At 39.4% G+C, this 144,179-nt stretch overlaps 1 protein-coding gene across 2 annotated transcripts; it reads left to right on the forward strand.

The window, feature by feature from the left end:
* The first annotated feature begins 912 nt into the window (after positions 1 to 912).
* ORC5 (origin recognition complex subunit 5) lies at positions 913 to 88,927 on the forward strand. Of its 2 annotated transcripts, XM_063308041.1 has the most exons (16): positions 913 to 1,097; positions 1,831 to 1,886; positions 3,405 to 3,575; positions 4,733 to 4,825; positions 6,373 to 6,570; positions 13,454 to 13,528; positions 17,286 to 17,397; positions 19,183 to 19,313; positions 21,121 to 21,169; positions 24,462 to 24,552; positions 26,356 to 26,408; positions 26,645 to 26,757; positions 30,028 to 30,075; positions 32,309 to 32,419; positions 81,926 to 82,038; positions 88,397 to 88,927. In XM_063308041.1, the coding sequence occupies exons 3-16, from the start codon at positions 3,465 to 3,467 to the stop codon at positions 88,440 to 88,442; spliced, it is 1,344 nt and encodes a 447-aa protein (XP_063164111.1). In that variant the 5' UTR covers positions 913 to 1,097; positions 1,831 to 1,886; positions 3,405 to 3,464; the 3' UTR covers positions 88,443 to 88,927. The 2 variants fall into 2 exon arrangements, with proteins under 2 accessions (XP_063164111.1, XP_063164112.1); XM_063308042.1 differs by lacking the exon at positions 1,831 to 1,886.
* The last annotated feature ends 55,252 nt before the right edge of the window (positions 88,928 to 144,179 follow it).

A 144,179-nucleotide genomic window follows, 5' to 3' on the forward strand; every position in this document is an offset into this window, starting at 1 on the left:
GTCCAAGGGTTGCTCTCCAGGGGACCACTCTCCATTTCACTTTGCAAGGGAAAATATTGAAATTAAAAGTAAGACTTACCTTTGATAATAATGGGATCTGACTAAAGGTCTCATTGGGAGTATCTATGGATAGAACTGCTCCCTTGAAATCAATACAAGTTGCAAGTCAGCAGTTAATGAGGCTGCATCCTGTCTTGTATGCTTGTTTCAGGGCAGGAAAATGTGGATCCACAAAAAGGTGGTTTTTTTGTGGGTGCTTATATGAAAACCCTCTATATATCCTGCATTTCCTTCATAATCCAGAAATTATTTTGCTCAATGTCCCTGTTCTGTGCAAGGTGGACTTATTTTTTTTTTATCCACATCCCTCAAAGTTATTGGGTGATATTCTTATATGGATATTACTTCAGTTCTCAAATGGTTATTCCCTCTATGTACATAGCGCCGTGCGGATCAGAACGTAATTCTTATTTGCAGGGTGACAAAGATATACAAATTCGCTTGTTTGCCTTGATGTTTCTTCTCCAGGCCCTGCAATTACTCGATTCTTGTCACAAATCAGATCGCCCTCTACCCAATATGAAATCAGGAGAAGCTGAACAGGTCGAAAACCCGTGCGGGTCAGCCCGTTCGGGGAAGAATAAGCGCCAACTTTCTTCACCCCTTCCTCCACCACAACTCCCTCATAATACAAGCCGGACATACCAACTGACCAGAGGGCTTTTATAGCCTACCCGTACTCCCGCCCCCGAGATAAATGCGCGCCCTCTATTCGGAAGTCTGCCTGAGTGACGGTGCAGCTGCTCAATCAGCCACTTCATGACGTAGCTCCTCGCGTAGTGGGGTTGTTTTGTTGTTTCCGTTACGCCCTCTCGCCTTTTCCCGCGCTTTTGGCGGCAGCAGTGGCAATGTACCTGAGGGGTCGCGGAAAGCCTCACGCTCGCCTGCTGATCGCCGGGCAAATTCAGCCCCTTTGATCCTGGCAGGGCCTCTGGTGTAGAAGTGTCTCGGTGTGCGCAACCTGCTTTCTCACAAGGTGGCTGACGACTCTTTACTGCCCTTCCGTGAAACGAAGCAGCTTAACCCGTCTCCATCTCGTAAGTAGGCAAGGAAGGACATTGAAGGGGCATCCTCCGCTCACAGCCTTTCTTCCTCCACTCTCCAAATCTCTCGGGCGGTGCCGGTGGGAGGAAGGCCTCACTTGTGGCTGCTGCCCCCCTCCTAGCCTCGACCCTCTAGAGAGGCCTAGGGGCCTTGGGGCTGGTATTAGGGTGTGCAGAGGAAGAGTTGGTGTAGGTTTTACCTTCCGCAGTCTAGTAGACCTGTTGGACTACTATCAATCCTATAATCCCCACTCAGCACGACTACTTTAGCATTAGGCCTCTCCTCTACTCTAAACTAAAAACATGCTCCAAATTAAGATCTCCCCCTTCACTATATCTTTCGTTAGGTTGCATTAAACCCCAATGGATTTGTGGATCCGGATCAAAGAGACTGTATTCTATATAATTCCCGGGATCATTCCTAGAAACTAATGGCATCTTCCTATGCTGATTTTAACGAGGTTAAAACCCTAAAACGCCCCCCCCCCATGGATCCCTGTGACATTGATTTAAAATGTGAATTTTGACCTGTTATTTTAAATGTATGAAGGTTGTTATGTGCTATGGACTTTTGGTTGAAAGGCTGCTTGTTTTATATTATGATATTATGTTTGACAGTAATGCATTACTGTTTCAGATGTTATTTTATTCTGTGTATTGTGTTTAAATACATATGTAGAACTATTACTAGTACTATGCAACTTTTATCTTTTTCCTCCCTTTACAGATCCATTAAGGGGGAAAAAGCTGGAAGAGCTGTGCTGTGAACTTCAACTGGTAGAAGTAATAATAATAATTTATTAAACTTGTATGCTGCCTGACTCTCAGTGACCCTGGGCGGCTCACAATAATCAAACAAAGACATTACAATAGATGTAATTTAGTAACAGGAGTCATCCATCCCCAGTTAGTTGAACTTAATTGTCATTGGAAAAAAATGAGCTTAAGTCATAAATTTGTCATGTTAATTTCAATCCCAGTATTCCTGTAAGAGTTTTACCCATGGTGAATTTAGCTTCTGAATTTGTGCAATGAACTATATACCAAATTCTTGTACAACACATCAATCTAAAATATGACTTGGTAAGTTTGTTTATCTTAAAGCCAGTGATAGTTTTTTTCTTCCCTCCATCATCCTTAATTTAAACTGAGCAATCATTGAAGTGATCACTTCATTTTTATTAAAATGTCAAGACAGCTGCCCTACATGTAACATCTCTTAATGTGTTAAGAAAATTAATTTAATTTTGTATTTTATATGCATCAGATGTTTCTTTATTTCATCTTTGTTGTCATAATTTATGTCCCTATAAGAAAAGTCAAAGGAAAATATTTTATGTATAATACAAGCAATTAAATATGTATAAAATAAGACTCATGACAGGCTAGGGCTAGGCTAGAATAGAATAGAATTCTCGATTTATACAGGACAAAGAAATTAATCTTTATTGCTAATAATATCAGTATTAAATAGCATAGAAGAATTAATAAATTGCTGAATGCATCTAAACATCCATCCAGCTATCAGATTGTATGCTGCCTCAATCACAGAGTGAATCTAGGCAGTTTACAGTACAGGATTAAAACATCAAGGTAAAAACATGCTTTGACTATAATCCTCAATACACTAATAATCACCATCATCAATATCTATGGTGAAAAGTAAATTGAGTACATTAATTTTTAACAAAAATAATCACATCTAAGAATTTTTTGCCTTAAACCTTCTACCTGGTTTCTTCTTGAAGGAATTATACGCTTTTAACAAGAGTACTCAGTTGGCAGTAATACATTTTAGGCTAGCATGTCATTCTAACTGTTGGATTATGGTGAATGTTTTAGGGCTCACATAAGCATAAGTTGTGAACATAGCCTTTGTTGCATACATATTTAAAGTACTAATTGCAAGATTACAGCCTACTTGTCCTTTTTGTCCTTTCGTACAATTCAGTTGTACAACAACTTTGTATTTCTATTAGTCTGTTAGATTACTTATTTTATGTATACTTCACAAATAATGGTAGAGAAAAATGTGTTTTTCTGGATTTCCATTGCTGTTACACAGGTGTAGAGATCAGAAAATCTTGGTGAGCTGCTGTTCTGATTTGCCTGAGCCTGGCTAATCTTAAATTTGTGTAATGACCATCCCCCTCAAATATTGGGCTGCACGTGGACATTTAATGCAGCTGTAATACTTCGTTATTTTTGATAAAACAGGTTGTAATGTGATTGAACATATGCCACTCCATACACAGCCAATATGTTCTCATGGGAAGTCTTAACTACAGCTTCATTTTTCAGGTCTTCCTTCATCCTTGAAGCTGTCTATTGAGAGAGTTAGCCACAGAAACAGAAACCAAAATGCCTGTTTTAAAACACCCAGAGTATCCAGAAGCAAAATTGCTTCAGTTGGAAAGCATGTTACCCTGTCGAGAAGCTCAAGCATCCACCTTGTTGTCAGTATTTGGAGAGGTAACCCTTTTTTATATATCCTTTTTTTGATAAGATGCTGGGTCTTGTTTTTTGACTGAAGATTGCTTTAAGACATCATGTTTCTTACTATAAAGGAAGGGCATTTTTAAGATGCTTTTCAGCTCCCCACAACTGGCAGTGGTATATGTATTGGGATGGAAAACTTTGGTTTAAACCTTCACTTCGCAGAAAGCTCTCACATAATTCAGGAAACTATTATGATTTTTTAAAGGATTATTGTGAGTATGCAGTGGACTGATGCCATGCATCCTTGCTGAGTTCTTTACAGGAACTGCTGTTGTGTTATCTTTACAGTATCAGTTTCATTTTTCTGCTTTTCTGCTCCTAACTATCAAAAGAGTTGACAAGAAACTGACTTAATTCTTACTGCAATTAAAATTTAAGATCTATTATTTAATAGATAAGAATGGTTTTATTCCCCAAATAATTACATATGAATGAGGTGGAAGCTGAGGACTGCTCACAACAATGGGCAGGAACTGAAAGTAACCAGAGACAGTGCTGTTGAAAAGATGGATTTGAAGATGGCACGTTAAAGATGTGGCTTGGGAAGATTCGGTTGCCTGCTGAATTTTAACTATTTGTGATGTTAACATTCAGGGATCCTCTTTTCTTTCCTTTTTGGCCTCATTACCGTCCAGTTTTGTTGCACTTGTTCTCGTTCTCTCTCTCTCTCTCCGCTGTTTCTGCTGGAAGGAGATAGGGAAGCAAGTGTAGGAATTTGCACCTTTCTGCATGTGAGAGAGAATGATTGGTGTATGCATTTGGGGAATCAATTTTATAAATGGACTATCTTATTTTATACAAAAGGAATTGTAATCAGTAATTAGTAATTTTTTCCCTGGGCTTGCCTTATTTTGATTATATGGATAGTGTAATGTTTTGGGAATTTCAGTGATGGCTTCAGGCCATTAACGTTTTTGAACCTTATTCCTTAGTATTTGATATATAGGAATAGTTTGCCCTGACACAAGGTAGTTGGTGCATTTTTAAGCAAGATCCAAGATTCTTCAGCTAACGTAGTAAAAAAAACTTGATGAGTCAAAGTCCTAAAAACTATTTAAACAAAGGGTAGGATGTGCTTAAAGGGGGAAAAAAAACCCTAAATACAAATGTATGTATATATTATTTCCTAGCGTCAGCACTTTAGCTTTCCATCCCTTTTCATATATGGACACACATCCAGTGGAAAGACTTATGTGATGCAGGCTCTTCTAAGAACCTTGGAGGTAAGAATGATTCATTATATCAGTTTTTTTTTAAAGGATTTTGAAACAATTTTGTTATTTTTTTGTTGTTTCCTTTAAACAGAAGGTTCACATTTAATATAGAGAAACACCTTAACATTCACTTTGGGGGAACTATTCCGTGGGACGGTTCTGAAACATTTTGGAAGACTGTGGCCAATGCATAGAATAATCCAGAAAATCAAAATTCTGTTTATTTCTGTTTGGGTATAGGTGAGTAGGGCAAATTGGCAGCAAATTGACAACAGTTTTCTCTAGGTCCCTTTAGCCTAGTGTCATTAATTGTGAATTATGACCCATTTATGCTCAGAATTTATGCTGCTTTGAAATTATAAAGAAACAGTTGTATTTAGAATAAGGGTAAGCCAAGTTAATTGTGTTTATTGTTCGCTTCTTACCAGTAGGCTCATAGATGAAGTTTCTGATTTTTGTCACAGCCTAAATAAAGCCAGACTGCTCAAATAAAGCCAGACTGCTCACTTGAGGGAATGATACTAAAAGCAAAACTGAAATACTTTGGCCACATAATGAGAAGACAGGACACCCTGGAGAAGATGCTGATGCTAGGGAGAGTGGAAGGCAAAAGGAAGAGGGGCCGACCAAGGGCAAGATGGATGGATGATATTCTAGCGGTGACGGACTCGTCCCTGGGGGAACTGGGGGTGTTGACGACCAACAGGAAGCTCTGGCGTGGGCTGGTCCATGAAGTCACGAAGAGTCAGAAGCGACTGAACGAATAAACAACAACAACAGTCTGAGATCCCACCTTGGGGCTTGTCATATTCATTGATATGACATTGGTGTCATATTTTCCCTACCTCTTCCAGACCTTATTTATAATGGTGATTGAATGTGATCGATTTTTTGTATCTTTACTAACAGTCTTTTCAGCTTGTCTTTTTGGACGTAACCGCATGCATTACATATTGCAATCAATTTAAGTCAGTACGTTGAATGGATGGTTTTTAAAATATATATCAATTCCAATCAGTAAGTACTTAGCAATGGAATAAATACATTTAAAAGCAAGCTAATGATGTGTATGCAAAAGTAAGACTTGTTAATTGTAATGGAAGTTACCATACATACTTGCACATAAACTGAGAATTTTAGATTCCAAAATATACCCAAAAAGTTGCAGACCACAGCTCAGATTTTTTTAAAGCTTATCATGACCTTAAAATTGCACGGTTTTATAAATGATGAGGTAATAATTTGCAGTTTCCCACCTGTTGCGGTTTAAAATTTGATTGTCAGCTTATCTGCAGATACCATACTCTCAGGATGGCATTGCTTTGCAGGCTTAACTTCTGATTCTAGTTATTTATCTAGTCATTTTTGCAAATCAGCTGTAATCAGTGAGTTACATATCTTTGAGTCTTAGATACTGCTTTGTAAATAAGCTTGTAGTCTTTTTACTTTGCAAATTATCCAAGTTATTTAAAGATTAATTGTAGATTGATTTTTAATTCTCCTATGGAGATCCTTTTAATAACAGAGATAAACCTATATTTGTTCTTTCTTTTCAGCTTCCTCATGTATTTGTGAATTGTGCTGAATGTTTTACTTCAAGATTACTTCTAGAAGAAATATTGAGACAGTTACAGTGCCTTTCTATCAAAAAAGAAGATCCTTCATTTGTATGCTGTGACACATTGAATGATTTCATACGTTTATTTAAAAAGGCAATCTTGACACCTGATCTGCAGAATCAGACAATATATGTTGTAAGTATGTACTGTAAGTCTATCTGTGTTGGTATTCAACATGAGTTAAGGACTTCATATTATTTTGTGGGAGTTTTCAAAACTTTGCTATGAGGCAGTCATGGCAAGAGGAGCAGCTGCATTAATCTGAACAAACAAACAAACAAACAATAAATGGTAGACCAGGGAATGGAGGCATTGTCAACAGGTCATCTATTCCAATAGTGATGATGAATAGGCGGACTGGTATTAACAGATCAGGTTATTACAGAGGAAGAGTAAGAATTTGATAGCTATCTTTTTTTCCAGTTGCCCTGTTAACTTGGAAATTCCAGTGAGTAGTTTCAATTCCCCATAGAACTTAGCCTCGATCCTTTCAGTGCCAGGTCTGTAAAATATAACATTGAAAGCATCTGATGAGAGAATTGACCTGGCTTGTGTAACAGATTCCATCAGATGATGGAAATGGCTGAATATGGACCTAGCTACTGCCAGTTGCAAATAGAGCAGACTAGAACAATGGACAAGGAGGAGCTGTAGCTGTGATCCATAGGAATGACATTATCCTTGCCAGAACTCTGGTCGGAGACGAGCTGTGTACGGTAACTAGCTGGATTAGGAAAAATAAATTGAAACTGTATGCTGATAAGTACTCAGTTTTGGATGTGCTGTTTTAGGATTATGATAGTGATGCCTCTTCTAGGTTTACATTCTAGAAATGGTAAGAAATTATTGGTAAGCAGTTTGGGAACAATTCAAGATAGCCATGTCTTTATGATCCCTCAGGTGGAATACCTGGTCCGAAGTACTTTTATACACTTTGGCTTATATGCTAACTGTGTTCTTTCCTTGATAATGAAGACCTAAATACATGGTAGATTTGCTAGTAATGTGCTCTATATAGGACTGCTATGGTGTGTTACTCAGAAACTTCATCTTACACAAAATGGTGCAATCAGATTGGGCTCTGGAGTATTCCATACAGACACTATTGAATTTTGAACTCCTTACGTCAATTGCCAGTTGTTTCTGGGTATAATACAATTTCTATAATATCGAAGCCCTAAATGGTTTGGTCCAAGGACACCTGAAAGAAACCTCCTTTTACAAGATTCCCACCACCAATTAATATCATTTGGAAAGACTTGCTTCTAGTAACAAGAGGCTGCCACTTGGGATTGTTTTTTCTCCATGGTTACCCCATACATGTGGAGTTCACTTCCCAATAAAATATGGGGAATCCCATCCAGGTTGGCCTTTATGAAGGTTTTAAAAACATCTCTCTCAACTGGCCAACTATATTTAATTAAAAAAATAATAGTGGTATGCAACATGTTTTAAATCTAATACTTTCAAGTTCAAATCAGGGGACATAGCTGGAAGATAATTCCAGTACTTCATATGGAAAATAGTTAGTGCAAACACCAGTTAATGGATACTCAGTAGAAATAGATTAAATTTCTTTCAAAAGAAAGATTTCATTATAAACCTCTGAGTAAAACTGAAAAGGAAATACATGGAAAAATTGAGGCTCATTTTGGATCTTGTAATTCTTCACACACACCCTGCTTTTTTTCCTTTGATTCTAGCTTTCCAGCAAACTAAAAGTAAATTGTCTATTCTAAAGTCTAGCAAAGCAATATTATATTAAAAAATTAGCAACTATAATGTTATGTTAGATGCTGAGTTTTTGAATCAAAGCCTTACATGCAATGTTACATGGCCCATACTGTTGATTTTTATAGTATTTATTTCTAATAAAAATAAGATTGAATTGAACTGCTCAAAAGTCAAACATACACTTGGCAATCCAGTAATCCAGATGATACTTCCAGTTAAATGGATAGGTGAGGTCTCAGTTTGAGATTCTGTAGAAATACTGTCAGAGTCAGCAAATCAGGTAGATAGCTAATATCATAGGAGACAGAAATAAAATTAAAAATAATCTTGATAGATTAGAGAAGTGGGCTGAAAGTAACAGAATAAAGAAACCACGTTTTAACAGAGGCAAGTGCAATGTTCTTCACTGAGAAAACAAAAATCAGATCTACAGCTATATGATGAGAGGTATATGGCTTTGTAATAGTACTTATGAAAAAGATCTTGGAATAGTTCTGGTCTGTAATCTAAATATATGTCAACAGTTCAATGTAGCTGCAAAAAAAAGCAAATGCAACTTTAGGCTCTATCATTGTAAGTCTAATGTTCACATCTCCTGAAGAAATTGTTCCACCTTTCTACTTTAGTGAGACCACTTTCTCATACTGATTTTTGGGGTACCACACTTTAAGAAGTATTCAGAGAAATAAGAACATATTAAGAAAAACCAATGCAGATGATCTGGGAATTACAAATTAAGGTCTGTGAAGATAAATTAAACAAGCTAGCTTTGTCTAACCTTAAGAAAAGATGTCTATGTGAGGACTTTTTAAATACATGAAAGGATATCGTTTAGAAGACGGTCAAGACCTGTTCTCCCTCATTCCAGAGTCAGGATACAGAATAATGGATTTAAATTACAGGAAGGCAGATTCCAGTTGAATATTGGGAGAAAACCCCTTTCTAACAGTAAGAACAGTTTGATAGTGGAACCAATTATGTGGAAAGGTGGTGGGTTCCCTTAATTGGAGTGTTCAAGCAGAGACTAGATAGCCATCAGTCTGGGATGCTTTAATTTGGATTCCTGCATAGAGTTGGAGTTCAGAATCAATATCCTAAATGGGTTCTTCCAGTTCGGATTCTGTGATTTTATGATGCAGCTTGGCAGGTTTAGATCTACCTTAAGGAAGCAGATTATCAGTAATTTGGTATATTATGCTTCTCCTTGCCAGCGTTTTCTGCCCTTGGCCTTAATAAAACTCTGACTGAATTGAAACAGTATTTAGACTTAGATATTCATATTGAAAGAACCAGTGTTCCCCATGTTCTCTAGAACTGGCTCCTCCTTGGATGGTTCCTATATATTTATTATTTTACGTATTCTCCACAGAACACTATCTTGGCACAAACTGGAGTGCTACCCATTAGGATGACAATTGGAAGATACATTAACCTCCCGTATCAAAGCTGCACTTGTCTCTGCACAGATGTGGAAATTAACTCCATGATGTATGCTATTAAAACATACTTATTTTACAATACATACCCAGTGGCAATCATTAATTTTAATTGCACCATTGATTGTAAGATTAGTGTTCTCCTTCTATGTGATCAATTGTCAGAAATCACCTGGAACGTCCTCCTCATTAATTGTTTCAGGATTTTGTGTAATTTTTCTGTTTTTATTTACTGCACTTACTGCATTTTCTTTTTTACTCATCACTGGTCTTGGACTACAATTAAACGAAATAAATAAAATAAAACGAGTGTATGGACACTCAAGTTGGGAAATTTTGTGATGCACTTCATTAAATAACAAGCTACTACCCATTATGGTTACTTACAGCTGTTTAGGGTTTAAATAGAAAACCTGGCTTTTCCCTTCCTCCCAGTGAACTTGCTTCAGATACTTGGTTTCTTCCTGCTTGAGTGATACTGCTACCCAACAGCTCATCTTTCAGCTGATTGGCATGGTATTCTGTTTGTACTTTGATTTGATATCATTAAGAAGTTAAAGGTAGTCCTTGAGTTATGACCACTCGTTCAGCGACCGTTCCAAGTTACGACAGTGCTAAACAAATTGTACTTATAACTGGTTCTCGAAGTTCTGGCTGTCATAGCACCCCCACAATCATGTGATGGTCAGGAGGGCTCCAGTTACATCTTGTACTGGAATTGCTGCCATTCCTGGATGGGGTGCCCTGCTCACAGTCACTCATGCCTTAATCACTTTCCATTTGGATGTGCTCTACTTGTGCTGCCTTTGGAAAGCGTTTGGAAGCATTAGCTGGTAGAGTGTACTGACCTTGACCAGTGATGGGTGTATCCTGATATACTTGGATGACCCCACTGTTTTGGTAGCTACATTGGTTGTTAGTTGTTTTATGGGTGCAATTCAAGATGTTGGTTGTCGTCATTAAGGCCCTACATGACTCTGGACCAGATTATCTGAGGGACTGCCTTCTCTCGTATTCGTGCGCCCATCCAGCCAGTTTGAACAGTCAGTTCTTTCCAGATCACTAATTGTGATGGAAGTGGTCCCTGAAGAGGGGGGTGGTGTGGTGGAGCTCGGGGAGGAGGGAGTAGAGAGTGCATTCGAAGCTGATAAACGTTCCCATAGCTTGCATAGTTTAGAGAGTGGGGAGGGGCTGAGGAAGAAAGTTAGGCTGGCACCGCGCTAGGTTTCCCAAGAGTACTTTTCCCTTTAGCTCAGTTAGGAACCTTAGTCTGGCAAGATTCTGTGTATGGTAGAAACAATAAAGTGAGCTAGAGTTGCATTTCCGACTCACGTGGTTTCTTCACCCATTCCCCTGACAGAATTCCGTGCACAGTATGCCAAGGAGGCTTTGGGCAGCAGCTTATATAATGTCTCTGTAGTGTGCTGTTAAAAAAAATAGAAGCAATTAGATGTCCCCAGGCTCTTTGGGTCATTTAATATTATTTCAGCCTGGACTTGTCTAATTTATATCCTTCAAAAATTAATGTATATCCCATAATATGAGTGAATTTTAAGCCTAGTCAATGACGGTACACAGCCATTATGCTGTGTATGTCCTTTTGAGAAGTTTATATTGGAGATATAGGTGCAGTCAGAGATGAAGTGGAAAGTAGTGACAATATCAGATGTTAAAAGATACAACAATGTACAGATTTTATAGAGAAGGTCCCATTTATGCTCCTTACTAGGAGTATAGGAATGGCTTTTCTGTGCCAAGGTTCCATTCTGCTGCTGAAAATAAAATTCAGGTGGATGGCTCTAAGTGTATGAATATTTTGCACTGGAAATGTGTATACTATTATTACCCAGCTGTGAAGAATGAGCCATGCAATTGGCTCACCTCAATTGTTTTGTATGTAGTTAGTTAACTCTGGAGAGAGAATATTGCTGCACTAAGGGGACTCCTATGCTGCTAGTAAAATGTAATTAGGTCTAATATGAAAACTAAAAGGAATGTCTACTGTACCTAAAATGCACAGTTCCTTTCTCTTACACATTGGACACTATTATTCTCAGGACTTCATTTTTTATTTCTGGAAAAAATGTTCTTGATACAGATATTGAAGCTGCAAAAGATGAAGATATGTTGTGAGATTTTACTGATCTGTTCCAGGGTAGAAACCATGAATAAAAATGATTTTAGAGACAGGTTGTTTAGTTTATGTGAATAACATTATTGATCATTTTCATATCTAAAGTTACTTGAAAATAGATGATAAGGAGCATTAAATTGGTGATCATTTGTACTGGGTAAATTGTTAATAAATCAGAAGAATTAAGAGTTGAATTATAACTTTCCACTCTGCTGTGCATGAAAACAGGCACGGATGGGGCAGAATCAATTTATGTGAATTAACCTGTGTTGTATGGATTTATTATGGGTTGATTTAAATGAAGATTGATGATAATACCTGTGTTTTGGTAGCACAAGTTGGCAAAGCTAATTAGTTCTGTTTTGTTTCATTGGTAAATAATGTAACATATTTCAGCTTCAGTTAACTCAGGGAAAATGAAGATAAATGAATGATCTCTTTCAGTGGTTTCTAAATGCTTCTCTTAATCCAGGCACAGGTATGGAACAATCATGATTAATCATGAGGCTCAAAATGACTCATTCTCCCCAGTGATTGATGGTGTCAATAAAACTTTGTTTACATCTACATTGAGAACAGTGTGTCCTTCATGTTTTTCCTGATGTGTGTTTCAAATTCTAATTTACAATTTAGATAGGTGGCGCTGCGGGTTAAACCGCTGAGCTGCTGAGCTTGCCGATCGGAAGGTTGGCGGTTCAAATCCGCGTGACGGGGTGAGCTCCCATTGCTAGTCCCAGCTCCTGCCAACCTAGCAGTTCGAAAACTTGCAAATGTGAGTAGATTAATAGGTACCGCTTCGGCGGGCAGGTAACGGCGTTCCGAGTAGTCATGACCATGGAACTGTCCATGACCATGGAACTGTCTACGGACAAACGCTGGCTCTTCAGCTTTGAAACGGAGATGAGCACCACCCCCTAGAGTCAGACACGACTGGACTTAATGTCAAGGGAAACCTTTAACATATAAGAACTGATGTAACATACTGGGAGAAGTCCCAGCTCATAGGATTTCTGCTTCGCATCTAGCATTTTCATTGAACCTTCATCTGATATTAGTTAAGCCATTTAGCTATATAGCTTCTTCTGTCTACAGCTTTGCTGTTAAAATTGAGGTAATAATCTTTATTTACTTTACTGAGACAGTGTATTGACAGAGTGCTATGGAAATAGTCTCTGAGCAGCAGTTGGGTTTGCACTCTGGAAAGACTTTCTGTCTTAAGTGCAGTTTTGGAAGATTCAGTCCAAAATTCTGTATAGCCCAGCCCCACTTGAAATAAAATATAGATAATTTTCTTTTCTTGTCTTCCTTAGAAAGGTTGAAACTTTAAAAACCAAACAGTCAGTTGGTATAATTTCCTATGTTCAAAAGAACCCATTTCAGTATAGGAATTCAGTAGCTATTAGAAGAAAGTTAGGCTTTGTATTTATTAATTCTCACTTACAGACTTATTTTTTAAAGCAAAATATAATCTAACGTGTAGAAAATAGAAATATTTTAGTTACTGTGAGGGTGACTAAATCAATGAACTGGAGTACTTGGGATTTTTCAACCAATTGTGCCTGCTTGAGGAAAAAAACAAAATACGTTTTCCTTAGGAAAACTTAATTTGAGGTATTCTTAGAGAAATTTTGTATTGGCAAATGTACTTCTAATGGTAGAAACAGAACCTTCAAATTATTATTTTTGTGTAACAAAAATCTTTTTTTGATTAAAGGTTTTGGATAATGCAGAACAGCTGCGTGAGCTGGAAGGAAATATTCTGCCAGGTTTTCTTAGACTACAAGAATTGGTAAGATAATTGGCCAAATTTCATTCATTATGTAATGAATAAAATCAGTATGCCCTGACTGATTTAATGAGTATATTTCTAAAAAGTGACAGGTCTAGCAGAACTGACAGTAAATTTTACAAAATTATTTTTGGTGAGTTTTTTAATCAATAGGACAATTTTAATGTGAAGCAGCTTTTATACTAGCAAATTTGGTAAATTGTACATCTTGTTTTTATGTGTATTTTAATGGTAATTTTTAGGTGGTTATGTTTTTAGTGTTATTTTATTGTAAACTGCCCAGAGTCCCCCATTGGGGGAGATGGGCGGTGATATAAATTTAATAAATAAATAAATAAATAAATCTTTGAATTTGATCAGTATTGCTTTATTTTATTAACTCATCTTTTTGTGCTGTTATTTGTGATGCACCAACAGCTTGAAAAATTATGTGACTAAATTTACAGGATACTGTTTTCTTACTCACAGTAGCAGAGTGAACCAGCATTTTGTTTGAAGTTGTTTTGATTAATCCACAGCTTTGTGTTCCATAATAAGTGTTGCTGTCTAGATATAAATTTTGCAAAAAAGGGAAAGTGAGAGAGAAAAGGATAAATGGCTCAGGAGGTTATTTTCTTATTAAAACTTGATTTATTTTTTTTGGTAATTTTATTTTTCATGTTGCTGAAATTCATCTTGATGCAGAAGTTACTTTGTTTGCTTTTATGAACAGTCAAGGATCCATATGAAAATTAAATTACTTCTTGCCTGAGACATTTTTATGTGTTAAGGAATAACTTGAACCTAGTCCCATTAGTGCCTTAACATGTGGGGGAAAGAAGTCTTTCTACCAAAACTATTTCTGTATTTTGTGTTAGTAGAACAGATATGTATTAGAATATAGTATGTAGCACAACTATAAATAGGACATGGTAAATTGGGTTAGGATGAATTTTTGAAGTTAGAGGAAATCAGTAAAAAGAAATTCTCAAAAACAAGAGGTCAGAAGTTTAAATAGTAATAGGCAATGTATGAATCAGTGAACATGATGGACACATAGATAGTTTTCAAGGACAAAGGTTTGGAGAGATACAGTAAATGATGTAGATGTGGATTAGATTTAATCAGATTTTCATTTTTTCTTTTATCACCTGTTTTTAATTTTCCTGGTTATTCCTTTTTTTTGTGCTTTACAATGTTGCTTACTCCAAAAGGGTATACAGATAGTCCTCATTTAGCGACTGCCTGGTACAGTGACTGCAGTTACGACCAATCCTCACACGTATGACTTCACAGGTCTGTAAAGCAAAGAAAGCTGAAAAAAGATTATAAGCACAGTCGCAGTTTCCCTTAGCGACTACTTTGCTTAACGGCCAAGTTGTTGATACCAATTGTGGTTGCTATACGAGGACTATCTGTAGTGTAATACGTATGTATGTAAAAAGGATATTCTTTATGTGAGGTGACTCACATCCAAGGATACAACTCAGTGTATCGAGGGGAAACAGAAACCTATATAAAGTGACAAAGGTCATGGGATGTGAATATGTCTACTGAGGTAAGAGGTCCAGAAGCATAACTAAGTTAGCTTTTAACAAAATGGAAGAGTCAGAAGACAATGTTTATTTGCTTATTTTGTAACTGAAGTGACAAGTCAGGATGACTTTCCTCCTGCTCTCTATTGAAGCAGTTCTTGATAAGAAATATATACACATGAGTAGTTTGAAGGCAAGAAAATGGTAATTTCATATTACTTCAAGATCAGGTTTTGCTTTTGTTTTCTGGAATTAAAACTGTAAATCTACATTATGCTGTAGGATAGACATGCTAATTTGGGCAGCTCTTTCTACCATTTCCTAGTAAATGGCATTTAGGAACCTGGTTAAAATATGCTATTTGGGTTTTGAAGATGTGTATTAATCTTTGTAGCAAGCTAAAGTTGAGGATGGCTGTGTCATTTTGACACTTCCGTGTGTTTCCATTGCAATAATCGGATGAAATGGGATGTAATAAATGTGATACTGAGTATAGGGAGAAACGTGTTTGCTTTGGATTAATGATGGCATTTGCAGCAGTTCAAATGGATTAGAGAGGCATATTGCATTATTCCAATACCTTTCCAGTGGGTAGAGGCTAATAAATGTTGTGAAAAAATAAGTTGTTCTAACATTTATTTATTTATTTGGTAAATTTATATAGCCATCCATCTGACATATATGACTCTGGGCAACGTACAACCTTAAAAGCATAAAAATAGTACAGCATAATGCCCCCAAAATAACAAAAATAACAAAAATAATTAAAAACAGTAAAAACCATACAAAAACAATAATCTGTGGCAAAGTACACTCAATTTCCTTAGCCATACAGCCATTTTGCTGGCTCCATACCCATGTTCCCGGATCTCTAGGCCATCCACATTGATCTTTAAGAAGGATTTTAAAATGTACCTCTTTCCATTGACCTACAGCGTTTGATTGCTTCTTTTATTGTGTTTAGCTTTTACCTAAATAATACTTTAATTCTGTTTTAACATATTTTCATCATTTGTACATTTTTATGTTTTAATTTGTGAGTGTTTGTATATTTTTAATTGTCAGTGTGTTGCGTGAAGTATTTTGAGGCTGTACAGATCAGCCACGCTGATGTTAATAATAAAAACCTAGAATAAAAATCTTGAACTATATTAGATGTCTCTACTTATAAAATTTATGACAGTTCTTTCCTGTGTCAGAAAGCTTGAAATAATTTCCCCTCCAATTATTTAGACCAAAAAGGAAAAAAACCCTAATTGATGCATGAAGTTCTGTAGGTCAAAGGTTTCTAAATCTGCACCTGTAATTTTAGGAGGCAGGGTTTCTGTAAACAGTGAACACTTCTGCCAGGAACATGTGGGATTTTTGTTTTTTGCTCCCATTATCATCTCCTGCATGTGTATTTCTCCCTTTTTTTTCCATGGTTCATTGCAGTGGTATTTTCAACATTCCTTTTGTATTAAAGTCAACATTTTAGCATGCATGAAAGCTCAAGTCAGGAGGGAGAATCTTTTATCTGTACCTGGCCCATGCCTCATGAGAAAACAAGTAGCTGTATTTAACAGAATGGAAGTAGAAGCTCAGATTTTGTTGAGGGAAGCATGCTTTAATGTAGAAGCTCATCTCCATTTTGATCTGTCTTTTCATTCCATTCCATATTGTCATTTATACAGTAGTTAATGTGCGTTACTGATAAATTATAAGTAATAGCCCATCATCATCCCATGGCTTCCAGCAACATATGAGAAGCAGACCAGCTTTCCTTGAAGCAGAGACCCTGAATGTAAGAGTAATACTAAAGTTTTACTGTTGTAAAACATATTTGAGATGGATAAATCCACAGTCACATAAGAGGAAAGCAGATTGGGAATAGTATGGCTGCTTTGAGCCTATATGCACTGTATCTGTTTTAATGATTTAAGTATTATTTTTCAAATGTAATCAGTTTATCCTCCCTAATAATTAAGATATGTATCTTTGTGAAACATTAATGTCATAGTGCAGAAAAACAGAATCCTGAAACCTTTTTTTTAAAAAAAATCTGTAAATGTGTTAACTGCTTGATTAAGCTATTTAAGGACTTCTCACTATGCAAATAATTTTAAATGAAATGCTGAATCAGATTAATTTCTTTCTGTTTTTTGTTTTGTTTTGTTTTTGTAAAACCTGAACTCTTCTGTGATTAAAAATTTAACTACAAGGTCATTTTTACTTCTCTCTTCTACAACACCTCTCACTTACAGACAGAGAGGAACGTGACTGTGGTTCTCCTGAGTGAAATTGTGTGGGAGCTTCTTCGTCCAAACACAGGATGTCTTGAGCCACTGCCATTATATTTTCCAGATTACAGCATAGGTAAGGACAAAATAAGCCAGACACACACACATCTTCAAGTGCATTAGAGTTACGTTTATTAAAGGTGGCCCTTGGTTAACAACCACTCGTTCAGTGACTGTTCAAACTTACAACAGCGCTGAGTGAGTGGTACTTATGACCAGTCCTCAAAGTTCCTCCATCATAGTGTCCCACAGTCATGTGACAGCAATTTGCGACCTTCCCTGCCAGCTTCCTCCAAGCAAAGTCAATGGAGACGCTGGCAGAAAGTTGCAAGTCAGAGTCATGTGAGGTCCTCGTTTAATGACCCGCGGTGATTTGCATAACAGTGGTAACCAGGGACTGCTGGAACTGCCATTGCTAAGCAGCATGATCACATGACATTGCACATTACCACTGCATCACTTAGCGATAGAAATTCTGGTCCCAATTACTGTAGTTAAGCAAGGACTGCCTATATTATAAAAGCTTAGTTCAAAGTTTATTTACAATAATTGTCATGAGTACTGATGGTGAGCAGGAGGGGGCCCCGATCCAGGAGGAAAACGCATGTGTAGTACTGAGGAGTTAAGCAGCCATTCAAAGAGACACAGATCAGACCTGCCTTGACTTTTGGGGTTTATCTGTCTGGGTTTTTCCCACGCTTCAGTTTGTTAGGATTTTCTGTCTAATGTAGCAGTAATAAAACACTAGAGATCTGTTCCTTGTCTCAGCGTGGTTCCTGACTGTTAGGACAATAATTCTAGTAACTTTATATAAATATGTACTATATCTAGTGAACAAACATCTATAAAAGTATGTACACTAGGAGAATTTTAGCCAAACTTCTGCTCTTATATTTTGTTTTCTGAGGCAGACTACTTGGCTGCTACTTTCTCTATGCTCCCACACTTCTCTGCCATAGCCTAATGGGATGTCTGCTACCAGGTGATGGTTAATAGAAAAGTCTGATGGACCTCAGCTTTCTTCTTAACATTTAACATTAACTTTTCTTTATCCCTCAATGGCAGTGTGTTAAATATTCTATTATAGTTGGGGGTTCTAATAATAAAAACAGAGTAGCTAAGTAGCTGAGTTTTGCTGCTAGTTTGGAGTTTTTAAAGCAATTTCACTGAGTGTGAACTCACTGTAGTTTTTCAGTTTAATTTCACTTTAAAGATCCCAAGTACACAATATATTTCAGAAGTTTTAATAGGCATGGTAGCAAACAGTTTATTTATTAATTAGAAGCATATTATTTTCCACTAGTCACTCATCACTCTCAGAATGGCTTACTAAGAAAAACATAAACATGTAGTGTGAAATGTGAAAGTAAGATAATCAACAAATAATGTTAACCAGCCTGGCAATTAATATTCAATATACAAACAAACAAGAACTCTAAGGGACATGGTAATAAAATGTTTACCTGATGTTGAAAAAAGGTAATTCCATTGCTTGAGGCTTGGGAGATTGCTTTGATCATTCTGGGTATCTGATAGAAAAGAAGGAATTGTGGTAGATGTTTTATTCAAAGGGAATTATATCTATTAGGAAAGTGAAGGCATGATATTGACATATTTGACCTTAATGAAGATGATGTGGGTTGCCTGTCGTTGCCTTAATACTTGGAATGTTACTTGATTAACTAGAGCTAGCTTTTTTTTTTTTTTTTTTGCAAAATGACTATAATTGCAGATTAGCTGGCATTATATAAAAATATTATTCTATGTGATGTCTCCTGAATTTTAACACTGAAAACAATGCAGTAAGTTACTCTATCAGCTTTAGAGGAAAATCATGCTGCTTTTTTTTAAATTCAAATAGGACATCTGCAGAAGATTTTATCCCATGACCATCCTCCAGAATATTCGTTTGATTTTTATGCTGCATATATAAATATTCTTCTTGGAGTCTTCTATCCAGTCTGTCGGGACTTGAAGGAACTCCAACATCTGGTGAGGACATTCATAATAAAGATGGTGGTTACTGTTTTGCTGATGGCTTTGGAATTGATGGATTATTTTACATAAACATTTCATCGGGTTTTTTTTGTTTCTTGGGATGCAAATGAATGTACCTGGATAGACTAGAAAGCTAATCTTAAGAGACCTGCACTTTCCCAAGGGAAATGAAACGTTTTTCATAAAGCAGCACTCTCCTTGGCTTTTCTAGGGTTGGTCTTAGCTACTGTTGATGGTGCTTAATACAGTATAATCTAAATCTAAGGAGTCAAGAGGATGAGCAGAGCGGAAAGTGTATATGAAAGCTCAGTTCTGATCTCTTGACCATAGTTTAAAAGTCATTGGTTTTTCTTCTATACCAGGCCATATGAATAATAGATTTGGAATCTTTTGTATCTGCTGTAGAAGGTAAGGGGCAAAATAATGGTCAGATCTATTCATCTAAACTTCTGAGGCCACGTAGGAGTCATAATAAATTTGAAAAATAAAATAAAAATAAATAAAATAATAGAAAGTGAAGTAGCCTCTAAGCTATCTGAAGTGCATTTTTTAAAAAAAAATCAAAACAAGACATAGCTGTCAGTACAATCTCTGGGCCTGTTCCTTGAACATTCAGATTCATTTATTTATTCATTTATTTAATCAAATTTGTCACCGCCCATCTCCTCCCACCAGAGGGACTCATACCAACAGTAGGAAACTTTAATACGGAATCCTAAATCCCAACGTAACATTATCTAGTAGCACATATTTGCATAGTAGACACTGGACACTTCAATGGCTGGTTTGGTGATTGTCGGTTCTAATCAGCCTCTTAAGAGATGGGAGGTATAAACTTCTGGAAGAAACCAAAGAAAACTTTCACCCAAAACATAAGAGAAGCATTGTAATTGTGATACTGTAATCACGTCCTCAAAGCCTGGGAAAGAGGATGGTAGTGTGCAAAATACTATACTGTATGTGTAGAACATCTACACATTCTTCATTACACACTAACCATCTTCCAAGTATATCAGTGTGTGATTAGTAAGAGGATCAAGAAACCTTCATCTTAATGAACATAGAGATAAATTGTGTGCTAAAATAAGTGTATCCATTTGCCAAGATTTCAGAATCTAATCCCTTTGCCTTTTGGTAAATCTGATTAAAGAGGCCTCTGTAAGAATCTTGAATTTAGTTGTAAGCTGCTGCTAAGGACTTGATAGATATTGCAGGAGAAAGTCTTGGTTAAATGTCCCAAAAGGAGTTTGCCTGAGACAAATCTGATACAACCTAGCTTTAGCTCTGGCTCTAAATTCTTGTATTACACATTTGAACCAATACTACTATGCATCATCTGGATTACTGGGAGTGCAGAATCTGTGCAACTTTTGATAGTACACAGTTGTGGCATCCACGAATGATGAAGATAGATGAGCTGCTTCTCATTCCTTAGCTCCCAACTCTTGCTTAGAAATTATTTCACAAGGGAAAATGATCCGTTGTTTGTACTTTTTGTTTTCCCATCTAAGCCCCCCTAAATTAGGAATGCTAAGCATTATCCGGTTTGTCCATACCAGTCAGGACTACTTCCAGACTCTACTACCAACCATCTCTAATTTTGTTTATCCAGCATCAGTTTTATCCAGCATAAATACAGGTTATTTGGGGTTAGGGAAGTTAAGCAGCACATTTTAGTTCCAGCAGTTGCATATTTTAACAAAACAGCCTATAAGATGGTACTGTCTGGGTTCTTTCAATTATCAGGAACATTCAGATCCATAGGATGATACTAAATAAACCTTGTACTCTTATCTTACAGGCTGCACTTAATTTTTCTAAATATTGTGAGCCTGTGGTCCAAGGAGAGGGTGAGTGTTTTACTTTTATATGAATCTTTCATATGAATGAATTTTGCTTGTCATCTCCTTTTAGCTATACATTTCTACTCAGCTTGGTGCAGAAGTAATACTGTCCAGTTGTCAAATTGTGTTGGCAATCAGAAGTCTTCAAATTTTGAAGGATATTATAGTTAGTGTACTGTATCTATCTTCTGAACCACGCTTTTCCACCACAGAAGTGTGATTTGAACATCAGTTCTCCTTTTGTTTCTTCATGGGCATGTGACTTACTGATTTGCACTAATTAGAAGTAACTTGAGCACAGAAAAAAGTGCTACCTCTGTCTCAAAAATGAAAAGAGAGAAAGAAAGAAGTAAGTTCCAGAACAACAAGAAAAAATTCCCTCAACCTTTGTATTTTTTGTGAAGAATTGGATTTCTTTTTGGGAAAAAAAAATTCTTTTACAAATAATTTACTGAGAAATGAGTGTTTAAGGCAGAAAGGACAGTGAATACAATGTTTTTAAAAGATTACTCAAAATACTGCATAACATCTGTGTGCAATGAGCCTACTCAGAATTGTGGACTTCCAGTGGGGACATGGTGGACTGAACAGCTGTGCCCGTGGGTTTAGCGAGCGGAGCTGACAATGCAGCAATTTTTGGGGGGCTCAGGCAGGTTTTCCTGAAGCCCAGGAATTTTGCGTTTGACTGGTAAGAGCAGCCGGGAGGCGGGGAAGTCATCATTTTCCAAGCCGTGCTGTAGCCTTAAAGGGATATTAAGACCAGCCACCCCATTTCTAAATCACCAAATTTATATATTTTTTTAAAATATGCGTACCCTAAGAAAGGCTTTCTACAGGGAGGAAAAGCTGGCTCTCTTGGTGCTTATCGTTATTTTTGGGATTACTTTTTTAAAATTATTTTTTAAGTTTTGGACTTTCAAATATTCTCCTTCCAAATATTAAGGAGGACTGGGAGTAAATAATTGTCTTCCTGTTGTTATTTTTGTACTAAATTTGAAGATATTAGCATTTTCATACATGTTGAATCGGCTGATTTGAACCTTCAGCTTTCTGTTTTTACTTTCCCTTGGGAACTGTCTGCTTATCTCATTCTTACTTTGTGTAAACACACTCTGGAACTTTTCCATATCTTTGGCTTTTGCTGGTTAAGCTCCTAGGGAGCGCCATAATCTACTGAGTGAGACATGGAGGATTTTAAACAGATTTTTTCTGACTTCCACCAAGTTTTTAAACAGATTTTTTCTGATTCCTATCAAGCTTTTTATGCAAGACATTCAGGACATCGTGGAAAATATGAGGTCTGAAATGTGCCATCAGGTTGGGGAGGTGGTGGATGAAATTGAGGAATTTAACAGTGATAGAAATGTTTCTTCTAAGAGTGAGATTGGGATTTCTGTTGAGATGCTAGATGAAGATTGGATAGTGGAGTTGGAGAAATTTAAGAGAAAGAGAGATCTGCAAGCAACAAGTGAAATTGATTTTCTCGTATGCCATGAAAAAGAAGGGGTCATTACTTATGGGAGGTCTCCTGAAGAGAAGTTGGAATTTTTGAGGGGGGCAGTTGGGCTGTTTGATTTTCTTAAGAAAAAAGCTCTGTGCACATTGTGGGGATAGGTAAACTCTCTGGTTTATTTTGAAGTGGGATAAGGGTTAAAGAATGTTTATCTGGATTGTTTTTAATGTTTGGTTGATCTTATTTGTCTTTAAGGATTTGGTTTAAGATTATTAGGGTAAAATGCTTTGGTTTTGGGTTTATTAAAATTAAGTTTGTTAAAATTGTTGTACTGTTAAGTATAATGGCAGACAATTTATGTGCTTTTTAGTTTGATTTTTATTATAGTAGACAGAAATGTATAGAATAGTAGTAGGAAGGGAATAAGTGCTGCTTTTCTCCTGAGGAGCCTGTACAGAATATGAGATCCTGGGGATGTCGTACTCCATGCTCCACGCCCGCCCACAGCACCCCCCTGCCTGTACTCGGTAGCGCATGCCCTCCCACCCAGTTATGCTTGTACAGCGCTGCGGCAGCCACCTTCGCACCCTCCCGCACCAGGCAGCAGCAACCCCTTGCCCAGCCGTGCTCATGTGGTGCTGTGGCAGTGACCAGCGCATGGTTCCACACCTGGTGGCAGCCATCCCCCGCCCAGCCACCCTTGTGTGGCACCATGGCAGCCACCTGCGTGCCCCCCTCACTCCACAGTAGCCATCGCCCACCTGGCCATGCTCACGCCACACCACAGCAACCACTTACCTGCCTGTCCAAGGGTGAGTAGATAGGAGGAATTGTATAAGCTCTCAGGCGCTTCATATTTCAGCAATGGCTAGGTGATTGAGCCAATGTTATGTCTACAACAGAGAATCAAGGAATAAGACAGTGATAAGCATCTTTGTGATCTGAGTAGCTGCATTTTGGAAGGAACATAACTGAAATCTTTCACCTTGTTTTGTGAGGGCATGTGGCAGCACATGTTGTGAATACCATGCCAGGTGACCTTGGCTGATATCCCAGGGGGTAGGCCTCATTTAAAATATTAAAAATACATAGATAAATACATACTAGTTTGATAGGAGACAAAAATTACACCAGAAATTACAGAGCAGTAAGCTATGTGGGAAGTATCCCAGAAGAAAGTAGCAGCAAACAATTTCCAGATTTATTTATTTATTTATTGTGGACAATAAAGTTCCATGGAAATGTCCCTTTAGTCACCGAGAGTCAGGCTTGAGTGAAATGATTCTTTACCTACTTTACATGTGGGAAGTGGAAGGCCTCTGGGAAATAAGGTGCTACCTTTCACACTCCAGTTCTTAAATATGGCCCTGAGCTATTGAAATGTGGTCATTTTGCCACAAAATTTGGCATTACAGCCTTTGACTACTGGGCCTAGGAGGCTCACATAGATCACTTGTTGCCCACCTCTGGAATAAAGAAAGCCATGAAAAGAATTTTCAACTAAAATAATGGAGACATGACAGAAATACCTTTGATTTATAGCTAATTTTTCTTGCTTTGAGTGTTCTGTGGTTTGAGATTACCATTTTCTGTATTAGAAATTATTTAAAATTTATCGTAGCCTTCCCCAGCTTGACACTCTCCTGATGTATTGAGACTGCAGCTTCCAGAATTCTTAGTCTGAAAATAATTCAGCCATGTTGGCTAGGTATTCTGGAACTTCCAAGAGAGAACTTGTGGAGGGCATTGAGTGAGAGAAAACTTGAATAAAGTCAGCAATAATTGTTGTATAGCTGAACGCTTTTCAGAGGTCAACCCAGATTAAGCTGTCTTTCTGTGTCATAGCAAATGAACGCGACACACGGCGACTGTGGAAAAATATTGAATCCCATTTGAAGAAAGCTATGCAAACAGTTTATCTTCGAGAAATATCCAGGTAATTGCCCCTTCTCTTTATTATATTTTTTTACAGCAAACTTCGAAGCTTATGTAAAACATCAAATATGGAAGGTTTTTTTTTCCAACCATTATAAGTGTTCCTATCTCTTTAAACTCAATATGGGTAACAATTTATTATTTTACTAATGAAAAATATGTAATTATTCAAGTGATACAGAAGACATGCAGTGTGGAAGGTTTCTTGTATGTGTTTGCTTCTAATTAAAAGCAGTTGTAGGTAGTGGCAAAATGCTGAGGAAATGCAGGGGAATTATACTTGCTCAATGTGAAGCTGCCATTTGCCCTTTATGGGGAAATCACTGATACTGATGGGCATTACCTGTATCCTTTCCTGTGAAGGGTAAAGTGATACTAAGGCTGAGCCTGAGAATCCCCTCCAGTTCCACAGCTGCAATCTGGTTCAGACCCCTCTATGGCAGAGGGAAAGACCACATGAACCTTCTTGTGTCCTATCTAATTTAACCTAATGTATATGATTGTAAGAGAAGTAAAAGGCAAAGATTCCTTTAAGGCGGGTTTGTTTTCTGGGTGACCACAAGTGTGGAAACAAACCGCTGTATCTGAAAAGTCACCTGCAACCATGGGCTGTGCAATCAGAAGTATGTAAAACATAAGCTGATAATTTAGACAAGTCATAAAAGGGTCTCTGAGGAAGAATTCAGCCATGATACCTAGACAGCAATGAGCCCTGGCAGAAGTGCTTCCTCTTTAAAACACAATTTACTTGCTCTCCAGTGCAGACCTCTAAAGCAACTGAGAGCCAAAGCTAGTTGTGGATGGTTTTCTTTGGAAGGATGCAACTCTCCTACCAGTTTTGTGTAAGGGTTTCTCAGTCAATTAAAATTTAAGTGATACTTCTGATTTCCATTTGAATACGGCTGTGTATAGAGCAGCGTTTTTCAGCCTTGGTGACTTTAAGATGTGCGGACTTTAACTCCCAGAATTCCCTAGCTAGCATGCACACTAGACCATTACCCTGCCATTAAAAGTTCATTGAGTCGGTGACCTCTTGACAAAATTATCATTATACTTGATGGTATATATCTTCTTCAAATAAAGAACAATAATTTGTAAGTTTTTGGTTTTCTGTAGGAAAATGGGTAGTGAATATATTTTGTCTCATTCTTCTGTTTATATTCAATAACAAACTTCAAAGGAACCTTTTAATTAACATTGTTGCTAATATTTCCTGATATAAATTTATTTACTTTCTGTTGAGACTTTTTTGGGGGGAAGTATCGCATGTAATGTTGAATAATAAACGTTGATCTTAGTTTAGGTGCTGAAATGTGAAATCTGTGAGCATGGCTGATTAATTTCTGTTTTTTTCTTCTAAAGGGAAAGCTTATTGATTCACATGTAGTATTTATATAATTTGTAGAATCACTTAGCAAAGCTGTTTCTGAACCATTCCCTGCTGAACATGTATATTTTGATATATTGGGAGGGCAGTTGTATGTTTGGATGAAATTTCCTGTACTGAACCTAGAACAATAGCATAACAACATTCTTAGAAAATATTTAAAATAACATCTGGTTCTGTCTCTAGTTGTCAATCTGTCCATTCAGTAAAGTAATCTAGTACTGTTCCAGATAGATGGATGGATGGATGGATGGATATATTCATTCATTCATTCATTCATTCATAAACAATTTAATGCATTACTCCTTTAATCCTGAGGAATCCCAAATGCATCCTCTCTTAAAAGTGAAACATAAAAATCCTTTGCTTTTAGCCATGGCAAATGCAGTACTTTTAAATGGCTACCTTGTCTTTTAGCTCCCAGTGGGAACGATTACAGCAAGATAATGGAGAACCTGGACAAGTAAAAGGTATGTGTAGCAACAATAGGTTGCTGTGTAAATTATTGATGATGAAAGTACCCCTATAATTTTGAACAAATCAGTCACCATTACTAGGCAAGCATTTATAAATATACCAGCAGCTTCAAAAAAACAAAAGCAAAAAACCCTGAGCTGCAGGAAAGAACTTTTGAATTGGTTTTTTAACATGCGCTTTTAAGGTTGTCAGATTCAATATTTCTTTGTTTCACCATTTTTTTCCCTAGGACTTTCGGCTCATGCTCATGTAGAACTTCCATATTATTCCAAGTTTCTTCTAATAGCTGCTTATCTTGCCTCTTACAACCCTGCCAGGACAGATAAAAGATTCTTTGTTAAGGTAATTATGTTTGTTATTTTTGGTGTTAACATGTTGGAGATTCAAATTAATTTTTAATATAATTTTTATTGAAGATTTTTACATAGATAAAAGATAAACATGAAATTATCTAAAGGAAAATAAAAAAGAAAAGAAAAAGTGCAAAAGCAGTACAGTTAGAAAAAGAAAAAAAGAAAAATATTTAAAGAAGCAACTTCCAATCTTCTTTACAGAAGCCACAACAAACTTACAGGTAGTCCTCATTTAATGACCATTTATTTAATGACTGTTCGAAGTTACAGCGGTGCTGGCAAAAGTGATTTATGACCAGTCCTTGCACTTAAGACCATTGCAGTGTCCCTGCAGTCACATGATCATGATTCAGGAGCTTGGTGAATGTCTCACATTTATGATGGTTGCAGTGTCCCGTGATTGCCATTTGCAACTTTCCCAGCTGGCTTCCAACAAGCAGAGTCAATGGGGAAGCCAGCAGGAGGTCGCGGTCATGATTGTGGGTGATTCGTTTAATGGCCGCAACTGGAACTGCCATCACTAAGCGGAGTGGTCACATGACTGCTTTGCTTATCAGCTTAATGACTGCTTTGCTTATCAGCAGAATTGCCAGTCCCAAATAGGGTTGTTAAGCGAGCATGAACTGTGATTACCCCACCTCTCTCCTTAAGGTTATATTAAAGAGATCCCTTCTGTTGCATATTCAACCCTTTTTTCAATCAGCAAATCCAGAAATCATCATTTTACTTTTTTCCATTTTCAGCAAAAAGTCCATAAAAGGTTTCCAGTCTTTTATAAAAGTACTTAATTGTTTTATCTCTGACCAGATAGGTCAGTATTGCCATTTCTGCTAATTCTGCCATCTTTACAATCCTTTCCTCCATTATGAATATTTCAGTATTCTCCATCGTTGTGCTGTAGTTATCATATATAAAATCATCTTTCATAAGTCCTTTCTAATTGATTATCCATAAGTCCCAATAAGAAAAGTTCTGGTTTCATTTCAATATTGATCTTTAAAATTCTTTGTGTCATCATATATATTTGTATCCAAAATTATTTTGCCTTTTCACAAGTTTCTTCATGTTTTTCACATTTCCAGTGTTAACCAGAAGTGCCTTTATACATCTTAGATAATTTCTCTGGTGTCATACACCAATGGTAATCATTTTATAAAAAATTCCTCTTAAATCATAACACAACATGAATTTCAATCCTTTTACCCCCATTCTCTCCCATTGATCCATCTGTCTATGTCTATAGGCAGTCCGCTCATAGGTAGCAAATGAAAAATTCAAATTAATTGAGGATATAAGAACAAAGGACTTTTTTAGTATTGGCCAAATAAATATAAATGAAGGCCAAATAATTGGTTGGATTTAATTGCTTAGAAATAAATTGCAAGATATACCTTTTATTAATAACAGTCTTAATGTTATTATGCCATGATATACATCTGAAAGTAACTGTAGATACAGTAGTTAAATCTAATCTTATTTGTATAATTTTCAGGTTTTGCAATTTTTAAAATATTCAGCAAGATATTATTTACTGGTTTTTAAAATATGAAAAAACTGAACATATAGATGGTGAGCTACAGGCAGGGATTGGCAACCCTCCAGTGGAATTAGCCATAAATTGCTGTTTCGAACATGAACATTTAAAAGAATCTGAAGTTATTTTTGGGTCTCTACAAATGTTGGACTTGATAAGTAAGCAAAGAAAAATTGGGCAGGTTTTAAAAGTAATGCAGTTAAGTGCTTTATCTTTTCATTTAATAGAAAGGAAAATATTTTCTTCCAATCCTATTAAATCACTTCCAACCTAATGAAATTTGGGAGAGAAATTATGTACAGGGCTTTGGAACTCTGTCCATCATCAGGATAACTCTCCAAAACATGAACAGAATGGGACCAAATTTGAGGACAGGTGGAGCAGAAGCCAGCAAAAGAAAGAATTTGAATGTGGTCTGGATCTGGTCAGGATTGTGGGGGGGAAAAAACCTTAGGGGAGAGGCATTTTTGAAGTGGCTTGGAATGTTGGTGACTACTCCAGTCTAAGCTCTTCTCCCAGTCACATGATCCAGAGCAGAGGGTGCATACAGTACATACCAGCTCATACAGATGCAGCATGATGAGAGGGAGACAAAATATTACTTTGTTACCCAGAAGAAAACGCGTCTTCTCTACCTGGTATCCTTTTTAGTCCTCGACCTAACGGCAATTGGGACTGAATTTCCATCGCTAAGCAATATAGTTGTAAAATGTGACTGCATCGCTTATCAACAGGAATCCCTGCAGTCTCGGTTGCCATCGTTAACTGAATCCCATGGTCTTTAGGCGAGGCAATTTCCTGCCAGCTTCCCACAACCATAGTCAGTGGGGAAGCTGGTAGGAAGTTGCAAGTCCCAGGCCTGCAGACAGGTAAGCGGCTGCTGCCAAGTGGGGGAGGGAGTGGGGGGGTGCACGGGGAAGTGAATGAGGTGTGACACAGGGAGGGTACACAAGGCTGTGGGGGAGGGTGCAAGGAGGTGCATGGGAGGGTTGGGGAAGTGGTGCAAAGGTGTGTGAGGCATGGGTTGGGGAGGGGGTGTGAGAGGCGCCGTGCGGGTCAGGAAGTGGAAGGGGGGTTACGCAAGAGGCATGGCATGGGTCGGGGACAGGGTGCGGCGGTGTACAAGTGACCAGTGCGGCACAAGCACAGAGGGTGCGCAGGTGGGGGGGGGACTTGTGACCTTCCTTGCCAGCTTCCCCGTTGACTTACTGGGGAAGCTGGCAGGGAAGGTTGCAAATGGTGTTCATGTGATTGCAGGGTGCTTGGCAACCAGTTGTAAGTGTGAACAGGTTGCCATGCACCCAGATCTCAATTACATGACCACGGGGGTGCTGGGACAGCCAGAACTGGTTGTAGCCACCATTTGTTCAGTGCCATCGTAACTTGGAACGGTTGCTGACCAAATGGTCATAGGTCGAATATTACCTGTAGTAAAATTTTGTGAATAATCTTCAGGAAAACATATACATTGCCAATAAATTGACTTACTAACATTATGCAACATAGTTCTGGAGTGTACATTGGCAACTATTATAGACATGCTATAGGCATTCCAAACTTGAAGCTGTATTGATATGTTATTGTTACCTAAATAGTTAATGAAGAAGAAATAAAATGAACTATAGTTGAAATATATGTGCAAAAATATAGTAATTCTCCATCTTCTAGCTGGTGTCAGTTCTCTAAATAACTATCCAATAATTCATTGCTTCTTTTTACTTGCAGCATCATGGAAAAATTAGGAAGGTAAACTTTCAGAAGAAACATGAAAAGGTATTTAGTCTTTTGTTTCTGATCCATGTAAAAATTCTCTGCACTGGACTGTACAGCATGTATTCGTATTTGGTAGAGCTTTCTCTTGCTGGAGCAGTTCCAGTTGCTCAAGAATCAGCCTCCGTTTAGTCCCAACAGTGGTTAGTCTTTTCAAAATTGGAACTGCTCTGGCTAAAGATTCACCCAGAAATATCTGGGAATGTACAGCTTTGTGCCTTGACTAAAGAAACAAAGGAAGAAAATATATACACATTTATATAAGCTACAGATTGCAGGTACAAAATAGGTAAATTCAGAAGAATTTCAGCAACTGAACAATGTCCCATTTAGAAGTGATGTATCTCTTAAGAGTATGGAAGAGCCGGAGTAGACCATTTTGTAATTCTTACAGTTTATGAACTGGTGATGAGGGAGGTTTTTTCATGAATAATGAATGAACATGCAGGAACTATCTTCTGAATCCTCACCAGTTGGAGAACAAACCCTTTCACATGGGAATACAGAACACTCAGACCATTCTTTTGAAATGTAACAAGTGGGGCTATTTCATTCTGAGCTCAAAACATTTTTTTAATGACATGGGCACCCCAGATTCTATTCTCCAGTACAGGTAGTCCTTACGTAATGACCCTAATTGGACTGGCAACTCTGTTGCTAAGTGAAGTGGTCGTTAACAGAAACATCACATGACCACACACTTAGCAACGGCAGTCCCTGTTGCTGTTGTTAAATGAATCCCACAGGTCATTAGGCGAAGACCCACTCTGATTCAAGCCATTCCCTGTTTGGCCCCTCCAAGCCTTGAGCCTCAGTTCTTCCAAGACAAGGGACTGCCTGCCCTTCAGCTCCCCCCACACGCCTATTCCCCCCATCTCTGCCCTTTTGGCTGCCCTGCAGCATGAAGAGGCCAGTGTATTCCCCCCACTACTGCCCCCAACAGACCTTCCTCCCTGTCCTCGGCACAGTCGTGTTCTTCCTCCCCTCCACTGGGCTCATTGTCGCCGCCATCAAGTGCCTCAAGTCCTGAGGTGCGCCAAGAAGCACTGTTGCCGCGGCATGCCAAGAAGCCCCCGAGCACCAAGAAGCCTCATAGCGCAGCTCTGGGGATGCTTGCCATGCCATGGCTTCTTGCAACCCCAGAGCCGCAGCACACCAAGGAGCCCCAGAACCATGGCACGAAGCCCCTGAGCTGCAGTGCAAAGCTGCAGCTGTCCCAGCCCGGCAGCATGGTGTGATGCCCCTGCAGCCTCAGCCCAGCAGCACGGTGCAAAGCTGCAGCTGCCCCAACATAGCAAAATATTCAAATATTTTGAACAGAAGTTGAATAATGCTGTATGCATTTGTACTATTCTCTGTAGGGGGATATGCATGTTTTTTTTAATTAAATATTTGCTTTCAGGATGTAAACTTTTCTTTGGGAACTCTGTCCCTGTAAGAGCAAACTTTATTGTCAATGGCTGTACTGCAGTTGAACCAAATCATATAAATGTAATGATTAAGATGTTGTAATTATTTAAATAATAAAGGTATACTCTAAGAACATCCTTCACAACCTAAAGATCTTATATACTTTTACAAGCAAAGAGTAGTGTATGAATGTACCTAAATTTTAGAAGAAGCATATTTGTTCTAATTCCTATACAGCTGCTGCTATTTTTCTTGATTTGTTCTCACTAGTATATGAATATAAATTACATCTTCAGGGTCACTTAAAGTGGTGGTGGTGAAAATAATGGCTAATGCCTATTTAATTTTCCGATACTTGACATTTACCAATTTTGTACTGTACACAATAAACAGGTAATGCTCCAAGGAAAACATGGGGATTAAAAAAAAAAAAAAGAAATGAAATTGAGACACTAGTCCTATACATAGCTTGGGGTTAGGATGGCTGTGGAGCCCCTGCTGAGTTTCTGGGGAGTTTTTGCATTTTGGGGAGATTTGTGGTCCAAGCAATTATGTGGTTTTATTGTGTTTATAAGGTACTTTAAATATATTTATTGGACTTACGGTATGCTGCCCAGAGTCTTCTTGGAGTTGGGCAGCCTTAAGAAATTCAAATCATCACCGCCGCCACCACTACTAACCTGGGACCTATGACATTGAATTCAATAAAGCTTATTTCTAAGTAGATACTGCAATTTGGTTTTGGCAGCTGGAATAGTAAAGTTAACAAGATTAAGTCTGCAGCATTCCAAGAAAGTGCAGTTAACTATTCTTTTTTTAAAAACAGACCAGCAATCATCTTCTTGGACCAAAGCCATTCCCATTGGACAGATTGTTAGCAATATTATACAGTATTGTTGACAGCAGAATTCCTCCAACTGCAAATATATTTTGCCAGGTGAGTGAAATTTATTTATTTATATTTCAAATTTCGTCACCACCCATATTGCATGAAGCAACCCTGGGTGATTTACAATAGAACTAAAAATAAATACAGCTTAAAATACACTAAAAAACTGTACTAAAATATAAATATAAAATATAAAATCCAAGATGGCAATATTAAAAGTTCTTAATTTAAATTTGTAACGCAGCAAAGGTGTTATGTGTGCCATCCTTGGGGCACCCAAGACTGCTTGCACAGCTGCATTCTGAACCAGCCGTATCTTCCAGATGAAGAGTAGCCCCATGTAGAGTGCATTGCAGTAATCTATATGGGAGATGACTAGGGCATGAGTGACTGACCGGAGGGCTTCCTGATCCCGGAAGGGGCGTAACTGGTGCGCAACATGAAGTTGAGCAAAGGCCCTCCTGGCCACGATTGCCACCTGCTCTTCGAGCAAGAGTCGTGAGTCCAGGAGGACCCCCAGATTCCATACCGAGTCAGTCTGGGGCAGTGCAACCCCATCCAGAACCAGAGGTGATAAATTCCCGGGTACAGAGGAGCCCCCAACCCACAGCCACTCTGTCTTCCCAGGGTTCGGCTGAAGCCTGTTGTTCCCCATGCAGGCCCCTATAGCCTCCAGGCACTGAGAGAGAGTGGTTACAGCATCACTTGGGTCACCCGGGATGGAGATGTATAATTGAGAATCATCAGCGTATTGATGATACCTTGTCTCATGGTGACAGATGATCTCACCCAGTGGTTTCATGTAGATGTTAAAAAGGAGCAGGGAGTGTACCGAACCCTGTGGCACCCCATAAAGGAGGGGCCGCAGGTTGGATCTCTTGCTCCCTATCAAGACTGATTGGGACTGGCCCTGGAGGAAGGTGAACCAGCACAAAACTGTGCCACTCACCCCCAACTCCCTAAGCCAACTCAAAAGGATACCTTGCTCGATGATATCGAAAGCTGCTGAAAGGTCAAGAAGGGCCAGGATGGATGCACTGCCCCCACCCCGCCAGACAAATTCAAGACTTTAAACAAATTCTCATATGTTTAGAGTCTTGACCCAAATTTGAGACCTCTTTTTCTTCAGTTTTATTTACAAAATAATTACAAGCTTGTTACTGCTAGTGTTACAATTACTCACAAAGTTATTTTATATAGACTGAGAAATTGAATATATTCAGCAATGTCTAAATGTTCAGACTTAGCAGTTAATAATATAATTCAGACTTTCTGTTATCATTTAAATACAAATTTCAACCAAATGTTTGCATTCCTGCTGATATTTAAAATCTGTATTTGTACTGCATGTAATAGCTGCTATTGATTGTTTAGTTGAACTCAGATCCTGGTGATACTTAGCAAGTTTGATTGATTATGTGCCATCGTCAGTGTTAGAATCAACCACATAGATTTCTCCATGACAATCTGTCTCTTACCTGATCCTTCAGGGTTTCTAACAGTTTGGCAAACGTACTGTATGTCATAACATTTTCTTGGCAAAAAAACCCCCAAAGTGCTTTGTTGTTGCTTTTTTGATCCCCTAATCTAGCCTGTAGCCTACAGGTAGTCCTCACTTAATTAAATTACTGCCCCATTTAGCGACCATTCAAAGTTAATGATGGTGCTGAAAAACTAACTTTATGACTGACCATCACTGTGTCCTCACAGTTATGTGATTGAGATTTGGGCATCGCAACCAGTGGATGATTAGAACCATCACAATGTCCCATGGTCACGTGATCGCCATTTGCTTGCTTCACAGCTGGCTTCCAAGAAACAGAGTCAGTGGGGAAGCTGGCAGTAAAATAACAAGCCTTGGTCATGCAGTGTCTCAACAGCTGCAGGTGATTCATTTAATGACCGTCGCAGAAGTGACATTAAGTCTGGTGTGGTCACGTGTTTCACATAACAACTATGTTGCTTAGTGGCGGAGTTACTTGTCCCAATTGTGGTCATTAAACGAGGGCTACCTGTATTGGTTTGGATTTCCTCCCACCCACCAAGCCTGACCCTGCTTAGCTTTTGAAATCAGTTAGTGCTGCCACCTATCTGAGGAACTCAGAATGAAAATCTATTTAATAGGAATCTGCAAAAATTGGGAAAATGCTTTATTTTGAATCTGGAACAAGACCATCAACATCCAGACCTCTTTCAGAATTAGCCATAGTTCAGTAGACCGCTCTAGTGATTCTGTGTTCCAGACAAAACAAAATAAATAGGACGGTGCTGGTGCACATCACCAATACCCCCTTGCACCTTCCAGGATGCCATGTCCCTCCAGGTTGTAGTTATTTTGTTTTGAGTTCAAAATATTTTTCTTATTCCATGTATATGTTCATGTTATGAGGTACCCTATCAAAATGTTCATAACTGACCAAGGAACATTGTGAATAGGTTGGAAAAGCAAAGGTTCACTTTTAAAAACTGAGAAAGCTTTTCATGGCAAAGCATGAGCACAGTTGAAGTTGATGGAAGAGTAGATCAAAAGATCACCAGCTAAGTGAGGGCCAGCTGCCAGTTTTTCTGAACTGAACCAGAGGAAATCTTGCCACCAATACTCGTACGCCCTTCCTTAACTCTAGAAGCAGAAAGAGTAGGTTAGCATACAATTAGAATATGCAGATCGGAATGCAGAACAATTGAGTAGCTGTAAATCATATTTACAAAGCTTGAGGATGAAGAAATAAAGCTATTTTTACTGTGTTTTATTAGCAATTGAACGGCAAGGGGAAATACTCTTTTGCCCTGTCTCTTTCAATCAAATCCTTTAAATCCTTAGATGTACCCCATAATGCACAGCTCTTGGAGTGTTTTATTCCCCAAACGTTGTGTGAGCTATTCATTTTGGTTTATTCCATTCCGTGAGGTTTATTTGCTAGGCTTTCCAGAGCCATTGGAACTATAACTTTGCTAATTTCCAGGCAGCTTATCCAATGATCGTCCTGTGAGTTGTAATTTTAACACATCCAGAGAACATACCATTTTGAAGGAGTACACAAAGTTATCTTTATCAGACACATTTTGAGTCAGTGCACATAGTATTTCCCTTTAACTCATCTTCTTGTAACTGATTGCAAATTATCTGCCTGCTAGATAATTTCTTTTGCCTCTCGTTTCCTACGGTGCTATTGAATAGAAATCTAACCTCCTTATGTCTATGTGAGAACTTACAAAAGTGACCAGGAACATTACCCTTCATTTCGTAATAGAGATCCTAAAGAATAATTTTTTAAAATAAAAATCCTAAAGTTTCTAATGCATGCCACCTACTCATTCAGTGGGATACCATTAAGGCACCAGGCTAGAAACCAGAAGACGGAGTTCTTGTGCCTTAGGCACGAAGCCAGCTGGGTGACTTTAGACTAGTCACTCTCTCTCAGCCCTAGGAAGGAGGCAATGGCAAGCCACTTCCAAAAACATTGCCAAGAAAACTGCAGGGACTAGTTCAGGCAGCCACCAGGAGTCAACACTGACTCAAAGGCACACACAGACACACAAATCACAGGAAAGGGCTTGGTGATTATGAATGCATATCATTTTTTTAAAAATTGTAAACCTCTTTCTTGATTGTTTCAGTAAAAAGTGCATATTTCTTCCTCAAAATAGTAACTATGACATTGCATGTGTTTCTTAACAACATGTAAGCATATTAGTGCTCATTGATAATTGGATGTTACTTTTTGCCCCTCCCAACTATTCTTGTTTTAAAATATATGTGTTGTACACAGTATTCTGTGAAGTAATAATTTGATTTTATCATGTGAATGTGCACTAGATGGCACTGGAACCTCATAAATGAAAACAACCTTACAGCAATTTTATAGAAGCAAATGAAAATGGTAACAAATAGAGGGGAAGAAACTAATACTGCTCGTTGTTGTTGTTTATTCGTTTAGTCGCTTCCGACTCTTCGTGACTTCATGGACCAGCCCACGCCAGAGCTTCCTGTCGGTCGTCAACATCCCCAGCTCCCCCAGGGACGAGTCCGTCACCTCTAGAATATCATCCATCCATCTTGCCCTTGGTCGGCCCCTCTTCCTTTTGCCTTCCACTCTCCCTAGCATCAGCATCTTCTCCAGGGTGTCCTGTCTTCTCATTATGTGGCCAAAGTATTTCAGTTTTGCCTTTAATATCATTCCCTCAAGTGAGCAGTCTGGCTTTATTTCCTGGAGGATGGACTGGTTTGATCTTCTTGCAGTCCAAGGCACTCTCAGAATTTTCCTCCAACACCACAGTTCAAAAGCATCGATCTTCCTTCGCTCAGCCTTCCTTATGGTCCAGCTCTCGCAGCCATATGTTACTACAGGGAACACCATTGCTTTAACTATGCGGGCCTTTGTTGTCAGTGTGATGTCTCTGCTCTTAACTATTTTATCGAGATTGGTCATTGCTCTTCTCCCAAGGATTAAGCGTCTTCTGATTTCCTGACTGCAGTCAGCATCTGCAGTAATCTTTGCACCTAGGAATACAAAGTCTTTCACTGCTTCTACATTTTCTCCCTCTATTTGCCAGTTATCAATCAAGCTGGTTGCCATAATCTTGGTTTTTTTGAGGTTTAGCTGCAAGCCAGCTTTTGCACTTTCTTCTTTCACCTTCATCATAAGGCTCCTCAGTTCCTCTTCACTTTCAGCCATCAAAGTGGTATCATCTGCATATCTGAGATTGTTAATGTTTCTTCCAGAGATTTTAACTCCAGCCTTGGATTCCTCAAGACCAGCTTGTCGCATGATGTGTTCTGCATACAAGTTGAATAGGTAGGGTGAGAGTATACAGCCCTGCCGTACTCCTTTCCCAATCTTAAACCAGTCCGTTGTTCCGTGGTCTGTTCTTACTGTTGCTACTTGGTCGTTATACAGATTCTTCAGGAGGCATACAAGATGACTTGGTATCCCCATACCACTAAGAACTTGCCACAATTTGTTATGGTCCACACAGTCAAAGGCTTTAGAATAGTCAATAAAACAGAAATAGATGTTTTTCTGAAACTCCCTGGCTTTTTCCATTATCCAGCGGATATTGGCAATTTGGTCTCTAGTTCCTCTGCCTTTTCTAAACCCAGCCTGTACATCTGGCAATTCTCGCTCCATGAACTGCTGAAGTCTACCTTGCAGGATCTTGAGCATTACCTTACTGGCATGTGAAATGAGTGCCACTGTTCGATAGTTTGAACATTCTTTAGTGTTTCCCTTTTTTGGTATGGGGATATAAGTTGATTTTTTCCAATCTGATGGCCATTCTTGTGTTTTCCAAATTTGCTGGCATATAGCATGCATTACCTTGACAGCATCATCTTGCAAGATTTTGAACAGTTCAGCTGGGATGCCGTCTTCTCCTGCTGCCTTGTTATTAGCAATGCTTCTTAAGGCCCACTCAACCTCACTCTTCAGGATGTCTGGCTCTAGCTCACTGACCACACCGTCAAAGCTATCCCCGATATTGTTATCCTTCCTATACAGGTCTTCTGTATATTCTTGCCACCTTTTCTTGATCTCTTCTTCTTCTGTTAGGTCCTTGCCATCTTTGTTTTTGATCATACCCATTTTTGCCTGGAATTTACCTCCGATGTTTCTAATTTTCTGGAAGAGGTCTCTTGTCCTTCCTATTCTATTCTACTGCTCAGGGGATTAAAAAAATACTACTTTTTAATATCTTCTATAAGGACAATTGAATATTGGACCTAGTTAAACACTACAGTTACAATTTTATGTAGAGGGACATGCCTTTACTTCACTTTTATTTCTATAAAACAACTTTTGAGGTTAAATAAATTTGTTCTGTCCTTTTCAAATTGATTATCAACATTCATTATGTAGTCAACTTTCTGTAAATATGCCTTTCTTCTTTTATATGAACTTTTGACTATCCATATAGTTTGAGCATCATCATACAGCCTGAAAAAGTGGGATTCTGTAAATATAAATTGGAATAACAAGAAATATTAATGGATTGTTTCTTGAAAGTCAGTAATTATTTTAGGTCTAATGAAAGCACAGGGTTTGGTTGTTGGGTAGACAACAAAAATAAAAAGCTAAGATCACAGTCATATTATCAGAGGTAAAGAATAATTTAAAGTGATGCATGAGCCTTATTAGGAACTAGTCTGGATATCTTTAAGCTGAAGAAGATAACCTTCCTTCAGTTTCTTTGTCTGAAGATTAATGTATAGCACTCAGCTACAAATCACCAGGCTGTGATTTGTTTTTAGATTGCCATGTTCCTGGGACACAGTATGGGATCTTCTGATTGATTTGAAGAACCCATGTGTTTCATTTGGACAATATGGAAATATAAAAGCACATCATGCTGCTCAATAGGTGAACCAACTTCTGGACACTTTCAGAGCAAAATCATAACTGGCTTCATTGTGGTGTACAATTGTAGCTATTGTTTCTTTGTCAAAATACTGTTTAAAATAACTTAATTTTTACTGTGTTTCAGAATATACACTAGATGGCACTTTTATCAAAGAATTCTGGTCTTAAGCTTGTTTTAGACAGCTTCTTTAATTATTTGAAGCTTGTTAAAATCTTTTCAAAAGCAAAAATTCCACTCAAGGAGTTGAAATTGAGCATAACAGTGTGTAGTTCAATGTACTTGATCATCTCCCATGAGATCCTAGCAAAGAAGATGGCAAAACATGGGCTAGACTATACTACCACTAGAAGGATACAGAGCTGGTTGAATAATTGTACTCAATGAATGTACTCAATGTATGACAGTGGCTCTGTGTCATGCTGGAAGGAGGTGATGAATGGCATACCTTGGGGTTTCTTCCTAGGTCCTATGCTTGGATGAGGAGTTAGAAAATATCAAATTTGTGGGTGGAACAATGATGAAGTGGCAAACACCTTAGAAGTCACTATCAAGATTCAGGAGGATTGTGACAAGCTGGAACAATGAGCAGAAACCAATTTTAATATGACAGATGCAGAGTTCACATCTGGGAAGGAGAAATTAGAAGAAAAAGTATGGGATTAGGGAGAACCATACTGGATATGATTCAGTAATGTGTGTAAAGAAGATCTGAGGGAGTTGGTAGATAACAAACCCCTTATAAGCCAGTAGTGCAATGCAGTTGTGAAAAATTAAAATATACCAAGGCTGCAGCAACAGAAATACGGTGTCAAGATGAAGAGAAGTCACTGTTCCTCACTATTCCCCATTGGTCAGAGCACATCTGGAATATTGTCCAGTTCTGTGCATCACATTTTAGAAAAGGCAGTGACAAACTGGAGCATGTCCAGAGAGAGCAACCAGTTGATAAGAGTTTTGGAAGGAAAAACATGCAAGAACAATAAGGTGCTGGTATGTTTAACTTGGAGAAGAGAAGACCACAAGGAGACATGATAGTTATTTCAGGTACCTGAAAAGCTATCATGTAGAAGATGATTAGGATTGATCATACCAGAAGATAGGACAAGGAACAATGAGCTTAAATTATAAGGTTGATTTCAGTTGGACATCAAGAAAAAGTTCCTAACAGTAAGAGCTATTCATAAGAACTTCCTAAGTAGGTGGTGGTGGAAGTATTTGAGCAGAAACTGGATAGTCACAGGTTTGACTAGATGATCTCTAAGGTACTTTTAAGGGACTTTTCCTTCTATGATTCTTTACCATTCATAAAATTTTCATGGGATTACCGCAGAGTTTCTCAGGGGCTAATTTCTATTGTGCATCCTTCTGTCCCTATTGAAATATATTGTTGGAGGCTATTATACCCAATTGCCATCATATTAGGATTAGGGACATATTAGGGGACAGGGAACATTTTAATGAATAATGTGGAATTCTATCCATGCAATTGAGATACTGTCTCTCTTGCACATATGCACCTGCATGCTCCCCCTCCCCCATATTTAAATGCTCACATGTAAAGCGGATCTGAGATATAACCAATAGCCCTTGAAATTCAGTCTAGACACCTCAGGGTAGCCTGTTTGAATCAGATGACCAACTGAAAGGACGAGAAAGGGCAGAGCTGGTAAAATGGAGTGGGTTTTTTGTTTTTACACTCAGGAAAAGTCCGTGTAAAAAGAAGATGCAATTTTTCCTTCCTTCCTTTTCTCTATTTCAGAATATTTAACAAATCAGTATGAGAGGAATTTCATGCGCATTATGTTCTTCTTGAACTTCAGCCTTCTATTATTTCCTTTAGGACAAGGTAGACTATTGCTATAAGCAGTCCCTGTTCTTGATGGCCAAGAAGTGACCTTGGGAGTATATAATTTCTCTATATTGGTGCTCTATTCCAGTTTTCATCTTCCAGCCTCTGCACTTCCCTTTTTCTTTGAAGTTGGAGAGGAGTACTATTTAGACTGGGAAGTAATTTTTTCCCCTGGTTGGTTGTAATTCCAGAATATAGTATGCCACTTAAGACTTAACTCCTTAGAGTGACTCTACAATAATAACTGTTCTTGACCTCTGCTATTTTGTTGTATTTGAAAAGAGTTTTTATTGAGGTAATATTTTCTTGTAACCAAATTACAGAGAAAAACATGGTATCCAACGTTTTATGAAGCTGCTTTGTAACAACTACAGATCACACTTGAATCTGTTTTTGTTCTGCATTCCAGAAACACTAATTTGTTGGTGTTTATTCAATTCCAACAGAGAATAATAATATCTATCAGAAAGTAATTATATGGCAGAAAATATTGGTAAATGTTTTGATTTTCCCATATCTCATTTGCGTTTCTCTCATGTAAAAATTCTCATTCAAATAAGCTTTTTTTAGTTTGACCAGCACTTTAACTAGCAATTCCTTAACGCTTTGCTAATTCTGAAGATCTTATAAATAAGGTAATCTCAAGAAGTCTTTACATTATTTTCCTCTAAGGGAAACTGTCTTTACAACTTAGACATAAATTTTAGATTTGTACTAGCCATCTCTGATTTTAAAACTATTTTTTATAGACCATTTTAATAAAATTAAAAAAAAATTAAGTATGATAGCAAATGTGCAGTCCTATCATTTATTGAACATTTTGGCCACTAAAAATGTTCATTACACATGTTGTGAGCATCCTTGTCCTGCGATATTTTATTGCTTTGATATTATTACAAGCAAATAAAGTTTACATTTCCCTTGAATAGTATTTTGTTTATGATTGGTACTGCATGTCCCAGTACAAAGGCATAAAAGGAGTTTAGAACTACTATTCCTGAATATTCTATTAGATTGGTAACTTTTCTTATTTTTGGCTGAATAGATGTCCTCTTATGAGGTAAATTTCATCTCCTAACTTTTAAGTATTAAGTGTAAAAATAATCCATGTTCAATTTTTTCTAATGAATTCTGTAATCCACACTACTTATTTTCCGTATTTCAAGGTTCTGAATCACTGAGAAACATTGTAACAATTTATATTCTCATTGTTGGGTAGTAAATGATTTTACATCATTTTCCTGCAAATTAATGACGCATCCTTTTAGTAGCATATGTACGTATTTCTGATTCCAGGTGGAATTGCTTGATTCCAAATGGGATTCCAAATCCTATTATTTCTGTATGTCTTAATTTGCTCTGCACTGAAATTTTGGTCTTTATAAGCCAGTGGTTTTTCTTCTACTTTGTAGATTGATACTTCAGATGTTCTTACCTTTTAGATAATTGCAGTCTTACTAATTTTAATGTTAAATGCACTAAACTTTAATTTCTTAGCATGGAAATGAAGCAGTTTCTTATGACAGTCTGCCCTCCTTTTTAATGGGGGATAGAAAGCTCAGTTTTCAGCTTTGTCAAAGATCCTTGGATGAAACCTGTATCAAATGTTAAGGCTCAAGTTCATGTCAGCCTATTTAATAGTTTCAAACATTCCCATGGCTAAATCGTTAGTGACAGAGTGAGACATTCATTTTTGAGAATTCTGCTAGCAATTGGTATCTTTTAGATATCTCCTAATTAATTAATTGGTTATTAATCTAAGATTACTGAGAAGAGGAAACAGCTGTTAGAATTATGATGTTGACCAGGGGTATTCAACATCTGTTTAAACAAAGTTTCTTCTCAAATGATTTATCTGCAAATTGGGCAGTGAGGATAACTTGAATTCACTGAGATTCATAAAAAGATACTGTTGAAAATGAGCCAATAACCAGGAATTGAAAACGACTGCAGATATTGCAGCAAAAAACCATGGATTAATCATGTTTTGGAGTGGCTGCGTAATGATTTTTAGCCTTTTATTCTTTCCCTTTTAATTCCCATTTCACCTTCCCTTCCCTTCTTAAGGCAGGTATGTCTTCCTTTTATCCCCATCTTCATCTTTTTGCTGTATCTGCTAAAAAAAAAAAAGGCAGGTGGGGCAAGGGTATTTTTTTGTGTGAGAAAGTTATTAGGTGCTTCAATTGCCCAAACACTTCTATATGCAAATAGGGGTTAATTAATTATGTAAATGGGACACCTAGTTTTACAGGCAATTCAACTAATCATTAATTAAATTAATACTATTCAATTAAAATTTATCCTGATACAGCTTGTTTTTGGGAGTATGACCTTTTGTAATTGGTATATACATGCAGACACATACACAAATGTGTCACATAGATACATTTATTGAGGAATGTCCAATATTGTTTTCAAGGTGGCTAAAAGATAAGAGAGTGGGATCTTGCACAAGTTTTTTCTCTGCCTTCCCCCCCATCTACTCCTCCTTTGGGAGGGGTCATTTTAAATTTAGTTGCATCATCCCTTTCAGCAAATATAATAGTTAACCCAGTTTAGAGATATCTGCCTTACCTTATTCTAAGTCAGGATACAGCATGACTTAGTCTGAAAAAGGTTGTGCACATCTGGATTGAACACTGACTTGTGTATTTAGTATGAAGATCTATAGATCAGTCTCTTCCAATTTAGGGTTCTCCACATACTTATGATATGTGAGACTATATTTCCATCATTTCTAGTTCTAAAAATAGAAATTTTGAAAAATCCTACAATAATAGATTTGGATACTACTAAGAATATACTTTTGTGGTACACATCTATATAGATTTCTCCCTTTGTTTATGTATTCTGGGAATAGTTTGACTTGTTAATATTGTTTTAGACTTTATCATTACAACTAATGAGAAAGTAACTTGCCTCTGGAATGGAAATGGACTTTGTAAAACTGCTAAATAATTTCTTTTGGTTGTCTTAGTATGTAATCTTGAATTAAGTTTGCCATTTTTTAAAATTTACAGATGGGAACAGGCAATAGGTGGGCAAGTACTGAAGATAAATACGAGAAATTGTGAAGAATGTTTTGGTCATATTGCACACACTTTGTGAATGTTTTGAATGCAGCCTTTAAAGGTTATAATTTGTACATTGCTTGTTGAACCTTCCCAATGTGCTGAGTGGCTATGAAATAGTCAAAACTGTTTTTTCAGAGTAATGAATTGTTTAATTTATAGAAAAAAGTTACTTTTATATCTGCTTTAGAGATGATAAATAATAAAAGATCTATCTATTTTTTGCATTTATATCCAGCCTTGAAGGGGTTCTACATACACTGGAAAGTAACCTTGCTAATGGTTTTTCTTTTTGAAAAAATAGGTCAGTTTGATATATCTCAGCAGATCTTATCAAGGCTATAATAACCTTTGTTTTTCACAGGTGCTATAAATTATTTTCCAAATGGATTTCAATTCCATTTTTCTTTGTACAAAATAAATGTTATCCACTCAAGGGATGTCTGAACCTTTGCAATTTCTACGATTTCAGTGTGATCTGTGCAAGAAATAAATCCTACATTGTGCAAAATGTTGCTATATTTTTGAGGTTTTAATAGAGAAGTAGGCCAGTCCTTGAAACATTTTCAGAAAACTACAAGAGAATCATGTACTATGGATATTTTAAAAAAACTTTTGAGATGGGAACAGCATCACAACAGCCAATTGCTCTAATAAATGATTGGAATGGATGAAGATTTTAAATCAATTAAAAGTTGAATAAATTCTCTTCTTTTTCTGAAACAAATCTATTTCATTGAAATCTTATCTTTGGATAGTTGCTTGTAAGATCTGCCCTTGACAGGATGAGTTTGCACCAATTTGTTCAAGCTTAAGTGTGCCGTATATGTCAGGGGAGATAAAAAGAAATGATGAAAAGAAGTTTTAAAAGCCCATAATTTTCTTGTTATTTCTTAAAACTTTTCACTTGTGACAAATATGGCAAGAACAGTCAAGTTAGAAGTGGGAACAGCGTAGAAAGCGCAGCATGGTAGCTTTGGTTAGCACTTCAGTATGAAATATGGCACTTTGAAAGAACCTGCTGTTGCACTAAAGAAAATGAGCAGGCTGTACTTTTTATAGCAAATTACTGATAAAATAACATCAAGGCTTGTTATTAGTGTGAACAAAAAGAAGAAAAGAGAAAAACACCATATTTTCCTCTTAAAAAGCTTTTAAAAAGAGTAAAGGTGATAAGCAATCACTAATACGTCACACTTCATTTTAATTGATTTAAATATTTTTTTCTTGTGACAAAAGCATTTCTCTCATTTATGTTATTAATAATTGGGCTTTATTTAATATGAAATATAATTTTATTTAACTTACTAATATTTTCTCTTTTTTTTCTTATGAGAGATTGGATTTTTTTTTTCTTGTGAGTAGAGATTAGAAGAGCATTCAGATCAGATTTCTTGGGAGATTTCAGAACATACTAGTTTATATTTTCAGTAAGCATGTTGTTCTGCTGAATACTGTTCTTTTAATAACTTTTTTGCTGAATAAGGTATGACATTTTATCTTATATTTGTTTATATATGGCCTGAGAAAAAACAGTTCTGAAAAATTCCTGGTGTGTAGTTCTTAAAGTCTGTAAATGAAACGTTTCGTTCCCCTGAATGTAGTAAGTGCCCAATAATAGGAGAATGGTAGAAATAGAAATACAGAAATAAATGTGATCAAATACAAGGTAATAATTAAATCCAGGTAAATTTCTGTTTTCATTCTGCAAAAACATTGTACAAAATGTTCAAAATATTCTGTTGGGCGTTCAAAACAGCTGCTCTGACCTTACTGATCAAAGACGTGTTTTGAATTCTAAGCTCTTCTGGGATGGGTGGAACGGTTGGAACAACCCATTTCAAGTTTGAGATGGATGGTTTGAGTGGAAAATGTTTCAGATTAAAAATGTTCTGCACACCTCAAATGAAATTGTTCAAATGAAGGTCGGTGCTTGTAATGTTTGGTATTATTTCAGGATGGATATTTTCCTTTAAAATGAATTTGTTCATGCAGTTTTATGAGATCAAGTGGAACATGAGTGGAATCTTTAGCATGTGGTACTTTTTAGAGCATGTCTGAGGGACTGCTATTTGAGGGAACTTTTTAAAAAATGTGGCCGCTCATAACTTTCAGGCAACACAGTTCACAAGTACCTGTGAACTGCGTAGTTGTTTTTATATGAGCAGCACGTACTATTGGAAGACAGTGTGTCTTATCTGATAAAACCATAGTTGCAGCTGTTGCACTCTCAGATGTTAATGTGCCATGGAGGTGGATGAAATTAAAAAGCAGCAAACCATGGAGTCTGTGCTGTATTTTTGGAAACGCAAATGGTGGCTTAGATTCTAAGCAAATACTGTTAAGAAGAATGGGTAGCATTTGGAGATACAAATTTTCCAGAAATCTTGAAGCAACTGTGATTCTTAATTTTAGAATTCTTTACAGATATAGTTGCTCTATTTTGCGTAAAATGCCTTATGTTTAACTTGGCACGGTTATAAATATATGTTTAATGTATTAAAAAATGAAAAATACACTTAGACAATGATTACAAAAGTACTGTTAATGTTTTTGATTTTTGTGAAAAGTGCAGTTACAGAAAAGCATCCCTTCATTTTTGCTTATTAAGGAGAAGCAAAAACCCTTTAGCCCTTCCCCATTTGCAGTTTGCCATGGCAGTGCCATGTCCTGAAAACCCAGTCTTCACCTTTCATCATGGACTGTAGATCTTATCTCATCCTCAAGCCATGAGTAAGACAGCCTTAAGCCATCACTTCCTAAACCAGAACAAAAGTTCAGGCAGTTCTCATTTAGCAATGGGCTCAGATAGGGATCTTTTGCAAAGATGATGGTAATAAAAGATAGTAAAAAAAAAATCATTTTCCAGCCAATGTGTGCACTTATGCCCAAATTTCTGCACCTGACAACAATGCATGATGGAGTAAGAGTAACGCTGGTGTTGCTGCATGAGAGAACTTCACCTAAATGAAACAGCAGCAATCAGCAATCTTTGCAGCATCTCTCTCTCTCCCCCTCCCCCACTTAGCAACCATTTTGCTGGAACCCATTGTGGTTGCTTTATGAGGACATCAGGTGAGATCAGGAGACTGGTTGTAGATGTGAGGAGAGATATGTTCTTAGAGTATTGGGAAGTATGGACACAGACAGCCCTTCTCCTTTGGTTACTATCCAACCTTTGCCACTGCTATTTTTCTCTAAGCATTTGCTTTCACCCTTAGAACTGTGTTTCCTGAGTTCCTTTTGTACTATCCATACCTCTGGCTTCCAGATTCTCTCCAAACTTAAAACAAGGTAGAGCAGAAGAGAGCAGACCTCCACTCTTTTGTTTGGGAAGAAGTTGAGGCAAAAGTTGCAATAACAATACTCTGAAATGATCAGATCTCCACTGTTGTTTCTTTCGTTCATGTTTTTTTTTAACTTGGAAAATGGAAGGTAGACAAACCAGCCTAATGAAGGCCAGGCAGAGTCATAAAATGCAGTGTGGTTCGTGTGTGCTGCATTGTCCATTGGTCACTGTTTCCCACTAGCTTCTGACATGCTATAAGAGCCAGCAATAAAGACAGGAGAAAATGACATATCCTACTTGTTATGACTGATGCATTCACAGATCTGAAAACCATTCAGCAGTGACTCAGAATAAACACAGTACAGTAGAGGAATTAGCAATGGGCACAATTTTTATAATGGCAGTTTGTGCCAGCTCAGAAGGAGGTGGACAGCACTTGAACACAATAGTGTAGAAAGGACTGGTATTGAGAACAGAAACTATCAACACGATAGTTTTTTTTAATAATTTTTCATTAACTTTTGAAAACTTTGCTTTTAATTAGATAAGCTTCTCTATCCCCATTTAGATTATTTAGTTGCTAAAATTATTCATAAATATAATTTATATTTCTAAACATAGACTATTTTTCTGGCATCTTAACCATTTTGTATATCATTTATAAAGAAACATGTTAGAAGACCATTTTTCAAAGTTGGTTTTCTCTGTCTCTCTTTTTTTAGGCCTTTAATTCTCTAGCTGTTCTCCTACTTTTTATTGAGATTTGAACAGATGATATTCCCAAGGAGGTCTGCCTATTTTTATATGAAGCAAATCCAGCTGAAACTTGTTACTTATCTCTGTCTTAAAAGAATTTTGTTATACACAAACTCCTATTGTTTGAAGATAAATAATCGGCTTGTAGACAAGAACAAAGACCATAATAGCACATCTGCGTTATCTGTTAGTAGAGCAAAGACTAATTAAGTGGTAATGGTGCAACTTCTCTTAATAACTCTTCCGTATAAAGGAAGCTGAAAAATGAGAGAGAAAAGTCATTGAAATGCCAGTTGTGAGGGGAGAGTTTTTTCCTAAAATGCTCTTACAGATTTTGATTTTGATGGTTTTGTTTTATTTTGCAGTCACCTGGCACTAAAAAAAATTCTAAGCAAAATGAAATCTAAGTCTGAGGTTTCTAAAACAAAATAAAATCTTGTTCCTTAAATTAGAGGAGTCTATACTGAAGCTTTCCATATCAAAAAGGGATTTCTAAAAGGCACTTGTCCTATGGCTCGTAAGTTTTATTTATTTACATCTCACTGCAATCCCACAATTCTCACAGTTTACCTGAGATGCAGAAAATTAAAACCTATGCTGTATGATTTAAAACAGCAACAAACTAAATCATAAAATTAAATGACCGTATAGTCTAACAGTAACAAAAATAGAAGGTAAAAAAAGTAAAAGATGACACAGTAAACTAACATCACTGAAATGTTCTGTTTTAATTTTAACAGTCTTTGGAAAGCCATGAAGGAAGGGGCTGATGTCCATGGGGAGACTGTTTCACAACACCAGCCACTGAGAAGCAGTGCTTTCTAGTTTCAGCTCCCCTTAACTCCCATTAAGTGTGAAACCTTGAGGAGTTTCTCCCTCAATGAGCAAGCAGGTTGGGCCAACACAGGTTAGAGAAGGCTGTCCTGCAGGGACCCAGGTGCCATGTCATAAAGGGCTTTACATTGTACCTGGAACTGAACTGATAACCAGTGAAGGGCCGGCAGTATTGGTGTTACTTGCTCTCAGTGTTGGGTGCCAGTTAACACCCAGGCTGCTGCGTTCTGGACTAGTTGCAGCTCCCACATATTCTTTAAAGACAGCCGCATATAAAGCACACTGCAGTAGTCTTACTTGGGTGGACGTGAGAGGTGAGATTCTGTAGCCAGGTCCTCCTGCATCAGGTGAGTCCACAGTCAAAGGCTCCCCTAGCCATAGCTTCCATCTGCTGTGAGTCCAGAAGGATGCCCCAAGTTGCAAACCTGCTTGTTCATAGGTAGCACTTGCCCATCAAGAGGTAGCAATAATATCAGTGGAGAACCCTGATACATAAAAAGCAACTCTGTCTTGCTTAGGTCATAAGACCCTCAGCTTGGTAAATATAAATTAAATATTTGCTTTATTTTTAATATTTTATATGTGATTGTTCCCTGTTACTAACGCTATTTGAACAGGTTATATCAGCTACAGTATGTAGTGGTAATGCTGACCTAACTTACCTTGTTACAGAAAAATTTATTGGGATGATACAGGCAAAGTGGTTTGAGGGCTAGAAAGCCTCTAATTTCTAATAGGTATAATTTATTTTATATATTAAAGTCTTGTATTAAGTGGAATTTCCTAAAATTTCCCTGTACTTTGAGAGTAGCACTGGGTAGTTGCTATTGTGGTCAACAATCAGTCAATCTGACAAACAGAAATACAAAGACCTTATAAAAACAGTGGCGCACCAGGCAGTTGCCGTGCTGGTATTTCTGTGACAGAAGATCTGTTGACCTAGAATTGTAGTGGGAATGTATTTTCCTCTGAGCATCAGTAAGAGTAAATAGTTCAAAGCACAGGTATAATCCTGTGGGCCACACACATTTGCCTGCCTGTCACTTCTCTTGGAATCTTCCAGTGAATGGCAGATAACTGAAAAGAATATAAATCATCAGTTTCTTTAGATTAAAAAAGGAAGAGCCAAATTTGTTGATTAAAAGGGAATTGATTCATAAGCAAGGACCCTTAATAACTTAAGTGTTTTTAAGGCAATGCTTGACAGTTAAGGTGGAGAGAATGTAAATGTGTCTTTTTGCTTTAGCTGTGTTTATCTTCAGTATTTGATGGCCTTAACTATTTGAAGAAAGGTCCTCTTAATCACTCTGGTCTTATTCATAAAACACTAATATAAGATTAATAACAATGCTCCATTTTAATCTTCAAATTACAGTATTCCTGTTATTGTTAATCTGGGTGTCGATGCTTAATTTAGAATTTGCAGGACAGATACAAAAGAATGAGAAAACCAAGGGAGACACCAGGACAGTAGTAAATCTTGAAAATGTTTATTAAGAAATTGCCCCTGAATATACTTAGAGCATCAGAAGGATTTGAGCCCAAACAGCCAGGTGAGCCCAAATGGTGGGGAAGGTTTCCGGAACTCAACTCATGAGGAAGCCGGGTAAAAGGGCAAATCTTACAGCCCTTTTTCCCCACTCCACTGCCCTTTGGAATGCTCACCCTGGGGCTGGCATAATTAGCAAGAGGGAAATTAATGTTCGTATTTACCCTCATTGGAGAGGAAGGGATTACAAGAGAGTAAGGCACACAGTGGGGAATACACATTGAAAGGAATGTGCTGGTGCCATCTGTTTGCTTAGTGTGCTCAAGGCTGGGAGCCCCAAGCCAACAAAAGCCAATGGTGTGCAATTGATTAAAGTCTGGTCGGTTTCAGGTAGCAATGCAAGCCAGTGGGAAGGTTCTAATCAACTTAATTAGGTCATAGAGCTGAGCTTGTTAACTGGCAGTTAGCACTTTTTAGGGAACTCCTGCTTTGCTGAGAAAAGCAGCTGAGGAAGGGATGGTTTGTTTAGGCAATCTGTCCATTCTTTGAAAGGGGGAAAAATGGGTCAGGCATAGGACAATTCCATATACTTAATTTTTTTAAAGTGCTATTTTCAGTGCAAGTATAATTAAATCTAAGCAAATATTTGTAGCTCAGAGGTGGACTGTGGCATCCTTGGTGCCTTGTTGTTTTCTTGCAGACGTTTCATTGCCAGACTAGGCAACTTCTTCAGTGCAAAGAGGGAGTGGGCCTTGCTCTTAGTTTATGTACTGTGGCTTGCCCTGCTAGTGTTGATAGGGGTGCTGTTCTCTCCTTGGGAGTTCTTTGATTGGGCTGTTGTTTGCTGCTTGGTTGATTGCCTGAGTTAATAGTTCCTTGATTAGGGTGTATTGTGCTGTTTGATGGCTCATCTGGTGTTAATCCTAGTGTTGATTTTTGCATCTCTGAGTGTTGATTGCTGGCAAGGGAGTGTACTGGTCTTTTGGCTTTTCTATTGTCTTTTTTGAATGGTATGTAAATGTTGTTTACCTCTATGTGTCTGTTGATGGCTGCTTTGTCTGGGTGCCAGGCTTCCAGGAATTCTCTGGCGTTTTTGGATTTGGCTTGGTCTGGGGTGCTCCCCGTTTCCCAGTTGAAACTATGGTTGAGTCTGTCTGTGTGTTGTGAGATTAAGGAGTTCTCATCGTGTCTTCTGACTGCTAGTTGGTGTTCGTCGATGTGCTCTGCTAGTCTTCTGCCTGTCTGTCCTACATAGTGGCTGTTACAGTCTTTGCATTGTATGTAATGCAGACACTGCGCTACGATCTCTGCTGTAAGTCCTGAAATTGGTGATTCCATGGGTGTTCCTTTGATCTGTTGGTATATTCCTCCATCAAACTGAAAGTAGATTGTAAGGCAGAGGTTGATGAGGTTCATTATCCTGGGTATTTCTATTGTGCTGTATTTGGCTAGGTCAGGTGAGTTGCGCAGAACTGCAGCCATAGATTCTTTTGCTAGTGCCAGGTCTATGGATGTGAAGAGAGCTGTAATGACAAATGATACCATGATCTCATCTTCTTCTATTTTTATGTTTTTGATTTTCTGGAGGCACTGTAGTGGGGAGTTGATCGAATGTTCACTCTCCTCTGAGGTGTCTGAGTTTCTTTGTAAGCTCTTTAGCTATGTTATATGTGGGAGTCCCTGGTAATGATACAGTGGGCCAAAGTGGTATGCCCGGCTTGTGTATCTTGGGGCATCCGTAGAAGCGTGGGAGGACAGGTCCAGTGCTTTTCATCCGCCTCTGTTCTTCTTGTGTAATTTGGCCTTTCTTGGTGAGGTTGTTGAGAATTCTTTTTACCTGGTTGTCCAGTTTCTGTATGGGATTGGTGTTCACTGGGGTGTAAGTTTCTTTGTCCTCAAGTAATTCTTTGGCCTTTTTTATATACTGTGATCTGTCCATAATGGTGGTGTTTTAATTAAATCTTTTTATAGGAAGCCTTATCAAAAATTAACATACAACATTATTTGTGGTAAATGAAAGAAATCAATATTTTTATCATTAAAAATAGTTCAGATCTGTTTTATACAGTATATATCATTATCCAGAGTTCAGTAAAAAGTCTTTGTTTTCCGAAGTTAAATGAATTTGTAGTAGTCCAGAAACAATAAAAAAATGAGCTGTGTGCATGTATAGGTATGCAGTTTAGTAAGAAGCTGATGCCCAAGTTGTTAAAAATGTCATGTGTGGTAAAACTTCGAAAGTCCTGCCCCAGGAAGCTAGGTGTTGCTGCTGAGAGAAATGCAACCAAGGGGATGGGACTTTTTGGAAACCCCTTAGGGAGCCATGGGGACATTATCTGTTGCCTCACTGTTACTGTACTTGCAGCTCTGGTGGTGTATTTGGTCCACAGATGGATGAACTTTTGCATTAGAGGCTGTAGTGAGGGGCAGATACAGCAGCAGAGTTTGGATTAGGAATTTAAAAGAATTCCACCACAAACTCTAGTGAGAAGAAATTTGGGAAATTAGCTGCAGAGGTTTAACGGCAGAATAAATGTTTAGCTGGAAACAAATTTGTGGTGAAAACGAATGGATGGTGTACTTGGGTCATAAACTTTACAAATTCTGGCAAAGTTTCTTTTTTAGTTGTTAAAAGCAGCACAAGGTTTCTGGATGAAGCATCTTATCATTTCAGGATTCACTCTGTAAACCAACAACATCATTTCTATGAAACAGAATGTTTGAGAGGAAGAGGGATTATTCCAGTTTATCCAAATAGTTAGGCTACTTCCTTTGTTTTAATTTAGTTTTAAATATTTTAATGATACTGATGTCATTTGGGCCTTGGTTTTAGTTGCATTGGCTTTATTGTATGAATGAATGTTGCATAGAGAGAAAGGCATGATAGAAATTTAATAAAGGATTTTCTTTCTTCAACCCTATTATTTGACACTAACAAAATGAGACAGCCTCTTCATAGCACTTGTGTTCAAAGCAATCTCTTTTACCAGGACCAAGACTTCTTGCATTCTACTCTGCTGTTCTCTGCTTATTTAGTTTTAAAATATGACAAGAAAAGGATTATTTACTTACTTAATTATCCAATTTCTAGGCTGTCTGGGTAGGTTCACAAAATAACAGGAAAATTCCTTATTATATAAAAAGCACAGTGACCCCAAGGGAACAAAATAGTAATAAAAATAAAAACACTCCCAGGGGACTCCCAGTCTGAAGGGTCTGCCTGATTCCCTAAGGCCTGAGGGAAGAGCCACGTTTCCCACAAATCATTTGAAGGTGGGTAAGGTAGAATGGCAAAGCTGCAGGGCTCAAACCAAGGTATTTTTCAGTTTCTTGTGGAATAATTGCGTAACAGGTGTCTAAGATCTGCCTCAACCAAACTTTGTATAAGACCAGAAAAGGACTATTACTAATCCTGGAAAAAAAAATCTGCCTGGAATTCTGTAGATGCTAGGCCATGTAAAGCATTGAAAAGGGTGTTTCTACAGAGTGAGTAGGTATGAGCAAAAGATCCCTCCTAAAAGTTGTGAGGCAGCTGCATCCTCTGAAACATTGATGCAGGGCATTCCTAGGTCATCTCCACATGGGTGCATGTATACATAGCTGCGTCACCAGTAGCTGCAGTGAAAGTATTGATCGTACACCAAACAACCTGGGACAGTCCTTAAAATGGCCATGCTGGGCCTTCTGAAGGAAGGGGATGCCTGAGTGCTTCAAAGAGGGACACTTTGCTCCCATTAATTCTGTTTGTAAAGCATTACTTTGTTCTTTTGCACAACCTTAGTAAATGCTTCTCTTTCCTACTTCTTGGTGAAAAAGTGATTTCACTGATCTTGTTCTCCAGATGAGCTGCAAGCAGTCCCTGATCAAGAAGTACTCATTAAGGGTCATGTTCCTTTTTCAGATTTTTTTTGTAGGATTCTTTCTTAACAGTTCTTCAGCTACCAAGACCTTCATACTTGGCTTGTTTCATCTCTTTGCATATGTAATCTCTCCCAGTCTAGGACATAGTCCTCTATTGAATAAAAAACCTGTTTTCAAGATATGTAGCTCTATCCTTTGTGCTGATTTTGGTGAAATTTAGTATACTTCATTTGCACATAAAACACAAACTTATTGTGAAATCTCATCCAGTTTTACTTTTCTGTTCTAATCATTTATGCCACTCTGGAGTATAATCCTGAGAAAGGAATATTGTATATGCATACAGCTGATTTTGAGGACAGGGGAGACGAAAAGGGGGGAAAGGTGAACAGAGAAGTCTGAAACAGAATTTTGTTAAGTTAATAAGCATTTGTTAAGGTAGTAACCATTAACAAACTATGTGGAAAACAGACGTATTGACATTAATGAGCTGATTTACATCTGTGCAGTAAGAAAGCTTGGTCTTTCTTTAATGCATGAAAAATGATGTTAATGTTTTGATGATTTAACTGACTTGCAATGAAATTGAAATTTCTTTTCTCAAGGATGGCCACCTTGAGGTGAGTGACAGTATAGTGGGAATTGAACACTTATGTAGTCCACTCTGACTGCTTCAAGTATTGGAGGTAAAGTATGCAACTATAGCTCAGCCAGTGATTTCTCATTGGTTGCCTGGTGAGGGAAAGGAACCATTAAGAGAAGGGTACCACCAAGCTTGAGATATGTTGGACAGTGGTAAGGAGAGTTCTTGATCATGTCTTAAAAGGATTTGCATCTGTTGTTCAAAACTGCATGCTGAGTTCACTTGGGGTGGAGATAGAATAGGATTGTATTGCTTGCAGACTCTTGACCTTTTATCAGACATCTTGGGCTCTGCTGCAAGCAAAGTATCTTGATGGTCATCATTCGCTGAAGTCTTTGCAATAAGACTCCCTTTAGAAACTCTTAAGTCAAGGATAAGTCTTGGATAAGGCTCAAACAAACCTGCCCTAATAGCTTCAAAATCAACTGCTAGAGTCCCAAGAATAGCCCCAGAGTTTTAAATGTAAGTTCTGGGCTTCTTTTACCATAATGGACTTCTTATAGATTCTTTCTCAGATTGGGTCTTGACATACAGTGTTTATGCAATGGTGTTGTCTGTTCCCAAGCTCTTTGCTTCCCACCTTGCCAGTTTCAGCCAGCATCTCTTCAGATTCATCCATTCTTTTTTTTGTATGTTCTGTTATGTATAATAGCAGCTGTTGCTAACTCAAAATGGCTCCATCTTCGATCCTTTTCATCAAGTGCAACATTAGTTAACTCCCAAGCATATTCTTCCAAGGAAAAATAAAGTGTATAGATTTGTTGAGGTGGAAGTGTGCTGACATCTGTGCAGAGCTAAATTTCCTTAGAATGAATTTATTTGGGACCCAGAGTAACTACAATGTTACGTGTTTGTTTTGTAAAGTTAATCATTTTATAAGCAAAATTATAATGGAGGAATAACTCCTCATTGTACAGCCAACAAATTGCAAACAGGTACATCCATGTTAAATTCAGAAGCTTTTAACACTGCACTTCCTCTCTTCCTGCCCCTTGTCCTTGGGATAAGGTACAAGGCTTGAACCTTCAGAAATTAATGGAGACAGATAGATCTGACCTTCAAAAATGAAGTTTTGAAGTCCGGTGGTTTGGGAAGTAATGAAATTAATGGGTTTAGATTAATTGGAAATCACATGATTACATGTATTATGGCCACTTAAATCTCATTTGAATAATTATGACCACATATATTATAACTTTGTGACTAAGGAGAATAAAGGTATTTATAATTTATGGCAAAAGTTGACTTTCTCATACCTCAGAGTTTCTGTAACTGTTCACCTGTTTAATAAAAATCCAAACTTTTGTTATATTTTCCCTGTCTCTTACAAAATAGGATGTATCTTCTGTAATTAACATTTCTTAAAGGTCATGCTATTTCAGCTTCAACGATTCATCTTCCTCTTTAAGTGAATCTTCTCCAGAATATTTATTATAGGTTCTGTATCTATGGTTCAGACTAGAGTAACTATTTTTTTTTTTTAGTTTAGTAAGTGATTTAAAATGTTACCTAAGTTTTGGTTTATTCTTGACATAAAGAATTAAGGAGAAATACAGACTAGATTTAGTTTTAGTGACTTCAGGGTTTATCAGTCTGAAATTTCATTCAGCAGTATATTTCATGTACCTTTATCTGGGAAGTTAATGCCTGCGTATTTCTTGCTTTTGGCATTCTTGTGTCTTACCTTTTCTTGTTGATTTATTAACTGACAAAAATAGCCTAAGTTTTATTAATTTCAAGCAAAATAAGTATTCACTAACCATTTTCTGGACTGCTATTAGAGGAAAACAAACCTATTTGGGGGGTGAGGTGACACTGTAAGTTTAAGGCTGAGGCTATTGGAAAGTGTAATTGCTTCCATACTGGGAAGGTATTTTCCAGACCAGGTAGAATTAGTTGTTGTTTTTTAAATCTAGTCATTGCAGTTCAAGCTGAAGGTAAGAAAAACTTTCCAAATCTGTTGAATTACAATTTAATAATTCCTGCTAAGGTTTATAGGAACTAAGGTCAAATGCATGTGAAAACCGCCTGGAGTCACTGGGGGTTGGGTGATACATTGATTGATTGATTGATTAATTAATTAAAAGTGAGGCCAAAGGTTTCAGTTGCCTGACAATTGTAGCAGTAGGGTTTGGGCTTCTCCATCACCTGTGACTGAAGAAGATGTTGAGATCCAAGCATAATTAATTAATTATAAACTTTGTTAATTAATTAAGAATGATGGGTATGTGACATAATATTCATCAGCAAAGTAACCACTCTTAAAATTAAATATCTGGTTTGTCATCCCTTTCCATCACATGCTGCTTAAACACCCTATTCATTTCTTCCTAGATAGACAAACAAACAGATCACATCTATTTTCTTACTTGCTAGTCTAGGGGCTTGAATGTGTGGGACTGTGAGAACCCGTAAAACTAAAACTTCACACAGTATTTATACATTCAGCAATTTCAGAACAGGGAAGGGGTGATTCTGTAGCATTCTCATGGTATATGACAGCTTATTGATAATAACATTAGCAATACAGATGGGATGCTGCCCTGAGATGTTTAAAATCTACGTTTTGGTGACAAGGATTACTTTAGTTTAGAACAAAGGGGAGTGGTGGGCAATAAGGCTAATGTTGAGATGAAGGTAGTTCTCAAACCCTTGGTTTCTCTGCTGTCCATTATAAATGAATGTCCAGATAGAAGATGCCCCTATTGTGTCGCAATAAAGCTTTTGAATGAAATCCTTTTTCTAGCTGGTAAAATGCAGTTTGCATCTTCTGCCACCTGCCAGCTTAGCACCTGCTCTATTCTGATCTCATACATTTGAACAATGTGTACTTCCAGGCTGAGTGTTGATTATTATGGGCTTGGTGTTTATGATGCTAGTTTAGCTTCACTATATTGTTGGTGATCTTTTTTGCCACCTGGTATTTTAAAAAGGCAGGTGTCTAATAAAAACTCATCAGCTCTCTAATAAGCCTCAGTGTCTGTTTCTAGTCAGTTGAAAGAGTAGTTAAAAACAATGGGAAAAACACCTAACATGAACATGGCTTCATTTTCCCAGCTGCATTTAATGGCTTTCAAAATTCAGCTGTGGGAAGGTGTCTCAGCAAATATTGTAAAGAAAATTGAAGGACAGAACAAAAATTAAAGACCACATTTGGAAAACATATATGCTTCTGATTAAAGGAGAGCATAACATACTATAAATATGTGTGGAAAAAGTAGAGATGGTGTGTCATAAATACACATTTTTATCTCAGGTTTCTGTGATCTCACATAGCATAAATTGGTAAAATGAGCTTCACAGTTCAGTGGCAAAGCCTAATTTATGTAAATTCTCTTCAGAATAGATATTAACCTTGATCCTTATTTCTGGTGTTCTACATTAAGTCTTGCTTTGATTCAGCAATTAATTCAATATTCCATGATTAATCAACCTCACTCTATTTTTTTAACATATATTTGGCAATGTGCTGTTAGTCGCCATATAGCATTGTGTTGGGAAATCAGGCAATATTAAGCACTGGTAAATATTTTTTAAAAAATAAACAAATGCTGAAATAGATTCTTCCATAAGTGGAAATGTTTGATTTTTTTTTCAAATCCAAACATCTAAGAAGTAAAAACAAAAATAAAAAGGAAATAAATACGTAAATGCCATAAAATAAATCCATAAGTATCCATTTTGAGCCAAATCACAGCACAGAATCAGTTAGATATAATATTATAATCTCTCATCAATTACAGGTAGTCCTCATTTAGTGACCACAATTGGGACTGGCAAGTTAGTTGTTAAGCAAATCAGTTGCTAAGTGAAACCGCAAGTGTGTTTATGATCTTACTTCAGCTTTCCTTTGCTTTAAAGACCTGCAAAGGTCATGAATGAAAGGATTAGTCGCAAAGTTTTTCATCTCTGTTCTAACTGTGAACGGTCGGTATATGAGGCAGTCGCTAAACAAGAACTACTTGTAATTATACTCGATAAAATTCTTACTGGTTGTTGATGTTGCTAAAGGTTAAGAGACTATGATCTGGCTACGGTTTTAAATTTTATTCCAAAATAAAAACTTTATTGAGAGACAGAAATTAACTTATCAAGGAGATAAGAAGCTGTCATACAGAGGATGATTTTTGGTAATGATTGCATTTTGAAAATTGGTATAGCGTAATTTACACGTTTCTTAAGCAAAAATTCATTCATTTATTTATTCATCCAATGCATAGTATAGTTTATTATGATAGAATGTCCAATCAGGTCTGGCAGGAGGGACATGTTGCAGATCCTTTCTACTAAGGAGTTCCCTCTGACGGGACCCAGGAGGCGAGCCTTCTCTGCCATGGCACCCACCCTTTGGAACATCATCCTTCCCCCACCCCACAAGGTGAGACTGGCCCTGTCTCTGTTGTCTTTCCAGAAATCCCTTAAAACATGATTTTGTCAGCAGGCTTTGAGCAAAGCCTTGTGGTCAAGGAACAGGTGCAATTAGCATACAACATGAAGCTGTGCAAAAGATCTCCTGGCCACACCTTTCACCTGTTCCTTGAAGTTGTGCACAGGTTCTGATCAGGCAAGTGTGACACTGTGCAAAACTAACAGTGGAAAATCCCTGGAACCTGGAGGCCCTAAAACCCAGAGCCACTCAGTCTTGCTAGGGTTGAGCATATGTTAAGATACAGCATCAGCCTGGTGTAATCAGGAAAATTATATTAACAGAGATTATGTGACTGCTGTGTTATAACATTCAACTTCAAAACACAAAAATACATATTTCTTCACATAAAGTTTAGCTTATTTTGCCTACCTGAAGGGATGTGGCTTAATATTTATAATTATATAAATATAATAATGTATGTTTTTATTACCCTTTTAATTTCACCTGCAAACTGGGTTATAATTAAAATAAGATACTTCCTGTAACAGTTTGTTCTTCAAAAAGTCATGGTTTAAAATGTTAAAAGCTGATCAGAGTTTGCATTGTTGAAAGCATATGCTGTGCAAATGCAGTGATGGCATTTAAAGGTAATACAAAGAAAAGCCATCTTCTGCCAACTCTGAGGATTATTATCTGGAACTTCAGGTATGTATTTTTAAGTTTTTCCTACTGACTTGACTTTTTAAAAAATGTGCTGAATCAAAATTAGTATATTTGGTGCTGAAACCATTTACTGAAAATGTTTGAAACCTCGCTAGGCTTTACTACTACTGTAATTTATAGCATTTTAAAACTGGGCTCCACAGGGGGTGTGGATAGATATATGCAGCTTCTTTTTTATGATAAACCGAATTGGCAGACAAGAGAATCTCTCTCTGTAAAGGAGATGCTGGAGCTTAGTTGAATATACAAATTTCTGCTTTTTTCTGTCTATATCTAGCCTTACCATCTGACAAGCTGGCCATTTAAATGTCTTATGGCTTGCATTAAATACAAAGATGAAATGGGATAAATGAATCCATTTTGGGGGGAAAGGATTTTAAAAAAGGATGGTCTCCTTCAAATCAGGTATGACTTCATGAACACATCCATATAATTTCTTGGGAACAAAATCCTGAGTTCTAATATTGAGCTAAAATCAATAAAAATTATACCCATTTGTACTTGCAATGGTCTAATTGTGATCACAGGAAATGAAAAAGTTACAGCAAACAGCCGTTTCAAACAAAAGCCTTTGCTCTTATACTGTCTCTTTAAACTCAGGCATCCAAATTAAATAAAATAGTATTTTCAGCTCGTTTTGTACTTAAAATATTTACAGGTGTCTGCAAAATTACTATGGGGGAACGCTTTACTATAGTTTCAAGATTTAAATTTGAATTGGCTGCTGCTCTGCAGTGTATTTCTTTCAGACGTACCCACATGTTGACTATTTTATAGTCAGCAAGTATATAAGAATGTATAAGCACAGCTGGATTCCAGGCCTATAATAAAGTGCTAGACTAAAGTTTCAGTGAATATTCATAAGTATATACTTTGCATGAATTTTGTTGGAGTTTCATGGAAAAAAATAAACCATGTAAATACATCAGGAAGTGCAAAATCAAAGTAACATTTAAAAATGTGATTAAGCTAGAAGGAGGAAAGTGGTACATAGATAAGAATTTCAAGGCTCTATTCCTGAAGGATTTGTTTTATTACAGTCATAATTCACTGAAGACAAATATTCTTTTAGCCACTATGGGCCATTTCACATGATCCACAGAGTGTTGCGCACAAAATTTATGTAGTAAAACACACTTCTCTGTGCAGGGTCAGCATCTCATTGAAAACCTTTTTTACTTGTAGAAGCTGGGGAGGCAGCTTGTTGATAATGGTTTTCTTTTGGACTATAGATCATTGATGTGTTATAATAAACACAGGGTTGGCACAAGGGGGAAAAGTATTTTAAATTAGTAGCCTATATTGCACCTCTTTCATCAGAGCAGAATAATTTAAAAAACCACTTTAGATCACCCATTTGAAGTAAGTTTCCCATTGCTTGGGAAATTCAAAAACTATAACTCTGACTGCTTAATCACGCTAATTTACAACTTCATATAACCGGGGTTAGCAATGTCCCATGGCTACTAAGGTGGTAACCAGAGCTACACTCCACGATCATTTCTTTATGCCCTAAAATCTCTCAAGAAATATCTGCATTGTTTGGTGAACCGTCATGAGAACTGGATTTGAAGAGATGGCATTCTTTTAGGGATGGAATATGGTTGCTGATACTGAATGTGAAATTATACAGCAGCTTTTTACCAGCTAAGGATGCATTCACTGTAAGTGTGATAGAGCAGCCTCTTCACAAAAGAAGGAGAGTAGTAGTCTAAAATTCCAATTGATTCTCAGCATGCCCAAGATACAGCACCTTATCTTCTTTCTCAAACCTCCCCCCATTCAATTGCTTTAGCATAACTTGGGATTAGCTGCACTGGCTTCATTTTTCATTCTTGAGATCTCCTGTTTCTTTTGTTATTCATACTGGGTCTCTTGTCAAATCATATACCATTCTTAGTTGCAAACATCTGTCACCTTCTCTTCCTTCATTTCACATTTTTCTCCATCTTGGCTATTCTCAGCAATATGGTTGAAGGTCTGGCCAGTCTGTGGAGCAGATACAGTCTGAGTGACTGACACTACTGCATCAAAGCACACTTTTTTCCTCTATCACAAGTCCTTGGTTTACTAGACAAAGTGGAGTTGTTATTGAGAAAAATGCTAGATTCTGGGTTGAGATGAAGAATGCTTTGGATGGAGTTGTACTACCTTAGAAGGAGCTGATAGATAGTTTGGAAGTGCACCTAGATACCCTACTCTCACTGGATGTGTAGATGGTGGCTGTGGTGGGGAGCACATTTGCCCAATTATAGCTAGTGCACCAATTGCAACCCTCCCTGAGTCAGCTGGGCATAGGAGAGTCATCCATTCCTTGACTACAACCTGCCTTCACTGCTGCAATATACTGTATGTAGGACTAACCCTGAAAAATATCTGGAAATTGCAATTGGTGCAAAAGGTGGCTAATTGGCTACTAACCACTGAAAGATAGAGGGATCACACAATGCCTGTATTAAAAGATTTGCCCTGGCTGTGTTAGTGGCCACAATTCAAGGTGTTGGCATTGACATATAAAGACCTCAATGGTTTAGGGCCTGACCGGATTATTTGCAGGGCTTGCCTCTTCGTCTGTGAGCCTGCTTGGCTATTCAGATCAGCAAGGCAGGTCATCTTGAAGTTGCCCCTGCTGCCAGAGGTTTGGATATCTGATATATGAAAAAGCATCACAAGCATTCCTTAATCCTGGATCACCTTTTGTATTCATGTTTCCCACTATCCTGCTGTAATCTCTGCTCATCCAATTGTACCATTTTCATCTCCCAAATATGCCTTTCACAATTTTGTCTATTTTCCTGTTCTGTCTCATGTATATGAAGTGCATTTCAGGGAAAGGTCTTGTCTGAGTCCATTAGTAACTGTGACCAAATAAATGGGTCTTCTCAAGAGTGGTCCCTTCAGTTAGAGAATGCCATCCCTACAAAGGTGTGCTTAGCTCTTTGTTAAGTATCAGGATTTTACTAATACATACTGATTATAACAATATTATTTTAATCTTTCATATTTTATTATGAGGTTTTTTAATAATGTATTTTCTGTTTCATAGCCTACAGTTATGATACAGTTATTAAAACTAATACATTTCTTAAGGTCCTTTTAGTATTCTATATTTTCTACATATAATTTTGGTATTGCTTTATCTGATATAAGTTATTTGTGTTATTTTAAGTTATTTTAACATTGTTGATATATTTGATATGCCAGAAGCAGAATAAATAAAATAAACTTTCTCCCCTTCCTTCCTGAAAATGTGGGTAACTTAAAGTCCTGTCAAAACTATTTAACATTATTTTTTTAATGTGAGCAAAGAATGTACTGTTAGCTCAGTCTTTTCCAGTGTCAAATCTTGAGACAATACTAGATTTCTATAGTCCACAGCCAGCATGGAATGGAATGATAGGAGTTGTAATACAGCATATCTGAGGACTAGGGGTTGGGAAAGGTTGGCTTCATTCCCAGCTGTTGCTGAATTCTGACTATGTAACTCCCTTTATCTACATATATCCCTATATTTCTGCTAGGGCTTTGTCCACTCTCTATTTTTCCTATTGCCCATTTAGAATATTCATTTCTAGTCTAGTGCCCTCCAGATGAAATTCCCAGAGTTTCCAGTCAACATGACAATTTCCTTACTAGCTTGGAATTCTAGAAATTGGAATCTAGCACATCTAGAAGGAACTAGGTAGGTATGTATAGGTCAACTTTAAACACAGCTGAGCTAATGTAACAAGTTTCACATGTTATGCCTTTCTGTCATTCCTTTTGTAATTAAAAACACTAACAGAAGCATAAAATAAATATTACTGTTTGTGACTTCCCTAATGTAGGTAGTTTTGTATTCAGTACTCCCTAATATAAGTAGTTTAATATACAGTTCTTCTAATTTTCATTTTTAAAACATATTGATATACTTTATTTTTCACAATTTTCCCAAATAGGCACCTTTCCCCCCTGATTTATTTCCCATATATACATACATACATACATACATACATACATACATACGTATGTATGTATGTATGTATGTATATATATATGCCTGCCTGCCTGCTCTTTTTGTTTTGCAAATGTTTGAGCAGAGCAATTCTTTGCTGCCTGTCTGCATTCTCACAGGAGTCCACTGTATTGTATCACACTGTTTTGCTTTCTATATGTAGCAGTTACTTTTCTTTTTTTCTTTTTTAATATTGCTAGCACCAAGTTTGGGAAGGGTGACTTAATTATACTGTCATTGGTGCAGACTTCTCTGCTGCTTGCCAGTTCTTTTAAAGTCAGCATATACAGTGATGCCACCGTATAAAAGATTTTCAGAGAGGAGGATGTGTTGGTTTGCTGCTTAGTTAGCATCCTAATGCTAATTTGATCATGGTATAATTTTCATACAGTCCACTAGATTACCATATTTTTCTAAGTAATTATTTTTGTGGGACGCGGTGGCGCTGTGGGTTAAACCGCTGAGCTGCTGAGCTGGCCGATCGGAAGGTCGGCGGTTCGAATCCGCGTGACGGGGTGAGCTCCCATTGCTAGTCCCAGCTCCTGCCAACCTAGCAGTTCGAAAACATGCAAATGTGAGTAGATTAATAGGTACCGCTTCGGCGGGAAGGTAACGGCGTTCCGAGTAGTCATGACCATGGAACTGTCCATGACCATGGAACTGTCTACGGACAAACGGCGGCTCTTCGGCTTTGAAATGGAGAGGAGCACCGCCCCCTAGAGTCGGACATGACTGGACTTAATGTCAAGGGAAACCTTTACCTTTACCTAATTATTTTTTATTGTGATCTCTTTGATCCACACAAGTCATGCATGTTCCTCTAATGTAGGAAGAAAAGAGGATAAAGCCCTGATTGGAAGTGGTAGCCTCTAGGGGCTGTTCGAGTTGTGCGAGTCCAGTGTCATGTCATGAGTGCCGTTGAGCTAAAGTCATCAGCGCAATGGCACTCATGACAATGACAAGGAAATAGGTGAAGGGGCACAAGTTAAGTAGCCATCAACCCACAACGACTAACGGCTAACAAACAATAGCTAAACGGATCACGGAGCCACCCAAGCCATCAGCGGCAATACAACGGGGATCGCCCAGCTGAAAGCAATCAGCAGAAGAATGAAAACCTGAGGATGGGCGATCCTGGAAACCCTCAACCAATGGCAGGGCAACGCATGGGACAAAGGGGGGGTGACGTGACCGTGAGCGAGGGGGCGCTGACCGGCGCGGGGTATTTAAACCCCGCACCGGCGCGCTCCTGTCACTCTCAGCTTTTTTCTACCAACGTTGTACCTGCCCTGAAATAAACCAGAACCTGATTTGCAAACCAGTGTCTGAACGTTATTCAGAGGTAGGCAGCGCATGACATAAAGCTGAGAGTCATAAACTCAGCCTCGCCGAGCCCCACCGGACGACAACGAGCCGTGGGAGGAGTAGACGGCGAGAAGACCAGCAAGATGAGGCCGGAACGACGCGGGCAAGGAGGGCGAGCCGCGCGGCAAGAGACAGAGGAGGACCGACCGAGGCCAGAGGCACCGCGGACTCCCGGAGCCATGGACGCCCACCCCACCCGACCCGAGCCTCAGCTCCAACCCCAAGGGGAGATGGCGACGGAGGCAACCCGACCGCGGGAGGGAGCAGCACGACTTCCGAAACCAGCGGAGGACCCCGCGCCCCACATCGCACCCCAGCAACGGGCGTGGAGCGACAGCCCCACGGTGCTCAACACGGAGGAGGACGACGGAGACACCCATCAGACGGAGGAGGTAGCGGACCTGCGGCGGAGGGACGATGAACCCCACCGGCAACCCACCCCCGAGGACGCGCCAACGGAACCGGCCCCAGCGGCGGCGCGGGCTGTGGACGAGGAGGCACGAGCTGAACTCGCGGCCATGCGGGCTCAGCTGACGGAACTCCGGACCATGCTCCAGGCGCTCATGCCCCCCGCGCCACCCAACGACGTCCCCGCACAAGCCCACACCCCGAGCGAAGCACCGAACCCACACGGGCCAGCGGAGAGCCAGCAGACGGCACAGACGGCCGACACCACACCCCGGGAAGCGAGAGGCGGGGCCGCACAAAACGCCCGGGCCCCAAAGGACTTCCCCATCTTCTTCGATGGGACCCCCTCAAAACTCTCGTTTTTCGTGACCAACGCTAGGGAGTTCATGGGGAGGCACGGACACTCCTATGACTCCGAGGCCGACAAGATCGCCGCCGTGGCGATCAAACTCCAAGACAGGGCGGCGGACTGGTACGTCCAACTGTACGAGTCCAGCTCCCCCGCCCTCGCCACCTTCCCTGCTTTCATCAAAGAGATGAAAAACTACTTCGAAGACCCCCTAGCTAAAGTACGGGCGAAAAGCGCACTCCAGAGACTTAAACAGGGCACACGCACGGTCCCTGACTACGCCCTGGAGTTCAAAGCCCTCGCGGGAAAGGTCTGCGACTGGTCTGAGACCACCCTGCTGGAAATCTTCAAAAGGGGGCTCAACCGCGACGTTCTCCAATGGGCCCTCTACCGCGACGACCCAGAAACGTTACACGGGTGGATCCACCTCGCGGGGAAAGCCGAACACGCGCACCGCACCTTCCTTATGACAACCACGGAAGACACAAACTATGTCGGGAAAAAGGTACCCGCACCACACGGGGGGATGGCCGGCCCCATATACCCAAAAAAGAAGTTCAACCGGGAGCCCTGCGGGAGGTGTGGCAAATTAGGGCACAAGACGGCGGATTGCTTCGCCAACCGACCGCCGACCAGCGCGCCCAAGCCCGCCCCGAAAATTAGCCCCAAACCACCCAACCCGGGGCCGCCCCCTCACCGCCGAATGACCGTGGCCACAGCGACACCGGAAGAGGGCTGGGACGCTTACTGGGGGGAAGAGGACAATACCGACCCCGACCAGCCGGCGGGAAATGCTCCCCGCTTGCTCTGAGACGCGTGGCGAGGCAGGCGGTGGGACAGCAACGCGGACCACCTCAACGAAACGACAAAAGCTCCGTAATATTGGCAGCAATTCAACTCTCTGCCGGCAACGGAGCCACCACGGCCGCGGCACTAGTGGACTCGGGGTGCTCAAAAAACTTCATCCACCCCGACCTAGTCGCCAAACTCGACCTCCGCTGCTTCCCCCTCCCCACGCCGCTGGCATTCCACCAGCTGGACGGCTCTACAGCGGGAGGGAAACCAGCCACGCTACAAACCGAGCCGGTCACCCTGCAAATGGGCACTCACACCGAGCGCACATCGTTCGTAGTCACGCCCATCGGACGGCCCATTGCAGTCCTGGGGATGCCATGGCTCGCGAAAAACAACCCGCGGATCAACTGGGCGACCCGCACCTTCACATTCGGCGACGGCGAGTATCGAGCACCAGTACCAGCTGGCAAAAGCAACCCCACGGTAGGACGAGCGGAGGCGACCACACAAGACAACGCCGCTACCACAGCAGACCTACCAGAACAATACGCCGACTTCTCCGAGGTCTTCGGAGAGGCAGAGGCAGACCAACTACCCCCCCACCGCAAGACGGATTGCCGGATCGACCTACTGCCCGACGTCCCCCTACCTAGACCAAAGATCTATTCGATGACCCCGAAGGAGATGGCAACCCTCCGGGAGTTCATCGATAAAAACCTAGACAGGGGATTCATAGAGCCAGCATGCTCACCGGTCGGAGCCCCCGTCTTATTCCGGGAGAAGAAAGACGGGACCCTACGGCTCTGCACCGACTACCGGGGCCTAAACGCGGCTTCCCTGTCCAACAAATACCCCTTACCCCTGGTGAAGGACATGCTCGCCCACCTGTCCACGGGCAAAGTCTTTTCCAAATTGGACCTTCGCGAGGCGTACTATCGCATCCGAATCAGGGAGGGGGACGAATGGAAGACGGCGTTTAACTGCCCCCTAGGCGCTTTCCAGTACAAGGTACTGCCCTTCGGACTCGCGGGGGCCCCTGGGGTGTTCATGCAGCTCATCAATGAGGTACTGCATGAACATCTGTTTAAAGGGGTCCTGGTCTATATCGACGACGTCCTCATTTACACAAAAACACACGAGGAACACGTAACCTTAGTCAGGCAAGTCCTCGACAAGCTCAGAAGGGCGCAGCTCTATGCAAAGCCTACAAAGTGCGAGTTTCACAAAGAGCGCCTAGACTATTTGGGGTATCGAATCTCCGGGGACGGCATCGAAATGGACCCCGCAAAAGTCAAAGCGGTGCTAAACTGGGAGCGGCCCCGCAACAGACGGCAACTACAGAGCTTCCTGGGATTCGCGAATTTCTACAGGTCATTCGCCCGGGGGTTCGCTGAGATAGCCCTCCCCTTAACGGACCTCCTCAAAACCAAAGGGGTGGGGGACACCCGACGCGCCAAGAACCCAGGCACAGTGCTGAATTGGACTCCCGCGTGCCAGACCGCATTCGACAAGCTGAAAGCGCTGTTCACGACGGAGCCAATCCTCGCGCACCCGGACCCAGAACGGCCGTTCGTGGTCCAAGCCGACGCCTCAGACTTCTCCCTGGGAGCCATCCTGCTACAAAAAGACTCCACGGGGCTCCTGAAACCATGCACCTACCTGTCAAGGAAGTTCTCCGAGACAGAGAGGCGATGGCACATCTGGGAGAAAGAAGCCTTCGCGGTGAAATCGGCACTAGAGACATGGCGACACCTACTCGAGGGAGCCACCCAACCATTCGAGGTCTGGACGGACCACCGGAACCTCGAGGCCCTACGAACGCCTAGACGCCTTAGCCCAAAACAGGTCCGATGGGCCCAATTCTTCAGCCGCTTTGATTTCCAGCTGAAGTTCATGCCGGGCAAGAAGAACTTCCTGGCCGACGCCCTCTCCCGGCTGCCCCAAGACGAAGAGCCCGCCCCAGACACCATTGGGACGGTCCTATCCGCCTCGCAACTGGGGATGGCCGTGACCACCCGAAGCGGCGCACGGAGGCAGCTCGACGCTACGGCGCAGCCGACGGCGGGACAACCGGAGACGGAAAGAAGCCAACCGCAACTACCAGGGGGAATGCGCAAGGACCTCGCCGCCACCCTCAAAACCGACCCCTGGTTCCTGGCAAACCCCGACAAGGTAACGATGGCGCAAGACCTGGCATGGGGGGAAGGCAGAATCTACGTCCCGGACTCGCAACGCCAGGCGATCTTGCATAGGTCACACGACGCCAAGCAAGCGGGACACTTTGGGTTCCTCAAGACCCTACACCTAACACGGCGCCAATTCTGGTGGCCCGCGCTCAGGCGAGACGTAAAAACCTACGTGGCGTCCTGCCCAACGTGCGCTAGGGCCAAACGGGCACCAGGCAAACCCGCGGGGCTATTGCAACGGGTGGCAGAACCCTCCCGCCCATGGGAGGAAATCTCTATGGATTTTATAGTGGACCTCCCACCCAGCCAGAAGAAAACGGCCATTTGGGTGGTGAAGGACTACTTCTCAAAGCAGGCCCACTTCATCCCCTGCACGTCGGTCCCATCCTCACAACAACTAGCCAAACTCTTCCTCATCCACGTGTACAGGCTACACGGATGTCCCGCACGTGTGGTGACCGACAGGGGCACACAGTTCACCTCCAAATTCTGGCGGGCCTTCCTGAAGCTGACGGGGACCCAACAGGCCCTATCTACGGCTTGGCATCCGCAGACGGACGGAGCCACTGAGGTTCTTAATGCCACCTTAGAGCAATTTATAAGATCGTATACGAACTACCACCAAGACGACTGGGCTGAACTGCTCCCGTTCGCCGAAGTCGCATACAACAACGCCGTCCACACGAGCACGGGGAAAACCCCGTTCGAAGTAGTCTCGGGGCGCGACTTCGTCCCCATCCCGGAGCTACCGCAACCCCCGGAACCCCAGGTGGACGCCAGCGACTGGGGACGGAAGATCGCGGAAGCATGGCCAGTAATCACGGCGGCGCTGAAGGAGGCACAGGCTGCTTACAAAGAGCAGGCCGACAAGCACCGGCGCCAACAACCGACGTTCCAGGCGGGGGATATGGCCTACCTCTCCACCAAGTTCCTAAAGTCAACCCAACCCTCGAAAAAACTGGGGCCTAAGTACATCGGGCCGTTCCGAGTCACGCAAATAGTGAACCCGGTAGCAATACGCCTGGACCTGCCACACAACCTCCGGAGACTCCACCCGGTGTTCCATACCAGCCTCCTAAAACCGGCAACCACCTCCCGATGGCACCCAAGCACGCCACAGCCCGCACCGCTAATGATCGACGGGCAACACCACTTCGAGATAAGGGACATCCTCGACTCCCGCAAGCAACGAGGAACTCTACACTATCTGGTCAGGTGGAAACACTTCCCCCACCCGGAATGGGTGGCGGCGCACAACGTTAACGCGCCTGACCTGACCAGAGCATTTCACCGGGCATACCCCGACAAACCGCAACCAAGGTCAGCAAAACCAACCCCCCCCCGCAGGCCCCCCCCCGCCTCCCGTGCCCCAAGGGAAAGGGCCCCCCCCAAGCCCGCGACTTGGGTGGACCTTCCCCCCCCCGGGACTCACTCCCCCCGCCCCGGGCCCACGGGGTGGTGACAAACGATCGCCAGCACCCTCCCCCCGCCCCCCGGCAGCGGGGGAGTGGCAAGCAAGTCAACAGGGCAACCTGGGGGCAACGCCCAGGAGACACAACAAAGGCGACGCACTCTAAATAAGAAAAGAAGGGCCCTACCTGGAGCTGAGAAGCACCCGACCAGCCACGCCTCTCGCCTCGCCGAACTGAGCCAAACAAACAGGGTGTGGTTGGAGCATGCGCACGCCAGGTCAGAACCCGAGCATGCGCACCATGGACACACCCTGGGAAGGCACGTGGCAGAGGGAGGAGCAAAGGGAGGGGCGACAACTACTCCGGCGGGAACTTTGAAAAAAAAAAAAAAAAAATGTGTGGCGTTTTGACAGCTCCACGGGGAAAACCAAGAAAACCGGGGGAGAACACTATTCGAAAAGGGGGCAGTATGTCATGAGTGCCGTTGAGCTAAAGTCATCAGCGCAATGGCACTCATGACAATGACAAGGAAATAGGTGAAGGGGCACAAGTTAAGTAGCCATCAACCCACAACGACTAACGGCTAACAAACAATAGCTAAACGGATCACGGAGCCACCCAAGCCATCAGCGGCAATACAACGGGGATCGCCCAGCTGAAAGCAATCAGCAGAAGAATGAAAACCTGAGGATGGGCGATCCTGGAAACCCTCAACCAATGGCAGGGCAACGCATGGGACAAAGGGGGGGTGACGTGACCGTGAGCGAGGGGGCGCTGACCGGCGCGGGGTATTTAAACCCCGCACCGGCGCGCTCCTGTCACTCTCAGCTTTTTTCTACCAACGTTGTACCTGCCCTGAAATAAACCAGAACCTGATTTGCAAACCAGTGTCTGAACGTTATTCAGAGGTAGGCAGCGCATGACATGTCAGTTGTTCACAAAGGTGATTTATTTCCTTAGCATGGTTTGCAGTTGCCCCCTATTTCCCTCCTGGAAATAGGGTAATGTAGTGTCCAGCCCTTTATTTGTTGGATTTATATCCTACCATTCCTCCAGACTATGGTCTATGAATTTTTCCCCACCACAAAAATCCTGTGAAATAGAGCAGACTGAAATATTGTGAATGGTCCAGGGTCACCTTGTGAACTTCCATGGCTGAATCCAACACCTTAACACTACACTGAATTTATTAATAGTCCTCACTTACTGACAGTAACTGGGACTGGGAACTCTGTCGCTAAGCAACGTGGTGGTAAGGGGCAATATCACATGACCACGTCGACTTACGACGGCAATTCCGGCAGTCCCAGTTACTGTTAGGCAAATCCCACACAGTTGTGGCATCCTCCGGTCACGTGATCGCCATTTGCGACCTGCAGGCTTCCCCATTGACTTTGTTTGTCGGAAGCTGGGGGTGAAGGTCGCAAATGGTGATCATGTGACCGCGGGATACTGCGATGACATAATTGTGAGCCAGTTGCTGAGTACCTGAATCACTATCACGTGACCGTGGGGACACTTTGACAGCTGCAGCTACAAGCACCCATCATAAGTACCTCTGGTTTAGCACCATCATGACTTCGAACAGTCACTGAACGAATGTACATTAAGCAAGGATTGCCTACTAACATTTTAAGGGGAGTCTTTCAGATTGGAATCACAAATAATCACATAGTAAATTTTGCTTTGTTACTGGTGTATTGGCTTAATATTAACAGCAACTTAGGGCTGATTGGCATAGTAATTTTCCAGGTGCAGAATACTGATAGAAGTTGCTCTTTTATTGCTGCAAAAGTCCTGTAGACCTGTGACTTGCTATACAAGCATAGACATATAGAATCTATGACTTTCCTTAAGGTGCCAGCGTTTATTGCGACTTGACCTGAAAACTACTTAAGACTGTACAAGCTCCCCATGAAATTTCTCTGGGCAGATCTTGCAGCGCATACTATACTTCTGACTAACAAATTTCAGATGAGAAACTTGCATTGTCTTGCCCTTTTTCCACTCCCCACCTCCTTCTCTGTCTATAATTCTGTAGGCACTAATTTGCACAAGTGGTGTTGAAAAGAAGTGCTATGTGAGTTCGTGCCTATTTCTGTGATCGTAATGCTTCTCTTTCATCAGAAGAAATTGGGAGTGTCAGAAAACTGAAAGTAAGTGGCTTTTCAGCAGGCATTCATTGGAGAGGGACACTTGCAGTGTAAAGTATTCCAAGTACATGCTGTGTGTGTACTTAAAAAGATCCGGAGGTTAATCTGCTATTAATATTTCATGGCTGATTAGTACAAGTGGGACCAAAAGCTTTACATCAGGGAGGTGATTATTACTTTAGAAGTGTCTGCTATTCATCTAAAACCCTTCAGCATAAATTTATCCCTTTAAGAAAGCCTGTCCATATACCTTTGCTCATGCTGTGTGTAACAGGGTTGTTGGCTCTATTCATTCACATTATTACAGACTGTTCCCATATGCAGCTATCACTTCCTAGGGCTGGGGAGGTTGAGTGATGGGTAAGAGATGGCACAAAGATTATTAAAATGCACAAAGTCCGAACATACATTGACTATTTGTCCCTCTTTTTCATAATCTGAACTCTCTCCCTTGTCTGGAATGATAAAACTGTTTCTAGACAATGTAATGCAGTATCCTTTAATTTGGCATCTTATAGTTGTGTTTCATCTGCAACTTCTAGATTTCTCAGAGTTGCAGTCCCAATACATAATCTGTACCAAGAGCATTTAGAGAATTGATAAAGTATATGCTGATAAGGAGAATAAACTGGAAAGTTGGCAATTCAAATTTCACTTAAGCAGGACTAACCCAAATGAAATTAATATAGGACTGTTGCACAGGGCTCTTAAACATATTGCTAACTGGATAAACTGTTCTAAATGTTAAAATGTACTGCATAAATACTGAATATGTTGTTATGTATTATAAATCTAGCAATAGATTTTTCAGGGTATGTCTTATTATACTGCTGTTGCTATTATGGAACTTTCTCCTTGTATTATAGTGTTGTTGTATAATAGAGCTTCCAAACTCCCCTTAAGGATGAGAAAACTGAAATGGCTTTATTGAAACAATTTTATAACTGTAATTTTATTAGCTAATGGGGTGGGGTTAGCTAATAATGACATTTTATAGTTTAGCCTGAACATGGCTCTCCTCCTACAATGCCTGAAATTAACTAGCTTTTTGAAACTTTGGCTAAATTGCCCTTTAACTAATAATCTAACATTTCAAACATTTCTGACTAGATTATGAAAGATCTCAGTCTGTTCTAGAAACAGTAAGACATACCAAGTTTGTCCTCTAGAAGTGCAATTTCAGAATGTCATATTTCAAACTTAAGTTCCCATATATGCTGTGACTCTAACCTCTCATGAAATAGCAGTTTAAAATACATGCATATTTCAAAAGTAAGCAACCAAATCATTTCGATTATGGATTGTCTTTTGTAATTAAACATTTGTACCATGTGACAATGAGCAAGATTGGATCAATATCCTTTCAGCACTTAATTATCCTAATCTTTTAAAATAGACAGCAATTAGCACATGCATTTCACACTTCTTAAAAAATATGAAAGCTGTATACATCAAGCATGAATTTGCATTGAGGTAATTTTGTTTTGAAATGTGTTAATGAAGACCTAATATTGTGGAGCATTTCTAATTTTCTGTAGCCTACTAATTATGTTAGTAATGTCAGTGGTTTACAAAAATAGAAGATGCAGTTCTTTAGAGATGAATCATTACATTCACTTAGAGTCTAGTTGGAAATTCTTGAAGAAATCATATTCTGAGTTTGAGCACTCTACTTTATTTCCTTTAAGATTAAACCCCCAACATTTATTTATAATGGTTGGGGGGGCATGTACATATTGGGAAAAATATTAGCAATCAGCTGAGCATTACATAGGAAAGCGACCAGGACAAAGGATGTAAATATTTGCCTAAATGAGGGATTTCAGTACGTGGTTAGTATGTGTCATGTAATTATGAGAAGCTTAATTTGCCAAAACTGTTTTCTACAAAACCTTTAAAAAATAGAGAAACGTCTTTTACATCTAGTGATCCTTTTTCTGTGTGCGCATATAAAGGAAAATAAAGCATATAGTGTTAAAGATGTTACAGATTCAGATTTAAAATATTACATTACTGTATAATATTATTGCACAGCCTCATGTGGCGCAGAGTGATAGGCAGCAATACTGCAACCAAAAACTCTCCCCACGACCTGAGTTCGATCCCAGAGGAAGCTGGATTCTCCGGTAGCCAGCTCAGGTCAACTCAGCCTTCCATCCTTCCGAGGTCGGTAAAATGAGTACCCAGCTTGCTGGGGAAGGTGACGACTGGGGAAGGCAATGGCAAACCACCCCGCTCTATAGTCTGCCAAGAAAACATCGGGAAAGCGGCGTCCCCCCAAAGGGTCAGACATGACTCGGTGCTTGCACAGGGGATCTTTCACCTTTCACTTGACCATAATATTATTGAGAGCCAGTTTGATGTAGTGGTTAAGGCACCAGGCTAGAAAGCGGGAGACGGTGAGTTTTAATCCTGCCTTAGGTACAAAGCCAGCTAAATGACCTTGGGCCAGTCACATTCTCTCGCCCTAGGAAGGAGGCAATGGCAAACCACTTCTGAAAAACCTTGCCAAGAAAACTGCAGGGACTTGTCCAGGCAGTCTCTGAGAAGCGGACACGACTGAACAGATTAAATAATAATAATAATGCTAAATGAATACAATGGAATTGATTGATAATCTGGATGTGAGATTAGCATGAGCCCCATGTAAAAGCAGAAAGAAGCAGGAAACACTTCTAAAGCATCAGACAACACATTCAAACACTTTTATGACAGCCCTTCTGATCTCTCAGTTAATGCAGTATTGTTACCTGATAAACAATATTACCAGCAAGAGAAATTTTCTGAATACATAGATTTGGCATTTTAACACCATATAGAGTGATCTGGAGGGTAACAACTGACATTTCTTACCTAGAAAAATAATGCCATAGTGTTTTGTCATTTTTGTTCTGCCACTTTGGCTACCATGTCCATTTAGATTCATACCAGAGCAGCTGAAGAAAGCAACAGTCAATATGTTTTGCTCCAGCATTTTATTATTTCTCTTTTATTAATCACTATGATAAAAAGCCAGTCACCTTCCAGATGTCTTGGATTCTGGTCTCCATAATATCCAGTGCTTCAACAGTGACAGCTGGAGACTATAGGAATGGAAATCCAACACATTTGAAGGGCAGTAGCATTAATAGATTTAATATGTGCTTATCGCTAAGCTCCGTGTAGACAGAATAAAACAACAAATGAATCAATAATATATTCCAATTCATTATAACATTGTAATATAAAATAAGGAGCCTCTAAACGTCAAGGCTGATGACATTTAATGAGTACTTTTGTTCATTCAGAGTGATTAGTAAGAATTTATATTAACGCAGCTTCACAGGAAGCTGTGAAAAAGAAGTGTCTTTACCACGCCTCCCAAAGGGAATATCATATAGAGTCTTTCTCTGTTTGGCCTCTGTCATAAATCTCTAAGCAGTCATGTTATCCTGCATTGAGATAAAACTTCTGTCTTGTGCAGTTACAGGTAGTTCTTGCTTAGCGACCACTCGTTCAGCAACCATTCAAAGATAAAACAGTGCTGAATGAGAGAATGATCCCCAGGCAGCATGGGGAGTTCTTACTTTATAGCTCCCGCCAGCCCATACTCCGTAGCACCCACCCACCTGTAGCTCTTACCTGCCAGCCTGCTTGCCTGGGATGTGGTTTCAGTGTATAAGCAAGCACTTCTGGATTCCTGCCCCTTCCTATGTTGCAATCGTCATTAATCCTTGCTTGATGACCTGCACGGTCCTTGCTTAACAACAGCAATGGGGACTGCCAGGATTGCTGTTGCTAAGCGATGCGGTCATGTGATGTCACACTTTATGACCGCATCACTTAGCAATGGAAATTCTGGTCCCAATTGCCATTATAACCAGAGGACTACCTGTATTTCATCTGCCTTAGTATCCTGGAAAAGCTAACTGCAGGCAAGGGAAGAAAGGTATTTGAGGTTGACTCAATGGATATTTCCCAGTCCTCCCTAATAAAGTTGTTTTATTTAGGAGACATAATGTTGTAAGTTAATTTAAATATACAGATTCTGAGTTACGTAGAAAAGTCTATGCAATTTTAAAATTTGGCATTAATGACACAACTTGGTCTTTTTATACAGTTTTCTTAACTTTTTAAATATTTCTTAGTCTCTGGAGTCCTCTCAGAAGTCATTCTGAGAACAAAAAAAACCTTAATTGTTTTTAAAGAAGTAGCCTTCCCTTTGATTTTACTCCCTTACAAACCCAGCATAAGTTTTCTTTGCTGTAGCCTGCATAAATGGGTTTTTAGTTTTGCATAATTTGTGCAAGCACCATTGAACTTAATGCCATGAGGTTAGTTATGTGCATTTTGTCTAAAATATGTTTTCAAAATGACATGTGGGGTTCAAAGTGCTTTTTGTTACAAACCAGGGCTTTCAACATCTGTATGAATCTATGTGTCGGCAGCAGTGGATTTTGAACAGGTTTTGTCAAAATAATTTAATTTTAATTAAATTGTTAATCTTAAACTTCTATGAACAAAATCAAACAAACAAAACCACCCTATGGTAGCCATTTGGATGACTCTACTGCCAGTTCAAAATGTTAAGTACATCAGGTTTGTTCAAGGTGGGCTGGAAATTCTGAGAACTTTGATCCCAAAATATCCAAAAGCACCAGTCTGGGGAAGACTGTGCAGGACAATTCAGACATTTGGTTATTTTCTATTAAATAGGGATTCAGAGTTACGATGTAATTATGATTTAAAAAGCAGTATTATTTGTAACTATATTTTTTTAAAAAATCTCAAGTTTAAAATAATAGGCTAAGAATGCAACAGCACTACTTTTAATAGCAATTTGCCCCCTACTTTCACCGTGCTGCTTCTTAACAGAAGGATGACCTGTTGAGGATGATTTTATTTCCTTCATGTTATCAGATCAGAACCTTAACATCTCTAGATAAGGTGCAAAATTTCTTACAGCCACCATTTCTTGAGGTAGGGAAGTATTGCCTTAATGTTAGGGTTTTACAACTATTTAATTTTTAAAGGTTTTTATGATGTTTTGTGTCTTTTTGTCATACATGATTGATTACTGAATGCAATAAAGCTATATATTGTTATGAGTCAGCCAGAATTGTGTTTTAAGATGGGCGGCTATACAAATCTATAGTAAAGTAAAGTAAAAAAGATGTTATTGCCTTCTTGGAATGGAAAAACATATGAGAGAGGTTTTTTTAAGTATAAGCCAGAGAGAGATTACTAAGCCTCAAGTTATTGAAGTGTTTGTTCTGTGTCTTCACTGAAATATGCTTCAACTCCCTTGTACTTTCTGGAGCTTTGGTCTCCCCATGGTATCATCAGAGACTTTCATCATGTCTCCTTTTACTTTTTACAGGATGCTTGCTTAATTCCAGGTTTTATGGATTGACAGGGATTAGTTTGCAAATCACCACCCAAAATTGAATCATAGCCCCTTCCTACAAAGGGATGCTCTTTTTTTCTTACAAAGTTAGATAGTTTCTCCCTGCTTACTATTCAGCTTTATTTAGATACTCTCATGAATCATTCTTCATCTGTGTTATATATAACTTTCCTTTGAATCAACCAGTCCCATTTTTCCTTTTTTGTCTTTGAGGATGACAGCTATTAGGAGTTTAGTTAAAATATTATTCTGTATTCTTCAAGATTCTCATAGCACAGATACAGAGAGGAATTATTTAAAGCAGTTGAAACAGTTTGATAATTTCACTTCTACCCAGACCATATAATATGATTCAACTTTAATCTTCATTCATTAATTCATTCATTTTTCATATTTTGTTACTGCCGATCTCCCCCAAAAGAGGGACACTGGGCTCAGATTTTGTTACCACCCATCTCCCCCAAAAGAGGGACTCAAACCCACGGGAGACCACTGTCCTGCTGTCTCCCCGGAGGAGCCGCTATCTGGAGACATGTGGGCAATCTCCCATCCTCTCCTTGTCCACAGAGGGTCCAAAGAACCGGTCTACTTACTGGTTCTTTGGACTTTGCCTCAGTTGTTGTCTCCGCTCTCCCAGAGACATGTTTAGCTCACCATGCCTTCCCCAGAAGTCCTTTAATCACTTTTTTCCTAATATTATATATTAATTCACAATAAAATTGTCAACTCTGATTTATTTTGTAAGCCTCAGCTATTCAACCCAGCACATTTTTGGTCTTCCCAAACTTGTGTGGTGTGGGTCTGTGTACAGGTATCAAAATAAATGTTATGTTAGCCAACTGTTCTGTTCAAACATTTTTAGTTAAAAGCTGTCTCATTTGTGGAGTTATTTTCAAGTCTCTCAGTGTCAGATATGTCCTCTGGCTTTTAGATGTAACCAAAACAATCAATGTAGCATGAAGCACAAGGAAAAATAAAATCATGGGAAGTCTTTTAGCAATTTTATGTTCTATCAAGAGGCATAGTTAATTTAATATTACATTTTTTACTTTTCAAGTGCATTAAAATGTTTCATCTTTTAAATCCAATCCAACTAATCTACTTACAGCTTTTAGAGATAACTGCTCTTTGGATTAAGGGCCCTGTCTGTCCATCCGTAAGGGAAGGGAGCTGAGAAAGAATTTTTAGCAGTTCATCAAAATAACTGGGATATTTTGCTTTTGTCCAAGTGGTTTAACAGGTTGCTACTTAAAATTACTGTTATTTTATAGATTATTTTAACTCTGGATAAAAATTAATTTACAAAACAAAACATTACAAAGAAATTAAGAAAATAATGCAATAGCAGTGACTGTGTTTTATTTACAGCTGCTTTAGATGTCTAAAAATTTGGTAGAAGGATAAGTTAAAGTTCTTAGCAGCATCTTAGGTCTCTTTTCCCCTCCTGAATGTTATTTCCTTTAATGCCCCTTATATGTATATGCTACTAATAATTACAAGGCAGGAAAATGTTATACAGTATAACTTCCTTGAAACTTGAGGACCTATTTAGCAATTATCTGCACAATGTGATCCAGAATGATTTTTTTTACTGTCATTCTCATTTTCTCCATCCCTTCCTGGTGACTAGATATATAAATGTAGACAGGGATATCCTGTAGGTATGTTTAGAACAAAGGATCTCGCTGATCCAATTCACCCTGTAGCTGAAATATCAGTCAGTAGGTTTAGCAGAACTGGTATTAAATGAGTTTATTTGTAAATATTTTACAGGTATTACATAATAGTCTGAAATGAAGAAGATTAGCAATTTTGCTTGAAGGGAAGGTGTTGTTTCATTAAAACAGAAATATGAAGGAGAAGTAAGAAAAATAAGTTAGCATTCATATGTGAATTGCTTAAGCTTTTATTGTTAAAGAATTCTGAAATTCAAACCTGGTGGCCAAGGTTTCAGCTTACTTGGTTAAGCAACCTTGTATCGTCTTCAGGTTAGGACTGAAACCTTTATATCTACTGTAGCTTGTTAAAGCATTAATCAGAAATTTATTATCCAGCCTGACACCATTTTAAATTTATAGCCAGAAGATATAAGGAGCAGTTTTACAGTACTGACCTTCTGTCCCATTTTACCACATTTTAGGAAGAGCATAGGAAATTGATTACATTTTGTTGTTGTTGTTAAGGCAGAGCTGGCACATTTGTAATGCAACGGCAAGGACATTTTTTGAATTCTGCATCCTCCGTATTATTTAGATGGGTCCAACTCCAAGTCATCTAAACTGGTGTATTTGCTCAAGCTTTTATGAGCCTCATGTCATTCCTGCTGTGGAATATGACCTATTTTCATTGGTAGTTTCTGAGTATAAGAGGCCAGCTGCAAGCGTACCCTGCAAAAATGATTAGCCAATAATGGTACACTGGGGTCTAAAAAAGCAGTTGCAATAACAGATTACCCTATTATGCTTCATTGTTGGCTGAATAAGGATCTAACTAAATGAAGGGCAATTTTCCTCCTTAACTTAGATGTTCACAAAATTTGGGAGGCATAGAATAAAATATTTGTAGTGTGTAAGCCATTTCTGAATGGTATCCATTTCCATCTGTTTTCCTTTTCTAAAGCACTAGCCCAAAATAATTCGTTTTGTTCTAAAAATAACTGTTTATATACCACTATTTCTTAGGCTTGTACATATAAATACACAAAATAATTTTAAATTATACTATCAAGATGATATGTACAACTCTTTTAGCAGGTATATCTTAATTTAGTTGATGAACAGTGTAAGTTGTGCATGCATTCATTGTATGGAAATAACCCTAGAAAAAACTTTAGTCACCTTTCCACACAGTTGTGATTTGTTGACATAGTTACCTGTTCTCATCCAGGACAGAATATTGTACCACTGATCCAGAAAAACTAATACTCAACTTCAATTTATACTTCAGTTTATACTCCTGAAAATTATTACCTGGCAAAAGGTTAATTATCATTATTCAGGCTGGCAGAAAAAGGATAGAAAGCTGTTTCTGTATGCTGTACATGGAAAAGGGATAATTCTTCTCTTTTACTAGTTCATTTATTCCCCAAATGAAATTCTACTAGCCAAACGTGACTCAGATTAACCACTACAGCACTAGCTTGTACCATTTTCTCCTTAATGGTCTACAGACTCAACAACTTCCTTGCAGAATTCTTCTTTTGCTGTTTACATGTCAAACAATATTCGAGATCCAGTGCTACGCATTCCATTCCACCTGATCCCTTGACCTTCTGGGCAGCAGTTTCAAATGAACCAACAGAGAAGGGCATAAGAAAATATGCATGTGTCTCTCTCTCTGTAGATATAGCTTTATTGAATAATAGAAAACAGATTCAAGCTTATTCTGGTAGTTACAATTTCCTTCATGTCCCATTTTTTTCAAGGTAAAAAGAAGGGGTATGCACCTGAAAGCAATTAATTACTATAATATAGCTGTCAGCCATACTTAAGCAGAATTTTCTGAAATTTGGCTATAGTATTCCCTTACCAGGTAGTTTTTTTAAATGATGTAATGGAATAAATTATTTTCATATTAAGACAAATAATATTTTCAGGTGATAAAATTATAGGATGCTGAAAACGCTGGCATGAAATGATGCTGTTGTAATATATGTACCACCCTCTATAAGTTTATGGGCTTTGTGTCTAATCTAGAGTTAAGGAGCAGATATTAGCATCCTGTTGGAGTGGCAATTTGGTGCATGAAGAACCTGCTTATTTTACAGACAAGTAAATGGGTGCTTCCACTCATTTTAGGCCTGTTAACCCATATGTTAAAGCAAGATTTTTTTCCAGACAAGTGCCTGGGTGGTGCTCCCCCTCTCAAATATAATTAAAATTAGATTAAGTTCATTAAATACAATTCATATGATTTCAAGCTATGAATTTTCCCTTCTGTCATATTCAAACTTTATTACGATTTGGCAGTACTTTTGAAGAGCCACATTCAAAGCTGTGAGGAGATACATGCAGTCTTGCACCCTACTTTAGACTGATCTCTGTAATTGTTATCTGCTTTTGTATTTTATTGCTTATTTTAGGTTTGTGTGTGTATATGTTAGTTTGCATTTTTAATCACCTTTAAATGTTTAGTTCTGAAGACGACCTAGCTTGCATCTAAACTTTGACAAACCAGTGGGTGGGATAGGGAACAATCATGCTAATTTTGCAGTAATAGCAGCACAGATGAAGGCAAAACCAAATCACATTTCTCTCCATTTTTAGATTACTTCTCTTGTAACACTACAGCTGTTAACCTTGGTTGGCCATGATGATCAGTTTAATGGACCAAGATACAAGTGTGCTGTCTCTCTGGATTTCATCAGAGCTATTTCGAGGTAAATTCTGTTCACTATCTTCTAATGTTACATGCACATTCTTTTTTAATAAGAGAAAGAAAAATAATTAGATACCACTTAAACTGTGGTTCTTGGCATTTTCTCCTGGCTTCCAGCCATTCACAGAAAAATCCATCTTAGGATGGCTAAGAAGGAAGGGTGGCTGCAAAAAGATTGTAAAATATAGTGATCAAACTGTAACTGAGTAGCAAAATAAGAATCTAATCAGGATCTAGCTATCTCCATGAAATGGTGGCTGGTGAATTTCATTTGACTTGAGCAGAATCTCATCTTCTGTTGACCTATCAAAGAAGATTTCTTATTGTATTTTCTTGCTTGCTTGCTTACATAGTGCTATTAATTTACATGGTCTTTGTATTTCATAAACAGAAAAGACAGAGTTATGAAGACATGTAGTTTAGATGAAGATAGGCTTTGTTTTATTTGCAAAGGAAGACTTGACTAAAGATTCTACACAAACATATCAAACATGTTGCATGTTGCAAGAGGAACGAAATGACTTCCTCCTGAGCTATGCATCAAGACAGATTTTCCATATTATTAACAGAGAAATCCATACTGGCCAGTGTGTTCTTCTTGCAAGGAACCCCAACCAACTGTAAACAGTACCAGTAAAGAGTGTGACTGTATGATATGTATCACTTTTTCATTTGGTATTTTTAATATATGTTAAAGTAAATTTTGCCTGCATCTGTAGCTGCTTTGTACTGATTTAGACACAATCCACAGAATTACTATTATTTTTAAAATTTAATTGATCAGAAAGATACCATAAAAGAGTTGATTCAAGGACATCTAGACAATGTGATATTAAAAGGCTAGCTATTGCAATACCCATTTCTTCTTTTTCCTGGTAAGGATCTTGAAATTTCCAGAAAATAAAATCCTTTATAAGTGTTTTTTTATTATTATTATTTTATTTGTAAGGCCATGATTTTTCAAGTAGAGGTAGAAAGCATATTTCCCCCCCTAATATTCTGTGAATGTATTTCATGGCATACAAAGTTTAAAAAATACTTAGCCATGAGAGTTATTTGTCTACTCTTTTCATTATCAGATTCCTCTAAGGAATGGTTAATTCACCTTCTTTCTTCAAAATTACCTTAACTAAAAATGAGGAATTATGTACAAAAAAGTCACTGGATTTATATTAGATTTTAAACTCACCTTTTAATGTAGTCTTAGATTTTAAAGAAAACAGTAGAGCAGAATTTGCATAATATCTCATCAAAATGATAGAGTATGTCCTTTCTAATATGCTTTTTTATTACTCTGAACATCCATTTTTGAAATAAAATCCCAATGGACTTTAGAACGTTCTGTTAAATGTTTAGTACCTTCTCTCAAATTTAAATTAGCCACAAATTATATTTAGTCTGTATTTCTTGGGTACTTCAGAAGGGCTTGTTTGAATTGGGATTTCCTTGCAGTGTTTTGGATCTCTGGTAGATATTCTCTTCTGCTCAAAAGTAGGAAATTTAAATAACTCTGAGTCAGAAGTTGTAAATTTGTGATGCTTTTTAAACAAATACTTTAAAAAATTGGATTGTGATTTATAGATATATAATAGTGGTTACATCATCAAAATTAAATGAGTCAGATCACCATCTTATGTGGATGATCTGATAATCAAGTAAATAAATAAATCTCATAATAAAGTACTTTAGATTGTATAAAGATTTTAATGAACCATGATTTTTTTCTATTGTAGAACATAAGGAAATTTACTGTGTGCGAGAGAGTTTATATAGTCTAGTATAAGTATCTCCATGAGAAGGAAGTTACCTTCATGTTACTCATCTGCTGATTACAGTTTTAGGCTGATTCCTTAGTAGTATAAAAGCTCAGTCATACCTTGTAAAATCATCTTTCTGATTAAATTAAGAAAGGATTCCATTGTGCCTTTCAAGTCGCAAAAATTGGATTGTTTTCATTGCCCAAATGTTAGTATAACAGAAAACTGCTAGGTATCCATATTGAAAAGGCTGTTTATATGTCTATTTATATGTTTATATGTCTATTTACTAGAGGCTGTTTATATGCCTATTTACTAAACTCCTGTCTGGTCTTAGAAAATTCAGGGTACCTGCCTGGTGTTCAGGTCAGTTAAAAAGTAGATCAGGGAATAACAATTCAGGCTGAGTTGGATGGGATTGTTTCCATGGATGGCTCAGGTTCCCAGTTTTTCATACTTTTTGATTTGGCTGTGAACCTATTTTGTCCATGTTTTGGCAGTGGCCAGGAGTACATCTGCACAGCTGAGGCTTGAGTGTCAACTGCATTTGTTTCTGGAGATATTGGATCTGGCCATGATGACACATGCTATAGTTATATCCTGCTGAAACAATTAGTGTTTGAACAGGATATAATGTGACACTTTTTTAAAAAGTGTTTAGAAACTACAACGGGTCCAAATGCTACAGCTAGACTTACATGGTCAGTTTCTACCTTGTTAGAACATTTTCAGTGGTCCATTGAGAAAAACCTCTAAAGCTATATACATTATATATTGTTAGAAGCAGCTCATTTGAGAGGTGGTAGACAAGGCTTCTTAGGTTTTAAGATCTGGGGATGGGTCCCATCTCTCAGTCCTGTCACTATTGGCAATATATTTGGTAGGAAAGTCAGAGCCTGTTTGGTTGCTGCTCTCAGAGATTGAAACTCCCTGCCAAGAGAGGCCAAGCTTGCTTCCTTTTTGCTGTTTTTCTGCTGGCAGGCAAATACTTTTTTATTCAAGTAAATATTTAGCCTTTCAGCAGGTGTCCTGCTATTTCATTTTAATGCTTTCTTTATAATTGAAGTATTATTTATGCTTTTACTTGTGAATTTGATTTGTTCTTTTTCTACTGTGTTGTTTCTAATGTTCCTTTTTGTAGCTGCTTTGAGCTTTCTTTCAGTGGAAAAACAGGGTATAAATTCAGTAAATAAAATCTTTAAGCTTGCTGACGTTTAAATTATTAGACTTGTTCTGATCAGGTATAGCGACATTCACAGTTCAGGAAAATATTATTCCATTTCCCCTTTCCTAAATCAACACTGTTCTGAAGTTCAGGCAATATCATCATAAGCATTTTGAGAATCCCAAATTAAGAGGTAGGATTGTTTTCAGACAGAGTATGTAAACTCAGAAATATTTCCTTCAGAACTATGTTTGCCCGAAGCACAATGTGGCTGTGCACAGTTTGAACGGTTTGAAAAGCACTTCAGACTCACCCAAACAAAGCATTTTTTTGGAATTCATTTTAGCCATCCCTCTTTTTTCAGGCTTCCGTGTGAACTATAGTGAACAGCATTCACCTCAAAAATTGATCCTTTAAAACAACCACATCTTTGTTGAAGCTCATATGAAAGCCTGAAAAAAGAGAGGCTGCTTTAATGAACAGCCAAGAGAGTAAAGTTCTTTTACCTTACAAAAATTTACCACTCTTACAGATGGAAAGCATCTTGAAAAGGTTATCAGTTAACAAAACTTTTTGTAGATTATGGGATGTTTTAGGTTAAATAATGCATTATGATGTTTCTCTTACCACCTAATGCTTGCCAAGGAAACAGTGTTACATCTCCTTAATGTAGGCATTACATATTGCCCATGTCCTGGCATTCAGGTTTTATGTATATAATGCACTAATCAAGTAAGCTTCATAACTGCCACTTCAGGTTGAAGCATATTGGAAGCTTTCATGTTCTCTATAACTCTACAGACATGAATTATTTGCTAAACATGGACTTAAAAATGATGCAGAAACTAGAAGTGATTGCCTTGAAAAACAGAGATAATTCAGTTAGTCATTAGAATTACAATGTCTTACTTTTTGCAACAGTATACTTCTAAAAAAATCTTTCATTCTTGTATTTCTTCATTTCTGTATAAAAACAGGAAACTTCAGCATTGAATGTTAATATTGAACATCAAAAATAATTTTCAGAAGAAGGGAAAAATCTGTTACTCTTCTAATGTATCATTCTTTATTCTAACAAAGCAGAAAAATGCATTCAAAGTATTCTTGGATTGTTCAAGTTTAGTTAAAATATAGGGGTCAACTACTGCAAAGAATGAAAGAATGCAGATTGCAAATTAATGCAGATGAAGGAGTTATGCCATACATAATGCTGGAACAGGTGGTTTGGAAGAAGACCAGAATGTTCAATAGCAGACACAATTGCTGTTTCGCATCTCCAAACAGTAAACTGTGTTTACTAGCTTTTTTTTTTTTTTTAAATCATCCTTTTTATATGGAGCTAAAATTATTATTTGGCTTAAATTGAGGGTAGATTTCTGAATCTGAAAACCTATGCAACTAGAAAACTATGGTCCATTCTCAATATGTTTCTGAGTGATACATCAACAGGAACGTACTCAACACTTTAAGCCTTCCCTTCGTTTTCAGTCTCTGTCTCTCTCTCCCTCTCTTCCTTGCACACACTCACACATAGATACATACTCTTACATATTAATATATATTATCTCTCACTCAGTAAGCTAATAAACTTGGCACATCATTTCTCTGATTTACACTCCTATCATCTTTTCAGAGAGAGAAGAAGATTTAAAAAAATCAAACTTCGTTCTATATGAAATATTTCTAAATCACTTTCCACCAAAAGGATTCCAAGGCACTATACAGTTCTGAAAAATAATGCTGATAAGTTAAGAACAATGCAATTTATCTTTAGAATTCACAGAGAAAAAGAAAACTAAAAGCAGTCAAAACCCATATAAATAAAATTGTCTTCATGAACTGCTTAAAGTAGACAAAGGTGTTCTGTACCGGAAATACTGTTTTATTTCAGATGAATCAGTCTGTTTACTTTTTCTCAGCATTTAAGTTCTGTCCAATTTCTGTATCAATCTGCAGTTTAAAACAAATACACATTTAAACACAAAATGCACATTTACTTTTATGCAGTATTTTCCAAAAACACATATTCATGTATTTTTTGCAGAACTTTTCTGAAACATGTTTTAGGCAACTTTTGAGCTGAGAACTGCATAGTAAAATTTAGGGAAGTGCACTATTGAAGAGTAATTGCTCCAATTAGCACATTATTTTTAAAAATGTGTCCCACCTAAATTCCATCTCTATCTCTAGTCTCTTCTCACCAACATAATGATATAATAGGGCCTCTGAAGAAAATAAGTGATGGTTAAGTTCATATAAGAGGAGTTAGTATTCACATACTGTGCTCCAATTTTTTTAAAGCTGTATAGAAAAGAATAAGCATCTTATTGATCAGTCAGTATTTATTGTCATAAACTATAATCCTGTATAAAAGAACAAACAACAAATGCATGGTACAACTAAAACATTCAACAAGGAATGTGTAACTAATTATCTTCTAATATTACCTTCTATCAGAACTTGATTATACCTAGAATTTCCTTCCAGCGGTCTTGAATTGGGCCCAGAAACAAATCTTAGTTGGATTAAGATAAGTTTTACCTGGTCTTCACATGAGAAAAGCGTACTTTGCATTTGCATTAGCTGTAGTACAAGCTGCATGTGTTCTCTAGAGCAGGGTTCCTCAGCCTTGGCAACTGGAAGATGAGTGGACTTCAACTCCCAGAATTTCCCAGCCAGCCATGCTGGCTAGGGAATTCTGGGAGCTGAAGTCCACACATCTTAAAGTTGCCAAGGTTGATGAGCCCTGCTCTAGAGCTCCCAGAGTGGGGAGGGATGAAATCTTTGGATCAGTTACTCCATTTGAAGAGTTTAAGGGGTTGCTTAATCCCTTCCTCAAGAATTAGAACCCCTCCCCCCAGGCCTGAAAATATGGTGTTGCCTAGTCTGATGATGTAATATTGCCAGCCATGTTCCTTATGACTACAAGGCAGGGCAGAACGATCTGGAAAAGCGCATCCCCCTGGATTTAGATGTTAGGACAGGGATCACATTCCCAAGATGCGAATGCACTTCATTTCTGAGTCAAAATTTTACAAAGGCACTCCTACCAACAGCAGCCACCTGAAGTCAAGCAGTATTGACGCATCTAGAAATAATGCAGAGACAAACTAGATGAGGAGCAACATTTCACAACTGTATGGAGGTGTCTTCCTTTCCTTGCTCCTGTGCTCCCAGAAGGTAAGTGTGTGAATGTTTCAATCTTTGTTACTTAAGAATTTGTTGTTGTTGTTAGTTGCCGTTGAGTTGTTTATGACTCATGGCGACCCTATGTATAACAGAACGAAATGCTGTTCGGTCTCTTACTAAATCAAAATTAATTTAGTTATGCTTTTAATCACTGAGTTCAGATTATTCATAGGGGCGCTATGTTATTTGCCATTCCCAGAGGGGTGAAAAGATTTGATTATACTGACATACTGTGTTGTTGTTTACAGGACTGTGAACTTTGACGTAACAAAGTATTTATATGACTTTTTGTGAAGACCTTTTGGGAGCTGTGATGGTGGCTGAAGCAAACCCCGTTGCTGTGTCTACTTAGCTATCCAGGGAGGAAAGACTGGGCTTGCTTGGATTTGTCCAAAACAGGTGCTGACTCAGCATGGAATAAGATGAAAACGCTCTAGTTGGTCTAGCTGGATCCGTGCAGAGAACGCTTTACCTGATACCCTGGCGTATTTGGAACAAACGTGTTAATTATAAACAGCAGGGACTAAGCACAATCTGTTCCACTCCTAATTATTTTATTTCAGCGTTTTGATTGCCTGAAACCCATTTTACAAAGATGTTATTTTGTGCGGCGATGAAGTATTCCGTGCGCTTTGAACACGGCAGCAGACTTGTACGCCCAATCTTTTCACTTCCTCTCCATGGGAGGCTTTTGCATTTTTCTGCCACAGCAGCCCAGACCTAAAGCCACCATTTAAAGGAGACTGGAATACAGTCTACAATAAATACACAGTCAAGGTGGCGGATGCTTTTGTTTCATTTCTAGATCTTAGCCCAGTGACCATAACTGATTTTCTTTAAAAAGCAATTACTTCATCTGTTCTTTACCTTTCCACTAAATGCCTAGTGCTTACAGGTGCTAAACGTATTTACATTCTGAGACAAGAGCTCACTTTTGTAGAGAAAGGTAAGCGTTTTCCTCTCTAAAAATACATGGATGTGTTAGGGCAGTGTTTCTCAACCTTAGTCATTTTAAGATGTGTGGACTTCAACTCCCAGAATAACCCAGTCAGCAATGCTGGCTGGGGTATTTTGGGAATTGAAGTCCACACATCTTAAAAGGCTATGATCGAGAAACACTGTGTTAGGGGCTGTGCAGTATTTCGGATATGGAGCAAGAGGAGGGAGGAGGCGCCCAGCCCCCACGGCAGCCTGCAAGACCCTTCCAGGAATCTCTCCCCTGCACCCCTTCTACTGGACTTCCAGGAGGTCTGAGTGTGGCTATTCTCATAGGTCAAAGAGTTTACCTCGGGCAGGAAGTTAGTACTATCACCATTTGTTCTTGAATGGGAAAATTCCCCCCCCCGCCCCGCACCCCCATCTGAAATCTGGATGAGGCAGGACAGGAAATCCCATTTCTCCAGAAATCGGCTTTTCAGTGAATGACTCCAGTGTTTCTTTTTAACCAGGGCTACCAGACCCAAGCAGTTCTGGAGTATATGGTGCTACATTACCAGTCAAACCATGGAATAATCAGTAAGAGAAGACTTTTGATTTAATTTTTTTAAAAAAACAACGAAGTAGGTTCTTGAGAGAATATTTTAACTTCAGGCAGACAGTAAAGCAGAGATCAGCATTCCAAAGCCAGTACTGAGGAATCTGTAAGCAGTCTGAGCAAACAAAGAAATAGAGGGAAGACTGGAGCAGATACAAAATCACACAACCTTGAGAGTACAAAAACACAAGACTAAACATTTCCTGCCAAATTTACTTTATTGGTTACTCTGCCACCTCCTGTTCTTGAATGGAGTGATGCTTTCCTCACCCAAAAGGGTAGAATAGGAAATCTTCTTTCCCCAGGAATCAAGTATACAGCACCAAATAGTATATAAAAAATGTTCTTTGCGAAACTAAGTATATATTCCTTGCCATCTTTAGCTTACTGATTCCTATTCTCCTAACTTCTCCCGCTGAATCCCATTCCCACTTAGCCTGAGGCTACTCAAAATTAAGAGTCCCCTTGATCTGCTTCAGGATTTGAAGGCCAAATGTGCTCTGGAGCACATGGGCATTCACATAGCACTCCTTTGCAACTCCTTAAAGCAGCTGTTTCTTTTTCTGGGATTGTGTGGCTGCTATGTTGAATTGGAACAATGGGAATATCTAACCAGGAGGGGGCTATGAAAGCTTTCAAAGGCTTGCGAAATGCAGTATGAGCAGTAAAACATACTGCATTTACTGTTAGACATGAACATTTCTTGCTGGGAAGATACCTGAGATTCTCCCTATAGCTTTTGCATGACATCTATACATGCATAGGCTAAACTGCAGATTCATTTAAATGTTTTGAAGCATGGAATGGTGCTTTTTCCCATTAGTGATTTGTTTTAGGGCAGTTGGATTAGTCCAGGGGCAAATAAATGCTTTGCCTGCTTAATTCCTTTTTTATCATTGCATTTTTCTTTTTGGAACTGGAGCATTTCTTCATGCCTTTTTATCTTTTTTTAAACTTTTTTTTACCCCTCCTTTAATTATTTGGGAAATAATGCTGCCTGCCACAGTGATAGTTCCATTAAAGCTTCTAAAAGTGCCTTTCTTTCCAAGGTATTGTGCTATAATGTAATTCTAGTGATGCTACAAGTCCCAAGAATCTCTTTCTTGTCAATCAGCCTTTTGTTCTGCTGTATATTTTTATTATTTTATTGTAATAGCTCTGTTTGTTGTGTTGGTGTAAAGTTGTAAATGATTGAAAAAAATCAATAAATGTATTAAATAAAAAAGGAGACAAAGTCTTCCTAATTGTCTTGGAATCATAAGAAGTCTTTTCAGGATGCCACAAGCAAATTGTTAAAAATCAGATCCCTTGTCCTGAACATTCGAATCCCAGGGGGTGTTGTCTGGCCATGCCTACTCAGTCCTCCAAGAAAAAAAGTGGGTATCACAGAGTGACTGAGAAAAGTCATGCTCTCAGTTAAAGGTCTCCAACCAATGCTGTTCTGCTGCCCTGACTTCCAGAGTTTGCTCATCTGGATTGTGTATTGGGGATGTGCCCTGAGTTCCTTGTATGTGTTCTCCTTCCTTTTTATGCACCCTAGGCTGGTTTATGCCCTCTGTGAGAGTTGTGGTAAGGGAAAATGGTCTCATTTCCTCCCTTGTAAAAAGCTTTGTTTTCATTACAAAGGCATCAGCATGTTTTTCTTCAAATGGGCCAGTTGGGGTAGGGCTACCCTGACACGGAGAAGTGGGAAGTTTTCAGTCTCCCATCTGGCAGTTGGCTTCTGCCCAGGGTGGTCCTTCTGGTGGAAGGGGATGATGTGAGATAGGATCATTAAAGCAAATGGTGTATGCTGGAACAGCAAATGTTTGCAGGAAAGGATGGTGACAGAAGGGATGGGCAGTCAGAGTAAGTAGGAGTTAACAAGGTCTTGTATGTTTGGGGGCTTTGGGACATTGTTGGTTCCCCCTTTTTTTTCCACCTTCCCTTTCCTTTCTATAGCCATTGCTGTCTGCCAGACTAATACAGATTAGGTCTTCCCCCAAACCAGTGTTTCTCAACCTTGGTAACTGGAAGATGTGTGGACTTCAACTCCCAGAATTCCCTAGCCAGCATGGCTGGCTGGGAAATTCTGGGAGTTGAAGTCCACTCATCTTCCAGTTGCCAAGGCTGAGAAACAGTACCCCAAAATGGCTTTTAACCCAATTAGTGTAACTATATGTTGCAAGAAGCACCGGGGAAGTTGTTTGATTGGCTTACTGGTGAGTGGGTTAAAAATGTGTTGTGTGAATAGGGCTGTACTGTCCTAAATCATCTCAGGGCCACTACAATTGACCCCATGCTTGACCAGAATGCAAAGACTGCAAGTCTTGGCTTCACCATAGCAGTGGCTTATTTTCTTAAATGTAAAGAAGTAATGTGCATCTGTGTATTTCTCTTCTCCTTCATACTGTAACTCTCCATGTTTGTGTTTCTGTGTGTGCTGGGAAGCATAGGGCAGGCTGCATGTGCTCTGCTCTGAGTCAGGTGACCAGGAGGGAGGGGTTGCTTAGAATGGAGGAGTTGGCAGCATTCATCTTCCTTCTCTCAGCTCCCCCCTCCCCCAACAAACACACACACCAAATTTGGTCCTATTCTGTTCTTTTTTAAACGGTTATCCTACCGACAGGGAGATGGACAGAGTCCTGACCCTCTTTACATACTTTTTTCCACCATTCTGCTGGCTTAGAAAGAATAAAAAGCCACTGCTGAAGAACAACTTGTCTTAAAAGTAATCAGTGATTTGAGTGATCATTGATTATGTGCTGTCAAGTTGGGATCAATTCTTAGCGATCACATAGGTGAATTTTCTCCAGGGTGATTTATTCCCAACCTAGTCCTTCAGGCCTTCCAACTGTGCACCCATCACCCCTGGGATTGAGTCCATCCACCATGCTGCTGGTTGTCCTCTTTCCTTCCACCTTTCCTGGCATTATAGACTTCTCCAGAGAACTAGGTCTTCACATAAAGTGTAATGGTACGTGGAAACGACCTTGGGAGACAGAAGAAAAAGCCACAGACTAGACGATGGTCAGACAAGTCACAGCTGAGTCCGCAGAAGGAATGAGTCCGCAGATGTACTTTCAGACTTGCAAGTTTGATGTAAGCCTTGCAAGGTAGTCCAGACAAGAAGCACACCCAGAAGTACTAGCTCTAACTATATTGTAAGGTTACATTAACAGAATCTTGCAAGTTTGAAAGGTACATCTCTTCCCCTCTCCCCCCCCCCCCATTTGCCAGTACAGCCCAATAAAGTGGGGAGGGTCCCTTCTGGGACATTTGCCATGCCTACATTCCTTCTGCAAGCTCAGCTACCACTTGTCTGACCGTTGTCTAGTGTGCGGCTCTTCCTCCTGTCTCCCAAGGCCGTTCCCACATACCTTTACATAATGTGCCCGAAGTATGATAAACAGCCTGGTTATTTATGCTTGGGAACTCTGGGTTGATTTGTTTGATGATCCATTTGTTTGTTTTCGTGGCCAAGAAATACTAGAAATATTTGGTTCTTTTTTTAACCTTACTAGGCTGAAATGGAAACTGCAACATTTGAAAAAATAAGCTGTAAATCAGGTTTCTAATCCAAATTCTGTTTCAGGTGGTATTCCCATCCATCCAGCTAAATGTTAAATGCAGAATAGGTATGGCACATAAAGGAAGTGCCATCGTACAGATGTGGAGAAGCCTTGACCTGTGCTTGGTAGGCATCCACTGTGGGGAAAATAGGAGGAAGGAGTATTAGGTATGTTCGCCGCCTTATTTATGAAAAATAATTAAGGCGGGATAAAACTAAAAAAGAGAGAGGAAGTAAGTCTGGTGGAGAATATAACTGAGTGTGTGCCAAAGCTATATATAGAATAAAAAAATCATTCCTGTTCAAACATACAGTACTTCTGGACTTCAGTATACACTGAAAAGGCTATTTAATCCATTTTGTCATTAGCATTTTTTGTCCTATCAGAAATTGCTTACATCAGTGTTCCTCAACCGTGGTGACTTTAAGATGTCTGGACTTCAACTCCCAGAATTCCACAGCCAGCGTGCTGGCTGGGGAATTCTGGGAGTTGAAGTCCAGACATCTTAAAGTTACCACGGTTGAGGAATGCTGGCTACATGACAGCTGAATGCCAAAGAATGGTTCATTTTAAAGTAAAGAACTATGATGATTGAACATTTGATGACTGAACATTTGCCACACTGCTGGGATTAATTCTTAACGAATTGTTATTAACCAGCCTGATGCCCTCAAGTGAGTTATAATTTACAGCTAACTGTTGTTTCAGGCTTGAATTCATGCTAAATTAAGAATATCTTGTGGGTTTTTTTAATGCACACAGGATGTAAACAGGAATCGTTTTATAACTGACTAGAATCCTAATTCATAATCTGTAACTATCACTGAAACTGCCCACAAGTTCCCAAAAGAGGCAGACATAGGAGGAAACATCAGTTAGCTGAGCAGAGAGATTTTGAGCCAACTATTTTTAATTTTATTATTAAAATTATACTCTGCTTCTGTCTATTCTAACATTTAAGGTGGCTTACAACATTTAAAAAAATAAAAAACAATTACAATAAAAATGAAAAGCACTATATTAAACTCAGTCATTTCATGTAAACGTTAAACAGCATAGGAAACAAGGTAGTAGCTTTTATATCAATGATTGAGATCCGAAACAGTAGTCTCCTAGCAACATATTCTAGGCACGTTCTTGACAAGAAGGACCAGAACTGTTGCAAAACAGTGCCTTAAAAGCCCAAACTCATCAGATGGCTCAGAAGATACCATGGTGGTTAGTGTCAAAAGCTACCAAGGGGTCCAAGAGACCTAACAGGGAGACATTCCCCTAGTCTGGTTTCCAGCACAAGTGATCTACCAAGATAACCAAAGCTGTCTCAGTAATATACCCTGGATGAAACCCTGACTGACGTGGGCCCAAAACAATAGCTTCATCCAGCACATTCCCTATCACCTTTCCTAAAAAGGGCATACCTGAGGCTGGCCTAGAATTAAAAAGATCCTCTGGATCAAGGGAGAACTTTTTCAATAGAACTCTTACTACTGCCTCCTTTAAGCATGCAGAAACACTTCCTGTCCTCAAGGAGGTGTCGATCACCTCCCATAACTGTTAGACCAGTCCCAAGATAGCCAGTTAAATCATCCAGGAAGGGTTCAGTGAACAAGTAATGGCCTTCAGTTCCCAACACAGACTGTCTTCATTCTCAAGATCTACAAATGAAAAAAAAATCTATATGAACCTGACAAAATGTTGCCAGGATGACCTTCCTCGATGCTGGAGTCCAAATCTGGATGGATTTTATGGATTTTATCACGAAGAACAATGAAAGTTGCCTGCAGCAACCTCTGTTTCTGTACCCCTTCCCCAGCATCTTGATGGAGGATATAACAATACATTTGGAGCAAAGAAACTAGAGTGGAAATTCTCCTGAGAGGGTTTGGGCAATAAAAGGAGAAGGAAACAAAAGTGTTATTGTCAAGGGATTTATTATAGCCTTCCTAGACAGGCAGAAGATACAGATGAAGCCTTCCTGGATCAGATGGTCGAACTTTCAAACGGGCATTCAAAAGTGACAATGAGAATGGCACTATTCCCCCAGTCACAGCTAAGTCACAACTGGCGGTCCTCATGAGCTCATGCCTCCTGCTTGAGGTGTCAGCTGTGGCCAACTGTACAGCCATCGCACAAGTGCACAGCCTTTGCAAAATCCACCTTGTGTGCCAATTGTGTCCATTCCTCAACTGGGAGACTGCTCATGGTTACTCATGCCTTAGATACATTCTGGTTGGATTAGTGCACTGTGCTGTACATGGGGCTGTATCTGGAAGCTGCTTCTGGTCCAAAATGCAACAGTACATGCAGTTCTGGGCACACCTCGGGATGCCCATGGAACACCACTGCTCTGTGAGTTGCACTGGCTCCCAGTAGGCTTTTGGGCATGATTCAAGGTGCTGGTTGTCACCTATGAAGCCCTGCATGACACAGGGCCATATTACTTGCAGGACTGCCTGTCTCTGATAGTTTCCACCTATCCCACCAGATACAGTAGGATGGACATGCTTTAGCTCCCTTCTGTTAAATTATGTTACCTGGCGGGACCCAGGAGGTGTACCTTTTCTGTCACATTGCCTGCGCTATGGAACATCATCCCCCCGAGATTCAGGTGACCCTGACCTGTTGGCCTTCAGAAGACCTTGAAGACTTGGCTTTTCTGTCAGACAGTGGGGCCCGGATGTTAGCTGAGCCCAGTATGTTTTATGATGTGTGGGGTGAGTTTTGCCTGGAGCCTTGGTCACATTGTACTATACTGAATACTGTTTTGCTGTATTTTGTGTTTGTATAGTTAACCTCTCAAGTCACTAGGCTGAGATGGGCAGTCTTATAAATCCTGTAAACAAACAAACAAACAAACAAATAAATGTAAGGTTTGTAGACGTAAATGTCAGAGCATAAAAAGGACCAAGCCAGGTGAAGTGCACTGCATTTTGCTACATAAGCTGGTGTACATTGTTAAAACTATATAGACCTTTTCCTAGCTGAGAAACATGGCTATTTTAAATGTATTAGGATTGTTTTTCCACTGTATATAAATCACTTCTGTACTCACAGTTTGAGATTTTACTCTGGATAAGAGAGAACACAATTACTTCATTCAGGCTTCAAGCTGGTGATCAGCAGTACCGCTCATGAACGTCCTTTATTTTCCACAAGACCTTAAACATATATAGTTTTGTATTGTGCTCTATTTTCATGATTGGATTTCACAAATGGTAGGGGGAATGTGCCGCTTATCCAATGAAAGTGGAACTTTTCTGATTAAGGCACAGTACTAAAAGTAGGTATTGAATAACTTAGAGAAGGCACCTTCAAGGTTCTTGTTTCAGGCTAAATAGGCATCATTTTCATAAGTTAAGGACCACCATTTTTATGGTAACCGTTTTTCTTTTGAATGTGTTGCCTTCCAGAAATCTCTGTCTGATATGCTACTTTAGATAGATAGATAGATAGATATATAAAAAGAAAGTTTGAAGTCTGAAGAGACTCTATTGGCATTATAACTTTATTGCCAAGTTGTCACAGTATTAATTAAGTCTGGAGAAATAGCAGTTATGTGCAATTTTATAAACTGGATGCCTTCATTTTAGGGATAAGTCTCCATGGCAAGAGTTTCTTTAGCCCCATTGCCCATTGCCCCCGCCTCAAAGTTCCTTCAAAGAATGCAAAAATTGATGTAAGTTAGTAGGCAGAAAACATAAACTTTAAGCAGTAGAAACATGGAATTTATGTAATACATAATATTGGCTGCTTCCCTGTTAACTTTATTATTTTCAAATCAATATATGTGCACCTGCCATTCCATAAACATTAAATATAAAAACTCTTGTATATGAAAATACCATGAAACATTTTTGGACTTGAACTAACAGTGATCTGCTTTAGTGTTTTCTGCATGAATCAAATTACAGACTATACAGTTTTATTTGAAGATTTATTCCCCAACTTCAAACATAGTCCTAAGCAGTTAACAAGATCATCAGTAAAATAACAAAGGAGCCATGTCTATGCATATGCAAGTAAATGGATCATGTCCATTTCGACATTTGTCACTGGAGGATGATGGAGTCCCTGTTCTGAAAATTAAATTTTATTTACTGTAGTTATCCAAGATGGTGGAAGTTCAGTCTTAACACCCAACTGTTTTTTGTTCTCAATAAGAATTATTGGAGCACTCATTACACAGAGAATTCAGTCAGTTCTCTCCTTCCTTTACAGATCCCAATTTCAGTATTTACTACCTGCTACTCACAAGACCTTTACTTGTCCTTTATCCTTTTTTATTAGTGTGGCAAATAAGTAAATATTTTCTTTTTCTTTTTTAAAATTTGGCTACTGCCCTTCAGAACCAGGTTTTCCCAATCATGCTGTCCTATGATTTCTGGAGCAATGTAGTTCTCATCTATATCCCAGCAGCCTAGGAGAGTTCTTCTTTAGTCAGGTTCTTGAGATGTTGCCTCAGAGCAACCAACCTTACTGCTGAGCTCCAAAGATTCATACCTTCTGCTTCCTGGGCTGCATGCAACCATCCAAATTCCTCTGAAGCTCAGCATTGCACTGAAATGATGCATAGCACACAACTTGCTTGTCCTATCTGGTGATTGAAGGAATTGTTAAGTGTTTAGCCTTGAGAAGACTGGGTGGAGAACAGGATAGTGCTCTTCAAATATTTAAAAGGATGTAGCGCAGAAGAAGGTCAAGAGGTATCCATCATTCCAGTGGAATGGATTAATGCATTTAATTTACAAGAAGGAAGAATGCTTGATAAAAACCTTCCTATCAACAGGAACAGTTCAAGAGGGACCAAATTATCCTGAACACTGCAAGCTCCCTTTCACTGAATGTATTCCTGCAGTGAGCTGGTGTTGGATTCAGGGGCCTCAATGCCCACTTCCAATTCTATGATTGTAAGATTCAGAATTACTTTTTTATATTGTACTTTTAGGAAGCTACTTCCAGTTAGCCAGAATGGTCCCTTCCAACTTAATCAGTCTCTGAGAGTTGCAACCAGTTTCCTGGAAGGTCACCTTCATCAATCCTTAAACCTTTCACAGTAGGGATCCCTGCTCAGTTCTAACTTTTAAGACACAAACTTTTCAAATGGCATTGTTTCTTATTATCATCAATAATTATGACTAGTGATATAACTGCAGTTCAGTATTGCTTCTGTAGGCTTTCTAATATTCTGCAAAACCTTAACAAGTAATCTTTTTCATGCCCCTATAAGTCAGATCCTTTATTATTTCTAGTAGAAAGCTAGCTGAACGGTGAGTTTGCATTATATTGCTCCCAGGAGATAGTATAGAGGGTCCATCCTGATACATAGCTACAGCACACAGAACGGGAATAGCACAACTCATGATAATGCATTTATAGATCTGGAAGCTTTACCCTATAGAGGCAGATATAACTCTCTGGCTAGGTTTGATAAGTCAGAACTGGAGCAATCATTGTCTTTCCATCTTTGTTGAGGAACGGCTATTGCTGACTCTGATTCATGCATAGGAGCAATAATCCCACTATCAATCATCAGAAATAAATATGCCACAGCAGGCGTTCACATGGCTTGCAATGATATGCAGGAGCTATTGCCATGTACGGTGCGACACAATTCACAATCCTGGGCTAAATGGCTGTCGGGTTAATAGAGATCCATATAAAGGGAACGTTACACTGGATACACCTATAGTACTGTGAAGCTGCATAGAGTCAGTCAATTTCAGATAAGTTGGCATTTTTGAAAGCTTGGGGAATTTTTGAGCATTCTAAAGCAGGTGGGTGCTTAAGATGCTGCATGTTAAGCAAACTTTGTTACACTGCAGATTGCACGAAGGAATCTATGAAAAATAGTAAGACCGAGTTAATATTCTTGGTTAAAAATCTCTTACAGTCCCATTTTTAAAAACCATTCAAGTAATAACATTTGATTAATGCCACCTGCCTCCTTGCACCAAGGTGCAATGGTAGCTAGATGGATTTTGACTTTCCTTCACTGCATCGTCTGAAGTTCAGCAGGCAATTTATGGATATTACTGGTGGAGGCTTGGGGAAAAATACATCTTTTTGAATGGAGCTGATTTAGGTGCAGTAGATAAGGAATTCAAGGCTGCTGTGAGTGTGTAATTTTGATTGATATTCTAACCCTTGGGCATTGGACATTGCTTTTCATTAGTGTGGCATGGGCATCAACAAACATTAGAATTATATCATACTAGTGTTACATCACCACCTCGTGCTACCAACTTTGCAATACAGTTCGATGAAAAATACTTTATAACAGCAACTGCATGCTACCATATATTAAAGCAGCTGATACAGCAATGTGGAGCTGTGATCTTTAATGTATGAAAATGGTTTGGAGCTGGGTGCCCATTTCTGGCCCTGTAGCCCAAAGCCTGTGTCTTGGTGACTGGATTGTTGATTGGTTTGGCCTCACACTGCCAATGGTAAACACCAGGTCTCTCCAAATAGACTTGTTCATCCAAAATTTGGGGTTGGATGAACTGGCAGACCTAGTATCTATTACTAAAACCTGGTTAGGAAGGAGGTGAGTGATAACAGCCCCTTGGAAATCTGTCATCTGTCCTTTAGGTCCTGCAGCAGTCTTGACTCCAGAGCTGTGGGTAAGGAGTTGTTAATCTACAGAGACGTATGGTCTGTAACCAGGGCCTTTGCTCCTGAGATCCCTGGGCGTGAGAGGTTGTGTGTTACTTTGAGTCACAGAGACAAGGTGGGGATTATACTAATGCATTGGCCACCCTGATGCCTGGATGCAGTCTCAGGGTGGGACCCTTCTTGGCTTTGAGTGCTGGATGACTAATCTCCACAACCTGGCATGAGGAGCTGAAAAGGCTTTGGATTTCATGTCCTCCATGATGACCATGATTGTAATTTGAATTTTTTTTTAAAAAGGAAGGATATTTTTGTCCTTGCAGAATCTCCAATTTACATACCAATAACAGTTTCCTGGGATCACATCCAGCATATATTAATATTATACTCTTCTGGTATACATGCAGACTGTAAGGTCTCTGGTATTGGTACAGGTACTGTGGACACCTGGTTAGGAGCTGCTGTAAATTGTGACTTCCCCTGTATATAGTATTTCTCCTCTGTATTTTATATATTGACAGTGGCAAGTGCAAATGGGATAGATAAAGCAGTATCAACTATGGGCAGGCTTTTAGGAAGAGACCCTATTAGGGAATTTGAAGCACAATTTCTTAGTAACTGATACCGTACTTGATCTTAGCTTCTCCACCTTTTGGCTAAAATCAAGCATAGTATCTGTTCTTATCAGTTCTTAGTAACAAGTGCAATCCAAGGTAAAATGGGGGCAAAAAGAGTTCATATAATTGCTTAAAAATTTTTTTTGTTTTAATACAAAATTTTAATTTATATATTAGTAGGATAGATAGACAGAAATAAAGGAATTTTTTTCATCAGAAAGGTAATTATAATCAGATTATATCTATTTTATTTTTGATGTTGTCCTCATATGTCAGATTAGCAAAAATCTCTTTAGGAATTAGGTAAAGGTAAAGGTTTCCCTTGACATTAAGTCCAGTCGTGTCCGACTCTAGGAGGCGGTGCTCATCTCTGTTTCAAAGCCGAAGAGCCAGCGTTTGTCCATAGACACTTCCGTGGTCATGTGGCTGGCATGACTAAACAGAATGCCGTTACCTGCCCACCGAAGCGGTACCTATTAATCTGCTCACATTGGCATGTTTTCGAACTGCTAGGTTGGCAGGAGCTGGGACTAGCAACGGGAGCTCACCCCATCACGCGGATTTGAACCACCGACCTTCCAACCGGCAAGCTCAGCAGCTCAGCGGATTAACCTGCAGCGCCACCACGTCCCTTTAGGAATTACTGTTCCTAAAACGGAGAGGCCAGGTTTCTCCACCACATATTTCTTCCATAACCACAGATCCATTGTCTCCAAAAAGCTTTGATTTTAACACCAAAAATCTTAGAGTTTAAAATTAAAAAAAATATTTGAAGTGTAAATGATGCTAACTAGGCAATATTTGCATTTGCAAATAATAATACACAATTGCACAATCTGTCTAATTTACTTTGTTACACATCTGCACAATAGGTGGACAAGGTGTTTTAAATGGAAAAGCACTAAATGTAATATTTAAGCTGCGGGGGCTCTGTTTTTGTTTTGAGGAGACTATGGGAGAAGATTTCATAAAAAGTTATAAAAGATACAGCTATAAGAATATGAAAAACAGTAGGACCACATGAAAGGAGATTTTCTCTGCTAATTAAAGGAGTCTGTTCTTGAGCCTATGCTAAAATACATGATTTTTTTCGAAAAAATTACCAGTTTTTTCAAGTGTTTCTTCCTAAGCACAAGGCCTAGATTAATCTGACTGTGCGTTGTAATGATGGAGGTAACAGTGATCAATAGCCGTATTAAACACTATCTCCTTCTTTCCTCCATTTCTTCTCAGTGGGGCTACTTGGCTCCAGCTAGCTATTAGATGGAATGATAGTAGATCCATCCAACCTAAGTTTAATCTAGTTTGATGATCAGCTAAGCACTATCTTAAAGTGACCTCTTCTGTCATTAACATATACTCAAATCTCAGCCTTGCCCCATAATTGGCTTCTGGGTTTATAACAATAGTTGTATTCCTATGAAATACAAAATTAAACCAAAAAGGGATTTCTATTTCCAAAAAAATGCTTATCCTTGAGCAGTTGTGTGTTCTCATGGATTTCATGGATGACATATTTATTTGAAATACTAGTGTTAATCTAAAAATGAACATGAGATGAAAGCTTTGTTTGCCATGGGATTACTAATTACCTCATTTATATGAACTAGACCCCCCTGACCTTGTAATGAGTTTTCCTGTCCAGCATGAATGCTTACAAGATAATGCCATCAGATTTATTTACATCAATGCTTAAAAATATTGGTTGAAGGAATAATTGAAAATTCAGTCCAAGTGGCATTTTCAGTAGCATTAGAAATCAGGAATTCTTCTCCACCAATTTCTCCCTCAAAAACCTATCTACAACATAAGGCTTTGTGTGGGGGAAGATATATAAATTTATTTTCCTATCTATGAATCATAAACTTTACAAAGTAAGTAGCAGGAGGTGAAACCAAGGTCCTGTTTAACTCATGAATCAATAGGTCTTTTGCATCCTTGAACTGCGATGTCAGCAATGAATGATTGTTTAACGAGTTTCAAATATTGTAGATAAATTCTGGTTTATATTTCACATCTGTGCCAACACTTAGCATATATCTATGTATCAAGAATATCTATTTGATTTAATACCTGCACTTTCCTGAGCTAAACTATAAGTCTGAATATAATCGGTATAAAATATTTGACGTGTAAGATTAAACACAATTCATATACGATGGCAATTCCAAAACAGTGGTATAATTTTCAAATAAAATTAAACATCTTTCAGATTTAATTTTGAATTTTTGATCAGTTACTTTCATTGGTATACATCCCACCTATTTAACTTTTAAAGACTGTTTTGTAATACCTCATTATGAAAAATTCTTATATATGAATTAACAAAATATAACGGATTCTATTATTTCAAAGCAAAGATTTACTTCTTCTCTAATACTATCTTATTAATCACAATAGACTCAAATTCTTCTTCACAAGAACTATGCAAAATAAGTGCTGTTTGCAATTCAAATGAACCTCTAAGAACTTAAGATGGAAAATATGCACCCTGCCAGAAGAGCGTGAAGCTTCCATATGAAAATTGTATCAGCAGTATCTACCAATTTCAAATTAAAAATCAAGAAGAGCCATTAAAAAAGAAGCATGTTGTCTTCAGTATGAATAACTAGACATTTATTCTTTTCCAAAAGAGGAATGAAAAGGAAACCCTCAAAATGTATGACTTTCAGTTAACAGCACATAAATTATCAAGTCATTTCTCACTTTTGGAATTAATATCAGCTTCTACCCCTTCCTTCAGTGTGAGATTGGAGAAAGTGTAATTTATAAACATTGAATCAATATGGCTGTTCAACTTAATAAACACTAAGTGTTGGGTAACTCCAGTGAAGAGCCATTGTAGCTAAACATCTGTTTTTCAGTTTGTCTAGAAAGGTTTGATCAGTGTTTATGGAACTGATTTATAAGTCGGTTCCTACTAGAAACTTCACAAAATCAATAGCAAGGGGAAAATATAGAAAATATAAATGTTTTACTCAATATAAGATTAAGTAAGGAATGATGGTGATGAACTAAGAAACTACTGCGTTGGCTGGTGGCAGCATAAACATTCAAATAGTTGCGGGGTGGCAAATTTGTTTGTCTGATGGATGGCCAGGTCCCAAGAAACAGTTTTGCTGTGTCTTCTCAAAGCAGCTCAAGAGGCATCAGGATTATTTTTCATCAAACTCTTTTCCCAGATAACACGCACCATTGCATCCTCTCAATTAAACCTGTGGCCCATCCATCTCTGCAGCAGTTCTTTGTGCTTCTCGGACTTAAAGGGGAGGGTTGGGACGGTTACAAGGTCTTTGTAAATATGTGACTTCCACAACTGACTTTGCAGCAGGACGATGTCTTTATTTTACAGAGCAATGCAACAAACCATTAGTATCCTGGCCTATCAAGGAAAGACCTAGGATACTAAATGGTATAGAAATAAACAAATATAGATTATGATTGTGCTCTTCAGAAAAGCAGCTAATTAGAGAAGATCTGAAACTGTGTTGCAGTGAGTGTTGGCTTTAGTTTGGTTCTGGGGGGCAGTGAAAGACTTTGAAGTTCTAGGCATAGAGATGGTCCATGTATATTAAAGGTGTGGAGAAAGAGTGGTTATTACACAGCAGGGCTGTTGTATGAAGCAGGGCAGTGTAGCTCTCAGCGCAATGAGAAAGCCCTGTAGAATTCCCAGTTATTTGTGGGCATTTGGGGGCTTTTTGTATGTTGTTGCATTCTGTGCTTGCCAAGCATATCCAGTCTTTGCTGGAAATGTTTTATAACCATCCCAAGATTTATTTATAAAGGTTTGGGAAACTGCTGCAGAACTTGAAGTTATCCTCTGTCTGCTGATATGCTTGTATGCAGGTGGTGCTATCTGGCAATGCTACTGACCTCTGAAAATCAGAGAGAGAGGGGGGAAATGAAGATGATTAAATATTGGTATAAGAGCAGGAGCTGCACTGCATATATATATTTGCAGTTGACAAATCTTTTGCATAAAATTACCCTTTCTCTGCAGTAAAGCAACTTACTTAGTCATATTGAGTCAGTGAAGCTTTTGCTGTTTGCTAGTTATTAAATGTTGAGTTTCTGGAGTGAGGGATTTATTGCTCTGCCTGCGTGAAGCCTGACAATTGGCAGAATGAAATCCTGTGAAAGCGTGCCAGTACAGAGCAGTCTCCCCCAGCCTGGTCCCCTCCCAACGTGCCAGGACTTCAACTTCTCAGGCTTACTGGCCGATATATCTGGCTGTTGGGAAGTTGATAACCCAAATTGGGATTATAAAAAACAATCCTGTGGTATGTAGGTCTGTAGAGATGTATTTTCAATATTTAAAGGGTGGCCTCTCAAATAGTTCAGCTCAGTGATGATGGAGCATACTTGGTGGTCTCCATAAGCTCCCCTCAGTCAAGGGTCTGCTGGAAATCTTACAGCAGACCATGGATGGATGGCCAAAACCATGATTGGAGGTCTGCCTGATAAGGAAGAATCCATTTGTATAACTGACTGCCTAGTCATATTAATCAAAAATTATTGTTTAATCCTTTAACCTTTTGCTGCTTAGAGAACTTTTGGTAGTAAGAAAGGGGTGGAGTAAATACCTTGAAGGTTGACAAACGGATCTCCCCTCTTTATTGATGATGTGATTCAGTGTGATCTCCACAATAAGACAGATCTTACATCCTGCTCAATAAGTCAGGATCAAACATCCTGTTCCCACAACCACACTCTGATTCCAAAGTTTCAGAAATTACATTACCTAAAGAGGCATTGGATGGGGATAGCACAAAAATGCCCAAATTCACCGCAGGCTTGTATACATTCATATTCTGATATAGGTGCAATCTCACCTGATCAAAATGGAATATTAAAGCTGCAACCACAGTCTAAATATTGTCAGCTGACAAATTGGAATAGTTATATGCAGATAGCCATAACAAGTTGTTATGTTGTTGATCAGGGGTGTATTCAAGGGGGGTCAAAATAGTCAAGATGGCAGCCACAGCCATGAGATCAAAGGTCTGCCCTTTTTTATGTGCATTGAGACACATGTAAAAAGGGTGGGGCTTCCATTGCATGGTACTGTCTGCCATCTTGACTTTTTTGACCATATCTTGCAGATACCCCTGGATGGATGGATGGATGGATGGATGGTTGGATGGTCTGTCTGAAAAATGAACAATGTTTTTTGGATTTGGGGCATTGTGGCTATTTGTGGCTTCAAGAACACAATTGAAAGCATGTATGTTTTCAGATTTGGATTTTTGAGGTAAAAGTAGTTACTGCTTTTGAAAGGTTCTCGCTGCTTTTCGGAAGGTTCATGCATCAGACATTTTCTACTTATAGAGAGTTAAAGATCCTAATTTTAAAAACAGATAGTTCTAAGAAATTTGAATGATGGACTTTCTTAAACCTGCATGACTTGCTTTCCTCTTTTTCTAACCTTATTGCAAGTATGGAATCACTGTTCTGGACAGAAAAGTGATTACAGGTTGTCCTAGCTTTCTGACTGCCTCGTCTAGTGACCAATCCTCACATTTATGATCATTGCAGTGTCCCACAGTCACATAGTTGCCATTTGGATGCCTCACAACCAGCGTGCATTTACAACTCTCTCAGCATCCCAAGTCATGTGGTTGCCATTTGTCTGCTTCACAACTGCTTGTGACAAGCAGAGTCAATAGACAAGCCAGCAGTAAAATTGTAAGTTGCAGTCAAGTGATGTTTTGCTCAGTGACTGTGGTGATTCGCTTAACAACCAAAGAGGAAGTAAGGTTGTAAGTCTGTCACAGTCACATTTTCCGCCCTAGTGACCAAGTCGCTGGCCCTAATAGTGGTCGCTAAGCAAGGACTAGCTGTAGAGGTAATGGGTGCTGTCATTTCTGATCTTTGGGAACCCCTCTACTTTGGACAGAGAACTGTTCCAAATTTGTGTCTGGTTAAACCTTTACAAAGCCCACAGAGGACTGTTATTTGTTTATTTATTTATTTATATTTCAAATTTCTGTCACCACCCATCTCCCCCAAAGGGGGACTCTGGGCAGTTTACAACATAATAAACAAATTAAAACCATAAAACATAAATTACAATACAAAATATTATAAATCATAATATTATAGATCAAGAAACAAACTCCACAGGAAGACTAGAACCATACCTTACTGAGATAGATTATAGCAGGGTTTCTCAACCAGGGTTTTGTGAAACCCTAGATTTCCACAAGAGTCACTAGGGGTTCCCTGGGAGATCACGATTTATTTAAAAAATTATTCCAAATTTGGGCAACATCACATTAAAGAGCTAAGTTTCATTCTTTATTTTTACTTTAAGAACACTGTTAATGCATATTTACAGGCCTACCCATGAAACGAATATAACGATTTTGTAACTTCTGGCCTATACTTAAGCCTGAATGTGCAGAGGTTCCCTGAGGCCTGAAAAATATTTCAAGTGTCCCTCCAGGGTCAAAAGGTTGAGAAAGGCTGGTTTATAGTAACAGGATCTTTCAGGACTTCCTCCCCTCCTTATACCCCATGGAGTCAAGGAAGACCAAGCCTGAGACTTGTCTTAAGACTTTTTCTTCCTTCTTTGGTATAAGAGGGAGTGAAGGGGAAATGCTGTTAAGCTTTCAAGACTCTGTTACTACAGCCCAGTGTTTCTTAACCTTGGCAACTTTAAGACATGTGGACTTCAACTCCCAGCATTCCCCAGCCAGCCAGCTTGAAAAACATTGGGCATGGCTGGCCAGGGAATTCTGGGAGTAGCCTACATTTAAGTCCACACATCTTAAAGTTGCCAAGGTTGGGAAACACTGCTGTAGCCTACATCAATAAAGCAGGGTTCCAGTATTTCTTGAGAAATCTGTTTACTTACCTGGCTTACCTCCAGTTTCTTTGCATATGGAAAATTGTTCTGGAACTATTAACTAAGGTTCTGTGAAGTGGGAAGAGGAAGCTACCTATGCAGTCATATTCTGTCTTTCCGAACTCATGAACCCTTATGTCACTACATGTACATATTTCTTTTTATATTAAGCATAAAAAGTATTCATAACAAATGCTCTAAAAATACACTTTCTAATACTCCCAGAACAGAACCTTGAATCTTTCCTGACTAGCAGTCTAATTCTCCAGGAATTTATCTAATCCCCCTTCAAATCTTTCTAAACTGGTGACCGTCACAGCAGCAAAACTGTTTTTTGTCCTTTGAATGGGAATAACAGCTGCAATTCTGTTTCTTACTTTTATTCCGTCCTTTTACCTTCCAATTTTTCTCCAGGTGCTCAAAGCAATTTAAATGGGAATCTGCCTTTATTTTATTTGGAAACAAGAACTGGGAGAAGTAGATTGGGCTGAGAGTGTGTATGACTTTCTCTTAGTATGTAGGAATCCAGTCCCTGTGATTTGTAAACCATGATTTAGGAGTTACAGTGATAGTTTATTGAAAAAGCTGTAGAGAAATAACTTAAGTAAAACAAACCATAGTTTAGCACAACATGTGAACTCAACTCATGTTTTTTCACAGTAGGAAACTGTGCCGAATATGTTTGCTGTCAAATCTTGGGAAGGCAGGATTTTTAAAAAAATGTTCTCCTTTATATTCATAGTTAATTAAAGTTAATGAGCTACAACAAAATGTTAACAAAGATAAGACAAGAAGTAAGTCACAACTGCAGCTGATACTTTGTGATGAAAATGGAAGATCCCATTTCTCCACAGCGCCGTTTACATTGTACATATTTCAAAATATACGGCGTTTGTTCCGTCGCTTGCTAAACTGCCATTCCAAAGCATTTTGCTGCCTGCCGAAAGGGCAAGGTCCAAGCCCCCTTCCGTTTACAAAGGCCAAATGGATTTGCTTCACTCTATTTCCTTTGACAAAGGCAGGAAGGGGGAGGGCTCAAGAAAGTCAAGTTGGTGGCCACAATCATGCAGTTGTAGCCCTGGCCTCTTTTTAATTTGCGTTGCATGTACAATGCATGTAAGAAAGGGGTGCAGATTCGACACACCATCTTGATTTTTTTGACCACCCCTACCCCCCATGAATGCCACAGGGCAAAGGTGCAACTTCTTCCTGTTAGAAGGATGAAACTCCTTCCTTTTCTCTGTATGTTCCCAAGCTGGGAATTTAATAGAAATAGCCAGATGATCACTGGAGAGTCAAAATACGTTTATTCACCCAAAGTTGAGAATTTTGAGTGGGTGGCTGTGCCAGGGATTTTCTCCATCCTTTTATAGGTCATTCGGCCAAAATTTAGCCAATCAGAATGTGTCAGCCCATTACAATAACCTTCGCTCTATCAGCATGAACATCTGCCCTTTTCATATCCTATTCCTCCTGTCATGGACATCTGTTTTTCACATCCAGTTCAGATGTTCTCTTATCTCAAAATTGTGGCAAATTTCCTTATTTATGGTTAAGCAGAAATTTCTTTATCTACAGTAAAAACCCAAATGGGCACTTTACTTTCCTATATATGCATCTTCCTACAAGATATATGTCTTCCTTTTCTACATAATACACTCATTTGTCAAATCAGGAACCAGCTACTGACACGAACCAGCATCACTACATGAGATATACAGTATGTCCTTTCCTTGTTGTAATCCAACACCCCATTGTATCTGAAGCCCAGGTGGTCCACAGCGTGGTCAAAAAATGTTAGCAGATTGCTAGGAAAGCCTTTGGCCCAGGAGAGATCAGAAAAGTCACACACCAGGCATTTCTATAAAAATAATTTTATTTATAGAAAACAAACGTATTTAAAGGCTGTTTGCTGAGAGGAGAGATTTCTCTCAGCTGCATACTCTCTGCAAGCCTACACAGAAGGGAAACTGAAACTAAAACAAGTCCAGGCAAGTTCTTCTCCCCAGGTGCAAAAAATTAACATCCGAAAAGAGGACAATTAAATTCAACCTCTTCACCTGGCCAAAATGATTAGTTACCATAGTAACCTTAATCTGTAGTAGAAAACATATTAACAAAAAATTCCAGGTGGCGGCCATGATGATGCAATCAAAGCTCGACCTGTTTTTTTGACGTGCATAAGAAATGGGCAGAGCTTTGATTGCACTGACATGAATGCTATCTGGACTTTCTGACCACATTCTGCAGACACCTCTGCTGCAGCAAAACCTAGAAAGGGCATCCTTCAGCAACCATTGCTGTTTTGTGGGTTTCAGGACTTCTTTGCATTATCTGAGGTGCTAGCTGATCTCTATGGCAACTTTGCTGAGCATCATGAGAGTGAATTCACTTGCTTCCACACTGTTTGAAAGCTGGATTTTAAACAGACCCACTTTTGTGTAATCCTTTCCCATTCTTGCAGCCTCAGGGCATGGAAACTATCAGTCCTCTGGCATGTGACAGAGCAGAATAGGGCCCGAGGCAGAACTGATGCTGAGGGATGGGCTTCTAACTCCAGTGATGCTGAAGAATCAGGCCCATGACTCTGTCTCTCAGAGACCCAGATCTGAAACTAGAATCTCAGTCATCCAGCCTATAGACTCAAAGAAATATAGAATCATCGGGTTTGAAGGAACCTTGGAGGTCTTCTAGTCTGGAATCTTTATACTACCGTCAATGATGAGGCACCTGTGATTCCAGGAGGCAGGCTGTTCCAATGCTTCATAGCTCATGGCAAGAAAATTCCTCCTTATTTCAAGTTTGCTTCTTTCTTGATAAAGCTTCCACCAACAGGATCTTGTCCTTCCCTCGAATGATGTCAGCCCTCCCAGGTAAACCAGACAGGAAACACAACTAGATGAGCTAATTCTACTTTATTGTAAGGCTACATTAACAGCATCTTGCAAGTCTGAAAGTACAAACCTCTCGCCCTCCCTATTTACTGCCTGAGTAGTTAGGGCGGGTCCTTCCTAAGCTTCTTTCTCTGACCGTTACTCTGTTGTGGGCTCCTTTCTCATTGATCTGATCATTCCCTAGGTGGCATCTCTTTCCCCCTGTCTTCCAAGGTCATACCCTCACATTCCATCACAGATACTCTGGAGAATAAATCCATACTCTTTTTCCCTGAGAGTTTGCTGCTGTTGTAGGATGGAAAGCCAGAAGGCCAAGAGGCAGAGAAGAGCTAAGTGAAACACTAGGTAGATTAGTCTACTTGGGAATAGACTCCTGTATCTGCAGTGAAAGCTAACCACCTTTAGCTATACTAGAATGGAGGCTGGGAGCTTCTAGCATTTTACAGCCTAAGTAAGTGAAGCATTATATTGGGAAAATTAGATGGCAACACAACAGTATGAAAGCTATCTTCTCTCCTCTCTTGCCCTGCTAGTAAAACACACACACACACACACACACACACAAGCCTTGGTGTATTTTGAACCTGGGCTGGACTGGGACTATGGCTTTTGCTTTCTAACTTCTACTGAGAATGCCTGTGCCAATATAAACTGGCTTGGTAGGCCTGGACAGATGCTTGTAGTTGTATGGCTATAAGATGTATTTATATATTTGATGTATACCTGCCATTTGTTCTGGAGCTCAAGGCGGAGTCCATAGTGCCTCCTCCTATTTTCCTCTACAACTACCCTGTGAGGTAGTTTGGACTCAGAAAGAGCAACTGGCCCAAAGTCACCCAGTGAACTTCCATGGTGGAGGGTAGCCTAGAACCTCAGTCTCCATGCTCCACCCTAAATACTACACCATACTGGCTCTCTTTCTGCTTATTATGGCTGGTTAAAATTACCATTCAAGGTCAGCTGTGTCCAGAATGTGGTAAAGGCAGCACTGCATGAAGAGCTTAAAGAAGTGTCCCATAGTGTATGCAGAAATGCCCATAAGGAAGGTCTGGAAGATGCAACTGGAGAATTGTTGCTGAAAGTGAGGGAAGCTGCTGTGTGGCATGTCTTGCTACAGTCACGCAACACCATCATTGAAAGATACGAGTTTATTTATTTATTAAGTTTATACACTGCCCATCTCACTATAAAAAGGGCTGCCTTGGATCCCCAAGCTAGTTGGCAGGGCCAGGTCTTGACGCTCTTCCCGAAGGGCAGAAGAGGGGGGGGCAACTTCACCTCCGGGGGCAATGCGTTCCACAGGGCGGGGGCAATGCCAGACAAGGCTCTCCTCCTCAACCTCATCAGTCGAAATTCTTTAGCTGATAGGGTCCATAACATGCCCTTCCTGCCAGACTGGGTGGGACCAGTTGATGTGATTGGGACGAGACGGTTCCTCAGGTAACCTGGGCCCATGCCACGAAGGGCTTTAAAAGTCAAAACCAACACCTTGAGTTGATACTGATTTGCTCCTAGAACAATGTTCATGTTACTAGTATTACAGTAGTCTATAAGACTGAAAAAAAAACCCCACCCTTGGGACTATGGATCTGAGAAAACACCTCTACTAACAGTGGCATCTGCAGGGAGTGGTCAAAAAGGTCATGTCGGCTGCCACAACAGTGCAATAGAAGATCTGCCAACAGGAGCTTTGACTGCACCGATGTGGCCGCCATCTTGACTGTGCCCTGAAAATATTTGTTTCAAACCCTGCATGACCTTGCAATGTGACCCTCTGTAAAAAAGGAGGCTTCAATGTCCTTTTATTCTAAGCTTTGAAAATACCTGTAGAGCAGTGTTTCTCAACCTTGGCAACTTTAAGATAGATGGACTTCAACTCCCAGAATCCCCCAGCTAACCATGGGAATTGCCAAGGTTGAGAAACACTGCTGTAGGCTGTTGTTTACACTTTCTGCATTCCGAGCTTAGGGATAAACCTCCCAATATAGGCTGGGCTTTCCTACCCACTCACTGAACCCTAACGTTTCCCATACAGATTTGCCACAAAGCTGCAGCCACTCCTCATGATGCCACATTGTACAGATATTTCTTTGACATCAGTTGAGAAGAGAGCTTTTGCTGTTGTGTGATGCCAGTCTCTAGCATGTGCCAACCTTGTTACAATTTGAGATTTTAAGACTTTTCAATTCACCTTGGCATTGGGCATCTCGTGATGCTGCAGTTGCCCACTGGTAGGATTTTATTTTGCTTTATATTTTTTATTTTATTGCATTTGATATTGTATTTAATCTATTTTAATGTTATATATTGCCTGGGGATGCTTTGCATGACAGGCTGTCTATAAATATTTTAAAGAAACAAAGAAATGGTAACACAGTGGCTCCTTTTGCATAAAAAGAGTTAAAGCAAGAAGTCATGAACAGAAGATTGAGTTCCAAGCCTTGGTCCCAAATTTATTGCATATCCAGCATGTATAATAAAAACTCAAAGAGCATCTTTTCCTCAAATACGAACAACATGAGACAAATACTTATCCTGACAAGGTTTTAATAGCTTTATTATTACATATACTCAAAATATGCTAGCTGTAAATTATGATTATTATACATAAAAGGCAGCTATTAATCCTGTTTTAACATGATATATGGGCCTAGAAGAAACCATGATGGCATCACATGCATTATGATGTCACACAGATGTTGTGAATTGTGCAGTTTGCATCCAACATAACCTGACAGGTACTTTTTATATAATTGGTGTCATCTGCATGATGATGTCATTATTCATGTGATGTCACCCCCCCCCCCATGTCCTGCAGTGGATGGCCACATATACTGGTGGAGTGAAACTATGGTGGCTTGCAGTTCCTGTGAGTGGCAGTATGCTATTACTAGCAACGACCTTACGAATGCTATCAGGTCTAATAGGGGATCGGGTCAGAATCTGTCAAGTACAGTGGACACTTAGTTGCAGTCTTACACAAACATAGCATCCTCTGTCTTACCTTCATTGAAAAATGAGGTGGTGTGAATAAAAGCAATCTTATTAAAGCCAGCAGAACTGCAAATACCAGCTGTTTATCCTGCCTGCAGCCACAATAGAAAAGAAGATGTTGTTTATTGATGCTTTAAATGTACCCAGCACCACATAGATATGCACCCAGATAAGATGCCACCTAGCAAGACTACATTGCATAGTGGCACTGCCCCCATGCCTACAGAACTAAGAGCACCCAGACAGGAACTTTGGTATGGTAACTTGGTAAAAGAGTAGTTAGCCAAAAGGTAACATTTTGCACAAGTGGTAAATAGTTAAAGGAAGGCGGGTGAGCATCTCAAACTCTACAGATTTTATGTGCATATACCTACCAAACTCTATTACTATGACGACATTTCATAGGAGTCAACGCAGGGGGCTTATCAGGAAAGGCAAGGCCTTTCCCCTCCCACTCTCCCTAGAAATTACATGAGGCTCCTCTTTTCCTCCTGCAGTGGGGGAAATCTGTTTACTGACTAAACAAATCTCTCTTGTTCAACAGGCAGTAGCAATGTTTCTCTTAGGTGGGACACAGGTTAAGTATACACTACAAAGATAACAGGGAATACTGGTTGAAGAATTCTGGACTCTTCACTTTGTGCGAGTGTTCATCAAACTTGCATGATATACCCTTTCAGTACAATGACAGTAAGGACTTAGGACAGCAGAACAAACACTAGGGAGAGAATTTCTATTTCTGACTGTGGATTAATAACATTTATGCTGCCGTAGGCATGGGTTGGCTATATGTAGCTCCTAGAATTATATTAATAATTATATTATTAAGCAGCTTAATATTATCCAGTTGCCCCATCAAAACAGTTGCTGGAGCTTGCAAATTCAACATAATGTTTAAAAAGTGTTGACTTAACTTTAATGGCCTATTACTTGATCAGATCAGAGATCTGTTCAGTTGCACACCATAGCTAAATAGGTATCTTTAGGAATTCCACAAGATGAATGCGAAAAAGAGAGAGCATGTTGATAATACATAGCTATTAAGAATGTAGAGAAAAGTAATCAGGCAGGTAATATATAACTATCTTTTAACTGCCATTGATAATCTTATCTTCCACAAATTTGTCTAACCTGCTTCTACATTGCCCAGATAACCCATCACTGCATCTTATAGAAATAAATTAAGGAATTTAGTTTAATGCTGCTTGTGCAAAGAAATATATTCTTTCAGTTATCTGAATCCTTCTCCTCATCTAACTTCACTGAAATGATTTCAGTTCTACTATTATAAGTCAGGTCTCTCTGTTCACAGGATCTGTATTTGTGGATTTGTGTGTGTTTTTGTGGTGATGGTTGTGAAATTTATCAATATGAAAAATTTGGCTGTCGATCATGGCATTCACCCTGAATTGATGGTGGGGCATGTGTGTCCTCAATCCTGCAGTGAGTGTCATCTGAGAAGAACAGTTTCCAACCTTTACGTGTTCTGTGGTCTACATTAGGCTACTTGTGCTTAAAATTGTAAATGGTTGCATAAGTGTTTAGGCTTTGGTAGAAAACATCTGGGGCTATTTGGGCAAGAGTAGAGATTTTCGCTGAATTTCACGTTTTTGCAGGAAGTGTTGACATGTAACCCCCACAAATATGGAAAACTGGCTGTATGTAGCTGCTTAATAGTGGACTTACTTTAAGGCCATTTTAGAAGATAGATTATCTAATTAAAAGAAAGATGTTGACATTATTATTGCATATTATCTAATTAAAGAAAAATGTTGACATTATTGAGAGACAACAGAAAATATGTAGAGTATTAATTAAATAAATTTCTCAAGACTGCAATGAAGTTATATGTTATGTGTACTTCATCCATGTAAGCATTTATGTTTGTAAAACTTCTAAGAATTTCTACTTACAATGTAAGTAGAATTGTGACAGTCACTTTAATGAAATCTAAGAAAGTATTGTGGATATTTGTACAATCTCAAGAAATATATACATGCTGATAGTGTTCATTCCTTTATTTTCTCTTGTTTTCACATTACTGAAAGTGTAAAATAAAAACAGCAGTGAAATCAAAAGAGTATCAGGACTACAGGGCCATGTGAAGTTTGCAAATTGAAGTATATACTAGGGTGAAAAAAAGGGGGGGGAGTAAATGTGGTTAGTACATTATAGAGCAGTTCCAGAGAAAGCAAGTTGATAATCAGTGAGATAAATAGGAGCTGAGCCTACTTAAAATAATATATATTGATGGGGTTGGCTCAAGTCCAAACTGCCAGTTCCTTACTGAATTTGTTAAACTTGGCATAATCTCTAGAAGACATGTTCCGGATTTAGACTAGATAGTGTTTTTTTCCCAAGGAGCCTCAGATTAGCAGAGCTTGCAAATTCAAACTCTTGTAAAGTTCTGGGAAGACATTTTGCTTGGCAAATAAAGCAGAAAAAATGAAAAGAGAAATATAAGATAAAGGAGAAACGGGTGGAAACATTGGGGATTGCTTCTGACCAAGTGGATTAAGAGAAAAAACAAACAGCTTCAGAGAAACCTTCAGAAATGCTCAGAATAATTTTTGCACAAGTCAGAATCCTTCTAAAGTCCCTTCCTCTGCCTTATTTGTAAACTTGTCAATTTTTTTTCTAAGTATTATTGGCCGCATAGCACCCATCTTCAGTGGAAGCAGCTGGCCTGTTTCTCTTGCTGCAGCGTTAGCAGGTGGTATCTCTGAGTGTCTCTCAATTGCATGTTCATTTAAGAGCGCTAGGCATTAGATATATTTAAAGAGACTTTTGTCCTAAAAGGCCCACATGGCTTTCCCAGGATGAAGTATTAATCCTGGAGATTATTAACTTCATCAATGATATGTTGACAGCATCTTTTTTATTATTCTCATCCCCCTCCTTGGAATATCACGGCTGCATCCAGGAAGGCGCTTGGGAAGCAAACAAGCATGGGACAATGTTTGGAATGTGTTGTGTTGGCAAAGCTACGTAACAGGCCATTTGCCTGCACTGTATTTGGCAGTAAAGAGTGTGTTATTAGTCTGTTGTGTTTGTGAGCACTGAAATTCATGAAATGGACATTTTAAAAAAGTCATTTTTGTAATGGTCGAAACAGAGCCAGCTTGAGTCACATATGTGGCTTTCAAGAGGTTCCATTAGCCTTTTGGAACAGATCCTTGAACTGAAACTTCACCACTGGATGGCTGATTGACCTTCGCTGTGTGAGAGAAATGCCTACCTTGAACTTGTATTTTCACATTCTCATCCAGTCCTGTCAAAAATAATTGTGTGTGTGTGTTTTAATTTAAAAACCTTCAATCAACTCAGCTGGGAGAACCAGAGAAACATTCTCAGCAAAGTTGTAGCAGGTGAGCATTGATTTCGTACTGATTTGGCAGAGCATCCAGGTAAAACAGATGGCAATGAGTTCCCTGGGGCCTGGTGTGTCGAAGGCACATCAGATGTACGGGAGCTGGGCCAGGGAGAGGCTGCCTGCTGCCTATGTGAGGAGAGGGGAAAACAGGAGCCAGGCAGAGGACACACAACATCACCTTATTCTTTCACCTTTGAGAGGAAAGGAGAAGACATCTTTCTCTGTGGCAATGAAAAGATTTGGAGATGCCTCCCTAGATGGTGTCACCGTAGCACATCAAACAATTCTGGTGGTGTGCCCCCTTTCCAGTTCCATCAGGCTCCAAGTGGGAAGCCTGGCTGTGGACTAACAAAGCAGCATTAAAATCCGGGAAGTGATCTTCTGATGCTGAACTCCTTCTGTGGTCACCTCCTGAATGTAAAAAAAAAAAAAAAAAGGATGTTTTTATTTCACGTTCTTCTAGCCCAAGTTTTACATTTGGCTCTTCATTGCAAATCTCTGTTGCATTTGCCCTTTCCAGTGGATGTGGCTTTTTCTCTTTCTTTTGGATCACAGTAGTCAAAGCTGAGGCAATCGCAACAAAAATGTGAACACACATAGATACGCACCTTAATGACTCTGTAAAGCCACTCGTTTCATTTTAGCTAACCCTTATCCTAGATTTCAATTAATACCCTGGACTGGCCGTTTGATTCTGAGAGGTGCATGTGTGAATAATAATACATTATTCTGCAGCTATGAACATGGGACTGGAGAAACAAGAACAGAGCCAGAGTAACGTATTATTGCCTAGATGTCCGTTTTTCTCTTTTTGAGGGGTGAAAGGGAATAGAGCATTTTTGGACTGCGGCTTGAAAGGAAAAATACCCCTTTGGCCAGAAGTCAACCTTGGACGGCCCTTGGCGCTAGTTTCTGGGCTGGTGTGAGCTAGTCACACCAGGACTGGGCACGGTCTCTTTGGAGAGGAACCCAGCCAATAAGCATAACCGCGCCGAAGAGCCCGGCCGGCGCTTTATCCTCCAGCAGCAGGTGCAGCTGGAGGGGCGACTCCGCGGAGAGGCCGGGCCAGCCGGGCTCAAGCGCGACCCGACCCAGCGAGCCGGGAGGAAGGCGCGTCGCCAAGCCAGACAAAGCACCAACCCGCGGGCGCAGCGGGAGTCTCTCCGCCCGTCCCTTCTTCTCCTCCTTCCTCCGTCGCAGCAACCACCACAAAAAAGCGGGGCGGTTCTTCCCCCTCCCCCCCCCGCAGGCAGCGCGGGGGATAATTTATTTCCAGCCGGAGCCTTTTTCTACCTCGTCTTGTCTCCCCCGCCGCCCCAACGCCTCCGCGTCTGCTCCGCCGCGAGACTCCCGCCCGGGAGTGACAGACGGCGAGCGACTGGAGGCGGGTGCGCGTGGGGTCGGGGGGAAGAGCCCGGCGAGTGCGGACCAACCGACGGCCGGGCAGGTACGCCGTCCGTCAGCCCGTCCGGCGCGCTCTCCTCCGGCTCTGCCCCGCGCAAGTCGCCCTCAAGAGGCGGGCGCTGGGCGCGAAAGGAGGACCGCCCGCCGCGCCCCTCTCCGCGCGGGGCTCTCAGGAGGCGCGGGGCGAGCCCGGGAGGGAGGAAGGCGCTCCTCCGCTCCCTCCTCCGCGGGGCCGGAGGGAGGGGAGTGCCTCCGGCGGCGGCGGCGGCGGCACCACTCCTCCGGCCGCCAAACTTCGCGCGCTGCCGCTGGCGTCCCTGGCCAGCAACTTCCTCGCCTCCCGGCCGAGCGCGGCTGCCCCATCCCGCGCGCGCGCGCCCCCCTCTGAATGAGCGTGAGGAGCGGGCGGCGGCGGCGGCGGGAGCAGCGAGCGGCGGCGGAGCATGGCGCTGAAGCGGAGCTCAGCCCCGCCGGCCCGGCGGCGGCTCCTCTCTCGAGGACGGACTTGGCCCCCGCGGCTGGCGCTGCTGCTGCTGCTGCTGGGCGCGACGGCCTCGGCGGCCCGAGGCACCGGGGGGTACTACCCGCGCTTCTCGCCCTTCTTCTTCCTCTGCACTCACCACGGGGAGTTGGAAGGGGACGGCCAGCAAGGCGAGGTGCTCATTTCCCTCCACATTGCCGGGAACCCGACCTTCTACGTGCCGGGGCAGGAATATCACGGTAAGGTCCTGCGGCGCGCGCGAGCGCCTCTTTCCTTGGCCCCCGAGAAAGAGGGTCGGAGGGTCTCCTGGGGACGGTTGACGCGAGTTTCATCCCCCACCTCCAAGAAGACCCGGCCTAACCTGATGTCCGCCAGCGCGGATGGACTAAAAGTCCCATAATTCTCGATCGAGGCAGTTGGGGCCACCAGATTGGGAAAGGTCTTTTTGTGGTTGGGGTTTGGCCAGCGAAGGCAACGACTTACGGGGCCTTAAGAGGGGTGGGGGTGGGCATCAGCCTTTGCCGTCGGGTCTTTATAGTCCGGGAAGATCGAGATGCGAGATAGGGAAAGTTTATGGCCGCATTGTTTTGTTTCATTCAAAATTCTTCTCTCTGTGTCTACCAAACCCATTTGAGGGGACTGAATGGATAACGAACATTTCGTTTATACGGTGACAAGTCACTTCGCCCCCTCCCCAAATTCTCAGAAATCTTAAGGATAGCGCTTTGCGCGTCCAAAGTTGCGGGGCTAACCTGCTCCAGTTTGGGGTTTCTGAAGCGCAGAGGGCTGGAGGATGGGCTCTGGGATGAAAAAGGGCGAGCGTGCACTGGTTGCACGTCCGTTTAACAAATTAATTCTCCTGCACTTAGGTGCTTTCAAATAGGGCAGATGACAAGCGCAGGAAATCATCACCTTAAATAGCTAGATATTCTTCTTGTGTTAGGAAGGTAGGGAGGCTCGGGAAAACTTAGGATGAGGAGACCCAGGTCCCAATCCCCAGTTTGGCTATTAAGTTCCCTTGGGTGGTCTTGAGTCGCCCACTATCTCTCAGCCTGAACTACCTCGGGAGGTAATTAGAAGATAAAACAGGGAAAATCCGTGGAGAGCAACGCAAGCCTTCTCTGGGGAGAAGACGGGATAAAATGTATGAAATAATAGCACTGCCCGTTAATTCCCTAGTAATTTAACTGTCGAACCGCATGGTGAGCTGTTAGCGATTGAAGTAGAAGAGTTTAAAGGACGGATGAATTTGAGAATGAACTCCGAGGACAAACGTTCTTGGGAATTGCGTTCTCTTAATCTGATCGTAGATGCTGACAGTGAAATGCTTCTGCATGTTGTGTTATTTGTAGGGAGATATATTTCATGGGAGAAGGGGAAGAATGACCCACCCCGAGCCTTTGAGAGAGGGTGGGATGAAAATTCTAATTAGCAAAAGGAGAACGCAGACAGGTGCTGCTGGCCGTTTTCTTAAGACAGAGTGGTGATTTAATGAGGACTTCAAGAACATTCAGATGGTGGGAATTTGCTCAAGTAGACCATGCTGTTGGCATTGCCGGTAGGTATTTGCTGCTTGTTTTAACGTGACATAAAAAGGAAATGATTATGGGTAGAATTTGCATGTCACTTATGATGTACATTACAAAGACAAGTGAATCCTTGGGGGCTGTGCCTTGTATTTTGATCCCATTTCATTAGTCTCAGGAATTGAATATCAGTAGCCCAGAGTGAATTTTATCTTTCCCCTCCCAAACTGCTTATTAAAACTGGTGCTGTATGAAAACTAGCTGGTTTGGTTGATACCTTTCTCGTACAATAACAGTTCTTCAAAAGAAAATCCGCTTCTGGAAAATGATGTGAGAGCTAAGTCCGACTCTCAGGATTTGGAAGAGATTTTTGGCTCTCTTTGGTGGCCTTTGGTATCTTCCTTTTCCTGAAGAGATAATAGCCTCTTGGCTTGAAAAAAGAGTTGAGCGGTGCCATTTGAAGGTCACCCATTAACTTCCATAAGAATGATCAGCCACTATGATTCTGACACAAGTTTGCCCCCCACCAATGACTGAGCTTTGTCACTCTGTGTGACCTCAAGAAAGAGAATTGTTTTGACAATACATGCTGAAAGTGAGGCTGTGAAGTGAACTCAGTGAACCAGTCCAGTTTTATTGGAAGATCCTACATTGTCTGTGTTTTCCCTTTCATATTTAAATGGAAGAGCTCCAATAGGTTGAAGTCAAATTTTCTTGATAAAAGGGGTTTCTTTTATGGAGTAGCAAAAACTATTTTCTTACATACGATGGTGCAAAAGTCTTGCCATTCTTTTTTCCTTTTATCAATTTCTTCTTTCATACCAGTTAGTTTCATTATACTCTTTCTTACATACTTAGCATGCAGACTATTCAGTACTACTTAAGGAGGGGCAGCTCCATAGCAAGTGACAGCACTCAACTGACCTTGGCTGATCTCCAAAAAGCTAAGCAGGGTTGAACCCAATTGCTTGTTGGATTGGAGACCAACAGGAAACTTTAAGGCTATAGGCTGGACTGAGAGGTTGGAAAAAATGTCCTAGAAGAAGGCAATGGCTACTTCAACATTCCTAGAAAGAAAACTTCATGGGCGTGTCCAGGTGTTAGTACTAGGAATGAAACTGAACTTGAGGGAGTCTCAATATGTTCATTGTTGAGCATTGTCACAGAGTAGCAACTACTATAGAGAACTCAGTAGGTGGGTGATGAAAAGAAGGGAATCTGACACTAAGCTATTGTAATATTCAAACTCTGATGGTAAAAGCACATTCCATTGTCTCCAGTTCTACCCTCTGACATACTTACAGAAAAATAAGCATCTTTGCTTAGTTTTCTAAATGTCAAGAGAGTGGGATTCAGAATGCAGCTCCTGAGGCCAAAGCAGGGGAAAGCTCTATCCTATGTGCTGGGTCTGTGAGCCTATTGCAGAAGGGGCATATTCAGAAGGACCTTTCCTACGGATCTTAATGTATGGAGAGATTCATAATGGAACATGCGATTCCTCTTCTGTTTGGGGGTTCCAACAGCTGTTAAAACGTTTCATTGATACAGTATAGGCATTTATCCCCAAAGCTATCTTAATGCAATGCAATTCAGTTGCATTCCCGTAAATCTTTATTTTCTGAAAATCACCACCTCCAGCATATCTCAAATACCTCACATATGCACTTATTATGTTCTCAGTCCAGGGCTTCCATTTGAGAAAATAAAGACTACTTAGCATCATGATCCAAGTTCACAGTGCACTCATTTCCTAAATAGGCTTATATTTTTTACAGCTTAAATCAAAGAAGCTGAAAAGGGTGGTAGAAATGCCAATATATGAGAACAAAGAGGAAGAAAGGGATAGAAGAATAAAGAAGATTAAGTTACCATTGGTTCTGTTAACTTATTTTGCTATTTTCTTGATCTCAAAGTTTGTGATCAAGTAATTACAACTTATGTGTTTATTAAACTGCTAAATATATTACCTAGTTACTTTCTTAAATCTTCCAGTAAAACAGCAGGTTCAAAAATCTTGTTTTTAATGGTTCAAACCAGTTAACAATATTCATCCGTTTCAGTAAAACCAACATAGAATCTTTTGCCACCTTAAAAATTAATACGATCAACTTGTTAGCAGGATTGTGCAATGCAAGCGAAAGAAATGCTCTGGAAAGCAATTTAGCACAAAGCATCTCCCCCTGAAGTGTTAAAACAGCCGCATCATTCGTAAGGCTGACAGGGTTACTTTGAAAGTTGTCCCTAGTTGCCTGTGCATGTCCAGGCACAGACTACTCTTCTCCTGGGACCATGTGTGGTGAAATAGCTTTATATGCGCTCAAATGTGGAAACAACTGAAGCCAGCTTTTAAAGTGGAAAATGTGGAAACAGCCAAAGGCAGCTTTTATACTGGCAAAGGATGCAGCTGCTTTGATACCATCCCTAGCACATTTTGCCAATCACTATTTCTGAATGCCCTTCAAAGCACTCCTTGTTAGCCTTTATTTAATTTATGGAGCTATAACACTTTTGGTTGCTGTTTTATGTAATGATCAACACATCAGAAGCATAACTATAACACAAATGGGGGATGCTCAGCAGAATTTTATAGAATTTAATTATTTGTTAATATGAAGAGACTTAAAAGATTGCAAAATATTTGAATGGATTTTTTTTTAACAGGCATTTCAGTAATTACCTGGTGTGACTGTCAAATGAGCGTATATATTTAATGGCATTTTTACCCATGCCATTAATTAAATGGGTATGTAGTGAATGCTACATTTCTCTTTTGTAAATTTACTTTTAAAATTATAATCATGCACTCAAGGTATAAATACCCCATGTAGGAATACAAGTCAAATAGGAAGGATTATTTTGAATCCTGTTGATATTTTTTAGAGATAAAGCACACTTCCTGGTGGCATCTTATTGCCTAAACATCATCTAGATGTGAAAATTGATATTATATATTATGGACTGCACTACAGTCTTCTACATCATATAGATGAAAGATTATCCTGGTATATACACATGGCAGAAAACACTATAGGCAGATTACAGGAAAATGAAAGGTAGAAAGACTAAACATAATTACAGAAAAAAATGGTTGGATGTTGACCAAGACTTCCTTGCACTGATAAGATAACATTTTTTAAATCATACCACATGTGTTAGTTACTGTTCAGGCCACAAAAGATAGAGTTATATTTCTTGATGAACTATAGTCCAGCTGGCTTTATCATACTGCATGTGTCACTGGTTAGGCTACAAGAGACCAAACTGCACCTCTTGATGGACTATAGTCCAGCTGGTTTGTGCTGATATTTGCGTCTGAAGTTCCTTTGTTCCAGAGTGCCTAAATTAAGGCAGTTTGTACACTTCTTAAGTCAGCTTTATTTTAAGTGGATCCCTCATGTGAATTTCAAAAACAGTGTCTGGGATTTACATTTTCTTTCAAATTATTTTGCCCAGGCATAGAATAGCAAGTAAGGAATTCAGATGTTTTTGCATCGTCATATATCATAATATGAAGGAATGTCTATGCTGTTGATGAATCTAAAAGCTAGTTTCTACGGAAATTGAGAGAGTAAACTATATTACATAAAGTCTCCTCTAACTAATATGAAATATAAACAGTAAAGGAATGAAATTGACTTGAAAAATTTGCGGTGTATACGGTTCGGTCCCAAAATTGTTTATTCGATGGGATTAATCTCAAGTGTATGTGTGTTAATGCTACACTAAACTGTTTACCTGGGAGTAAGGACTACTGGGATGACTTCCAAAGGAACAGTTAGAATTGGTTCATTAGGTAAGCATGGGTAAGGTGGTTGACTACTGTTTTTCCCATATTCATCATTCATTATGCTGGCTAGACTTCTTAGGAACTAGAGTTCAAGAACATCTGGAGGACCACATGTTGCCAATCTGGGTTAAATACCACCAGAACTTAGTAGGGTTATCTTAAGACATTGTGTTGCCTACAGTGATATACAAAATTCTTCTCCCAGTTATTCCATATATGAAATACTAATAGTTAAATTTAGTTAAACATTGACAACAGAGAAGTTAGTTCCAGCGGTGGACAGCAGCACATTAGCTAAGAAGACACAAGGACGTCTATATGTCCTGTAATACCTCACTGCTACTCCATGTCCCCAAATGTTCAGCCTGTGGTAGCTGCCTCATTTTACCTATGTCAAGGCTAGCCCTTGTTCCCACTAGTTCACAATCTTCAGGTGTGTACAAAAATATATGTACACCTACGGGCAGTCAAGAAGTAGCCCGAAGCAAGGCTAGGCAACCTTTTGGTTGTCAGTGATTCACCATGAAGTGGGGGAGTGAGGGCAATAAAGTTGGTGAGGCCACTTTCTACACATATGTGGACTTGGGCTTGTGCTTTAATTGTGACATGTTATTTTAGGGTTCATGTGATCGTTGTTTGTTTTGCACCAACAAATAACAGGAAAATCTGTTCGTGTCCAGAAAGCAGGGTTAGCAATGACTCTGAAACGATTTGCAGGGCAGCCCCCTTGAGAGGTGGGATACCCACTCCTGTTATAAAGTTTTTTTTGATTTGGCACAGATAGCAGAGTTATGCACTGTGGGTTTGCGATTTGGGGATACTGCTGCTTTTGATCAAAGAAAATAATTCAGATGTATACTCAAACTTACCTGAAAAAGCATTTGCTTGAGAAGCAAAGGGGAAGAATTAGCCTGAGCAAAGATTAACTTTCGAACAGGTTAAAGAGTGTAATTTGCACAAAGAGAACTTAATCAGGAAATTATGAGAAAGCAAGTATTTGATTTTTATATACTTATTTTAAAAAGCCAAAGGACAAAAAAAGTTGGAAAGAAGGAAAAAAACATTCAGCAAACAAGGAACAAGATGGACTTTAGGAAAGTTAAGTGATATTTAAAAGCTAACCTGGAATAGATGGATGGATGGATGGATAAATAGATACAGAACTAGAGCAAAAGCAATTTAGAGGATCACCTTGAAGCCAATTTAGTGGCCTGCTAGAACCACTGAAATGGAGCAGAGCTTATAACGCAGCTGAGAAGCTGGCACAGAAAAAGAAAATTATCTTAGATAGCTTCAGTGAGCATGCCAGAGAAACACAGGTTAATTGATCTTACACACTCAGCCCTCCCAAGCACAAAGAATCACACGCTTAGACGCATTAGGTTGAGATAAGTAAAAGGAATTTCTTACTGACTTTAATGTTGTTTCTGCTACATCCATCTTGGTGGAAAAGATGAAGTTCCTTCGTTCTTCTTTCCTTTCTAAATTCTTAGTTTTGCCCTAAACTCTCAGCCCTACAGCTGCCAAGAGCTGTGTGGAAGAAAGGGGAATTCCAGGCCCACCAGATGGTGCCCAGAATGGAGGAGAGCAGCACACATCCCTGTGCTTGCTTCTGGTGGAGAAGAAGGAAGAGAGGAAGAGGAAGTGGGAGTGGCAACAAACAGCTTCCTCAGAGTTGCATTGTGGGATTTATATGCTAATTCACATGCAAATGAGGCATGCTGGATTTGCCAGGACTTCCAACACACCTCTGTTTCAGAGAAGGAAGACTGCGCAAGCACTTCTGGATTGCACATGGAGGCTTAAAATTAGTGGCAATGTGCTAGCTGCTAGCCTCTAGAACTTTAAGTTTAAAGTTAACATCTACATGAGATCAAGTCAAATGCTTTTTGCCTAAGTGGACACAACCCAAAAAGTGTTATCAATAAAAAGCTATGGAAGTTTTCACTGGTGGATTGATAATGGCAATACAGAGGTCATTATCAATGACCTATAGAGGGATAATACGTTTTAGGGAGCCCTATGTTTTTGTATTCCAAAAACAAAAGTTTAAAATACATATATTGAAGACAATGCTTAAGTCAGTGTACCCATGGCCTTGGGTAGAAGAATTATGACTACCTTGCTTAACCACTAAAATGGTTGATCTGAAAAGTCAGAAAGTCACACAGATGATGTACTTTCTGCAGGCACTAAAAGGATGAAAATCGAACTGCTCAGTCATAGTTCTTTCATTTTCAAAAATGCTAGTTTAGCCATTTTAAAAGGCAACGTACAACGTGCAATAGAACATGTAGCTGCTGTTCTGTCCATTTTATAACAAAGGTTTGTTCCTGCTTTTCAGTGTTTTAGCCAGTGAATGACCAGTGTTATGTTACCTGATACCTTAAAGAAGCATGGCTTGAACTTAAAACTACTTCCTAATATAGCCACTAAGGGAACTTCAACCAGTAGTCAGACGTATTCCTTGGTATATTAAGCTTAGTTATCATACATACAGCAGTCTCTTCCAATTAAAAAAAATATGTTATTGGTAAGCACAAGCCACACAGAACTGAAGGATTCAAGTGATTTCTTGGGGGACTATGAAAATACAAATTCCAATTTTAGTTGAGGCAATTAACTATCCAGGTCAAAATAAAGAATTACATATAAGTTAAGTTTGAAATTCAAGCAGTTAAAAGATAGCTTTTAGAATGAAGGGAAAGTGAAGAGCTTTGCTGGTTTAAATGTTTAGAGCAGTGTTTCTCAACCTTGGCAACATGAAGACGTGTGAAATCCACACATCTTAAAGTTGCCAAGGTTGAGAAACTCTGGTCTAGCGTATCTGGCTTTTTACTACCCGAACCTTCCTGGAACCATCAACAGTGTAAAGCAGGGTTTGCTTGAGAAAAGCTGGCTCTAGCCAAATGAGGACACGTAAAGTTTGGGAATTAGGATAACACATGGAAAACAGTCTGTCTTTTGCAAAGCATGGAATCTCAGAGACTTGTGAAAGCTTGTTTCTTGCTGTTGGGCAGCCTTTGGCAGAAAAAGGAACAAAGGAAAAGAAAAAGAAAATGCATTCTAGAGAAACCTCTTGCTGAATCTTTTGGGGACTCAGTGAAAGCCAGGAAAGCAGTAGTTTGGGGATATCCCTTGAGGCTTACAGTCTCTTTGGATTTCTCTGGGAAAGATTGGGAAAGATTGGGACTGTGGGATGCTCAACTTGCTGACTTCAAATGCCAAATGGAACTAGCAACCAGGAACAAATGCTGGAGCCTGTTCTGCCAGGAGTTAACTCATCCACCAGAAAGCTCACCTTACACCAAGGCAGTGCGGGGAGAAAACAAAAAGATCGGGGCATGTTCAGGAAGTATGTTTGCAAGCTCAGGTATTCAGCAATGTATGCACATCCAATTAAGGTTCCTTGTTTGCCCTCCCAGAAAGAACATTTTAACATGTCTTAAGATGCTAAATTGGAAAGACAAGGGTCTTCAAACAGTACATGTTTTTCTGGCTTTTTGGGGCCAATGACCTTCCAAAGAAAGTTACTTTTAAATCCAAGGGTCACACTTAAGTCTGTGTTTTTTTCCTGTATACACAATATACAGATTGGCATAACAGTGTCCAACAAAGGAATATTTTTTTAAAAAAAATCCAGCTTCCTGATGTAACTGCAACTGAGCAGTACTGTGAAAGGTGAAAGGTCCCCTGTGCAAGCACTGAGTCATGTCTGACCCTTTGGGGGGACGCTGCTTTCACAACATTTTCTTGGCAGACTATAGCAAGGTGGTTTGCCATTGCCTTCCCCAGTCGCCACCTTCCCCACCAAGCAAGCTGGGTACTCATTTTACCAACCTCGGAAGGATGGAAGGCTGAGTCGACCTGAGCCGGCTACCCAAGAGAGAATCCAGCTTCTGCTGGGATCAAACTCAATACTGCCGCCTACCACTCTGCACCACATGAGGCTTTTGAGCAGTACTGTGCCTGCCCACTAATAAAATAAATTTTAATATTCTGGCTTTTTCCCCAGAGTCTCCAAATTTTTGCTGCTAATGAATGCAAATACCCATCATTATAACATGCAGAGGAACAGTGGTTGTGAGACTGAATTATGGCATTCCTTTAAGCCAGTCCAGCCCTGTTGTGCCCATGATGGTGGAGAGGTGTGTGTGCAAATTAATCCAGTGCTGCTGTCCAGACTTCTGGTGTGCTTGATATTTTAAGGAAATGTAATAAAGAGTAACTTAAAAATTAATTGCAATAGAAATTCAGTGTTTTAAGAATTGGTGTCTGCTGGATATGTATGTCTACAGGTAGTCCTCACTTAACAACCACAATAGGGACTGGAAAATTGGTTAAGTGGTATGGTCATTAAGTGAGTCACCACATGACTGGACCTGATTTTAAGACCATTTTTACAATGGTTGTTAAGCAAATCACAGGTTGTTAAGAGAATCATCAAAGTCATGAAGCGAATCCAGCTTCCCCAATGGACAGTTTTTGCCAGAAACAGGCAAAACAGCTCGCAAATTGTGATCACATGACCGCAGGATGCTGCAACTCGTAAATGCAAGCCAGCTGCCAAGTGCCTGAATTTCAATCACATGACTGCGTGGGTGGTGTGACAGTTTGCGATGGTTGTAAGTGTGAGTACAGGTCATTAAGCACTTTTTCTGAGGCCATTGTAACTTTTGACCATCATTAAATGAATGGTTGTTAAGTGAGGACTATCTGTACAGTGTTAGTAAAGCTGCAAATTTCCCCTTTTGTCTCTTGTGTGAGTCCTCTCCTCTCTTACCAGAGGTGTGGGGGTTGATTGTTTTCACCTCTATGTAAAGTCTCTTATATATTATCTAAAGAGCGGAGCTGCAAGCTAGACCAAGTGGCATTCCATAGTTGAAGAAGGAAGCCAGAGAAAGTTATGAGGATATAAATTATATATGGATATAAATCTGCCCTTTGAGCAGGAGCACCTTGTATTTACCTGGATCAATTTGTTTCTCTTCATCCAGCCCATGACTAATATCAGACATTGTTTTAGAATTTATACAGCTTCCTGGGATTTTGATCTCTGATTATTTTTTAGCCACAGGTGGAAAGATTGATTCCAGATTTATGCACTGGAAAAAATATGTAGACCTAGAATTCCCAGTTTTGAAGGTCAAACCCATCTGTCTTTGGAGACTTGCTACCCAGGGTGCTTGCTCACCCAAACTGCTGAAAATGATAGGTTTATCTCTGATGCTCTCAGATGTCTTTTAATTAAATTATGTGACCATATAAAACTTTGCAGTTCCTGAAACAACGATGTGTATGCAGTGTAAATTGTATTAAATTAGCTGAAAGTGAAGAGAATGCTACATTCTGGCCAAGGATATCCATTTCTTTTCACTGTAAAAGAGATGTGCCCCAGATTTGACAGCTGCTGTTTGCAGAAGACTCACTGCTTTTCCCACAATGCAAGGAGCTGCAGCTCATTAGCACAGCCTCTGATTCGGATGGCGCTGATCCCAAGTATCATGCTTAGCTTTGTACAGCTTGGAAGGACCCAACTCTGAAACCATGAAGTGTAATGAGCAACGAACCTTGCATGTTACAGAGCAAAATGCCAGGCTCCAGCCCACTCTGTATTTACAAGTTTGATGATAAATTTAATCCTTCCCAGAGGAAGTGCTGGCTTACTTAGGGGCATGGCTTTAGCACTGGTGCATTTCCTTTTTATTCTTAAATACCCTTTTTGCATCACTCTGATTTCCATTCAGTAAATGGACGGACTAGCTGAAATTCTCTTCGGAATCATTCTGTAGGCTTGCCTGAAGATCACACTAGAGCCCTATTAAGCTGGTCTAAAGATAACAGAGATTTCGTAAAGTCCAAATAAATGTTATGTCCTCCTTGGGAAACATTGATTCTTAAATTTTCCTAGCTATTAAGATTACTCTGGGTTTGTGGCTTATCAGAAATTTGGCCCTAGCAAAATATTCTTGGGGTCAGAGGTCCATATCAAGGCAAGGTTGTGGCCTCATTCTGCTTCATTTGAAATTGTGTGCAGGATCATGCCTGGGTGAAAGAATCCCAGCAGAGTATTTGAGACATCCTGTGTTCAGTAAGATATGTCAGGAGAGAGACTTCTGGTTGGGGAATTCTGGGAGTTGAACTCCACACATCTTAAAGTGGCCAGGGTTGAGAAACACTGCAATCTGTATTCCAAGCCAACCAAGCAACAGGAAACCCACAGCAAAATTGCTGTAACTATTCTGAGCAATAAGGTTTTGGGTAAAGCAAGGTCTTCAGTTAATATGACCTCTATTCAGTCAAAGCAAGAGGAGTCTCTTCAAATGGAGAACTAGGATGAGTATAAAAGAGATCTTTGGAGTTGGGAAAGAAACAGGAGTATCTAAAAAAAGTTGACAGAGATGAGCAGAAGGATAGTTCAAGGTCAGTCTTACCGTACCGTTAGCTCTTTGGTCTCGTATTCTAGGAAAAAGAGATTCAAATGGCTCTCAGAGACCTGGCCTTAGTCCCTCAGGTTATTTGGCTTGGGTTAGTTAGAGGAGCTTTAGTCTGGCAAGATTCTATCTATATGGTGAGAACAATAAAAAACTGGAGTTGGAAGACACTGACTCAGTGTGGTTCTGACAAAGTGCTGGAGAGTTGGCTTATTCAGTATCCATCTTTTGTATATTATCCTCTTACCTCCGTGATAACCTGACAATAAGACTCATTAGGAATCTTTCAGTCCGGGAGGGACTCTGCTGTTAGGGGCCTGACAATGAGGAAGGCTGCAGTGAAGTTTCACAGCTTATTTATCATCACTGAATTAAATGTATGCCAGCCCTCGTTCATCCCATCTGATTTAAATTATATTTTCACTTGGAGCAAAGTTGCTGTTTTATGACATTTGACATCTTCCTTGTACTGAAGGTAACATTCTCTAATAGGGAATTTTTTGCACTAATGGAGGTTCCTTCTGTTAGCACTACTACAGATGAGCTGCAAATATTTATACAACCAGCAGATGGCAGCAAAGAGCTACAGAAAGCACTGACTCCTTGCTGCTATCTAGTAATCACCTGGATTATTGCAGTCCTGAACCCTGTAATATGGGGGTGGTCTCAATGAACAGAAAAGTCTTCCTGATAGAGAAGTTCACTCTCCAGCAGGAAGTGACAGGCCTGGCAGGGGTATATACAGTATGCACATGGGGTTGGGTTGGCTAGTGTGCTGCTCCCTACTTAGAGAACTTGTGAACTCTGATATGCAAGTATTTGCTCAAATTGGGTCAAATTGTTAAAAGTTGATGAGCTTCTGTAAATTGCACATACCGAAAGCTAATCCTTACTTAGAAGGCACTTTGTATAACTATGCACCGTATGATTCTGGTAGTGATTCATGGGTGTGCTACAGAATTCACACTGTGGAAACAACATTGAGAATGTTCCTTGTTTGTTTCACTGTCTGCTGAAATAGATGATCCATATCCTGGAAACACCAGAAATAAGAAACAGGCGGAGCTAAAGTCACATCGCCATGGGCACTATCTTGACTCTCTTCGCCATACTCTGTGGGCACCACTGCTTGGAAGTCGAACAAGATTTATGAGTCCAGGATAGCTCTCCATTTGATAATTTCATGTTTTCCAGATAAAAAAGACACTTTGACTAGAATATTATTTTGTGTATTTGCATTTTTACTACACTGGTCCACAAGCTAGATTTTAAATGGAAGGTTTTCCTAACTTCCCCCCTTTCCATATTAGTGTATTAAAAGATGGATGTGGACTGCACTCCATTATATAAGGCAGGAAAAGAAAACTGTTTTCCCTTCTTGAGTGATATGTGCAATTAGTGATGCCTCTGATCCTTTTGGAAATGCCTCCTATCTTTCTGTAAACATTTCCTGCTTGTTCTTGTTTAAGGAAAATGTTCAGTGTTTATTGAACTTTGCTGCTGTTTTTGTGATTCCACTTTCCCTCACTTGTGCCAGATTTCACAGGAACTTATTTGACATCATATTGCCTCATCACTACAACTCCACAAAACTTTTAAACTCTCTTGATCTAACTATGCAACCACAATGTTTTGTCCTTCAAATTAGGCTGAGTATGAAGCAACATACTGGCTACTGAAAAGATGCTTGTTATCTGCTACGATGATTGGTCTGCCTTTTAACTTTGGAAAAACAAATACATGCAGTAATTAAACAAGAGGTTCAAAATGGAGTTAAGAAGAGGTGTATGAAGCTATTAAAATCTGTGTGCTGATACAGAATAACTGCCAGTCTAATGATATAGTCATTCCACGCATCTGTTTGAATGATGCATGTCAGAAGGACTAAAATAGCTTAAAACGTTTTGCATACCGATTTGTGATGGCAATATAACTAAGTAATGTGTTATTCTTCCATCTGTACTAGTATATTGTATAATAGAAATTTTACAATTGCCTATTCAGAAATAGCCCCTATGAAAATGTTGCAATGCAGAATGATGTTCCAGGAAAATTATGTCATCATTCCACAGCTCAGTCCATCTGGCTCTTTGGCTTTTCTACATATGGTGCATTTTCATCAAGACTTTTTTGTACCTCTGCAAGTACCAGGTTCTCTCAAGCCGGTTGATCTCTTTTTTCAATGGGTTCTTCGGCAGTGATATTTGCAGACGAACACCGAAGATCGTAAAAATTACCAGCCCAGCATTAAACTGAGGGGAACCCATTTGTGTTTTGGATTAGTTTACGTAAACAAGGATTTTTATTAAGGATGCACAGTTGGCCATTGCCAAATTAAATCTGATTACACTGAAAGATTGTATATCTTTCCCATTTGAAGAAGGATTATCTCTGAAATTACTAGTACTGAAGGTGGACCTTAATACATTTTGTGAACATTTATTTATTTTTATTATATTATTTATACGGCTACTGATCTCACACAGGTGACTCTGGGCAGAGTACAAAATTAAAAAACCCCAAACCACAATTTATAATAGCCTAGTGCCCAAGTATAAAACAAAACCCCCACTCGCATCCCCTACCCCCCATCAACAACATTTCAGGGTTTTACAGGAAAACTAGATATTGTGTCTATAAAATTTCCATAGTTTACTTCTGGTTTCTCATTTATGGGAAATATCAAGGTGGACAGAGAAAATAGAGTGAAAGGGACTAAACGACAAACAGAACAGATGTTGAATCCTATATAATACTATGCCTAAGTCTGTTCATAGTTCTGGGTTTAACTAAGCAGACATAAGGACAATATTATGTAGGATTCAGCATTGGGGATTTTGGTGGAAGGTAAACGTGCATGTGTGCAAGAAAGAACAGGGAAGCTTTATGTTTTGCTTTTCCTGATTCTAGTACTTTACTAAACCAAACCGAACTAACTCTTAACCATCTTCTTATTCTAATCTATATTTTTCCATGTTTTTCCAAATACCCTGTCCTATTTTTCCCTTCAGAAATGTAAGTTTCACCCAAGGTGTCTCTGCAATGCTAGTACCCCTATAGAGAGCACTAGCCACCAATGGCTTCTGGAGGGCAGGAATGGGCAATGTGCTCCTCACCTCCAGTCCACCACCAATGTGACTCTTACCCATGTTTTCCTGCTTGGAACCGAAGGTGGTGTTTTCTGGCTGGTGTCACTGTTTGGTTTGCCTGTTGCATTTTACTTTGCTCTACACACCCTCTGCAGTTTGACTGGCTACCGCACAAAGACATCCTCAACTAATTTTTCCTGCTTTTCCTCAAGAAGGTATGATGCAGATGCATCTGTAGCTGTAACAGTTGCTTGACCTACAGAATGTTCCTGGTTCAAAACCCAGCAGCATTTTTTAAAAAAACTATTTTTCTTTTCCTGAGCTACCCACATTTATGCTGTGCTTTTTTCTTTATTTAGTAAGTCCACCACTGCACTGTTTCAATATTTTCCAGTCATTTTTCCAGTCACTGAAACCCTTCTGTTTCAAGTGCCTGGAAATCATGAAACTATCCACTTGCAGACTTTAAAAAAACAAAAAAGCTATGAGTAGCTCAAGGGAAGAAAAATAACAATTTAAAAATACGCTTCGACGAAGTTTTAAACTAGGTGTGTTCTGCATATCAAGGAAATGTTATAACCACTGTGTAATAGCACTGTCATTGGCTTCCCCTCTTCCCCATTTGTGGCCTATTTTATTAGGTATTATGTTCATAATAATGATAAAGTGTATCAGCAGCATAACTGTTCAATATCATGTGCTTGCTTTGTGGTGTTTGGGTTTTTACTTTGGCGTGTGTACACTGTGTAAGGAATCTTTATTATAGTTTTGTGTTGCATGTCTATATTGCTGAGAACATACATGCTCATTTATATTGTTTATAAAGAATTTGGGAAAGACTTCTTAATCCATGCAGTTTTCTTGCCAGTAACATAGAAATGGTTTGCCATCGTCTTCTCTCTGGATAATTTATCAACTTTCCACTCTAACCCACAGCTGAAGGAATTATCTACCTGCAGATTAATCATGTCCAATCCCGTTTAGTCTTTCAGGGGGCTCAGACAAGATTTATAAGGTATAGCATACCTACTGCTTGCAATCCAAATGAAATAATTTTTTGGCAGCGGCTGGCTAGGTGAGTCTTTTGAGAAAGCAGAAAGCGGGAGAGAGGCCTGTTCTGTGAGCACTCCTTGTCCCAGTCAACAGTCCTGTTTGGAGCCTGTGTAGCAAATTTGCCTGAATTCAGACACTAATGAAACCAAGCCTACTCCTTTTGTAAAGAGGGGTCTTTCCGTGGAGGAATTATTTATATTTGAGCAGTCATAAACATCTGTATTCCTAGAAAGTATAACTACCAAGCACTTTTCATAGATGTAAAGCCAAAATATTGGTTTTCTGCTTGGAGTTCAACATGCAAATGTCCTTCGGCCTCTTCCATCTTCAAATGGGAAAATCATAAATGTCAGCAAAAAAACCCTAGCAGATATCAGTTGGGTTTTGTCCTACGTCAGCAACTATGAAAAGGAGAGATAGATAGTAACTAATCAAAATAAATTAGTTTTCCTTTATGATTAGGCTAGAATCATGTAAACCTGGAGTTTTGTTCAGTAACGTGTTTGCAGACTCAGGACCTTAAATTTAACACCCTTAGTTCTTGACCCAAATAGTCTGTGAAATTCACATTCATGTGCTAGCCTTGCCGTAGTCCCAATATGTGTGTGTGTGTGTTTTGACAAGACTGCTTCTCCCTGGACAAATTTGTACAATAGTCTTTATTTGAAGTCCATTTTGCTATATCAACATCATAGGCATTCCTCCTGTGTTTATTAGACATAGCTGATTAAGTGTACACTCTTACGCTCCTTGTAAACTGCTTCTTTACAAGTAGGAAACAAGATCAAGCAGACACAGACTCTTTCTCCTTATCTTTCCCTACTTGTAGTGAGCATGTGCTCTTCAGATCACCCTCACAGCAACAGCATTTGGTTTTAGGCAATTAGATAAGACCTTGCATTTCAACTCAAACGGGAACGTTTAAGCAAGCCTCCTGGTTTCTTAGAGCAGCACAGAATGCCCCCATGGTAATATTCACAATAAATTAAAATTGATTTTTGACACTTTGCCATATTCAAATCCCGTAATGAGGCTGTTAATACATTCCAGCCAAAAAAATATTTATTTTTGGAGCAAATCCACAAGATACACTGTATGTGCATGACAAATGGGTTTCAAAATGAAAATCAATGAAAAAAAGGAAAAAGGCTGTTGTCTCATAAAGAAGGCAATTTAAAACTTCTTAAACTGCATGAAAGCACTTTTCATTCTCCCATTTTCTAAGAAAAAATGATTAAGACAAAAAAAAAAAAAACCCTTACCAACAATCCAGTCTACTGCCAGTCAGATGTAACGTTGTCCTGTCATTGCTCAGCCCAACAAGGAGAAGCGTCTACAGTTCTTGATGTCTTCATGGATTCATATTATGGATGTTCTGAGGCTATAGAAATCAAATAAATAAATAAATAAACTTATGCCTCCTTGACAAGCACTGATGACTCTAAAGTCACTTGAACAATCTCTGAATTTCAGTCTGAAATATGGCAGTAGTTTTGTTGTTTATTCGTTTAGTCGCTTCCGACTCTTCGTGACTTCATGGACCAGCCCACGCCAGAGTTTCCTGTCGGTCATGGCAGTAGTAGGACAAAGATAAATCATCTGAGTTCTTATTCTAACTCTTGAATTGCATCCAACAGCGAAGTGATTGCAACCAAACCTTATGAAATATTCCCTATGGTGTTCTCTATACATATATGAAAAAAAAATTCTATTGTATTATCCCCATTTTAAAATTTGGGGGAAAAAAACTGTGTTTAAAAGCAACTTTCTATTTTTTAAAAAAACAGGAAATTCAAGGTTAATGAAATTTAAGGTTATTTCAGAGTCATTAACCAATTATTCTTCATCTGATACATCTCATAATGTAAGTTTTTCATGGGTTAAAAAAAAACCGAAACTATGACCAACACTGAGTTTAGCTGTTGAGACTTTTATTTCATATTGTCAAAGGTTGTAATAAAGAATATTCTGAAACTGAATCTGATCCCCAAACAAACAAGATCCCCACTACTTGCAAAGATTTCAAAGGTATGTTTTTCTTTGGGGTTGTAAAATCAAAGTATATATGAGTTAGAAGGAATCCACTAAACCGTCTCTGGTAACCATCCAGCCGCAGTTATAAACCTCTACCAAGGAGGCCTATCACTATTCTAGGCAGACTGTTCTATTGTTTAAATACTCTTACCAACAGGAGGTTCTTCCTCACATTTAGTCTTAAGGGCCTTTCTAAAATGTCAATCAGTTGGCTATTGTCCTGCTCTCAGCCCACCCCCTCTTGCATGTGACACCTTCTAAAAGGTATAGACTACAGTACTATTGAATTTCCTCTTAAATTTCTCTTTTGCAAACAAAACCCACCCAGCTTCTTTAAGCATTCCTGGTAGGTTTCCAGACCTCTTATAATCCTGGTTCCATCCCTCTGAATCCACTCCAGCTTCTCCTTCTGCCTCTTAAAATGGGGTATCCAGAATAAGAAGCATCTCACTCAAGTGAGATCTAACCAACTCAGAATACAATGGAATTATTACCTCCTATGATCTGAAGGCATTGCGTTTGCTAAGACTGCATTGGTCTTTTTTAGCTGCTTCATTACCCTGCTTGCTTACTTTTGACAAGCACTCCTAGATTTTTCTTACATGCTCTAACCTTTCTGGATTTGATTTTTATCATCTAAATACAGGACCTTACATGTGTCACAATGGAACCTCAAGATTTGACCAATATCTTTGGTGGACATTCTGATTTGTGATTGTGACTTTGCAGTATTAGCCTATCTTTGTAGCTTGCTGAGACCTGCAATAACAGTCAAATAATAATAATAAATAATAATAATCCATTAATATAAATTAATTGCTGTTAATGGTAATTAATAGTGTTAATAGCAATCTTCAGGCTTATTTCCATGCTGGCTGGGGAATTCTGGGAGTTGAAGTCCATACATCTTGAAGTTGCCAAGGTTGAGAGACACTGCCTAATATAAGCTGAATGTGTTGAAATTCAGTTCTCCTTTCTCAATAGGTAGCTACAATTTATATAGTGAAATCTTAACTACAACACCAAACTTGTGTAATAATGAAATAAGATTAGGAATGGAAGTTTCTGTTTTAATAATAAAATAAAAAATCATCTACATATAGTAGAATTTTCTGTTCCATCTCACTGCAATTAAACACTTCAACTTTCATTTATTCCAGTGGTAAATAATTTTCTTATGTTTCCTTTGAAACTAATTGATCTAAAGCACTTTAAAGTGCTTAACAACAACCAGACTGTATGTACTGTTAAAGGCTGAAATGAATAAAGAAAGGTAGTTTATGTGAACTGGAACACTGTGGCTTATTCAACAACGTACTGTTAAAACAAGCATAGTTTAATAAGATATGTTATTATAGACCTCGGGCCAGTCCCTCTCTCTCAGCCCAACTCACCTCACAGGGTTGTTGTTGTGGGGAGAATAGGAGGAGGGAGGAGTATTTGGTATGTTTGCCACCTTGAGTTATTTATAAAAATAATAAAGGAGGGATAGAAAATAAATAAACCCATGATGTATTTTTAGTTGATCAAGCAAAACATGAAAGGAATTTTTGTTTAGTCTGTTCACACACATAACTGGGATAATATCTGTGGAATATGATGGCTTGAAAACAAAATGCAATTAGATACTAGATTTTCTTGCCATGCTCTCTGGAGATTATTCCTACCACAGATAGAAGCTTTTGGGATCTTTCAGAAAACAGTGAATAGTTTCATGTATTACAGTATTTTTTTTTAGTCAAAAAGAGATTTCTAGAGTCTGTTATGAAGACACTTGGCATTCCTCAGGTGCTTTTTGTGAACCTTTCAGTTAAAGCAATAATAACGGAGAGTTGGTCACAGAATACATGGACCAATGTTCTGGACTAGACACTACGTTACTTAGCTCATTACAGATGTAACAACAGACCATTATTCTGAGAATAAGCTTTGTGCTTACAACTTTCCTCCTTACTTATCTTTACTTACTCACTTATTTTGTCTTTATACCCAGACTTGCACATTATTATTTGAATTCTTCCTTCAGATTGAAACTGCTGGAGTTGGTATGCAATTTGTGCTGTGGATCATTCATGAACTGTAGGAAACTGAGATTTATGACGATATAGAAACAACCAATTGAAGGCGTATGAGAGATAAGGGAATTAGGAGCTCAAGGCAGATGCTCTACCACAGAACAAACATTAACCGTAACAGTCATGAGGAATAAGAGAAAGGAAGCACACTCGCTGTAACTAGCCTGTTAAACCAGTCTAATATATTGCAAGGAGTTTATGTGTCGGGTTCAAAATGTTGGTTTGTTGTTTTTGGAACTGTGCAATTTGAAAATGTTTGTGCAGAAAGATTCTTAGACAGTTTAATTAAAATAAATGATTTTTGAGGGCGGGCTTGGTACAGACTTGCCTGAATGTCTTTACAAACATTAATTGAAGATTTGGTTTTTCCAGTCCTGCTGCTGATGGTGGTGAAATAATGAAAATAAATGAAAAGTGCCTGTTGGGGATGGCTAGTGCCCTAGGGCGCTCGCCGCATACAAGGACTGAGTTGTTACTTGCCATTTGGGTTCTATTTTTATCCATAATTATTGTTTACTTGTAACTGTTTTTTAAATACTGTATTTTTATATATTGTTATTTTATTGTATATTTATTGTTTTATTGATGATTGTTGTAAACCACCCAGAGTCCCTCTGGTGGGAGGATATGGGTGGTGACAAATTTGATTAAAAAATAAATAAATAAAAATCCTTGGTTCCATTTGTGCAGTACAGTTCAGCTGAAGTAGATGATTTTTTTCTCCATTTCCTGTAACACTTTTAATATTTCTCCAAGAGCATTTCTTAAATAAATGGCACTAACATTCTTAATTGTGGATGACATGCATACTAGTGCTAGTAATAAAGAACTTCATGGTTTCTCAATAAACTGTTCTCAGTACTTCTTTGGATGCAACTATTTTGCACACGAACTGAGGGTGAGAACTTGATGCCTTAAAATAAGAAACTGGAATGAGAGCAAGATAAGCTGAAGAAAAAATTCAAAACAGGCGCAGTTGGTGATCCATTTGCAGGTTGCATAGTCAGAACATAAACAAACAAACAATTTGTTTACAATGCAGATTGTTTAAGTTTGTGGTTTATTGGTGTATTTTTCTTATGTTCAGGCTTTGTTACAGTTTTAGATGCCTTTGAACAACACCCTCCTAGTATGTTATCTTAGATATGCGGTTACTGTTTCATGATTGTTAGTCTCTCGGTCCAGCAGACATTATGTAATCAAATTATATCTCACTTGGAACCCTTAATACGTAATTAGCAGTCAGCCTATTTCAACAGACCCTTAAACTCCTTGTATGCTGTCCATGATCCATAATAACTTTCCTATTGATATAGGACCAGATTGTATTATATTTACATTGCTGAAAAGGCATCCCTATAGCAACTGATACTAGGTCTGTTGTGATTCCCATTCATGGTGTTTGGAGTTATGAATTGTTGGGATTCTATTATGGATTGTCAAGCCACCAGTGTATATTCTTGGTGGCAAGAGAGAATAGTTCATGGAATGCTGGGGAACAGATCATGCTGGCTGGAGAATTCTGAGAGTTGAAGTCCATCTTATAGTTGCCAAGTTTGAAAAAACACTGATTTAGACCATAATCCTGTACCCACTTATCTAAACAGAAATTCTATTAAGTTTAGTATTTACCTAAAGTTGGTTAGATAAAGATTTAAATTCAGATGCTTATATAATGCTCTGCCCTTCCACGTAGCATTTGGTGCCTAATTTCCATTACTGGAATCTGGCAAAGGTGCCCTAATGTATGGCCTTCTCGTTTGTATGCTGTTCCCGATTGACTTGGATTTTCCAAAAGTTATTAAGCTACATCTGTTCAGTTTATTCTAAGGTTTCTAAACGTTGGCTCAGAGGGTTCTGATCTAGTATTGTTTTATTTGATTTATCTCATACCACCTTGGTGATGTTTGCTTTACACATAAATAAATAAATATTGACCCCATTACCAGTGCTTCTATTCATAAGCAGTTGGTTTCAGATTAGGGTTCCTTTGCGATTCACGTCCCCAGTGCTCAGTGCTCAGATTTAGAATGTCAGAAAAGTAAGATCAAGGATGGGGCTAAAAGAATGGCCCCATTTTCCCCCAACCTCCAGGAACCATAAAGCAGTGTATATCAAGTGAAAGGAGTTAGGTTTAGGTTTAGGTTAGATGCTTTTACTTTTATTTTGACTGGCTTGATTGCAGCTGCTACCTGTCAGTGGAAGCCTGAAACTTGAAGTAATACCAAATAATATTCAGGTTTAGCTCAAGACATTTCATTGCCTAAACCAGAACAGCAAATGGCATCTCCTCCACACCCCTAATTATATGGTACCCAAGATAAATAAAATGATTTGGGCATATAAGGCAACCAGAACATTTGACAGGTGCCTCTCCCTGTTTCTAGTTCTAGTGAAACAAATGACATTTATGTGACACCAGAAATCTGTTGCTTGAGTTGTTGGACTTACTCTGCCTAATGATAGTTGTGACATTAACAAGCTCCATATTTCTGCATTCTCTTTGTAGTCTGTCACTTGTGCAGCTCAAGAAGTAGCATCATTCAGTTTTTAGTTACAAGGTATTATTGAAAAGGGAAAAGAAAAAATGCTGAGCTGCTGTTTTCAGTGGTCCCCTGTGTTTGCCATCCTGTCTCCTTTCAGCCTGACTATATTTTTGGAGTGGATTGCAGAATAATGTATTCTTGTGTTATCCATCAACTCCTACTTGTTTTTTGAATCATGAGAAAGTATGCAAAAGTTTAAGGCAGAGTTTTGTTCTTAACAAGAAGAACAACATTTGGTTGGTTCCGAAACCCATAAGCACAGTTTTGCTTAAACAATGAAGAGACTCTGTTTTCTTCTTTTCGCTTGTATTCTGCATTTTGAAAAAAGTATTTTGAGTATCTGGAATAGTAGCAGTGGAGGCAGAATTAATTAAAGTGAAAGGGAGAATTGATTAAAACAGGAGAAGGTGTTTTGTATAAAATATGTTTTCTACTTGTGTAGGAGCCTTTCAAGTGAACTTAGGTCTATTTTGAGGAAGCTGATTATTAACAGTACAATTTCATATAGCTCTGTTCAGAATTAAATTGAATTGCAGAATTGAAATCCTAAGAATATTTAATCTTAATTGTACTCTGATAATTTTGCATGAATTGAGAAGAGATTAATTATGCTTTACATTTAAAAATATGGATTATTATTGTGTGTGCTGAGTAACAAAGCAAGGGTTCTTTCAGTGTTTTGATATGAACTTAGATTATCTTAAATCTTCTCCTTTCAAAGAAAATTTATATAATAAATCCTTTCTATTGAAAAATGCCTTGGACAAATGAAAAAAGAAGAATGGCATAAGGAATAATTAAATATGATAATGTTTTTACATGTGGTACAGGGCTCTCTGACTTAACTAGATCTATCACAATATGGTTTGTTTATGTCTTACTGGTATAGCAGGACCATCTCGCAGCTCTGTCAGAATAAAGCTCGTGGTATCTAAGAAATGCAATTTGCTTCCTGCATCGAAGGCAACTGAATTGTCTTATGCTAAAGATATGATAACTAATGTCTTAAAGAGGCAAAACTGGAAAACCAGATAGCTGCTAGTGGTTTCCCTTGCTAATCAGAAGGTTAATTGTTACACAGTTCTCTTAAAAAAGAAGACAGCTGCAACTGCTGTAGAAAATGTAAGGAGCACAACAATGGAGGGCAGCACCTGGTTTTCCAATCTATGCCACAATTGTTCCACTAGCATTATTTCTGCAACCCTGAAAATTACAGAAAGATGCATTTAATAGGATCGTCATGGCTAACAACTTCTGTCATTGTATGCTTTCATTTCCAGCTGCTTGTAAGGGTTGAAAAATACTTCATTTTCCAATGCCTGTTGTCATACATAGCGAGCTGGATTTCAGAGAGCCCTTGAGTACAAAGGATGTAGTGCATGCAGTGGAATCTTCATTTTCTTTCCCTCTTCATTCCAAGATCAGTTCTACTGCTTCACGAGTTGCTGCTCCTGACTTCCTTTAAATGGTGACTCAGTGAGGGGCTGTCAGAAGATCTCTAGGCTGGTAGCCGGAGGGGGCTGGTTGGCTTTATTTCACTTTTCAATTTGTGACGATACATGTGGAGCTTCCCATTCTGCCCTCTTGAATATAAGCTAAAGTGAATAATTGAAAGAGAAGTAGAAATGAAAATCAATTTATTTGACCAGTCATAAAAGCTTCATGCATGTAGGCAGGGTCTACTTGATTGTAATAAGTTATATTGGTGGGCACCTGTGGCAGGCAAGTTGGTGAATGAGGTGTCCAGTGCAAGCCCCACCGCTCTCGTTTCGGCTGAGCTCAACAGAAGTTCAACTCTGCTGTGAAAAACGTTTACAAATGAACACTTGTGGTTTCTTTTTCCTAAAAAAGATGATTTCCTAAAAACAATTTAAGCACTTATATTTATAAGTGACAGTGGTTGTTCCACTAGGTTATTTTCCCACACTTCTTATTGTTCAATGCTGTAAATTAAGAAGAAACATAGGAAGTTGGTTCAGGTAGTCTGTGCTGGCAGGCAGACTACAAGCTCTCAAGTAGAGAGAAGACTTTTCCATCTGTTACCTAATATTTTAAAGATGCTGGAGATGAAAAATGGTGTATTTGGGTTGTAATCAGTCAGTCAAATTGACCAGTGATGAATGGATTTATTAGCCGTTTTCCTTCATGCCAGAGAAGTGGAAGTTCCTTTTCTGAACAGACTTTTAGGAAGCTTTGAGCTGTCGGGAGGTTCCTATGGCATTCTGGCTGCTGGATGAGATTGGAGAATCTCTGTAGTCTCATTAATTATTAGTTTGTTACTGGCTTATAAACCTGGCTTGCTTAGGAGTAGTAAATAAGGAACACACATTTGGACATCATTTCTGGTTATGGCTTAGTGTTACTCACTAGCTTGAACAGCAAGAAAAAATAAATAAGCACTCATATGTCAAGTGATATCCCTGCTGCAGATTATGGAATCAGTTAATGTTACTGAAGGAAAACTTGCATAAAGGAAAACTACGCAGAAGCAAAGAATGAGAGAAATTATTAGCCAAATACATCATAAGCAGACATTTTGAAGGTCAAGCAGTGAAAAAACACTCTTCGTGAGAGTGCCTCTCACTCATAAGCTGAAACAGCCTGTTTTGTTAATTAGTAGTACCTATTTCCTGATATGACTGAAGAAAAGAATCTAATATTCTACCTTTCTACCTTGATGAAGTCATGTAATTATAGTCATCAAAATGTATCTACAATGCCAGTCTGTACCATGAAGGTGGTACCTTAATTCCACACAGTTACAGGTCAGAATCAAGAATTTTGAGGAGAGTTTGATATCTCGGCAACTTTTGATACATCCATGATATCCTGAACTATTTTCATAAGTTTGGAATAATAACCCCATTTTGTACACATTGATATACGTAGGATCTCTGATCCCTTCCTGGTTTTGGCAGCAGACATCAGGGTTAGTTGGGATCATGTCTTCATTGAATTTGTCTTGGAAGATTAAGTCCTATTTCCATAACATGCTTCCTGGGTCAATGGGTGTTAGCATGTTACAGGAACATCAAAAGGTCAATTGACAGATTCAACTAACATCAAAAGTGAAAATTAATTCAAACTAACTCAAAAATAGATATTCAAATCTTGGTAAATACTATTAGAAGGGCTTTTTTATAGTTTCTAATGAAAGTGGTAAGAAGTGAAAGCTTCATT

The sequence above is a fragment of the Candoia aspera genome, chromosome 7, assembly GCF_035149785.1.
Source record: "Candoia aspera isolate rCanAsp1 chromosome 7, rCanAsp1.hap2, whole genome shotgun sequence".
Classification (NCBI taxonomy): domain Eukaryota; kingdom Metazoa; phylum Chordata; class Lepidosauria; order Squamata; family Boidae; genus Candoia; species Candoia aspera.

Excerpts from the sequence above, each read along its gene's own strand:
- ORC5 (XM_063308041.1), top strand. The coding sequence starts at position 3,465 with ATGCCTGTTTTAAAACACCCAGAGTATCCAGAAGCAAAATTGCTTCAG. Across the intron at positions 26,758-30,027 it reads ATAAAAGATTCTTTGTTAAG|CATCATGGAAAAATTAGGAA; the intron begins GTAATTATGTTT and ends TTTTACTTGCAG. Across the intron at positions 30,076-32,308 it reads TTCAGAAGAAACATGAAAAG|ACCAGCAATCATCTTCTTGG; the intron begins GTATTTAGTCTT and ends TTTTAAAAACAG.